Source organism: Pongo pygmaeus, chromosome 21 (genome assembly GCF_028885625.2).
Source record: "Pongo pygmaeus isolate AG05252 chromosome 21, NHGRI_mPonPyg2-v2.0_pri, whole genome shotgun sequence".
NCBI classification, from domain to species: domain Eukaryota; kingdom Metazoa; phylum Chordata; class Mammalia; order Primates; family Hominidae; genus Pongo; species Pongo pygmaeus.
The window spans coordinates 32063363-32207541 of NC_072394.2; the positions used below are offsets into that span (position 1 = coordinate 32063363).

General features: G+C 42.1%; 2 protein-coding genes and 2 pseudogenes across 12 annotated transcripts; all 4 read left to right on the forward strand.

Annotated features, from left to right (window-relative positions):
* Positions 1-1726: 1726 nt before the first annotated feature.
* On the forward strand, positions 1727-48201 carry LOC129022062 (signal-regulatory protein beta-1-like). Of its 5 annotated transcripts, none has more exons than XM_054468186.2 (6): positions 29164-29375; positions 37375-37728; positions 40478-40795; positions 41397-41729; positions 46604-46718; positions 47258-48201. In XM_054468186.2, exons 1-5 carry the CDS (start codon positions 29300-29302, stop codon positions 46714-46716), a joined length of 1194 nt encoding a protein of 397 aa, XP_054324161.1. In that variant the 5' UTR covers positions 29164-29299; the 3' UTR covers positions 46717-46718; positions 47258-48201. The 5 variants fall into 5 exon arrangements, with proteins under 5 accessions (XP_063515582.1, XP_054324161.1, XP_054324163.1 ...); XM_054468188.2 differs by having other exon boundaries at positions 29188-29375; positions 48108-48201; XM_054468187.2 differs by having other exon boundaries at positions 29237-29375; positions 47357-48201.
* A 6347-nt stretch (positions 48202-54548) lies between these two features.
* Positions 54549-82914, forward strand: LOC129021772 (signal-regulatory protein beta-1-like; annotated as a pseudogene).
* Positions 82915-86716: 3802 nt separating this feature from the next.
* Positions 86717-114726, forward strand: LOC129021974 (signal-regulatory protein delta). 7 transcript variants are annotated; one of them, XM_063659510.1, is made up of 7 exons: positions 86717-87404; positions 87782-87945; positions 88027-88155; positions 91251-91598; positions 93507-93854; positions 105945-106259; positions 106492-106922. In XM_063659510.1, exons 2-7 carry the CDS (start codon positions 87873-87875, stop codon positions 106809-106811), a joined length of 1533 nt encoding a protein of 510 aa, XP_063515580.1. In that variant the 5' UTR covers positions 86717-87404; positions 87782-87872; the 3' UTR covers positions 106812-106922. The 7 variants fall into 7 exon arrangements, with proteins under 7 accessions (XP_063515580.1, XP_054324040.1, XP_054324044.1 ...); XM_054468065.1 differs by lacking the exon at positions 88027-88155 and having other exon boundaries at positions 86757-87404; XM_054468069.1 differs by lacking the exons at positions 86717-87404; positions 88027-88155; positions 105945-106259; positions 106492-106922 and adding an exon at positions 95688-95796 and having other exon boundaries at positions 87803-87945.
* A 5103-nt stretch (positions 114727-119829) lies between these two features.
* LOC129022157 (U6 spliceosomal RNA) lies at positions 119830-119929 on the forward strand (annotated as a pseudogene).
* The last annotated feature ends 24250 nt before the right edge of the window (positions 119930-144179 follow it).

The window sequence follows — 144179 nt, forward strand, 5'->3', positions numbered from 1 at the left end:
ATAAAATGCTTGGCACAGTATCTGGAGCACAGGACATATGCAATAAACACAGCAGCTACTACCCTTTATGTCATATAGAGACTAGTTTCTTGTTTTAAAGTGTAATTTGGCATCAATTAACATGATTTTATCATTTTTATTTTCATTTCTGTGAGTGTGGAGCAGGAGGTGATGATTTCACCCTCTGTGCATCTGCCACGTTGAAAAAGAAATTTGGATGGAAATGTGATGACTTTTACAATTTCATTTGACAATTACTCATGATAGGTGAAGGACTGCAAACCCAGCATGGGAAGGAGAGGTTTCCAGACAGGTCTTTCTTAGTCATAGATGATGAAGGAGAAACCACTTCTCCTACCAAGGAAATTTTTCTAAAGCACAGGTATATCAGGGAAGCAGTGAACTCTTCCTGTATAGAAATGTAATTACAGCCACAATTTTTTGGTTATAAGTAAATATGAATCAAGCCTTCTGAATGGTTTATATTAATCTTACCATATCACTATAAGGTGCAGGTTACAACTTCCATTTACATGTAATTAAGTTAAGGCTTAGAGAAGTCAAGTGTCTTGTTGAAAGTCACACAGTTGGAGATTGTAAGAAAAGGAATTCATCTACAGATTGACAAAAACCAGAGTGAAGAGGATCCAGAGGGAGCAATTGATCTCAGAGTGTCAGAGGTAGACCAAGTACATGATATAAGCTGGGTCCCAGAAGTCCTGGGAGGATGGGAGAAGGCCACTGGTGGGAAACTAGGAATGCAGTAGGAATGCATTTCAAAGCAATATTTGAGTTCCCTCTCTTCACCTGGCACCATGAGTATCAATAATAACCTACTGAATCTCACGGATGTATAGTCGTTATCTCTTTTGATGTTCACTAAAACATGGCAGTGAGACTTATTATCCCAAGGTTAGAAGGCAAAACTGAACCTAGGCAGGACCAGTAACTTCCCCAACTCCTTAGCACATGTTCTTAGTCGGGTATTTATTCTCCCTCCCTCCTCAGTTCCCATCTGAATACAGTGATGAATGGAATAGGTGTTCTGTGTGCAGAGCAAAGAGTATTGAAATTGATGTGACTGCTGTAGGAATCTGCGCTCCATATTCTCCCCCATCATAATCGTATCCCCTTTCCATAACCCATAATCCCCACCTCACCCCACAAAACAGAACCCTATTATCCTAAGCCCACTTACTCTCCTGGAAGAAGTCAGGATATAATTCCTTCTGCTGGGTGCAGGCACACGAAAGTGCTAAGGGCCACATGAGACTGAATTTGGGCTAAGTTTTGCCAGTTATATTTATGAAAGTTTGGAATAGGGAACCATTTCAGGAGCAGACCTGGTTCCTCTCCAACATTGAGCAGGTCCTGTGATCCCTCCTCCTGCCCCCAACTGAGTAGCACTTGGTTGAGGCTGGTGCAGAATGAGACCACAAGCCAGCCACATCCTAAGAGCTTGAGATGGAGAGTTTAGAAACATTTCATAACCACAGGTCCTTCTTGGCTTAAGAGCACCAAATGGCAAATCACCAAGAAGACATAAAGATGGGGTTAGGAGCCACGGAAGGAATACAGACCCCAGGTGGGAAGGAAGCATTATTTCTGCTAAGCCTGTCTGACTCTCCTGAAATGGAGCATGCGTAACTGCTTGCACTGTAGCTGGTTGCTGTGCCTGATTTGTATTTCACAATCCAGAAGCAGGTTTCTGCCTGACTCCATCACAGCCACTTCCTCTTGAACTGGGGGAGGCAGGGCTTGTCTTCTCTCCTCAGAGCAGACTCTGCCATCTTCTCAGCACAGATGTTTGGAGAGAGCAGGCTCCTAAGTTCTCCAGAATGCCCATCCCAGCCTCCTGGACCCACCTTCCTTGTCCTTTCCTGCTGATGACACTACTGCTGGGGGGACTCACAGGTGAGCATAGCCTTCGGTTAAAATCTTTTTCCCTGCCCACTGAGGCATGGCCTGTCCCTGGACTTTCAGGGATTCCAGACAATGACAAGTGCTGCCAAGAAAGGCCAAGGATTAGGACTTGACTGAGAGCAGAAAATCAGGGAGCTGAGTGCTTTCTCTGTGGATCTGCAGCTGGCTACCAGAGGCATTGAACCACAGGATGATTCAACCACCACTACCACAATTACTTACATTTTGATAATATTTTAATTGACAGAGAAGAATCATTATTTAAATCCTCACCAGTCCTGAGGCCCTGGGGCCAAGCGACATGCCCAAGTCCACAGAGTAAGCTCAGAGACACCCTAACAGGGTTATGTGGCTCTAGGCCGAGCCCTCTCTCTTCACCAAACTGAGGATATGAAGTCTGTAATAGTGCTCACTTGAGTAGGGCAGTGGTGTAGTGTATCCTGGGAGTGTTCAGCCATCATCCTCCCTAAGGGTGCTCCTCACTTTGTCCTCTGTTCCCCCATGCTCCTCCCTCCCCTGTGACATGATTCTTACCACTCATTTCTCTGTGGCCTCTTCCTCTTTAAGAAGTTCCACATTTTCTGCTTACTGGGTCCTATATTCCTTTCCTAGGCCTTCCATAACAAAGAACTGCAGGCTGGGCAGCTGAAACTACAGACATTTACTTCCTTGCAGTTATGGAGGCTGAAGTCCAAGATCAAGGTGTCAGCAGGGTTAGTTTCTATTGAAGTCTCTCTCCTTGGCTTATACAGGGCCATTTTCTCTCTGTGTCTTAAACACATGATCTTCCTCTATGTGTGTCTGTGTCCTCATCTCCTCTTCTTATAAGAATATCAGTCATGTTGGATTAAGGCCCACCCCAATGACCTCATTTAACTAAATTACTTCTTAAAGACCCTGTCTCCCAAACTGTAACATTCAGAGGTGCTGGGGATTAGAGCTTCAACACATGCATTTTGTGGGACACATTCAGCCCATAACAGGTACTACAACCTCCTTTGGTTCTCTTAAATTTCCCATGGATAATTTCTTTCCCCTTCCCCGGGACAGGCAGGATTGGAGGGCCTTTCCTGGTGCAGCCTGAGAGAGCCCTGCTCACAGCTCCCAGGCAAGTTACCTGTCCTGATCCCTTCTCAGGCCATGGAGCTGACCCCAGAACCACAGGGTTGGGCACAGCAGCCTCTCAGTTCCCCACTGGGCCCTGCTGTGATGTCACCTCACAGGCCCTAGAGGGCAGGGGTCTCACTTTTCAAATTATTTTTCTCACACATACACTGTACCCAAATGATAGCAGTAAGAGTTTAACCATTGAGCTCTTCCTACCATGTAGACACAGTTATTAGCATTTTGCCTGTTTTAGCTCCACTAATCCTCACAACATCCCTGTGTGAAAGCTGCAACTATTATCCCCTATTTCCAAACAAAGAGTCAGGCAGAGGGAAGAACTTGTCCACTCATTGTCCCCTACCTCAGTCAGTGGAGCAGCTGGGATTCAAGTCCAGGTCGACCAGCTCCAAAGTTCATTCTTTTAGTCGTGTTATGCTACTAGCAGAAATATTAGAAAATGCAGAGAAGTGAACATAGAATTGATTATTGCCTACAACACTTGTTAGCAACAACCAGAGTTACAACTGTGATGTATGTACTTCTAAATTTGTTATTAATGTGTTGGATGCTTTCTATGGGCCAAATATTTTACTTTCTATGGGCCAGATATTTTAATTAGATTTTAACATGTGTTGTAATTTTATTTAACACACAAAACAAACTTATATACTATCACAATAGGTCACACTTTGATATATATTTGTGAATGTATATATGTGTGTGTATATATATATACATATATATGTATGTGTGTGTATATATACATATATATGTATGTGTGTATATATATTTGCAGATGTGTGTATACATATGTGTGTGTATACATATGTATATGCATGTATGCATATAAGTAAGTGTACATGCACACACAGGAGATTTCATTTTTTATCATTATTTCTCCAAGTTTCTAATTTCAATGAAACTTTTAACAAAATATTTTATTTTTATTTGACAGAACTATATATACTTATCATGTATACCATATTAATGAAATATGTGTACATTGCAGAATGCCTAGTTTGAGCTAATTAACATATGACCTACCTTGTATATGTATCATTTCTGTGGTGAGATCTCTCAAAATCTGCTCTCAACAATTTTTGAGGTTACAAATTGTGTTATGAACTCTAGACCCCTTATTGTAAAATAGATTTGTGGAACTAATTTCTCCTAACTAAACTGAAATTTTGTATCCTTTGACCAATATCTCTCCAAATGCACCCCCTGCCTAGTGCCTGGTAACCAATATTCTACTATCTACTTCTATGAGTTCAACTTTTTAAAATTCCACATATGAGGGACATTATGCAGTATTGTCTTTCTGTGCCTGGCTTATTTTACTTAGCATATCTTCCAGGATCATTTATATTGTTGGAAACGACAGAATTTCCTTCTTGGGTCAGGCTGATTAGAATTCCATTGTGTATATACCACATTTCCTTTCTCCATTTATCCACTGATGGACACCTAGGTTGATTTAATATCCTGGCTATTGTGAATAATGCTGCAATGGACATGGGAGCACAGATATCTCTATGACATGCTGATGTCATTTCCTTTGGATGTACGCCCAATAGTGAGATTGACAGATCATATGATAGTTCTATTTTTAATTTTTTGAGGAGCCTCCATACTGTTTTTGCTAATGGCTCTACTAATTTACATTCCCACTATTTGCAAGATTTCCCTTTTCTCCACATCCTCTCCAAAACTAGTTATCATCTTTTTTATAATAGCCATTCTAACAAGTGTGAGATGATAGCTCACTGTGGTTTTAATTTGCATTTACCAGATGAATAGTAAAGCTGAGTATTTTTATAGGTCTGCTGGCCATTTTAATGTATTCTTTTGAGAAATGGCTTTTAAGATCTTTGGCCCATATTTTAGTTGGGTTGTTTTCTTAATATTGAGTTGTTTCACTTCCTTATATATTTTGTATATTGACTTTTCATCAGACATATGGCTAGCAAATATCTTCTTCCATTCTGCTGGTTGTCTTTTCACTATGTTGATTGTTTCCTTGGCTGTGTAAAAGCTTTTTAGTTTGTTGTAATGCCGTTTGTCTATTTCTCTTTTGTTGCCTGTGCTTTGGGACTCACATCTGAAAATTCATTGCCCACACCAATGTCATGGCACTTTTCTTCCAGTACTTTTACACTTTTAGATCCTACATTTAAGTCTTTAATACATTTTGAATTGATTTTTGTATGTCATGTGAGAGGAAGGTCTAATTTCATTCCTCTACAGATGGATATCCAGGTTTCCCAACGCCACTTTTTGAAGAGACTGACCTTTCCCAATTGTGTCTGCTTGACATTTTTGTCAAAGGTCAATTGAGTGTAAATGTGTGAGTTTATATCTGGGCTCTCTGGTCTGATCCATTGGTCTATGTGTCTATTTTTATGCCAGTGCCATGCTGTTTTGATTACTATGGCATGGTAGTCAAGTTTGAAATCAGGCAATGTGATGCCTCCAGTCTTTTTGCTCAAGATTGCCTTTTCTACTCACAATTTTCTATGACTAATGTGAACTTGAGGATTGTTTTGTCCATTTCTGAGGAAAATGTCATTGAAATATTACTAATAATGAATTGAATCTGTAAATCTCTTTGGGTAGTATGTATATTTTTAACAAAAGTAATTATCTAATCCACAAGCATGGATATCTTTCCATTATTTTTATTCTATTTTTCATCAGGGTGTTATAGTTTTTTGTGGAGGTCTTTCATGTCCTTGAGTAAATCTGTTTCTAGCTATTTTAACTTTTTTGGTAGTAATTGTAAATGCGATTATCTTACTGATTTCTTTTTTCAATAAAGTCATAATAATGACAGTAATCAATATACATGATAAATAGGTAAATAAAATATAAATTAGCCACTGATAAGGGAAAATAAAATAAGGTATGTGTATATAACTTTCATCTTATATAAATTTTCATATATTCCTATTATTGATGGTTTTTATCACAAAAAGATGTCCACATTTGTCAAATGTTATTTTGCATCAAATGAGATAATCATGTGTTTCTTCTCTTTCTTCTATAAATATGGTGTATTACATTGTTTGTCATTTGAATATCAAAACATTCTTGTATTCCAGGAATAAATACCACTTGCTCATTGTGTATATTCCTTCTAATATGTTGCTGAACTCAGCTAGTGTTTGGTTGAGGATTATTGCATCAACAAACCCAGTAATAACAATGCCAACTGTTAACAGAAAGGTGTGCAGCTCTACCTGGCAACAATCTTAGTTTTGTATTTTCATGGAAGTTTAGATTCCAATGGGCTCCATTTCAGATAAGCAGAGTCTGGCTTTGGGACAATGTATGGTTAATGAGTACAACAGTAAAGTATGCTCCCCAGATCTGGACTCTAAGCCAGGAGAGCCCAATAGATAACCAGAAATTTCTTGTTGTAATGGAGTATAGCAAAGGCTGAGAGGGGCATTATATTTGCATCAAAGGCCCTGGAGAAAATGTATGGCCATCATGAGTAGTTTAGAGACTTTAAGAGGCATGAAAGACACAGCCAAAATCTCTACAGAGAAGAGATATTTTTATTTGTTAATTCATTTAAAGACACTAACAGGAGGGCCTGTTGATTTTAATTTGTCAGTAAAATTTGTAAATGAAGAATATGTTGCCACGAGCACCCCAGAAAAAACTTAGAGATGCTGGATTATGTGACGTTAATATGCATATCACATGAATCTTCTTTGAAGAGGTGTTACCAATGTTATATCATCTTTTGCTCTTGAAGAAAGGTGGATGTCATTATTGATACCGGAACAGGATCCTCGCTTCAGGATGGAGAGCCATGGCAGCACTCCAAAAGGCAACACAAAGCTGTACATAGCAGAGCACAAGAAAGCCATCAGGGTGAAAGCCTTCTCAAATTGTGGAGCCAATCAGAGTAGCAAATCAGTAAGTCATGAGTCAAAGGCATTCCCTAGGAACTTTCCACCCGAGTTTAGAATGATCCCATCCTCATTGCCATTACTATTGAAAATGTTAGAGTGATTCCTGCTGGTTGAATCTTAAAGGATCACTCTAACATGGCCATGAAAAGTTCATATGAAGAGGCATACTCACAGTTCCTAGGGAAGGAAGTAGGGCAGGCCATGCAGGAAGCCATGTGGGAGGAGCTCCCAAGGGGCAGGCTCAATCAAGCAGATGGGTAGGCAAGAGAGATGGGATCCCTGGGCAAGTGCCTTTACTGGGAGTCAAGGTGGAGGACAAAAGCAAAAACCATGATGGGTTTTACTAGGGTGTTTCAATATCACTAGGTCACAGTAGAGGAGGACAAGAAGAGGAATTGTGGCAGGGACCAGCTTTAAAATACTGGTTGCCTGGTCACCTGGGCGGGGTGCTCACAGCTTGTTTGTGGGATATTGAATAATAATTTTTTAAAAATGTACACATAACTGGACATCTTTATTTCTTCACACAACTTTGAGTTGCCATGTAGCATCCTTTCATTTCCACCTGAAGCACTCCCTTTAGCATTTCTTGTAGGCAAGGTTTAATGGTCATGAACTCTGTTAGCTTTTGTTTATCTGAGAATATCGTCATTTCTCCCTTGTATTTGAAGGACAGTTTGCCAGGTATAGAATTCACAATTGACATATTTTTCCTCTGTCAACATTTTGAACTTACCATCCCTCTATCTTCTGGCCTTCAGTGGTTTGTGTAAGAGCTTAGCCGAAAATCTTATTGAGGGTCTCTTGTATGTAAGGAATCGCTTCTGTCTTGCTGCTTTAAGGATTCTCTCTTTGACTTTAGTTTTCAACAGTTGGGTTATAATGTGTCTTAGTGTGGGTCTCTGAGTTTATTTTTGAGTTCAACTTGCATTTCTTCTGTGTCTTAATATGTAGATTCTTGTATTTTATCTAGTTTGTGAAGGTTTTTGTCCACTATGTCTTCAAATAATCTTCTATTCCTTTTTCTCTTTCTCTTTTTTCCCCCTGGAACTCCAGTAAGGTGTATGTTGATACATTTGATAATGTCTCACAATTCCCTTAGATTCTGTGCTCTATATTCTATTTTCCACCCACACCTCAGTCTCAATAATTTCAATTATTCTGTCTTCCAGTTTTCTGATTATTCTTCCACCTGCTTATACCCACTGGGGGACCCCTCTAGTGAACTTTTAGTTATTATACTTTCAACTCCTAAGTTTCTGTTTGATTTCTTCCTATAATTTCTCTTTCTTTAAGTTCTCCTTTTGTTAAGACATTTATATTCCTTTAGCTCTTGGTCCATTGTTTCCTTTGCCTCTCAGCATTTTTAAGACAGTGATTTTAATATCTGAGTCTAGTATCAGGGTGGAGCTAATACATCACAAGGGTGCTTATAAGAAGGAGGAAGGAGATTAATTCTTGGAGAAGGACATTGAAACATCCTTGTATTCCAGGATGTTTGCATGTGAAGATGCAAGAGGTTAGAGTGGTGGGAAGATGTAACTGTGAGAAAGGAATATGAGAAAACTCTAGAATTTGGAAAGGCAAAAAACCTTTTTTTTTTTTTTGCCTCCAGAAGACACATAGCTCTGCTGAAAGTGCCTTAAAAAATGTAGACATGGAAGGTGTAAAACACGGTGCTTTCATATATGTATACATATACATATACGTAGTGAAATGATTATTAAAGTTAAGCAAATGGACACATCAATCATCTCCCATAGTTATGCTGCATGTGTTGTATGTCAACAGCACCTAAAATGTGGTTTTTAAGCAAAAATACTGAATTCAATACAATATTATTAACTAAAATCCTTAGATTGCACATTCATTCTCTGGACTTCTTCCTCAGACTTATTGCAATTTTGTATCTTTTGACCTCCCCATCAACTCCCCCAAGTTCACCCCTAGTTACCACTGTTTTATTCTCTATCTTTGTGTATTTGACTTTCATCATTTCTTCTTGATTGTACCCCAATAACACTATTTTGGACTTCTAACCTCCAGAACTATAAAATGTTACATTTCTTTTAAGACACTAAGTTTTGGTAATTTGTCACATCAGCATTAGGAAACTTAGGTAATGTGATTATGCTATGAGTGAAAAATTACCAGAGGCTTAAAACAATGTTGTATTTCTACTGGAAGCTACATATTCGGTGTGGAATGGCAGTTCTGCATGCAACGGTCATTCACGCATCCAGGCAATGGAGCAGGCCCCATTAGAGCCTTGTGGGTCTCTGGAAGGGAGAAATTGATCCACAGAGGCTCTTGCAGTTAAATGCACAGCCCACAAATTATACCCATCACTTCTGCTCATAACTCAAGGGTCTAAAAAAGTCACAGGGCCCCACCCAATCCATTGATGCAAAAAGTGCAACACTCCATGTAGCCACAGAGTGGAGGCACATATTTGGCAAACCATGGCACTTCCAAGGAGGGCTCAAGAGTTCTACTCAGGTCCTCAACCCAGAGCTCTATATTGAAATTGAACCTCTTGGCCAGGCGCGGTGGCTCACATCTGTAATCCCAGCAGTTTGAAAGGCCAAGGCAGATGGATTGCTTGAGCCCAAGAGTTAGAGACCAGTCTGGGCAACATGGTAAAACAGTGTCTCTAGAAAAAGTACAAAAATTGGCCAGGTATGGTGGAACGCACCTGTGGTCCGAGCTACTTGGGAGGCCAAGGAAAAAGGATCACTTGAGCCTGGGAGGTTGAGGCTAGAGTGAGCTGTGATTGCACCACTGCACTCCAGCCTGGGCAACAGACAGAGCAAGACCCTGTCTAAAAAAAAAAAAAAAAAAAAAAAAAAGAGGGAGAGGAGCCAAGATGGCCGAATAGGAACAGCTCTGGTCTACAGCTCCCAGCGCGAGCAACGCAGAAGACAGGTGATTTCTGCATTTCCATCTGAGGTACCGTGTTCATCTCACTAGGGAGTGCCAGACAGTGGGCGCAGATCAGTGGGTGAGTGCACCGTGCACCAGCCGAAGCAGGGGTGAGGCATTGCCTCACTCGGGAAGTGCAAGGGGTCAGGGAGTTCCCTTTCCAGGGGTGACAGACAGCACCTGGAAAATCGGGCCACTCCCACCCGAATACTGTGCTTTTCCGACGGGCTTAGGAAACGGTGCCCCAGGAGAGTATAGCCCGCACCTGGCTCAGAGGGTCCTACGCCCACGGAGTCTCGCTGATTGCTAGCACAGCAGTCTGAGATCAAACAGCAAGTCGGCAGCGAGGCTGGGGGAGGGGCGCCCTCCATTGCCCAGGCTCGTTTAGGTAAACAAAGCAGCCTGGAAGCTTGAACTGGGTGGAGGCCACCACAGCTCAAGGAGGCCTGCCTGCCTCTGTAGGCTCCACCTCTGGGGGCAGGGCACAGACAAACAAAAAGACAGCAGTAACCTCTGCAGACTTAAATGTCCCTGTCTGACAGCTTTGAGGAGAGCAGTGGTTCTCCCAGCACGCAGCTGGAGATCTGAGAACGGGCTGACTGCCTCCTCAAGTGGGTCCCAGACCCCTGACCCCCGAGCAGCCTAACTGGGAGGCACCCCCCAGCAGGGGCAGACTAACACCTCACATGGCCGGCCAGGTACTCCAACAGACCTGCAGCTGAGGGTCCTCTCTGTTAGAAGGAAAACTAACAGAAAGGACATCCACACCAAAAACCCATCTGTACATCACCATCATCAAAGACCAAAAGTAGATAAAACCACAACATGGGGAAAAAACAAAGCAGAAAAACTGGAAACTCTAAAAAGCAGAGTACCTCTCCTCCTCCAAAGGAACGCAGTTCCTCACCAGCAACGGAACAAAGCTGGACGGAGAATGACTTTGACGAGCTGAGAGAAGAAGGCTTCAGACGATCAAATTACTCCGAGCTACGGGAGGATATTCAAACCAAAGGCAAAGAAGTTGAAAACTTTGAAAAAATTTAGAAGAATGTATAACTAGAATAACCAATACAGAGAAGTGCTTAAAGGAGCTGATGGAGCTGAAAACCAAGGCTCGAGAACTACGTGAAGAATGCAGAAGCCTCAGGAGCCGATGCGATTAAATGGAAGAAAGGGTATCAGCCCTGGAAGATGAAATGAATGAAATGAAGCGAGAAGGGAAGTTTAGAGAAAAAAGAATAAAAAGAAACGAGCAAAGCCTCCAAGAAATGTGGGACTATGTGAAAAGACCAAATCTACGTCTGATTGGTGTACCTGAAAGTGACGGGGAGATTGGAACTAAGTTGGAAAACACTCTGCAGCATATTATCCAGGAGAACGTCCCCAATCTAGCAAGGCAGGCCAACATTCAGATTCAGGAAATACAGAGAGCGCCACAAAGATACACCTCGAGAAGAGCAACTCCAAGACACATAATTGTCAGATTCACCAAAGTTGAAATGAAGGAAAAAATGTTAAGGGCAGCCAGAGAGAAAGGTCGGGTTACCATCAAAGGGAAGCCCATCAGACTAACAGCGGATCTCTCGGCAGAAATCCTACAAGCCAGAAGAGAGTGGGGGCCAATATTCAACATTCTTAAAGAAAAGAATTTTCAACCCAGAATTTCATATCCTGCCAAACTAAGCTTCATAAGTGAAGGAGAAATAAAATACTTCACAGACAAGCAAATGCTGAGAGATTTTGTCACCACCAGGCCTGCCCTAAAAGAGCTCCTGAAGGAAGCGCTAAACATGGAAAGGCACAACCGGTACCAGCCACTGCAAAATCATACCAAAATGTAAAGACCATCGAGACTAGGAAGAGACTGCATCAACTAACGAGCAAAATAACCAGCTAACATCATAATGACAGGATCAAATTCACACATAACAATATTAACTTTAAATGTAAATGGACTAAATGCTCCAATTAAAAGACACAGACTGGCAAATTGGATAAAGACTCAAGACCCATCAGTGTGCTGTATTCAGGAAACCCATCTCACGTGCAGAGACACACATAGGCTCAGAATAAAAGGATGGAGGAAGATCTACCAAGCAAATGGAAAGCAAAAAAAGGCAGGGGTTGCAATTCTAGTCTCTGATAAAACAGACTTTAAACCAACAAAGATCAAAAGAGACAAAGAAAGCCATTACATAACGGTAAAGGGATTAATTCAACAAGAAGAGCTAACTATCCTAAATATATATGCATCCAATACAGGAGCACCCAGATTCATAAAGCAAGTTCTGAGTGACCTACAAAGAGACTTAGACTCCCACACGTTAATAATGGGAGACTTTAACACCCCACTGTCAACATTAGACAGATCAATGAGACAGAAAGTCAACAAGGATACCCAGGAATTGAACTCAGCTCTGCACCAAGCGGACCTAATAGACATCTACAGAACTCTCCACCCCAAATCAACAGAATATACATTTTTTTCAGCACCACACCACACCTATTCCAAAATTGACCATATACTTGGAAGTAAAGCTCTCCTCAATAAATGTAAAAGAACAGAAATTATAACAAACTATCTCTCAGATCACAATGCAATCAAGCTAGAACTCAGGATTAAGAATCTCACTCAAAACCACTCAACTACATGGAAACTGAACAACCTGCTCCTGAATGACTACTGGGTACATAACGAAATGAAGGCAGAAATAAAGATGTTCTTTGAAACCAACGAGAACCAAGACACAACATACCAGAATCTCTGGGATGCATTCAAAGCAGTGTGTAGAGGGAAATTGATAGCACTAAATGCCCACAAGAGAAAGCAGGAAAGATCCAAAATTGACACCCTAACATCACAATTAAAAGAACTAGAAAAGCAAGAGCAAACACATTCAAAAGCTAGCAGAAGGCAAGAAATAACTAAAATCAGAGCAGAACTGAAGGAAATAGAGACACAAAAAACCCTTCAAAAAATCAATGAATCCAGGAGCTGGTTTTTTGAAAGGATCAACAAAATTGATAGACTGCTAGCAAGATTAATAAAGAAAAAAAGAGAGAAGAATCAAATAGATGCAATAAAAAATGATAAAGGGGATATCACCACCGATCCCACAGAAATACAAACTACCATCAGAGAATATTACAAACACCTCTACGCAAATGAACTAGAAAATCTAGAAGAAATGGATAAATTCCTCAACACATACACCCTCCCAAGACTAAACCAGGAAGAAGTTGAATCTCTGAATAGACCAATAACAGGAGCTGAAATTGTGGCAACAATCAATAGCTTACCAACCAAAAAAAGTCTAGGACCAGATGGGTTCACAGCCGAATTCTACCAGAGGTACAAGGAGGAGCTGGTACCATTGATTCTGAAATTATTCCAATCAATAGAAAAAGAAGGAATCCTCCCTAACTCATTTTATGAGGCCAGCATCATCCTGATACCAAAGCCGGGCAGAGACACAACAAAAAAAGAGAATTTTAGACCAATATCCTTGATGAACATTGATGCAAAAATCCTCAATAAAATACTGGCAAACCGAATCCAGCAGCACATCAAAAAGCTTATCCACCATGATCAAGTGGGCTTCATCCCTGGGATGCAAGGCTGGTTCAATATACGCAAATCAATAAATGTAATCCAGCATATAAACAGAACCAAAGACAAAAACCACATGATTATCTCAATAGATGCAGAAAAGGCCTTTGACAAAATTCAACAACCCTTCATGCTAAAAACTCTCAATAAATTAGGTATTGATGGGTCGCATCTCAAAATAATAAGAGCTATTTATGACAAACCCACAGCCAATATCATACTGAATGGGCAAAAACTGGAAGCATTCCCTTTGAAAACTGGCACAAGACAGGGATGCCCTCTCTCACCACTTCTATTCAACATAGTGTTGGAAGTTCTGGCCAGGGCAATTAGGCAAGAGAAGGAAATCAAGGGTATTCAATTAGGAAAAGAGGAAGTCAAATTGTCCCTGTTTGCAGATGACATGATTGTATATCTAGAAAACCCCATTGTCTCAGCCCAAAATCTCCTTAAGCTGATAAGCAACTTCAGCAAAGTCTCAGGATACAAAATCAATGTACAAAAATCACAAGCATTCTTATACATCAATAGCAGACAAACAGAGAGCCAAATCATGAGTGAACTCCCATTCACAATTGCTTCAAAGAGAATAAAATACCTAGGAATCCAACTTACAAGGGACGTGAAGGACCTCTTCAAGGAGAACTACAAACCACTGCTCAAGGAAATAAAAGAGGATACAAACAAATGGAAGAACATTCCATGCTCATGGGTAGGAAGAATCAATATCATGAAAATGGCCATCCTTCCCAAGGTAATTTACAGATTCAATGCCATCCCCATCAAGTTACCAATGACTTTCTTCACAGAATTGGAAAAAACTACTTTAAAGTTCATATGGAACCAAAAAAGAGCCCGCATCACCAAGTCAATCCTAAGCCAAAAGAACAAAGCTGGAAGCATCACACTACCTGACTTCAAACTATACTACAAGGCTACAGTAACCAAAACAGCATGGTACTGGTACCAAAACAGAGATATAGATCAATGGAACAGAACAGAGCCCTCAGGAATAATGCCACATATCTACAACTATCTGATCTTTGACAAACCTGAGAAAAACAAGAAATGGGGAAAGGATTCCCTATTTAATAAATGGTGCTGGGAAAACTGGCTAGCCATATGAAGAAAGCTGAAACTGGATTCCTTCCTTACACCTTATACAAAAATCAATTCAAGATGGATTAAAGACTTAAATGTTAGACCTAAAACCATAAAAACCCTAGAAGAAAACCTAGGCATTACCATTCAGGACATAGGCATGGACAAGGACTTCATGTCTAAAACACCAAAAGCAATGGCAACAAAAGCCAAAATTGACAAATGGGATCTAATTAAACTAAAGAGCTTCTGCACAGCAAAGGAAACTACCATCAGAGTGAACAGGCAACCTACAAAATGGGAGAAAATTTTCGCAACCTACTCATCTGACAAAGGGCTAATATCCAGAATCTACAATGAACTCCAACAAATTTACAAGAAAAAAACAAACAACCCCATCAAAAAGTGGGTGAAGGACATGAACAGACACTTCTCAAAAGAAGACATTTATGCAGCCAAAAAACACATGAAAAAATGCTCACCATCACTGGCTATCAGAGAAATGCAAATCAAAACCACAATGAGATAGCATCTCACACCAGTTAGAATGGCAATCATTAAAAAGTCAGGAAACAACAGGTGCTGGAGAGGATGTGGAGAAATAGGAACACTTTTACACTGTTGGTGGGACTGTAAACTAGTTCAACCCTTGTGGAAGTCAGTGTGGCGATTCCTCAGGGATCTAGAACTAGAAATTCCATTTGACCCAGCCATCCCATTACTGGGTATATACCCAAGGGACTATAAATCATGCTGCTATAAAGACACATGCACACGTATGTTTATTGCAGCATTGTTCACAATAGCAAAGACTTGGAACCAACCCAAATGTCCAACAATGATAGACTGGATTAAGAAAATGTGGCACATATACACCATGGAATACTATGCAGCCATAAAAAATGATGAGTTCATGTCCTTTGTAGGGACATGGATGAAATTGGAAATCATCATTCTCAGTAAACTATCGCAAGAACAAAAAACCAAACACTGCATATTCTCACTCATAGGTGGGAATTGAACAATGAGAACACATGGACACAGGAAGGGGAACATCACACTTCGGGGACTGTTGTGGGGTGGGGGGAGGGGGGAGGGATAGCATTGGGAGATATACCTAATGCTAGATGACGAGTTGGTGGGTGCAGCGCACCAGCATTGCACATGTATACATATGTAACTTACCTGCACGTTGCGCACATGTACCATAGAGCCTAAAGTATAATAATAATAATAATAATAATAAAAAGAAAAAAAAAGAAAAGAAAAGAAAGCAAACAGAAAGAACAAAAGAAAGTAAAGACAAGGAAATTGAACCTCTCTGTGCCGCAGTGTCCTCGCTTGTATTACAGTCTTATGTCACAGGCCAGTTGTGAGGGTTAAATGAGATAATACATGTAGTGTGCTGAGCTCAAGGCCTATTCCTGGTGTGCACCCAGTCAATGAAAGCCCTTGATAAACACTTGAGGAAACACAGAGGATCACGTAAGGGTGAAAAAATGACTGCTTTGTGCTCCTTTCCAGGGGTGGCTGGTGAGGAAGAGCTGCAAATGATTCAGCCTGACAAGTCCATATCAGTTGCAGCTGGAGAGTCGGCCACTCTGCACTGCACTGTGACCTCCCTGAACCCTGTGGGGCCCATCCAGTGGTTCAGAGGAGCTGGACCAGGCCAGGAATTAATCTACCATCAAAAAGAAGGCCACTTCCCACGGGTAATAACAGTTTCAGAAATCACAAAGAGAAACAATATGGACTTTTCCATCCGCATCAGTAATATTACCCCAGAAGATGCCGGCACTTACTACTGTGTGAAATTCCGGAAAGGGAGCCCTGACAACGTGGAGTTGAAGTCTGGAGCAGGCACTGAGCTGTCTGTGCATGGTGAGTACAGCGTGGGTCTCCTTCGTCCCCAGGTGTGTGACAATAACTCAATAATTATATTATTCATTCTTAGAGCAACAATCAGGTGTGGTGGTGGCTGCTCGTTTTCATGATCTGATGTCACCTCTTCTCCAGATCACATGAGTTGAGGCTTGGAGATGTCATGGTAGTTGCTCGAGGCTCCATGGCTTGTAAATGATGGGAAAGACAGCATCCCCAGTCTGCGGCTCTACAGCTCTTGTCTTTCCAAAGCTGACCCAGGCTTTTGGTTTCACAGATGAGTGAACTGACAGATTGAGTGACTTGTCCAGGCACAGGGCTGGACCTTGCCTTCTGCCTCCAGCGAACGCTTCCCCCTCAGGGTGGCCAAGACTCTTCTTTATGCAGCAGGCACTCACTGAAACCCCACTGTGCACCAGGCTCTGCCCTGGATGCTGTGCAAACAGCAGTGAATGAAACAGCCCAAAGCTCTTCCCCACCAAGCTTACATTCTCTTCCCTTCTAATGAGGAGAAATCCATCCAGGGCATGGAGAGGGTAAATTGTGTTTTTCTTTATTTAATCTTCAGAAACATCACACGGGGAAGATTCCTGGGAGGCACAGATTCACTGTTGAATCTGATGGCCTTGTGGAAGGAGATGCCAATAAGTTTGGCATTTGCTGTGGGTCCATTTGGGAAACCCTTGTGTGATTCACGGACTGAGTCACACAGTTATCAGGGGCTCCGAGCAGAGCTGTGTCATCTCAGAATGTCCCTCACCTCAGGAAAGAGGTCCCACATGTGGGTGACTTAGGGGTTTCCCATATAAGGCAACAACAATGCTTATTTGGGGTTTCCTACCAGAGGCCCAAGGGCTTCATCCTAACTCCTGAATTCTGGAATGTCAGCACAGGAAGGACCTTCAGACCATCCAGCCCAAACCCCTTTACAGATGGGAGACTCAAGCCAAGACATGACAGGGGCCTTGTCCATGGTCACAGGGCCAGATAATGACAGAATTGGAGCTAGAGTCCATATGAGAATTGAGACAGTCTCCTTCCTTCCCCAGTGTTAGACACTGTCTCCATAGAAGAGCCTGGTGCATCATAGGTGCTAAATAAAAGCTCCTCAAACAGAACCACATGTCAGGAAGCCAGCATTTCTCTTTTCATCAGTTTCCCAAAGGTTGAGAATGCACTTCACATTCAGACGCTAAAGCTCGTTAGTGATTGAAAAACTTCTCCCAAACGTAAGCCCTGTCATTCCATATCAAGATTCCAAGTCAGGACATAGCTGCTCCAGTGTGTTTGCAGCTGAAAAATACTCCAGTCTATGGAAATATCAAAATTTATTTCACAGTCTTCTGTTGATGGATATGTAAGTTATTCCCAACCTTAGCTACTAAAGCAATCATGCAATGGATGACTTTGTACATGTGTCACCCTACTCAGGCAGGAGACACCCACTGGAAGTGGCGTTCCTAGGTCAGAGGATAGTGTGTTTTCATATTTGAGAATATTGCCTGATTTCCCTCCTAGATGATGTAGCAACCAGAGATTACAGGCATAGGCCACCATGCCTGGCTAATTTTGTATTTTGTAGAGACAGGGTTTCTCCTTGTTGTTCAGGCTGGTCTCAAACTCCCAACCTCAGGTGATCCACCCGCTTTGGCCTCCCAAAGTGCTGGGATTACAGGCATGAGCCACCGTGCCCGGCCCCACTTCAAACATTTTTAACAAAAACAAAAACCCTGCAGGGGTAGGAGGGGCTGTCTTTACACTCCCATCAGAAAGGTCCTGCACGTGTCTCATGATATGCCAAGCCAGTTCCTAAAGGACAGGTCTAAGCACACATGAAGCATTTAGGACTCTTTCCTGTGTTGTGTTGTTTCTCCTTCACTCAACAGCATCCACTGAGCAGAGTCCAGCCTCAGGCAGCCCAGCAGAGCACGTATTTGCCTGCTCATGGTGCTGAGGACTAAGGATGAGGAGATGAGGCATTTCCTAGAGAGTGTTTGGGGCCCATGTGAGCAAGAGTTGAGATTCTCCCCTCCGGCTGTCAGGAGCCCTCTGTCTTTTGCTTATGGCTGCAGGGTAACCAAGCCTGGGCACCCAGGAGGGAGGCTTCTCCCTAACATTGCATGAAGTCTAAAATCTCAAAGGGACAATTGAGGTGGCAGTCAGTGTTGGAGCTCAAGAAGTTAAAACTCTTGCACTGTTAATGGACATAAGTGCTTGGTGGGACACAGGAAATGCCAACTGGGACACATGGAGAATTAGGAGACAGTGCCTTCATTTTGTTCAGCTACAGCATCTTCATCTGTAGAATAGAGACAATCATGGACTCCTTTAGGAAAGTGGTAAGGTTAAGGTTCTCTCTGTAAATCACCTAGCACACTGTAGGCACCCCCAAAGTGAGGTGTTATTTCAAGATCGTGTGATCTTGGACCAGTCTTGCCTTCGAGTCCTTGGTTTCCCCATCGGTGAGTTGCTGATTATCATGGCCCATTTTGGGTTCTGTGAGGATTGGAGAGGATGTGCACAGAGCCCCTGATGGTGGTGGTGTTCAGGTTATTACTGAGCTTCTGCAGAACTGTCGTTAGGAGAACACAGGCAGTATCCCAGCTGCCTGGGCCTCTTCCCGGCTCTGCCACCTCCTGGCTCTGTGACCTGGGACAAGGCACTTTGCCACCATAGGCCTCGATGTCCTCACCCTTTGATGGTAACACTGACCTCACAGACTGGGCAGAGTCTGAAGGAGTGAAATTGTATAAAATGCTTAGGGTCTTCAACAAACACACAGTAAATGCTCAATAAATGTGAGCTGTGTTAGGGTGAAGCTGTGTGACCTCAGACAGGTCAGGGCATCTCTAGGCCCCAAGTATAAATGGGGTTTGGGTTGGGGTCCAGTGGCTTTCAACCTTGGCTGCTCATTACAATCACTGGGGAAAACTATTAACAAAAAAGTTTACAAAGCTGGGCCCAGGAACCCCCCTAAAAATGCCAATTTAATTGGTCTAACATGGGCCTGGGCATCTAAAGTTCTTAATGGCCCCAGAAGATTCTCATACACAGCCCCCTAGCAAAAGTGGTGCCCCAGGTTTTGGGACTTTGAGAACACCTTTTTGGGTCATGGGTGCTTCAAAACAGGCATTCTGGAAACATTCTGGGAGGCCCCAGAAGCCTGAACAGGACCCCTCCCATGCTACTGGCCTCAGGGCCCAAGATAGGAGACTGGGACAAAGCCTGGCTCGGATGCAGCCTCAGGGCTGGGGAACCTTCTGTCTTGAAAACGTTTGTATCTAAACATGTGCTGAAGTCCCAGCAAATCCTCACTCCTCAGCCCCAGAAGCCTCCCTCCCTCAGCACTCCCAGATGTCACTGAGGTACCTTTTCCCTCCTTCTTCCAAAATGCTTCCGGCTTCCCCTGTGATCTTATTTGAAAGCCAGTTCGCCAAACATGGTGGTTGCTGCTCCTTTTATCATTTGGGTTTTTTCTGGCAGCTGCGGTGAGTAGGGTTTGAGCCTTTCCTTGGTGTTTCTGCTCCTCTTTGTTCTGTTGCCTAAAGAATAGCTATGCAGCTCCAGAAGCAGTAATGACCAAACCTCATGATTACAGTCACAGGGGTTATTTATTAAGCACCTACTACATGCCAGGCTATGCCCTTGCATTTACCCTCACTCATCTTCCCAGGGTGGGATTTCTATCTACTTTTGGGCCTTGGCCAGCAAGGATCCTCTCAGAGTCTCACCCTACACAAGGGCTCACATGAGAACACCCTCTAAGACATAGAAGGAGGATTGAAGTGCTGAGAGGTACAGAGACAGCAGCCAGCATCAGGCTGCCAAGAAGCCCTCAATAAATCAGAACTGAAGACAGCCTCCAGCCCTCTAGGGACACCCATGCTGCTGGTGTCTCAAAGACTTGACATATTCAAGTGACACCCTCCTTACTGTACTCTCACAATATTTCATGCATATTAGGGAGCAAGTTAAAATTGGCAAAAGCAAACATGTATAATATGTGCTTTCTAAGAGGACGGCAGAAGGTTCAATGTAACAGTTAGAAATTTGCAGACACCCTTTAAACTCATCTACAAGGAGAAACTGCACTCGTTGTTCTGATTCTCCAATGTGTTTGCTTTCAGGGCCCAGAATAGGTTTCTGCCTGGTGGTGTGGCCTGGGTCTTTGTCTCCCGTAATTAATTAATGATGAAAAAATTAACCACCTTTGGCTTTCTTAGTTCTCAGTGATCCTTGTTTTTGACCCAAACCTGACCTAACTGAAAATCCAGATTCCAAAAACAAATTTCATATTTTCAAATTTAGGACTTGCAGCCAGTTAGACCAACTAATAACAACAACAACAACAACAAAATGATTGTTAGGAAGGCCAAAGGAAATAGCATTTATTTGAAAAATAAAGAGGTGCAATTTGGGTACACTGGGTCAGCGAAACCCTGAATAGTGTCCTATATGGAAATGCAGGAAAGGTTTTTTATAGGGGACTTTCACAAAAGTCTGATTTTGGAAACAGTTCATTAGCTGGTTGAAAATCCTCAACTGCAAACCTGTTCTCATTGGCTATTTAATTAAAGTATTCGATGTGAGAGAGATCAAATCCCACAAACCCTGGCTTCGATTGTTATCCAGGTCTATCTACGGCAACATACTATGGCTTGATCTTTAGCAGGTGTGATTCCAATGCTCTTACAAACTCTTGGCTCTACGTTAAAGCTTTATCCTTAATTAATGCCTTTTATTTGACAGAATGAAATATTTGTGAAAAGAATAAAAATAGGAATGCAATTCTCCCCAGTAACTCCAAAGTCAACTGAGAATCTTTGAGTGGTTTGACCCAAATGTCTCCTCCCACATTTCAGGGTCCCACAACTTCCCCATCAGGGCCCTATCCCAGCATAGCAGCCATTGAAACTGAGATTCATCCTCCTCGGTGATTCCGCTACTCTTCTGTGATGCCCAGGACCCAATCCTCTATTCCTGCTGCCCTGTGGCTCCAAGAAATAAGAATCTGCAGTGCTGCCAAGAAGTCCTCTGGCTTCCACACTGAACCTTAACTTATGATGAATCACTCTTATCTTCTCGTTGTCTTTCTCACAAGGGTTGATGCCCAGCAGCAGCTAACACCTTAGTTCTTATAAATACCATTTCCCAATCTGTTTTCAAAAGTCTGATGGCAAGGAATTTCCTTCCTGTGGTAACACTATCCCAGTTTACTGCCAGTGAAAATCTTATTAACTGCAACACAACGGCAAGTCAGGGCTTGTCCAGCTCCACTCACCACCAGCCCTGGGGTCCTCATTGCCAGCTGATGAGTAATCAGCACACTTATATTTTAGAGTCTGCTTTCCAAACCACTACCCAAGGTCAGTTTCTCTGGGAGGCCAACTGGGGATGGATAAAGGAATGCAGGAAGCGTCCTAAAGTGCTGTCAGGGTCAACATGCCTCAGGAATGAGGAGGCAGGAGTGTAGGAGGAGGGAGGTGCTGAGCCACAGTGCAGGCAGGACAAAGATGCAGCTGCTCCTGCAGAGAGGCCAAGGGCCTGAGGGTCCTGTACAGTTGTCTCAAATTGAGGGGAGGGGCTAGTCCTTCATATTCCCAGTGCAGTCTCTCTCTCCTGTGGGCTGTCCCCTAGAAGGAGTAAACTGGGGCAGTGCAACTCTCCTCAAGGGAGAGAAAGCCCCAGAGAGCCACCCAGCTGAGAACTGCTGGCCTGCAACACCCCAGGAGCCACAGATGCTGAGGTCACCATTCCTTCCTTAAGGACCCACCAGCACCATTTTATTTAAAAAAAAATTAATACCTTTATTTGTTACTTTTAACATCCAAAACCCCTTATGTAAAAAATGCAAACAGTCCAAACATGTGCTTCTGTAGATCTGACTCTCTGTGTCCAACAGAAAGATTTCAGATGACATCTGCACTGGGGTTGAGGTAGGAGAGATGATGTCTGAGGCCCTTCCAAGCATGAGGCCCATTCCCTGACTCACCAGGGAATTTTCCAGCCAGCAAGTTTCACTGGGTCTTGTCCCTGGAGGGCTCCCTGAGATCATGAGAATATGGGGTCCTCTCCCTGCCCCTGGGGCTAAGAAGGGCAGCACGCAACTCTCTCACTCTGAATCCATCCTCACACCACCTTCCCACACTTTCCTAATCATTCTTATGACCCTGGGGTGTTGGACTTGTCTTGGACTCACGAGTCATCCTTGGCGACATAATGATGGGCTTCCCTACGTTTGGATCCCACTAATCTCCTGACACTCCCTAAACTCTCTGGCCTCAGTTTCCCCATCAGAATGGAATAATAATCCCTGCCCCACGGGCTTGTGAGGATCAAGTGAGGAACACAGTTGCCACATATATGAATACCTGAGCACACACTCTCTCTACCTTTTCCCTCCAGGAGGATAAGCTGACAGCCTGGGACAGGGTGAGTGAGAATGAGGAGCCACTTTCCCTGGCCTTTGCTTTCGGCTGGAGTCAGGGAAGCCAGAGCAGGATGCAAGTTCAAAAACTTCAGGTGATTGATGGGCCCAGGTAGCCTCAGATGGGGTAAATGGAGGCCCCTGAGATGAGCTCCCAGGTGGCCCCTCTCATGGCTCCTCCTCTTCCCTGATTTCCAGGCCTAGCACTGCCTCCTACTGCTCCACTCCTCATAGCTCTCCTCCTGGGCTCCAAGCTGCTACTGGTGGTTGGTGTCTCTGCCGTTTACATCTACTGGAAACAGAAAGCCTGAATGTAAGTGTGGGAGAGGGAGGACTGACCAAGGGCTCCCCCAGAAGGGCAAGGCCAGCAGGAGGGCCCAGCTCGCATGCCATGCAGCTTCAGGTCCAGCGGAGTTTACAGAAGGTGACAGGGCTCCCTCAGGATACTCAGGAGTCTCAGGGAACCATGTAAGAGGCTCCCAACCCCCATGAGGTGTGCAAGAGGTGAGATGCCTCAAGGGTGCTACAGGATGTGGGATGCTTCAAGGGGGTTCAAAGGTGTCCCCAGTGGCCTAGGAGTCCCATGGAAAAGGTGGACAGAGGGCTCTAAGTGAGGGCCAACTGAGTGGGTGGTCCCTTCCAGGCCACTGCTGGGACTCCATGGAGCTAAAGGAATCCCCGCTGTAGAGTAACGTTGAGAAACCCCAGATGGGTTGCTCTGAGGACTGCTCTTGCTCTGACTCTCTGTGTGCGTGAGTGGAAGGGAGGGAGGAGGGAGCATCAGGACTTGGGAGGAGGGCTGAGCTGGCAGAGTCCTATCTCAGGCCTGCCTGTCCGCCCACAACAGGCATCCCAAGAGGAGACCAGCACCAGGGACATATCAGGCTCTCAGGAAACATTTCTTGAAAGATGAGCAAAAGAATAAATGTGGATATGTTTTCCCACAGCTCCTTCCTTCCTCCCCTGCCATGTGGGACCCTGAGTTTCTGCTGCCTTTTTCCTTTCTTGAGAGGCTTAGCGTGACAGAAGGAGCTGGCAAGAACCTTCTCAAGACTGAGCTCCTAACGCTTCCAATCCCAGGACGTCTGCCTGCCCACACGCTCCTGTTCCTCCTTCACAAGACCATGATGCCCCAGAGCAGGGTCTCCACTGATTGTCCTGAGCAGGGGCCATGGGACTGGGCCCTGGGCACTGACTCACGGCACCTCCCTAAAATGTGAGAAGCACACCAAATCTAAACACACCAGGACTCCTCCCATCCATCACCTTCAGACTGGCCATAAATCACAGACTCTCTCCAGGCTCTCAAGAGTTATCCCATCTTCTGGATTCCTGCCTACCCCAAATCCCCAGCCTTGTGGAGGTTCTCTATTGCATCCTGCATACACATGAATCCCTATACTATTTTTAAGAAAAAAAAATGATTCTCCTTCCTCTTTGCCCAAGCGTCCTACACCTCACACCCAAAGAGAAAGAAGCTCTCCCTTCTCTCTCTGTGATGGGGACAGTATTTCTTCTGGCATCCTGCAGGCTTCCCATCCCTGCTGTTCATGGTAGAAATGCTGCCACAGTCCAACATCTAGGAGTTCTCCTTGACTTCCCTTTACACCTCGTATTCAGCTCTGCCTCCAAAATACTTATTTCCATTTATGTGAGATGGTAAATGTTTAACAATGGACTTTCTGACAGGGAAAAAACAAAAACTGTTCTGTAGTGCTTGCCAATTTCTGTAGTGCAATAACTCCCAACATGACCAGTTTCAAGCTACCAACAGTTAAACAACCAGATTGCAAAATTCCTGAAATTTAACAATTGCTTTTTAGCTCCAGTCCAAGCATGCTGCTGGACACCTCTGAGTTACATTCCTAATTTGCACACTTCTCACCTCCACCACCAGTCCCTGTGCCAGCCAGCATCATCTCTTTGGGGACCACTCCTCTGGCTTTCATTTTTCAACCACAGTGATTCTTTGGAAAAGTCAAATCATATCACTTCTCTGCTTCTTCCCCAACACAGCTGCATGGCTCCTGCTCTCCCTCCTTCAAGTCTCTGCTCAATGTCACTTTATTAAAGGCACCTCGTGTAAACTACCCTGTAGAAAATATTATTTCTTTTCTCTATCCTGGCATTCCAATTTCTCTAATCCTAATTAATTTTTTTAGCCCTTATTTCCATAAGTATTATGGTGAATACTGGCAGCCCTCGCTTTTCATGGCAGTGCAGGATTGCAAAAATTACTGTGCAACCTGAAACCCAGGAAAGTAGTCTCCATATCCAATCAGAAAAACAATGATCATTCTGTGACCTTTATCATTTTTTGTCAAAATGTTAGAAACTCTCACACTCTCAGTTACAAATGTGAAGGACAATGAAAATATAATGCAATAAATATTTATTTGTGCACTACAATTCAAAGCATTAGAAACATTGAGAGTTCAAGTGTTGTTTCTTTGTAAAAATGTATCAAGAGTTGTTGGAAGAGTGCTTGCCCTTTTCTTGTATATTTCTGATATGGAGTGATATGATTTGTATCTGTGTCCCCACCCAAATCTCATCTGGAATTATAATCTGTGTGTGCTGTGGGAGGAGCCTGGTAGGAGGTAATTGAATCATGGGGTCAGACGTCCCCCTTGCTGTTCTTGTGATAGTGAGTTCTCAGAAGATCTGGTTTTTTGAAGTGTGTGGCATTTTCCCCTTCACTGTCTCTCTGTCTCTCTCCTGCCACCATATGAAGAAACTCCCTGCTTCCTTTTCTCCTTCCTCCATGATTGTAAGTTTCCTGAGGCCTCCCAGTCATGCTTCCTGTTAACCATGTGGAACTGTGGGGTGAGTGCATGAAACATTGAAGTTCAAAGTGACAATTTAGAGTATCTGCTGGAAGAAATTTCTAAGCAGCAAAGCATTCCAGAAGTGAGTTGGCTGTTTCTAACAGCCTAATTCATATATGTAAGCACAGAAATGACTTGAAACTCAAACTTATATTTAAAAGGGAAGCAAAGCATAAAAGCTCGGAAAATTTGCAGCCTGGCCATGTGGTAGAAAAGAAAAGCCCATTTTCAGGAGAGGAATTCAAGCAGGCTGTGAAATTAGCATAAGTAAAAAGAAGCCAAATGCTAATATCCAAAACAATGGGAAAAGGCTTCAAAGGCATTTCAGAGGCCCTCTCATTACAGGCCCAGAGGCCTAGAAAGGAAGAATGGTTTTGAGGGCCAGGCCCAGGGCCCACTGCCCTGTGCAGCCTTGGGACGTGGCTCACTGCATCCTATTCACTCCAGCTCCAGCCTTAGCTCAAAGGGGCTCCATTATATCTTGGGCTGTGGCTTCAGGGTGCCCACCATGAGCCCTGGTGGCTACATGTGATGTTAAGCCTGCAGGTATGCAGAGTACTAGAGTTGAGGCTTGGGAACCTCTGCCTAGATGTCAGAGGATATATGGAAAAGCTTAGATATCCAGGCAAAAGCCTGTTGCAGGAATGATTGTATTTTGCAATGTGATAAGGACGTGATATTTGAAAGCGGGCAGGAGAAAATGTTGGAGGTAGCACCTGGTGGGAGGTGACTGGGCCTTTGGGTCAGATTTCCCTCTTGGTGTTGTTCTCATGATACTGAGTGAGTTCTCATGATATCTGTTTGTTTAAAAGTGTGTGGCACCTCCCCACTCTCTCTTTCCCTCCTGCTCTGGCCATATATGATATGCCCACTTCCCCTTCACCCTCTGCCATTTTTGTAAGTTTCCTGAGACCTCCAAGAAGCTGATACCAGCATTATGCTTCCTGTAAAGCTTCTAGAACCATGAGACAACTAAACCTCTATTCTTTACCAATTATCCAGTCTCAGGTATTTCATTATAACAATTATAGCAAGAACAGATTAATACATCAACCTATTTATTTTTTAAACAATTTAGCACTAATTATGTTTCTTCAAAATTATCTGTTTTATTACTTTTCTCAGATACCTGTTGTTACTGCATGTCTGCCTATTCTTGTTTCATACATGACTGATGTTGTTTTATGGATTTACCTTCCTTTTGTTAGCTCTATAAGGTTTCTAAATATGCTGTTAAAAACTTCTTCACATTTTATACTTTTATTTTCTGAGATATTTTCTGAGATGTTATATTCATTTCTGTTTTTGTTTTTGAGTTATTGTTCTTGAATATATTATTTATCTTTCATGATGCCACTCTTCCACACAAGTTTAGTGATTACTCCTTTCATTGTCGTCTTTCCAGGAATAATGCCCTGAGTGATCATGGGTTGTCAGCACTTTGTGGAACATGGCACCTATCCCAACCTTGCTATGGGGGCTGCTCCTAACTGAGGTTATAGCTTCTTCTCTGCTTCCTTACTGAGAGATGTCTCTCCCTTCTTATGAGAGGTGTCATAGTACAACTATTAATAGTGAAGGCCATGGAGTGTGACAACCTGTGTTCTAGTTCTAAAAGCTGGGTGATGTTGAGCAAATTTATCATTGCCTGTGTGCTTCAAGTTTCCTCACCTATAAAAGAAAGTTAATGGTAGTGCTAATCTCATGGGACCAGAGTGAGGAATTAATGAGGTAACTGACATGAAATGCTTATTACAGTATCTGGAGCACAGGACATCTGCAATAAACAACAGCTGCTATTACACTTCATGTCATATATAGAGACTAGTTTCTTGTTTTAAAGTGTAATTTGACGTCGATTAACATGATTTTATCATTTTTATATTCACCTCTGTAGGTGTGGAACAGGAGGTGATGATTTCACCCTTTACACATCTGCCACATTGAAAAAGAAATTTGGATGGAAAAGTGATGACTTTTACAATTTCATTTGACAATTACTCATGATAGGTGAAGGGCTGTAAACCCAGCCTGGGAAAGAGAGATTTCCAGACAGGTCTTTCTTAGTCATAGATGATGGAGGAGAAACCATTTCTCCTAACAAGGTAATTTTTCTAAAGCACAAGTATATCAGTGAAGCAGTGAACTCATCCTCTACACAAATGTAATTAGAGCCATAATTTTTGGTTATAATTAAATATGAGTCAAGCCTTCTTTATGGTTCATATTACTCTTACCATATCACTACAAGGTGCATGTTATAACTTCCATTTACATATAATTAAATTAAGGCTTAGAGAAGTCAAGTGTCTTGTTGAAAGCCACACAGCTGGAGATTGTAAGAAAAGGAATTCATCTACAGATTGACAAGAAGCAGGTGCAGAGGATCCAGAGGGAGCAACTGATCTGATTGGCAGGGGTAGTCCAAGTACACCATATAAGCTGGGTCCCAGAAGTCGTGGGAAGCTGGGAGAAGGCCACTGGTGGGAAACTTGGCATGCAGTAGGAATCCGTTTAAAAGCAATATTTTGAGTTCCTCTCTTCACCTGGCACCATGAATATCAATAATGACCTACTGAGTTTCAGTCATGTATAGTCATGATCTCCTTTGATGTCCACTAAAACATGGCAGTGAGACTTATTATCCCAAGTTTAGAAGGCAAAACTGAACCTAGGCAAGCCCAGTAACTTCCCCAACTCCTTAGCAGACCCTCTTGGTCGGGGTATTTATTCTCCATCCCTCCTTAGTTCCCATCTTAACACAGTGGTGAATGAAATAGGTGTTCTGTGTGCAGAGCAAAGAGTATGGAAATTGATGTGACTGCTGTAGGAATCTGCCCTCCATATTCTCCCCCATCATAATCGTATCCCCTTTCCATAACCCATAATCCCCACCTCATCCCACAAAACAGATCTTTATTACCCTAAGCTTGTTTCCTCTCCTGGAAGAAGTCAGGAAATAATTCCTTCTCCTGGGTGCAGGACATGAAAGTGCTAAGGGCCACATGAGACTGAATTTGGGCTAAGTTTTGCCAGTTGTATTGATAAAAGTTTGGAACAGGGAAACATTTCAAGAGCAGGCCTGGTTCCTCTCCAACATTGAGCAGGTCCTGTGATCCCTCCTCCTGTCCCCAAATGAGTAGTACTTGGTTGTGGCTGGTGCAGAATGAGACCACAAGCCAGCTACATCCTAAGAGCTTGAGATGGAGAGTTTAGAAACATTTCATAACCACAGGTCCTTCTTGGCTTAAGAGCACCAAATGGCAAATCACCAAGAAGACATAAAGATGGGGTTAGGAGTCACGGAAGGAATACAGACCTCAGGTGGGAAGGAAGCATTATTTCTGCTAAGCCTGTCTGACTCTCCTGAAATGGAGCATGCGTAACTGCTTGCATTGTAGCTGCTTGTTGTGCCTTTTTTCTATTTCATAACCCAGAAGCAGGTTACTGCCTCACTCCATCACAGCCACTTCCTCTTGAACCGAGGGAGGCAGGGCTTGTCTTCTCTCCTCAGAGCAGACTCTGCGATTTTCCCAGCACAGACATTTGGAGAGAGCAGGCTCCTAAGGTCTCCAGAATGCCCATCCCAGCCTCCTGGACCCACCTTCCTTGTCCTTTCCTGTTGATGAATCTACTGCTGGGGGGACTCACAGGTGAGCATAGCCTTCGGTTAAAATCCTTTTTCCCTGCCTATTGAACCATGGCCTGCCCCTGGACTTCCAGGGATTCCAGATAATGACAAGTGATGCCAAGAAAGGCCAAGGATTAGGCCTTGACTGAGAGCAGAAAATCAGGGAGCTGAGTGCTTTCTCTGTGGATCTGCAGCTGGCTACCAGAGGCATTGAACCACAGGATGATTCAACCACCACTACCACAGTTACTTACATTTTGATAATATTTCAATTGACAAAGCAGAGAAGAATCATTATTTAAATCCTTACCAGTTCTGAAGCCCTAGGGCCAAGCGAAATGCGCAAGGCCACAGAGTGAGCTCAGAGACACCCCAACAGGATTATGTGGCTCTAGGCCCAGCCCTCTCTCTTCACCACTCTGAGGAGGTGAAGTCTGTAATGGTGCTCACTTGAGATGGCCCATGGTGCAGTGTGTCCTGGGAATGTTCAGCCACCGTCCTACCTAAGGGTGCTCCTCACTTTGTCCTCTGTTCCCCCATGCTCCTCCCTCCCCTGTGACATGATTCTTACCACCCATTTCTCTGTGGCCTCTTCCTCTTTAAGAAGTTCCACATTTTCTGCTTACTGGGTCCTATATTCCTTTCCTAGGGCTTCCATAACAAAGAACTGCAGGCTGGGCAGCTGAAACTACAGACATTTACTTCCTTGCAGTTATGGAGGCTGAAGTCCAAGATCAAGGTGTCAGCAGGGTTAGTTTCTACTGTGGTCTCTCTACTTGGCTTATACAGGGCCATTTTCTCTCTGTGTCTTAAACACATGATCTTCCTCTGTGTGTGTCTGTGTCCTCACCTCCTCCTTTTATGAGAATATCAGTCATGTTGGATTAAGGCCCACCCCAATGACCTCATTTAACTAAATTGCTTCTTAAAGACCCTGTCTCCCAAACTGTAACATTCAGAGGTGCTGGGGATTAGAGCTTCAACACATGCATTTTGGGGGACACATTCAGCCCATAACAGATACTACAACCTCCCTTGGTTCTCTTAACTTTCCTATGGATAATTTCTCTCCCCTTACCCAAGACAGGCGGGAGAGTAGGGCCTTTCCTGGCACAGCTGGGAGAGTCCTGCTGACCCCAGAACCACAGGGCTGGGCACAGCAGCCTCTCAGTTCCCCACCAGGCCCTGCTGTGATGTCACCTCACAGGCCCTAGAGGGCAGGGGTCTCACTTTTCAAATTATTTTTCTTACACATACACTGTATCCAAATGACAGCAGTAAGAGTTTAACCATTGAGCTCTTCCTACCATGTAGACACAGTTATTAGCATTTTGCCTGTTTTATCACCACTAATCCTCACAACGTCCCTGTGTGTAAGCTACAACTATTATCCCCTCTTTCCAAACAAAGAACCAGGCAGAGGGAGTCACTTGTCCGTTCATTGTTGTCTACCTCAGTAAGTGGAGCAGCTGGGATTCAAGTCCAGGTCGACTGGCTCCAGAGTTCATTCTTTTAGTCATGTTATACTACTAGCAGAAATATTAGAAAATGCAGGGAAGTAAACATAGTATTAATTATTACCTACCACACTGGTTAGTGATAACCAGAGTTACAACTGTGATGTATGTACTTCTAAATTTCTAAACAACGAGTTGGATGCTTTCTATGTGCCAAATATTTTACTGAGATTTTAATGTGTGTTGTAATCTTATTTAACACACAAAACAAACTTATATACTATCACAATAGGTCACACTTTGAGATATATTTGTGAACGTGTGTATCTACATGTGTGTGTACATATACGTATATATGTGTGTATATGTATTTGCAAATGTGTGTATACATATGTGTGTGTGCATATAAGTAAGTGTACATGCACACACAGGAGATTTCATTTTTTATCATTGTTTCTCCAAGTTTCTAATGTCAATGAAATTTTTAACACAATATTTTATTTTTAGTTGACAAAACTATATATACTTATCCTGTATAGCATATTAATGAAATATGTGTACATTTCAGAATGACTAATTTGAACTAATTAACATATGCACTACCTTCTATATTTATCATTTTTGTGGTGAGACCTCTTAAAATCTGCTTTCAACAATTTTTGAGAATACAAATCGTGTTATGAACTATAGACTCCATATTATACAATAGATTTGTGAAACTAATTTCTCCTAACTAAACTGAAATTTTGTATCCTTTGACCAATATCTCCCCAGATGCGCCCCTTGCCTAGTGCCTGGCAACCACTATTCTACTATCTACTTCTATGGGTTCAACTTTTAAAATTCCACATATGAGGGACATTATGCAGTATTTGTCTCTCTGTGCCTGGCTTTTTTTACTTAGCATAATATCTTCCAGGATCATTTATGTTGTTGGAAATGACAGGATTTCCTTCTTTGGTCAGGCTGATTAGAATTCCATTGTGTATATGCCACACTTTCTTTCTCCATTTATCTACTGATGGACACCTTGGTTGATTCAATATCCTGGCTATTGTAAACAATGCTGCAATGAACATGGGAATGCAGATATCTCTGTGACATGCTAATGTCATTTCCTTTGGATATATGCGCAGTGGTGAGATTGTCAGATCATATGATAGCTCTATTTTTAATTATTTGAGAAGTCTCCATCCTGTTTTCGCTAATGGCTCTACTAAATTACATTCCCACTAACTATGTGCAAGAATGCCCTTTTCTCCACATCCTCTCCAAAACTAGTTATCATCTTTTTTGTAATAGCCATTCTAACAAGTGTGAGATGACAGCTCACCATGGTTTTAATTTGCATTTATCAGATGAATATTAGGTGAGTATTTTTTTAGGCCTGCTGGCCATTTTAATGTATTCTTTTGAGAAATGGCTTTTAAGATCTTTGGCCCATGTTTTAGTTGGATCATTTTCTTATTATTGAGTTGTTTCACTTCCTTACGTATTTTGTATATTGACTTTTCATCAAATGTATGGCTAGCAAATATCTTCTTCCATTCTGCTGGTTGTCTTTTCACTCTGTTGATTGCTTCCTTGGCTGTGTAGAAGCTTTTTAGTTTGTTGTAATTTGTCTATTTGTAATTTGCCATTTGTCTATTTTTCTTTTGTTGCCTGTGCTTTGGAACTCATATCTGAAAATTCATTGCCCACACCAATGTCATGGCACTTTTCTTCTAGTACTTTAACAGTTTCAGTTTTACATTTAAGATTTTAATACATTTTGAGTTGATTTTTGTATGTCATGTGAGATAAAGGTCTAATTCATTCCTCTAAACATGGATATCCAGGTTTCCCAGCGCCACTTTTTGAAGAGATTGACCTTCCCCATTGTGTCTTCGTGACATTTTCATCAAAAGTCAATTGAGTGTAGATGTGTGAGTTTATTTTTGGGCACTCTGGTCTGATCCATTGGTCTATGTGTCTATTTTTATGCCAGTGCCATGCTGTTTTGATTACTATGGCACTGTAGTCAATTTTGAAATCAGGCAGTGTGATGCCTCCAGTCTTTTTCCTCAAGATTGCCTTTTCTATTCACAATTTTCTATGACTAATGTGAACTCGAGGATTGTTTTGTCCATTTCTGAGGAAAATGTCATTAAAATTTTACTAATAATGAATTGAATCTTTAGATCTCTCTGGTTAGTACGTACACTTTTAACAAAAGTAATTATCTAATCCACAAGCATGAATATCTTTCCATTATTTGTCTTCTATTTTTTTTTCATCAGGGCTTTACAGTTTTTTGTGTGGAGTTCTTTCATGTCATTCATTAAATTTGTTTCTCGCTATTTTAGCTTTTTGGATAGTAATCGTACATGAGATTGTCTTACTGATTTCTTTTTCCAGTAATGTCATAATAATGACAGTAATCAATATTCATGATAAATAGGTAAATTGAATAGTAAATTAGTCAGTCATAAGTGAAAATAAAATAAGGTATGTGTATATAACTTTTATAATCTTATAGAAGTTTTCATATATTCCTATTAGTGATGTATTTTCTCACAAAAACATGTCCACATTTCTCAAATGCTGTTTTGCATCAAATGAGATAATCGTGTGTTTCTTCTCTTTCTTCTATAAATATGGTGTATTACATTGTTTGTCATTTGTATATCAAAACATTCTTGTATTCCAGAAATAAATACCACTTGCTCATTGTGTATATTCCTTCTAATATGCTGCTGAACTCAGCTAGTATTTGGTTGAGGATTATTGCATCAACAACCCAGTAATAATAATGCCAACTGTTAACAGAAAGGTGTGCAGCTCTACCTGGCAGTGATCTTAGTTTTGTGTTTTCATGGAAGTTTAGATTCCAGTGGGCTCCATTTCAGATAAGCAGAGCCTGGCTTTGGGACAATTTATGGTTAATGATTACAACAGGAGAGTATGCTCCCCAGATCTGGAAGCTGGGAGGGCCCAACAGATAACCAGAAATTCGTTGTTGTAATGGAGTATAGCAAAGGCTGAGAGGGGCATTATATTTGCATCAAAGGCCCTGGGGAAAATGTATGGCCATCGTGAGTGGTTTAGAGAGTTCAAAAGGCATGAAAGACATTGCCAAATCTCTGCTTTTAGCTTGCTCATTTGAAGACACAAAACAGGAGTGCTTGTTGATTTTAATTTATAAGTAAAATTTGTAAATGAAGAACATGTTGCCACTGGCACCCCAAAACAACCTAGAGATGCTGGATTATTTGTCATTAATATGTGTATCACTTGAATCTCCTTTGAAAAAGTTGTTATCAGTGTTATGTCATCCTGTGCCCTTGAAGAAAGGTGGATATCATTATTGATATTGGAAAAGGATCTACACTTTAGGATAGAGAGTCTTGGCAGCACTCCAAAAGGCAACACAAAGCTGTACATAGCACAGCACAAGAAAGCCAACAGGGTAAAACGCCTTCTCAAATTAAAGTAGCCAATCAAAGTAGCAAATCAGTAAGGCAAGAACAGTCAAAGAGTGTCTCCCAGGAACTTTCCACCCCAGTTTAGAATGATTCTATGCTCATTGCCATTAGTGTTGAAAATAGTATAGTAAGTCCTGCTGGTTGAGTCTTAAAGGATCACTCTAACATGGCCATGAAAAGTTCATGTAGAGAGGCATATGCAATGGAATGAATTATTCTATTCACAGGTCCAAGAGAGGTGGTAGGGCATGCCACACAGGAGGAGCGCCAGGGAGTAGGCTCAACCAAGCAGATGGGAAAGTGAGAGAAATGGGAAGCAATTGCCTTTACCGGGAGTCATGGTGGAGGACACAAAGAAAAAGCATGATGCGTTTTACTAGAGTGTTTCAGTTTCACTAGGCCACAGTAGAGAAGAACAAGAAGAGGAATTGTGGCAGGGACCAGCATTGTCCCACTGGTTACCTCATCATGTATTTAGGGTGCTCACAGCTTGTTTGTGGGATGTTGAGGCATCAGGAAAATGTGAATTTTTAAAAATGTACATATAACTGGACATCTTTATTTCTTCATACAACTTTTAGTTGCCATGTAGCATCCTTTCATTTCCACCTGAAGCACTCTCTTTAGCATTTTTTATACTTAAGGTTTAGTGGTAATGGACTCTCTTTGCTTTTGTTTATCTGAGAATATCTGAATTTCTCCCTCATGTTTGAAGAACACTTGTCTTCCCAGGTATAGAATTCATGGTTGACAGGTTTTTTCCCCTTTCAGCATTTTAAACATATCATCCCGCTGTCTTCTGGCCTCCAATGCTTCTGAAAAGAACTCAGTTGATAAATCTTATTGAGGGTCCCTTGTATATAAGAAATCACTTATCTCTTGCTGCTTTCAGAATTCTCTCTTTGGCTTTGGTTTTTCAAGAGTTGGATTGTGATATGTATTATTGTGGATCTCTGAGCTTATCCTTGAGTTAAATTTGCATTTCCTCAGCATCTTAAATTTCTAGATTTATGTATTTTATCAAGTTTGCAAACATTTTGGCCATTATGTCTTCAAATAATCTTCTGCTCCTTTCTTCCCCGTTTATTCCCCCGGGACTCTAATAATGTTATTTTGATCCATTTGATAATGTCCCACAATTCCCTTAGATTCTATTCTCTTTATTTCTTTTTTCATCCATACCTCAGTCTTATAATTTCAATTATCCCATCTTCCAGTTTGCTGATGTTTTTCTACCAGCTCACACGTGTTGGGGAATCCCCCTACTGAACTCTATTTATTGTACTTTCAACTCCTACGTTTCCATTTGATTTCTTTTCATAATTTTAATTTCTTGATATTCTCATTTTGTTAATGCATGTATAATCCTGTGGTTTTAGTTTTTTGTCTATTGTTTCCTTTATCACTTCAAACTTTTTTTTTCTTTGTTTGTTTGTTTGTTTGAGATGGCATTTTGTTCTTTTTGCCCATGCTGGAGTGCAACGGTGTGATCTCAGCTCACCACAACCTCCGCCTCCCGGGTTCAAGCAATTTTCCAGCTTCAGCCTCCCAAGTAGCTGGGATTACAGGCATGCATCACCATGCCTGACTAATTTTGTATTTCATAGAAATGAGGGTTTCTCCATGTTGGACAGGCTGGTCTTGAACTCCCAACCTCAGGTGATCCACCCGCCTCAGCCTCCCAAAGTGCTGGGATTAAAGGCATGAGCCACCGTGCCCAGCCCCACTTCAAACATTTTTAAGACAGTGGTTTTAACATCTGGGTCTAGCATCAGGGTGGACACAATATATAAGAAAGGTCCTTACAAGAAGGAGGAAGGAGATTAATTCCTAGAGAAGGACATGTGAAGATGCAAGCAAGAGGTTAGAGTGATGGGAAGATGTAACTGTAAGAAAGTAATGTGGGCAGCCTCCAGAATTTGGAAAGGCAAAAAATAGAGCCTCCAGAAGACACATAGCTTTACTGACAGCTTTTTAAAAAATGTATACATGTAAAGCTTAAAACATGATGCTTTCATGTACATGTATTTAGTGAAGTAATTGGACACACCCAGCATCTCCCATTGTTACCCTGCACATATGTGTATGTCAAGAGCACATAAAATATGCTTTTAACAAAAATACTGAATTCAACACAACATTTTTAATTGGAGGCCTCATATTGCACCTTCATTCTCTGGACTTCTTTATCAACCATCTGCAATTTGTATTTTTTGACTTACATCTCCCCATCATCTCCCCCAGTTTCACCCCTGGTCACCACTGTTTTATTCTCTACCATTGTGTATTTTTCTTTTGTCATTACTTCTTGGTTGTATCCCAGTAGCATTATTTTGGACTCCTGACCTCTGCCACTATAGTATGATAAATTTCTTTTGTTTCATGACACTATATTTTGGTAATTTGTCACATCAGCATTAGGAAATTAATGTAATCTGATTAAGCTATGGGTGAGCAATCACCAGGGGCTTAAAACAATGTATTTATATTTTAAGCTGAATGTTCAGTGTGGGTCAGGATTCTGAATGCAATGGTCATTCATGCATTCAGGCTGATGGAGCAAACACCGTCAGAGTCTTGTGGGTCTCTGGAAAAGACAGCTTAATCCATAGATGCTTTCGCAGTTGAATATACAGCCCACAAATTATACCCATCACTTCTGCTCACAACTCAATGGTCTAAAGAAGTCATATGGCCTTGCATGATCAATGCAATGGTCCAGAAAGTGCAACACTCCATGTGGCCAGAGAGCGGAGGATCATATGTTTGCCAAATCATGACACTTCCAAGGAGGGCTCAGGAGCTCCACTCAAATCCTCAATCCAAAGTGCTACCTTGAAATTGAACCTCTGTGCTTCCATGTCTTTCCATGTAATACAGTCATATGTTACAGGCTTGTTTTGAGGGTTAAATGAGGCTTGTTTTGAGGGTTAACCCTCAAAACCCTTGTTTGAGGGTTAAACAGAGCTCAACACACTGTGCTGAGCTCAAGGCCTGCTCTTGGTGTGTACCCAGTCAATGAAAGTCATTGATAAACACTTGAGGAAACACAGAGGATCAGGTAAGGATGAAAAAATGATTGCTTTGTGCTCCTTTCCAGGAGTGTTGGGTGAGGAGGAGCTGCAGGTGATTCAGCCTGAGAAGTCCGTGTCGGTCGCAGCTGGAGAGTCGGCCACTCTGCACTGCACTATGACCTCCCTGAACCCTGTGGGGCCCACCCAGTGGTTCAGAGGAGCTGGACCAGGTCGGGAATTAATCTACCATCAGAAAGAAGGCCACTTCCCCCGGGTAACAACTATTTCAGACCTCACAAAGCGAAACAACATGGACTTTTCCATCCGCATCAGTAATATCACCCCAGAAGATGCCGGCACCTACTACTGTGTGAAGTTCCGGAAAGGGAGCCCTGACATGGAGTTTAAGTCTGGAGCAGGCACTGACCTGTCTGTGCGTGGTGAGTACAGCATGGGTCTCCTTCATCCCCTGATGTGTGACAATAAGTCAATAATTACATTATCCATTCTTAGAGCAACAATCAGGTGTGGTGGTAGCTGCTCATTTTCATGAACTGATGTCACCCCTTCTCCAGATCACATGAGTTGAAGTTTGGAAATGTCATGGCAGTCGCTCGAGGCTCCACAGCTTGTAAATGATGGGAAAGATGGCATCGCCAGCCTGTGGCTCTACAGCTCTTGTCTTTCCAAAGCTGACCCAGCCCTTTGGTTTCACAGATGAGGGAACTGACAGATTGAGTGACTTGTCCAGGCACAGGGCTGGACCTTGCCTTCTGCCTCCAGAGAAGACTTCCCCTCAGGGTGGCCAAATCTTTTCTTTATGCAGCAGGCACTCACTGAAACCCCACTGTGCACCAGGCTCTGCCCTGGATGCTGTGCAAACAGCAGTGAATGAAACAACCCAAAGCTCTTCCCCACCAAGCTTACATTCTCTTCCCTTCTAATGAGGAGAAATCCATCCAGGGCATGGAGAGGGTAAATTGTGTTTTTCTTTATTTAATCTTCAGAAACATCACATGGGGAAGATTCTTGGGAGGCACAGATTCACTGTTGAATCTGATGGCCTTGTGGAAGGAGATGCCAATAAGTTTGGCATTTGCTGTGGGTCCATTTGGGAAACGCTTGTGTGATTCAGGGACTGAGTCACACACCATGGGCTCCGAGCAGAGCTGCATCATCTCAGAATGTCCCTCACCTCAGGAAAGAGGTCTCACATGTGGGTGACTTAGGGGTTTCCCATATAAGGCAGCAACAATGCTTATCTGGGCTTCCTACCAGAGGCCTAAGAGCTTCGTCCTAACTCCTGAATTCTGGAATGTCAGCACAGGAAGGACCTTCAGACCATCCAGCCCAACCCCCTTTACAGATGGGAGACTGAAGCCAAGACATGACAGGGGCCTTGTCCATGGTCACAGGGCCAGTTAGTGACAGAATTGGACCCAGAGTCCATATCTGGATCGAGACAGTCTCCTTCCTTCCCCAGTATTAGACGCTGTCTCCATAGGAGAGCTGGGTGCATCATAGGTGCTCAGTAAAAGCTCCTCAAACAGAACCACATGTCAGGTAGCCAGCATTTCTCTTTTCATCAGTTTCCCAAAGGTTCAAAATGCACCTCACATTCAGACACTAAAGTCCGTTGCTGATTGGAAAACTTCTCCCAAATGTACACCCTATCGTTCCATATGGAGATTCCATATCAGCACATAAAGGCTTGCTCCATTGTTTAAAGCTGCAGAATACTCCAATTAATGGAAATATCAAATTTTATTTTACAGTCTTCTGTCAATGGACATGTAATTTATTCCCAACTTTGAGCTACTAGAGCAATCCTTCAGTGGATGACCTTGTACATGTGTCACCCTCTTCAGATGGGAAATTCCAACTGGAAGTGACTTTCCTAGGTCAGAAGATATGTGTGTTTTCATATTTGAGAAAATTGCCTAATTTCCCTCCTAGATGATGTAGCAATCAGGGCTCCCCACAACCCTTGAACATAGGTGGGGAAGGTAGCTTTATCCTGATTGTGCAGGTATCACACTCAAAGACACAGAAGTTTCCAGGTGGTGCCTCCCCAGCCCAGGCAATCACAGTCAGTAAGTGGCTCACATGTGACTCAGATTGGCTAAGTCATAGTAGGGTGCTCACCCCTCTTAGCCATGCTGTCAGCCTAAATGATTCTCTTGATGAGACAGGAGGGAGGCAGGGAGGAGGCCAGAGACCAGCAGTTGTTCCAGAGTCTCCTTAAAACCAGTGCTATGAGGGAGGAGCCGTTTGTTGCCTCCTTTAAAGATGAGGACACTGAGGCTCAGAGAGGAGACCTGAGTGGTGAGCAGGTTGGGGAGCCAAGGTTTCATCCCCACCAGGCAGAGTTACAACCCCTGTCCCTGCAGCACTCGCTCAGCTTTACTTTTTAAAGTGTAGAGTAATGCTCCAACCTTCTCTTTCCAAATACTTGCATTATTCAGTTATACAGCAAAAAGTATCAAAAACAAAACAGACTGAAATATTTGTGAAAATAATAAAAATATGGGATAATTCATAAATACCTAAAGAGAGACCTCTGTGTATCTGTAAAGTCTGGGTTAAAGATAGACCTGTGTTTATTTTTGGGAAGCATCTTCTGTGTTTGATCCAGAGCAAAACTGCTTCCATTGCCCCATTTAATCCTGGCGACATCCCAGGAAGTAGAAATGCCATCCTCCTATTTTGCAGATGAGGAGCTGGGTGTGTCAGCCCACCCTGGTCCTGGGCTGAGCAGCCTGGTTGCAGCTCTCACGGTGGTGCCATTTTGCCATTGATCCCTGTATTGGCTTCTATACACAGCCTCTCAGAGGTTAGTGAGCTCTCCGGGAGAAGCCAGCTAGGACCAGTTAATAACATGGAGGGAGACCAATCAGTAATTTTGTTCCTATGCCCAGGTTGGTGGAAGTCACCCTGTGTGGAGAGGACTTTGAACTCAGGCCTGGACTTCCCTCTGGGCCCTGCCCCTACTCACTGTCTGACTATGAGCTGGTTCTCACCTCTCAGAGCTGTTGTGGCCTGATCTGTAAAATGAGAATAAGGACACTGCCTTCACAACATTAGAAATATTAAAAATAATGTCCATGAAGGTTCTTAACGTGTTACACGCTTATCATTAGTGATGGTCATCTCAGTCATGTCTCCTGATTATCGATGCTCCTTTTGTAGCCAAACCCTCTGCCCCCGTGGTATCGGGCCCTGCGGCAAGGGCCACACCTGAGCACACAGTGAGCTTCACCTGTGAGTCCCGCGGCTTCTCACCCAGAGACATCACCCTGAAATGGTTCAAAAATGGGAATCAGCTCTCAGACTTCCAGACCAACGTGGACCCCATAGGAGAGAGCGTGTCCTACAGCATCCACAGCACGGCCAAGGTGGTGCTGACCCGCGAGGATGTTCACTCTCAAGTCATCTGCGAGGTGGCCCACATCACCTTGCAGGGGGACCCTCTTCGTGGGACTGCCAACTTGTCTGAGACCATCCGAGGTAGAAGACCCTCACCCAGCCCAAGTCCACACCTGGTCACCAAGCCCAGCCCCCACCACCCTCCACTCATCCAGCTCTACTCTTGCTCCAGGACTTGAAATGCCTGGAACCTAAATTCCTAACTGCCCACCTCCCATGCCCCTAGATGTGCCAGCCACTTACTAACATTTTAATGGCAGTGGCTAGGTGACCACACCACCTACCAGATGCCAAGGACTGTGCTAGCCGTTTCTTTTATTTCACTGATAGCAAACACAATTAATGAGTACCTACTATGAGCTAAGCCTCTATGTGCTTGGTGATTTTCTTTATTTTGCTACAGTTACAACATTCCAACTGCATGCCAGGGGTGGTGCTTATAGATTTCCCTCATTCTTAGTCTAGTAGGAGCTACCAGTCCTTGAGCACCTACTGTGTGGTGGGCGTTGTGCTTAGTAATTTCATTCATATGCAAAGAGCACCCTCAATGTCTGAGCACCTGATGCCTGCCTAGCACTGTCCTGGTGATGCCCTCACCGTGGTGGTGGGAGCTACGTTATGGAGCCCTCCCTGTGATCTGTCTGTGCCACAAGGTCAGAGCTTCTGCCCTGTGCTGTTTCAGTTCCACCCACCTTGGAGGTTACTCAACAGCCCATGAGGGCAGAGAACCAGGTGAATGTCACCTGCCAGGTGAGGAAGTTCTACCCTCAGAGACTACAGCTGACCTGGTTGGAGAACGGAAACGTGTGCCAGACAGAAACGGCCTCAACCCTTACAGAGAACAAGGATGGCACCTACAACTGGATGAGCTGGCTCCTGGTGAATGTATCTGCCCACAGGGATGATGTGAAGCTCACCTGCCAGGTGGAGCATGACGGGCAGCCAGCGGTCAGCAAAAACTATGACCTGAAGATCTCAGCCCACCTGAAGGAGCAGGGCTCAAATACTGCTCTTGGTAAGATTACTTCAAATTTTTAAATTTTATCTTTTTCTTTCATGTTAAAATTAATATTTGTGTTTGTCATAAAATAAGCTAGAAGTCTATAAATATAAAGTAGAATTTTAAAGTCAGCATCATTCTCCCAAATCTCACCCTCCAAGAGTCATCACTATTAAGAGTTCGAGGTACAACCTGACAGATTTTTTGACATAAATGTGTACTGAATGAGGAAGAAAGGAGGCAAGGGGATCATGTGTTTGTCACGTTCTGCATCTTGCTTTTTATCCCTGACAGTTGTTACATTCCCGTTTCTCGTCAGCCACCCTGTCTCCTTCCTACTCCTTCTGACCTCTGCCTTGTCTGTTCCTTCCTAAACTTTTCCATTCGTATCTGTGACCTGCCCCCAGCAGACTCCGGCATCTGCTGTATGAATTTCAGAAAGACATGTGGAGTTTAAGCCTGGACCAGGCCCCCAGGTGACCATGAGTGGTCAAAGCAAGGGCCTTCTTTGGGTCCTGATGGTGATATTTGACCAATAACAATCACAACGGATCTCTGCAGATTTATTATGTGCAAATTTCTGTTCATCTATGATCTCCTTTCCTGCTTCAACCATCCAGTGAGTCTGGAGTTTTACAGAAGGGGAAACCAGGACTTGGGAAGCAATGGGGGATATTGTTGAAGACAATTAGATCAAGGCATTAGACCAGATGACTGGTCCAAACTAATTAAGGTAAGTCTGAGGTCCTGAGGACAGGGTCACTACCAGCCTGTAATGCAAATTTATGCTAACTTGAGAAACGTCTCTTTCTGCTGGGCATCGTCCCAAGGATGTGAATTTGGCCAGTGTTCCCCCGTCTATGACCAAAATATATCTTATTTCTCTCTCATATAATACCAGGAGGGGTGTCTATTCCAGAAGACGTTTAGAAGGCCCAGCGCCACATACTCTATGGCATTGGCTTTATCTACTGGGTCAATGCTGGGTCGCTGATTTGTCTGCTGGAAGAGTGAAGACAGGAAGTGGAGGACAACAATGTCCCCTATAATCAGAGATGTACGGAAAGTGCATAGTCACGTCCACTGCTCACCCAGTTATGCGTGCCCACGCAGTTGCAAGAGGAGTCCACAATTGGGTGATCTGATAATTGAGGACATTTTTTACAAAAACAATATCATTATAAACTTCATAAAATTTAAAATTTTACACCATTAAATTTCATAAAATTGTTAAAATAATTATCTCACATCACCTAAAATGGAAAATACGTTCAAATTTCCTCAAATTTCTTTTGTAACCATTTTTCTGTGCATCAGATTTGGTATTAATTTATCTGTAAATGTTTGGTAATATTTTTCTATGAAATATCTGTACCTCAAGAATATTTTGGGGTACTTTAAAATTATGAATTCACTTTCCTCAATAGTTTAGGGCTATTCGCATTATTCATTTCATATTGGGTGAGATCTGGCAACTTGTGCTTTTCAAAGAGTTTTTGGTCCATTTTATTTATGTCATCATATTTCTGTGTGTAGAGTTGTTCATAATATCCCTTATGATCCTTTTGATGTCTGCAGGGTCTGTAGTGATAACCCTCGCTTCATCCTGATATTTAAAATGTGCCATTTCTTTTTTCTTCATCATCAGCCTTGCTATAACTTTTTCCCATTTTATTGATCCTTTCAAAGGATCACCTGCTTCAGTTGGTTTTTGTATTGCTTTTATATTTTAATTTCATTAATTTTCTGCTCTCTTCTCTTTTTTATTAATTCCTATCTCTGGCTTGTTTCAGGTTTATTTTGCTCTACTTGTAGTTTCTTGAAGTAGGGATTTATATTATTGAGTAGAGACTTTTTTCTTTTCTGTGTCATTTTTTTTGTCATGTTCTATGGCTGGGAGCTCATACTGTGGGGGTGGTTCCCAGGTGCCTGGCCTCACGGCTGTTCCTCAGTCCTCAGATCCCTAGCCAGTCTGCCTTCCTTTTTCACCTTGGAAGTTCTCCTATGCCTGCTCCTCATATTTCCAGAGTTCTTAGTCGTACTTCTCAAGGAGGAGCCGGAAGAGATGAATCTACACCATCTATCTGAAGCTAAATTTGCTTTTTAGACTTCCATCCACTCACTAGAGCTCTGACCAGGGCTGCCATTTTTGGGTGCTTTCAGTGTGCTGGATGTAGCATCCTTGCTCATGTGCTATGGTGGGAAATGCATTTTAGGTTGTCTAGGCTGGTACACAACATGCAAGATGCTTTATGTGACATACTGCACCAGCAGCGTGGCAGCCTAGTGAGATTGTGCACTAGGGTGTGGTGAAGGTTCTCTTTTGACCCACAGTCATTTTGAAGCTTGGCATTTTTTGTTCAAGTAATACTCAGAGTCAGGTTTGTGCAAAATTTACTTTTCCTTTTTTGTTTTTTCTTTTGGTTTGGGGAGGTTAGTTATAGAGATAATTAGTTATGCTGCTGCAACTGTCCCCAGAAACTCAGAAGACGGCTGATGATCTGTAAGTTCTTTGACCCAAACATTCCCTCCCACATCTCAGGGTCCCACAACTTCCCCATCAGGGCCCTAGCCCAGCATAGCAGCCCATTGAAGCTGAGATTCATCCACCTCCGTGGTTCTGCTACTCTTATAATGATCTGGAATCCAATCTTCTATTCTTTCTGCCCTCTGGCTCCAGGAGATAACAATCTATACTGCTGCCAAGAAGTCCTCTGGTTTTCACACTGAGCCTTAATTCATGATAAGTTACTCTTAGCTTCTCATTGTCTTTCCCCAAAGAATTGATGCCCAGCAACAGCCATCAAACACCTTAGTCCTCATAACTACCACTTCCCAATCAGGTTTCAAATGCCTGATGCCAAGGAATTTCCTTCCCACTTCACTGCCAGTGAAAGTTATATTAATTGCACCATAGCTGCAAGCCAGGGCCTGCCCAGCTCCACTCACTACCAGCCCTGGGGTCCTCATTGCCAGCTGATCTTGATGAGTGGTCCGTTTCTAAACTTGCATTTTAGAGTCTGCTTTTCAGACCATTTCCACTGTCAATTTTGCTAGGAGGCCAACTGGAGGTGGATACAGGATTTCAGGAAGCATGCTAGAGTGCTGTCAGGGTCAATATGCCTGAGGGAGTGAGGCAGAAGTGTAAGAGAGGGATGTGCTGAGCCACAGTGCAGGCAGGACAAAGACCCAGCTGATTCTGCAGAGAAGCCAAGGGCTGAGAGTCCCTTAGAGTTTTGTTAATTGAGTAGAGAGGCGTGGCCTTCCTATTTGCAATTCAACCAATCTTTCTGTGGGCTGCTCCCTAGAAGGAGGAGTGAACTTGGAGAGTGCAGCTCTCCTCAGGGGAGACATAGTCCCAGAGAGCCACCCAGCTGAGAACTGCCGGCCTCCAACATTCCAGCCACATATGCTGAGATCTCCATTCCTTCCTTAAGGACCCATCAGCACCATTTTATTTCCCAGAAAATGTATGTGAAAACAGAAGTAAACATATCTTCATTTGTTTGCTTTTAACAGCAAAAAATGCTCATTGTAAAAATGCAAAGAATCCAAATGTGTGCTTCCCCAGATCTGACTGTCTGTCCAACAGAGAGATTTCAGATGGCACCTGCTCTGGGGTTGAGGTGAACTTGATGTCTGAGTCCCTCCCAAGCATGAGAGTCATGCCAGGGTGTTTTCTATCCAGCACAGTACATTAGGCCCAGACCCTCAAGGGCCTCCCCAGCTCTCGAGAACATGGGGTCAACCCTCACCGCTGGGGCTAAACAGGGCAGCCTGCAACTCTCTCACTGTGAAGCCATCGTCATATAACCAAAAAGCATGTTAGTTGCTTGCTGCATGTAGAATCCAATCAAGGAGCGTGAGGTCTGATACAAAAAAAAGTGAATTTATTCCAAAGCTAGGTTGGGGAAGGGACACAATGTGTCCTGCTTTCAAATGTGCCGCTTCCCCTTTGGAGAAGAAAGCAGACACTTTTATAAGGTAATGGGGATGGGAACAAGGGCAGAGGTCCCTCTACTAGCCTGGTGACTTAGCTACCCTACAGTTGAGTTGGCGCCATCCTGAACAGAAGTAAGTTGTAAACGTGGCCAAGGGGGCATGCTTTCCATATGCCCTCCTGGTGGATGAAAGTCTGGAGGCTACCCCTGGAGGTGACGTTTCCGTGGTGGGTATGCTTTGGTGTGCCAGCTCTCCAGGAGAGCTCTGTCTTGGAGCATACAGAAGAACTTGCCCTGCAGGGAATGTCTGGTGAGGGGGAGGTGAAAGGTTATATTTGCATTTCTGAAGGGCTAAGTAGGAAACTGGGAGCAGGGGGAAAGGGGAAAGAAAACAAAGAAAATAAACTATCTTTTAGTAAACTGGGGGTACTCAGTTATACCCATGACACCTACTTTCCCTTTCATAATTCTTCCTATGACCCTGGGAAATTGGACTTGTCTTGTTCAAAAGGACACAGTCTCAGGAATCATCCTAAGGGACATAATGATGGGCTTCCCTAAGTTTGGATGCGAGTAACCTTGTGACCCTCCCTAAATTCTCTGAGCCTCAATTTCCCCATCAGAATGGAATAATAATCCCTGCCCTACAGGCTTGTGAGGATCAAGTGAGGGACTCAGGTGCCACACATATGAATGCATGAGTACACATTCTCTCCACTTCGTCCCTCCGGGAGGACAGCCTGGCAGCCTGGGACAGGGTAAGGGAATGAGGAACCTCTTTCCCTGGCTTCTGCCTTGGGTTGGAGCTAGGGTAGCTAGGGTAAGATGCAGTTTCAAAAGCTTTGGAGCATTGATGGTCCTAGGTAGCCTCAGATGGGGTAAGTGGGGGCCTCTGGGATGGCCTCCTGGGTAGCCCCTTCCTAACTTCTCCTGTCTCCTGATTTCCAGGCCCAGCACTGGCTCCTACTGCTCCACTTCTCGTAGCTTTCCTCCTGGGCCCCAAGGTGCTGCTGGTGGTTGGTGTCTCTGTTATCTATGTCTACTGGAAGCAGAAGGCCTGACTGTAAGTGTGGGGGATGGAAGCCTGACCAAGGGCTGCCCCAAAAGGCCAGGGCCAGGAGGAGGGCCCAGCCCACATATCATGCAGCATCAGGGTCAGTGGAGTTTAGAGAAGGTGACAGTGCTCCCTCAGCATCCTCAGGACTCTCAGGGTCTCTAAGAGTCAGGACTCTAAGAGTCTCCCAACCCCAGGAAGTGTGTGAGTGCTTGAGGAGGTGAGCTATAGCCAGGGTGTTTAAAGGTTTTTACAGCACCCGAGGGGTCGCATGAGGAGATGAGAAGAGGAGCATGAATCAGGGGCTACTGAGTGGGTGGTCCCTTGCAGGCCATCTCTATATTATTTGATGCTGAACTCCATGGGCCCAAAAGAATCCTCACTGTCAAGTCATGTTGAGAAACCGCAGATGGGCAGCTCTTAGGGCTGTACCCATTCTGATTCTCTGTGTGCCTGAGTGGAAGCAATGAGGGGAGAGGCATCAAGACTCAGGAGGAGGGCTGAGCCAGCAGAGTCCTATCTCAGGGCTGCCTCTCCACTTGCAACAGGCATCCCAGAAGAAGACCAGCACCAGGAATATAACAGCCTCCCAGAAAATGTTTCTTAAATGATGAGCAGATGATTAAATATGGACATGTTACCCACAGCTCCTTCCCTCCTCCCCTGCCACATGGGACCCCTAGTCTCTGCTGCCTACTTCCTTCCTTGAATGGCTCTGACTAAGAGAAGGGGCTGGTGAGAAGCTTCCCCAGACTGAGCTCCAAACGCCTCCCCTCCCAGGACATCTTCCTGCCCGCAGGCTCCTGTTGCTCCTTTGCAGAGTCCTTGATTCTCCAGAGCAGTCTTCATTCATGGTCCTGAGCAGAGGCCATGGGATGGGGCTCTGGGGAGTGACTCATGACACCTCCCTAGAATGTGGGAAACACGCCAAATCTAAACACATCAGGACACCTCTCCTCCATTGTCTCGGACTCTCTGTAAGCCACAAACTGCAGTACAGATTCTCAAGAGTTATTCTGCCTTCTGGATTCCTGCCTACCCAATTACCCAGGCTTGTTGAGATTCTGTATTGCCTCCTGAATACAAATTAACACTCATCCTGGTTTTAAGGAGAAAAAATGATTCTCCTTCCTCTTTGTTTAAACATATGATATAGTTTGGATATTTTTCCCCTACAAATCTCAATGTGAAATTTCATCCCCTATGTTGGAGGTGGGGTCAGGTGGCAGGTGTTTGGGTCATGGGGATGGATTCATCATGAATGACTTGATGTTATCTTGGTCTATTAGTACTCACAAGATCTGATTGTTTAAAAGTGCCTAGCAGCTCCCTCTTCTCTCTTTCTCTTCCTCTCTCCCCGTGTTATGCCAACTCCACTTCACTGTCCACTGTGAGCAGAAGCACTCTGAGGCCCTCAGCAGCAGATGCAAGTACCGTGCTTCCTGTACAGTCTGCAGAACCAAAAGCCAAATAAACCTCTCTTTATAAATTACCCAGCCTCATGTATTCTTTTATAGCAACACGCATGGACTATGACAGTGTCCTACTCCTCACACCTAGAAAGAAACCATCTCTCCCTCCTCTCTCTGTGATGGAAACACTAGTTTTTCTATCGTCCTGCAACCTTCCCAACTCTGTTGCTCATGGTAAAAATACTGTGACAGCCCTAAAGCTGTGAAGTCCTTCTTGATTTCTTCTTTGTTTATATCTCATATTCAGTTCTGCTTCAAAATGCTTATGTCCCCTGGTAAGATGGTAAATGTTCAAAAGAAAAAACAAGGCTGAATTTTAGTGTTTGCCAATTTCTGTGGGGTGAATATCCCCAACATGGCCCATTTCAAGCTTCTAACACTTTAACAGCTAGAATACACAATTCCTGAAAATTTAACAGTTGGCTCTCCTGAGCCAGTCCAAGCCTGCTCCGGCACACAAAGGAGTTGTACTCATAGCCTGCACACCTCTCACCTCCACCACTCATCCATGGTCCCAGCCAGCATCATCTCCTCCTGGACCGCTTATAGAGCCTCTGATGGATTGCATTTTTACAGCCTCGGTTATTTTTTGGAAAAGTCAAATCCTGTCATTCCTTGGCTTCTTCCCCGCAACAGGTGCGTGGCTCACTCTTCTGTCCTTCAGTTTATTAAAGGCAACTTCTGTAAACCTCCGTATGTAAAATATCCATTTTCCTCTCCACCCTAGCATTCCAATGTCTCTTAACTTGATTAGCTTTTCTCCTTAGCACTGTATTATATTACTACATATATTAGACTAAATACAGGGCAGTCCTCACTTTGCATGGCAGTGCAAGATTACAAAAACGACTGTGAAAACACTGAAACCCTGGAAAGCAACTCTACATCCAAAGGGGAATATAATGACTACTCTGTGATCCTCATAATTTTTGTCAAAATATTAGAAAATATAACACTGTCAGTTGCAAATGTGGACAGAAGGGAAAAATATTTACTTTATGGTAATTCAAAGGATTAGAAACATTGAGAATTAAATTATTATTTCTTTGTAAAACATAGCAAGGATAGTTGGAACAGTGCTTGTCTTCTTGTATATTTCTGATATGGAACAAGCATAAGATGATGAAAACACTCTGGTATAATTTGAAATGGTCCCCTTTCCCCTTCCTCTTCAGGAAGCACTACTGAATATTTCTCTCATACCCACTATGAGGACCAATCAAGCTGCTGCAGGTAAGATTCACAAAAGTGTGGGAGCTCCCATGACTGGGTCCTCCTGAGTTTTTAGCTCAGACTGGCCCTCACTGAACTTACAGCAATTCACCATTCATGGTGCTGGTTTTCTGACCCCAGCACTCTTTCCCATGGAGGTTTCTAATTCAAGAAGTTGTAATTCTCCATATCACCCTGCTGTCTCTCTAATTTTGCCCTGTGACCTCATTTCTCCGACAGATCTAAGAGCAGTTGTTGTTTTTTGATTTGCTCAGCTTGTTACTTGGTGTTGGTTTGAGAGACTTTTTGTAGGGGTCACCCAGGAGATTTGGTTCCATCCCCAAAGGCTTCTGTAGCCACAAGCCCTCAAATGTGCCACACCTGGAATTACGGTCTCTGAAGCTGCAAGCTCAATCCTTGGCTACAGAACCCTATAGGTCTGAACTCTCAAATTAGGAAGGGTCATGGGACCCCTGGCATGAGGTAAGAGTCTCTGGGACATAGAGCAGGCTCTATGTCAGTCAACTTCTCTCCAGTACTGTCCAAGGCTCCCAGGTCTGGGAACCCCAAGCACAGACGTCAGCAACTTCCCAGCAGTGGCAACTGTGTCCACTTCCTCTTTCACAATGGAAGATGGCCCCAGTCTCATGGCCCCTTCCTCCCACAGCAACTTCCCTCCTGGGACATCATGGCAAGGTGGAGCTTCTCCTCCCCTGCAGAGCATAGAGTCTGAGGTCTCTTCATGAGAGTCATTCAGACAGATATCCCCAGCCCTGTGTCCCAGCTTAGCTGGACAGGCCCTGCCACCTCCTCTGCTCGTAGGACTCACAGTTGTGTGCAGCCTGCTCTATACAGGTGTATTTCTATGTGATGTCTCCTCTCCCTCTCAGTCCATCTCTCCTGTTCCTCTAGATTTCCACTTGAGAGCATTTTCTTGTCTCCTATCCCAGCACGAGGCAAGATTTGGAGCACTTTTTCTATGAGCATCTGTGTAGACCCTAATTAGGATGCACCTTGCCCTAGTCATAGTGATTCTCCCCAGAGGCCATGGCTGCACCATGACCTTGGTGCTGAGCACATGATCTCAGCACCCATGATTTAGGGCTAAGCACATGACCTCAGCTCATCACCATGGTACCTCCACCTCCCCCAGACATTGGCCGAGGTTGTCACATAACATCATAAATCCTTGAGGGCAGAGGATCTGTTTTTTAAAATTGTTGCTATTACTAAAATTCTACCTAACAACAATAATGTTTAGCTAATATGTATAATAATAATAGTAAAACTGAATATCTAGGTTTGAGGATACAGTCAGATATTATTGGGCACTTTGCATGTATTAGTTCATTTAATTCCCATAACAATCTTATGAGGTTGGTGTGATTATTATGTCCATTTTACAGTTGAGGAAACTGAAGAAACAGAGAGGTTAATAGTGTCCTCAGGGTCACACACTTGGGAGCTGGTAGAGCTTGATTTCAGACTAGGAAGTTTTAATTCCTAAGCCCACAGGCCTAATCTTTAGTCTTCTGGAGAGGCATCCATGGGCTCCCACTTCCTCATGTGTCCCAAAGTCTTCCCTAGTCACCTGCATCTAATGTCGTGAGTGGGGGTGAAATATGGTAGATGAAGGGGGAATTTTACCTCATGGACTTCCAGGCTCCCCTTTCTTTCAAATATTCAAATTTTATCCATGCTGCACCAAGTCAACCTAAAGTTGAAAATGAATTCTGCACGTGATTTCTACAAAAATTTTTTACTTGAATAAGCGTCTATGTATCTAGCATATCTTCATTGAAGGATTGGAGTTCCTTGAGAACTCCTTGACAGTTCCTTCCTTGGGAAGGCAACTTGCTGATCCAAGCACGGATCCTGCCATCTTCCTGACACTACTGCATCAATTAAAATAATTTTTTGTTTGTTTGTTTTTTTTTTTGAGACGGAGTTTCGCTCTTGTTGCCCAGGCTGGAGTGCAATGGGCAATCTCAGCTCACTGCAACCTCCGCCTCCCGGGTTCAAGTGATTCTCCTGCCTCAGCCCCCAAGTAGCTGGGATTACAGGCACTCGCCACCACACCTGGCTAATTTTGTATTTTTAGTAGAGCCACGGCTTCTCCATGTTGGTCAGGCTGATCTTGAACTCCTGACCTCAGGTGATCCACCCACCTCGGCCTCCCAAAGTGCTGGGGTTACAGGTGTGAGCCACCGCACCTGACCTATTGCATCAATTTTGGAGTCCTGTATTCCAAACTATGATTTTTGGAGGCATGAAAATGTCTCACACCTTCCAAGCCAATTGCTATTTTCATGGAAGGAAATATTCCTCTTTCAACCACTGGTATGTTTTACCTTAAATTATAAATCTTTGGATATTAATATTTCTGGGCTTTTTTTTCTTTTTTGCTTTATAGACAGTAGACTTTTATACAAATATAAAGTTTTGTACCTTCAAAGTTATCACTCCAATAAAGACACCTATTAAAATCAGCAAAACATCTTGAAATATATTTTAATAATGTACAAATGTATTCACAACATAATCTCCTGATTAAGAGACTCCACTAAGTTTATACTAACTACAACACAATTTAAGGATACCTACAATAGTTTCTAGGTTGGTTTAGTTTATAATTAAATCGACTGTTTTAAGAAATGCCATTAATACAAATGCATAATCTATAACATTCTCATTATAGTAAGAAAAAATATAGATTCATAAAACAAAATGTCTTTACCCATTATGTGAAGTATGTAAATGATTATTCTCATTAAAACATAAGAATAATGCATTTTTAGTAATAAAAGATTTCATTAGGTCAAAGAGCACTGAAGAGCCCCAGGAGGTTCCAAAGTAAAATCTGGCTACCCTCTTATAAAATAAATAGAACAGCACAATTTCTGGGTATTCTTTAAACATAAACTATGATCATTTCATTTATATTAATTGGACCTTAAGTAAATGACTACTTACAAATGAAAATAAACAAAACTTTAGAAACTAATACCAATTCTCTAAATTTGGTTTTTACTCATTTGTGTATGTCTAGGAAATTTTACCATGAAGTACATATTAAAAATTAACAATTATTTCTAACTTACACATAACAAATGTGCTCACTCATACCATGGAAACAAAATTTGCTTCTGAAAATAAATCTACAGAAATAATATGTAAACACATAGAGCTTTGAGATAAACTAAGAACATCCTATGTACTATGGATCAAATAGCAAAGGCCTTCATTACGTATATCAATAAACACACTTTGGTTAATTTGGGATATATTGATATTACACGACCTTGTGCATACTTCTGTATACCATTAAATAAATTTGGATGTTTGTAGTGACAACACACTTTCTAACCCCAAGTGCTGGAGAGAAAATAAAAACTTAATATGAAAACTACTGTTGTTTGTTTTAAATAAAGTTATTAAGTGGGGGAAAAAAGCCAACACTTTTTGTTGCAACATAAACTGAGATCTAAAAGGTTCAGAGTCAAGAATGTCTTAGGTTGTCCATCAACATAGTAAAACACATAAACTTTCTCCCTCTATTTGAGAAGTCTGATCATGTCTAGTGTTCAACCACTTTACTCTGAAGGAGAAGAGGGCACTGTATTAGTCCATCTATAGTAGTAGATTCTCATACTACTATAAAGAACTACCTGAGGCTGGGCGCAGTGGCTCATGCTTGTAATTCCAGAACTTTGAGAGGCTGAGGCGGGCGGATCACCTGAGGTCAGGAGTTCGAGACCAGCCTAGCCAACATGGTGAAACCCCGTCTCTACTAAAGTACAAAAATTAGCTGGACATGATGGTGGGAGCCTGTAATCCCAGCTACTCAGGAGGCTAAGGTGGGAGAATCGCTTGAACCCAGGAGGCGGAGGTTGCAGTGAGCCAAGATCATGCCATTGCACTCCAGCCTGGGTGACAGAGTGAGACTCCGTCTCAAAAACAAACAAACAAAACTGCCTGAGACTGGGTAATTTATAAATAAAAGAGGTGTAATTGACTCACAGTTCTGCATGGCTGGGGAGGCCTGAGGAAACTTACAATCATGGCAGAAGGTGAAGGGGAAACAAGGAATGTCTTACCTGGCAGCAGGAGAGAGAAAGAGCAAGGCAGGAACTGCCAAACCCTTTTAAACCATCAGATCTTGATAACTCACTCACTATCATGAGAACAGCATGCAGGAACCACCCACATGATCCAATCACCTCCCACCAGGTCACTCCCTTGACACATGGGGACTGTAATTTGAGATGAGATTTGGGTGGGGACACAGAGCCAAATCAAATCAGGCACCAAAAGCAAATATCACTCACAGCACTGGACAGGCTATTAGTCCCAACCAGAAGATTCTTGCTTCAGCCTCTAAGACAGTTTTACTCTCTTAAGAGGATGCCTCCCAGGACCAAATGCCCAATGGCCCTTTCCGTTGTCATCAATGTGATTCCACCAACATAGTCCAATCATTACTCTACCGGTGACATTCTTCACTGCCCAAAAGCCACCTGACAAGGAGATCATTATCACCACACAGGCAAGAAAGCTACTGCTGGGCAGTTCACAGAGAAAATAGATGGTGATTGCACTGACTCGAAATAATTAAAGGAAAAGTGATGCCACTGGATCTCTGAGTTTAAATTTCTTTGGTCTATTAGTTGTCTGCCCTCCCTTCTAAATCAAACAGTGAAATATCTTCAGTATCATCATCATTGTGCCTTCAGAGCCAGCCCTGGGCACCGCCACCCTCTCTGCAAGCGCTCAGCTCCTCAGCTGTTTCTGGGAATTTTTTGACATGTTTTGTGAGATATCTTTTGTTATTCCTATATTTACACCTATTTACATTACTCTGTTTAGGTGTGTCTCTGTGCTGAATCCTAAGGGATTGCCCCACATGATCCCCCAACCCAATAACTTACTACTTATGTATATATAGTCCCCTAGTCAACCTATTACATTTTTTAAAACTCTCCTCAGTAATTATGTTTTCATTTCCAGTCTCTTTTTTTGGTTATTTTTCCAAGATACCTGTTACTTCATGCCTGACTATTCCTGTTTCATACATGCCTGATGTTATTTTATGGATTCACTTCCCTTTTGCTATCTTTATAAGGTTACTATGTATGCTAATTTTAAAGACCTTTTTATATTTTATTTTTTCATATGTTCTCAGCTGTGAAGTTCTCTTGATTGCTGTTCTTGTTTTTGAGTTATTGTTGTTCTTGAATTGGTTAGCTATCTCTCATAGTGCTGCTGTTCCCCAAATCTTCAGTGATTCCTTCCCGCACTGCCATCTTTCCAGAAATAAAGCCCCACCCCACATGATGGAGTTATCAGGGCCTCCTGGAGCATGGCACCTGCCACAGCCTCACTGTGGGGGCTGTTCCTAACTGAGGCTATGGCTTCTTCTCTGCTTCTTCCTGAGGGCTGTCTCTCCTTTCCAATGACAGATGTCATAGTGCAAACATTAAAAGTGAAGTCTGTGGTGTGTGGCAACCTATGCTGTAGTTCTAAAAGTTGAGTGATCTTGAGCAAATCCATTACTCTCTGTGTGCCTCAGATTTCCTCACCTGTAAAAGGAGGTAGGTTAATAGCAGTGCTTACCTGATAGAGTCAGAGTGATGAATTAATGAGGTAACTGACATAAAATGCTTGACACCATATCTGGGGCACAGGACATCTGCAATAAATGATAACTGCTGCTATTCCTTCACGTCACATAAAGACTATTGTCTTGTTTTTAAGTGTAATTTGACATGGATTAATATAATTTTATTCTTTTTCATTTTCATTTTTGTTGGTGTGGAGTAGGAGGGGAAGATTTCACCCTGTGCACATTTACCACATTGAACAGAACTTTGAATGAGAATATCATAACCTTTACAATTTCATTTGACAATAACAAACAAAGGACCTAAAACCTAGCATGTGACAGGGAGGCTTCCAGACAGGCCTTTCTAAGTCATAGATGATACAACCATTTCTCCTAACAAGGTGGTTTTTCTAAAGCACAACTGTGGCAGGAAAGCAGTGAGCCCTTCTCATAAAAAAAAATTATAGCCACATTTTTTGGTTAAAATTAATTATGAGTCAAGCATTCATTATGGTTCATATTATTCCTACCCCATCTCTACAAGGTGCATGTTGGTGCATGTTATAACTTCCATTTACATACCATCAAAATAAGCCTCAGAGAAGTCAAGTGTCTTCTTGAAAGTCACACGGCTGGAAATTTTGAGAGAACAAATTAATTTGTGGATTAAAAGGAGCAGGATGCAGAGAATCCAAGAGAAAGCAGTTGATCTCAGAGTGGCAGGGGTAGTCCGAATACATCATATAACCTGGGTCTCAGGAGGCCTGGGTTGCTGGGAGAAAGCCACTGGTGGGCAATTCGCCATGCAGTAGGGATTCATTCAAAAGCACCATTCGAGTTCCCACTCTACACCTGGTGTCATTAGCATCAGTAATAACCTACTGGGTTTCAGGCATGGTACAGTCATTATCTCCTTTAATCTCCACTAAAACACTGCAATGAAATACTTATAACCCCCAGTTTAGAGAACAAAACTGAGAGTAAGTGGGTGCAATGATTTCCCCAACTCCTTAGCACACACTCTTGTTCAGGGCATTTATACTTCCTCTCTCCTCATTTCCGTTGAACACAGTGGTGAATGAAGTAGGTCCTCTGTGCAGAACAAAGGATATTAAAGTTGATGTGATGACCTCAGGAACCTGTCCACCATATTCTCCCCGAATCATAACCCTATCCCTTTTCCATAACCCACGATCCTCACTTCACCCCACAAAACAGATCCTTACTAAACTAAAACTACTCCCTCTCCTGGAAGAAGTTGGGAAATGATTTCTTCTGCTGGATTCAGGCCCATGAAAAGTACCAAAGTCCAGATCAGACTGAATTTGGGCTACGTTTCACCAGTTATATCAGCAAAAGGTTTGAATAAGGAATCATTTCAAGAGCATACCTGTTTCCTCTCCAACATCAAGAGGCTCCTGTGATCCCTCCTGTTGCCCCCTGCTAAGTAGCACTTGGTTGAGGCTGGTGCAGAACGAAGCAACAAGCCAACCACATCCTAGGGTCCTGAGATGAAGAGTTTAGGACACAACTCACCACCACAGATCTTCTTGGCCCAAGACCCTTAACTGGCAAATCATCAAGAAGACCTGAAGATGGGGAAGGGGGCCATGTGGAGATAACACAGACCTCAGTTGAGGCGGAAGCATTATTTTTGCTCAGCCTGTCTGATTCTCCTGAAAATGGAGTATGAGTAACTCTGTGCTTTGTAGCTGCCTGCTGTGCCTGATTTCTATGCTACAATCTAGAAGCAAGTTGCTGTCGCAATCCATCATAGCCACTTCCTCTTGAATTGAGGGAGGCAGGGCTTGTCTTCTGTCCTCAGAGCAGAGGCTGACATCTCCCCACCACAGACGTTTGAACAGAGCAGGCTCCTGAGGTCTCCAGGATGCCTGTCCCAGCCTCCTGGCCCCACCCTCCTTGTCCTTTCCTGCTGCTGACTCTACTGCTGGGACTCACGGGTAAGCATCGCCTTGAGCTAGAACCCTTTCTCTCCACTGGCAGGGCTATGTCCTGTCCCTGGACCTTTGGGGATTCCAGACAACCACAAGTGCTGCCAAGGAAGGCCAGAGATGGGGCCTAAGAGCAGAACATCATGGAGCTGAGCACTTTCTCTGTGGATCAGTAGCTGGCTACCAGAGGCATCAAGTCACAGGATGAGTGACTCACCACCACAATTACTTACATTTTGATCTATTTCATTTGACTAACACAGAACAATCACTGTTTAAATCCTTACCAGTCTTGAGACTCTGGGGCCAAACAACCTACCCAAGGACAGAGTGAGCTCAGAGACAGCCTGAGAGGGCTATGTGGCTCCAGGCCCAGCCTTCTGTATTCAATACCCAGAGGAAGTGAAGTCTGAAATGGTGCCTGCTTGAGTTGGACAGGGGTGCAGTGTTTCCCAGGGATGTTCAGCCACCGTCCTCCCTAAGGGTGCTCCTTACATTGTCCTTTGTTCCCCCATGATCCTCCCTCCCCTGTGACTTGAGTCTTAACACCCATTTTTTGGTCACTTCTTCCTCTTTAACAAGTTCTGCATTTGCTGCTTATTGGGGCCTATATTCCTTTCCTAGGGCTTCCATAGTAAAGAACCACAGACTGGGTGGCTGAAACTAGACATTTACTTCCTTGCAGTTATGGAAGCCGAAGTCCAAGATCAAAGTGTCAGCAGGGTTAGTTTCTACTGAGGTCTTTATCCTTGGCTTCTAGAAGACAATCTCCTCCCTGTGTCTCAACCCATGGTCTTCCCTCTGTGTGTGTGTCTGTGTCCTCATCTCCTCTTCTTATGAGACCATCAATTGTATTGGATTAAGGCCCACCCCAATGACCTCATTTAACTGAATTGCTTCTTAAAAACTCTGTCTCCAAATACAGTCACATTCTGAGTTGCTAGGGTTGGAGCTTCAACACATGCATTTTAGGGGACACATTCAGCCCATAACAGGTACCATAATCTCCCTTGATTCTCTTGACTTTCCCATGGAGAATTGATTTTCCCTTCCTCAGGAGGGGCAGGATTGGGAAGTCTTTCCTGGTGCAGCCTGAGAGAGCCCTGCTCCCAGCTCCCAAATAGGCTTCCTGTCCTCACTCCTTACTCAGGCCATGGAGCTGACACCAGGGTCACAGCGCTGGGCACAGCAGCCTCTCGGCTCCCCACTGGGCCCTGCTTTGATGCCACCTCACAAGTCCTAGAGGGAAGAAGTTTCACTTTCCAAATTATTTTTCTTACCATACACTATATTCAAATGACAGCAGTAACAGTTCAGCAATTGAGATCTTCCTGTAACGCAGAAACTGTTCTTAGCATTTTGTGTGTTTTAACTGCACTAATCCTCACAACATCTCTGTGTGAAAGCTACAACTCATATTCCCTATTTGCAAATGGGGAGGCAGGCTGAGAGAGGAACTTGTCTATTGTTCCCTACCTCAATCAGTGGAGCAGATGGGATTCAAGTACAGCTCGACCAGCTTCAGAGTTCCTACCTTTAGCCTTCTTATGCTACCTGCAGAAATATTAGAAAATGCAGGAAAGCAAACACAGGATTAATCATCACCCATTACACCAGTCAGCAGCAGAGTTAAAACCCTGGTATATGTTTGTATTCCGAAAGTTTTGTTAATCTGTTGGATGATTTCTATGTGACAAATATTATAGATCACAGTTTTATATATACTTGTGAATGTGTACACACACACACACGCACGTGTGCAGTGGTCCCCAATCTTTTTGGCACCTGGGACTGGTTTCACGGAAGATAATTTTTCCAAGGACCAAGAGTGGGTGGGTAGGGAGGTTGGTTTCAGGATGAAATTGTTCCACCTCAGATCATTAGGCATTAGTTAGATTCTCATAAGGAGCACACAACCTAGATCCCTCGCATGCACAGTTCACAATAGGGTTGGTGCTCCTGTGAGAATCTAATGCTGCTGCTGATCTGACAGGAGGCAGAACTCAGGCGATGATGCTCACTCACTGGCTGCTCACCTCCGGCTGTGCAGCCCAGTTCATAACAGGCCACTGACCTGTACCCAACCACAACCTGGGGATTAGAGATCCCTGCATGTGTGCATATAAGTGAGTGTAAGTGTGTACATGCACACACATGAGATTTCATTTTTTATCAGTTTCTCCCACTTTAATTTCAATTAAAGCTTAAGAAAATATTTTTAATTTTGAGAACAGTATACTTCTCATATACAACATATTATGACATATGTGTACATTTCTGAATGACTAACTTCAGCTAATTAACATATGCATAATCTTACATATTGACAATTTTGTATGGTGAGAACTCCTAAAACCTATGCACTTCGCAATTCTGAAGGATATAAATCATCTTATTAACTATAGAGTCCATATTGTACAATAGATATCTGGAGCTAATTTCTCCCATCTAAACAAAAATTTTGTGTCCTTTGACTAATACTTACCCAACTGCACCTCCTGTCTAGCCCTGGTAACCACCATTCTACTCTAGTTCTTTGAGTTCAACTTTTTTAGATTCCACATATGAGAGAGATCATGCGGTGTTTGTCTTTCTGTGCCTGGCTTGTTTCACTTAGCATAATACCATCCCGGTTAATTCATATTGTTGCAAATGACAGGATTTCCTCCTTTTGTACAACTGATTAGAATTCCATTGTCTATGTATACACCACATTTTCTTTATCCATTTATCTGTTGATACACACCTAGGTTGATTCCATATCTTGCCTATTGTAAATAATGCTGCAATGGACATGGGGGTGCAGATATCTCTGTGACATGCTGATGTCATTTCCTTTGGATATACGCTCAGTAGTGAGATTGCTGGATGATATGATAATTGTATTTTTAAATTTTGAAGACACTCCATACTGTTTTCACTAATGGATCGCCTAATTTACATTCCCACCAACTGTGTGCAAGGGTTTCCTGTTCTCCACATACTCTCCAACATCTTTTTGATAATAGTCATTATCATCTTTTTGATAATAGTCATTCTAACAAGTGTGAGATGATAGCTCACTGCGGTTTTAATGTGCATTTATCTTAAGAATGGTGAGGTTGGATATTATTTATATGTTGACTGGCCATTTTAATGTCTTCTTTTGAGAAATGGCTATTTGGCTCATATTTTACTTGGGTTGTTTTCTTATGATTGAGTTGTTTGACTTCCTTATATATTTTGTATATTAACTCTTCATCAGATGTATGGTTTGAAAATATCTTCTCCCATTTTGTAGGTTGTCTCTTCACTCTGTTGATTGTTTCCTTGGCTGTGTAGAAACTTTTTAGTTTGTTGTAGTGCCATTTATTTATTTCTGCTTTTGTTGCCTGTGCTTTGGGGCTCATATCCAAAAATTCATTGCCCAGACCAATGTCATGGAACTTTTCTTCTAGTACTTTTACAGTTTCAGATCTTACATTTAAGTATTTAATACATTTGGAGTTGATTTTTATATGTGGTATGAGACGGAGGTCTAATTTCATTTCTCTACACATGGATATTCAGTTTTCCCAACACCGCTTTTTCAAGAGACTGACATTTCCCCATTGTGTCTTCTTGACCCTTTTGTCAAAGGTCAATTGAATATAAATGTGTGAGTTTATTGCTGGGCTCTCTGGTCAGATCCATTGGTCTATATGTCTCTTTTTATGCCAGTGCCATGCTGTTTTGATTACTATGGCACTGTAGAAGATTTTTAAATCAAGCAGTGTGGTGCCTCCAGCTTTGTTCTTTTTGCTAAAGCTTGCCTTAGCTATTCATGGTTTTCTATGGCTAATATGAACTTAAGGATTGTTTTGTCCATTTCTGTGGAATTTCATTGAAATTTTACTGATATTGAACTGAATCTGTAGATCTCTTTGGATAGTATGTATATTTCACAATAGTAATTCTCCAATCCACAAACATGGGTATCTTTCTGTTATTTGTTTTCTATTTTTTTCATCCAAGTTTTATAGTTTTCAGTGTGTAGGTATTTCAGCTCCTTGATTAAGTTTATTCCTAGCTGTTTTACCCTTTTTGGTAGCAATTGTAAATAAATTTGTTTTACTGATTTCTTTTCCCAATAATTTTCTATAAGTGTATGAAACTACTGATTTTTACCAAGTGATTTTGTGTCTTATATCTGTGGCCTATTTGTTTGTTGATTCTAAAAGTTTTTAGAGATTTTTAAGATTTTCTCTATATAAGAGAGTGTCATATGCAAACAGGGAAAATTTATCTTCTTCCTTTGTGATTTGAATGTCTTTTATTTACTTTTGTGCAATTATTCTGGATAGAACTTCTGATACTATATGTTGAATAGAAATCTTGAGAGTGGGCATCTTTGACTTGTTCCTGATCTTAGAGTAAAAGGTGACAACTTTTCACCATTGGGTATGATGTTAGCTATGGATATGTCCTGTATGGCCCTGATTGTGTTGAGGAACATTTATTTGGTATCTAATTTCTTGAGAGCTTTTATCATTAAAAAATGTTAAATATTGTCAAAGGCTTTCTTTGCCTGTGTTGTAAGGTCATATGGTTTTTGTCCCTCATTCTGTTGAAATACTGTACCACATTTAGAGATTTATGAATGTTGTACCATCCTTGACTTCCTGGGATAAATCTCACTTGACCATGTGGAAACACACAGCAGTAGTAGTAGTAGTAGTAGTAGTAGTAGTAAGACTTCCCTTACTACAGTCTTCAACTCATTTTTTAGTCTACAGGAAAAACACATTAAAGAGATGTTTGATTTTCTCTGTTGCCCAGTTATTCTCCCTCCTTTCTACCTCAATCATCTTACCCCTGAAAATCCCCCAATCTGTTAAGCTAAGCAACAGTTAAGCAGACTTCTTAGTAAAACGCACTTTTCCTCAAAACAGAACTTTTGCGCATTCCTCTCTTGGAGTTCTCTCTTCCGTTAATGGTAGGGGTGAGGAAGAAAGAAGGAGATAAAAGTAATAGAAAACCCTGCCTATATTATGTATATCTGTAGTTATATTCATATCCATATCCATATCCATATCATCATCTAATGTCCATTGAAGCCTCCAATCCTCAGGAAATCTGCCAAGTAATAACTTTACAATTTTTGAATACCCACCATGTGCCAGATACTGTGGGAAATCACTTACATTTCTGACATCAGGTAACCATTATATCCAAGTTCACCCTCCCTCACAAATAAGGAAACAGAAGCACAAAGTGCTCCTAGGTTACTCATTGGTAACTGGTAGAGCTACGATTTGAACTCAGGCACTTTGACTCTAGAGATCACAGGTTTCACCATTACTCTTCTCAAACACTTTTGGCCTTGATCTTATTCCATGAAATTTCCGCAGGTGCTGCTCATGAGGGCAGGGAGGTGACGTGGTGGGGAGAAGAGGATTTGTGGTTTTCTTCTCCTTGACTCTTCTGATTTCTGCATGTATACAACTCGACTTTTTTTCACCAATTCACATGGGAAACACGTTTTCTGGCAAATTTCATGAAAGCAATTCACTTAAAATACAATATTTAGTCTCCTGAGAAAGTGTTCCAATGAGCAATTCACACATTATACACATATTTAATGAACACCTGCTATGTGCCAGGACCTAACAAAAGAACATTGTTGAGTAAAAGACAAAAAGTAGTTGCCCTTTTGTTGCTTATCTCCACTGGGGAGAATGACTGTAATCAATACACATGATAAATAGGCAAATAAAATAGTATGTCAGACAGTGATAAGTGAAAATAAAGTGTGTGTTTATGACTTTTATTATTTTATAGAAGTTTTCATATATTCCTTTTATTGATGATTTTTGTCATAAAAAGATCTCCAAATCTGTCAAATCGTCTTCTGTATCAAATGAGTTAATCATGTGTTTCTTCTCTTTCTTCTATAAATATGATATATTACATTGCTTGTCATTTGTGCATGGAAACATCCTTGTATTCCAGAAATAAATATCACTTGCTAGTGTTGTATAAGTCTTCTAATATGCTGTTCAATTCAGTTTGCTAGTATTTGGTTGAGGATTGTTGCATCAACAAACCAAGTAGTAATAATGCCAACTGTCAACAGAAAGGTGTGCAGCTGTACCTGGCAGCAATTTTAATTTTGTGTTGCAGTGGAAGTTTAAATTCCAATGGGTGTCATTTCAGATGAGCAGAGCCTGGCCTGTGGGGCAATTTATGGTTAACGATTGAAACAGGAGAGTATTATCTTCAAATCTGGACTCCAAATCAGGAGATTCTAGTGGGTAACCAGTCAGTTGTTTTAATGGAGTATAGCATAGGGCACAAAGAGCATTATTTTTGCATCAAGGCCCTGAGGAAATATATAGCCATCATGAGTGGTCTGGAGACTCCAAGAGGCATGAAAGACACTGCCAAAGTCTTTACAGAGAAGAGATATTTTTGTTTAATTCATTTAATGACACTAACAGGAGTGTCTGTTGATTTTAATTTGTAAGTAAAATTTGTAAATGAAGTATATGTTGCCACAGGCATCCCAAAAAAAACTTACAGATGCTGGATTATGTGACATGAATATGCATATCACATGAATCTTCTTTGAAGAGGTGTTACCAATGTTATATCATCTTGTGCTTTTGAAGAAAGGTGGGTGTCATTATTGATATTGGAACAGGATCCTTGCTTCAGGATGGAGAGCCATGGCAGCACTCCAAAAGGCAACACAAAGCTGTACATAGCATAGCACAAGAAAGCCATCAGGGTGAAAAGCCTTCTCAAATTGTGGAGCCAATCAGAGTAGCAAATCAGTAAGTCATGAGTCAAAGACATTCCCTGGGAACTTTCCACCCGAGTTTAGAATGATCCCATCCTCATTGCCATTACTATTGAAAATGTTAGAGTGACTCCTGCTGGTTGAATCTTAGAGGCTCACTCTAACATGGCCATGAAAAGTTCGTATGAAGAGGCATACTCACAGTTCCTAGAGATGGAAGTAGGGCAGGCCATGCAGGAAGCCATGTGGGAGGAACTCCCAAGGAGCAGGCTCAATCAAGCAGATGGGTAGGCAAGAGAGATGGGATCCCTGGGCAAGTGCCTTTACTGGGAGTCAAGGTGGAGGACACAAGCAAAAACACTTTTACTAGAGTGTTTCAATGTCACAAGGTCACAGTAGGGGAGGACAAGAAGAAGAATTGTGGCAGGGACCAGCTTTAAAATACTGGTTACCTGGTCACCTGGGCGGGGTGCTCACAGCTTGTTTGTGGGATATTGAAGCATAATTTTTAAAAAATGTACACATAACTGGACATCTTTATTTCTTCATACAACTTTGAGTTGCCATGTAGCATCCCTTCATTCCACCTGAAGCACTCCCTTTAGCATATCTTGTAGGCAAGGTTTAATGGTCATGAACTCTGTTAGCTTTTGTTTATCTGAGAATATCGTCATTTCTCCCTTGTATTTGAAGGACACTTTGCCAGGTATAGAATTCATGATTGACGTATTTTTCCTCTTTCAACATTTTGAACTTACCATCCCCCTGTCTTCTGGCCTTCAGTGCTTTGTATAAGAGCTCAGCTAAAAATCTTATTGAGGGTCTCTTTTATGGAAGGAATCACTTCTGTCTTACTGCTTTAAGGAGTCTCTCCTGGACTTTAGTTTTCAACATTTGGATTATAATGTTCCTTAGTGTGGGTCTCTGAGTTTATTTTTGAGTTCAACTTGCATTTCTTCTGTGTCTCAAATTTGTAGATTCCTGTATTTTATCAAGTTTGTGAAGATTTTTGTCCACCATGTTTTCAAATAATCTTCTATTCCTTTCTCTCTTTCTCTTTTTTCCCCCTGGAACTCCAGTAAGGTGTATGTTGATACATTTGATAATGTTTCACAATTCCCTTAGATTCTGTGCTCTATACTTTATTCTATTTTCCACCCATACTTCAGTCTCAATAATTTCAATTATTCCGTCTTCCAGTTTTCTGATTATTCTTCCACCTGCTTATACCCATTGAGGGACCCCTCTAGTGAACGTTTAGTTATTGTACTTTCGATTCCTAAGTTTCTATTTGATTTCTTCCTATAATTTCTCTTTCTTTACGTTCTCCTTTTGTTAAGACATTTATATTCCTTTAGCTCTTGGTCCATTGTTTCCTTTACCTCTCAGCATTTTTAAGACAGTGATTTTAATATCTGGCTCTAGCATCAGGGTGGAGCTAATACATCACAAGAGTGCTTATAAGAAGGAGGAAGATTAATTCTTGCAGAAGGACATTGAAACATCCTTGTATTCCAGGATGTTTGCATGTGAAGATGCAAGAGGTTAGAGTGGTGGGAAGATGTAACTGTGAGAAAGGAATAGGAGAAAACTCTAGAATTTGGAAAGGCAAAAAACCTTTTTTTTTTGGCCTCCAGAAGACACATAGCTCTGCTGAAAGTGCCTTAAAAAATGTAGACATGGAAGGTGTAAAACATGGTGCTTTCATATATGTATACATATATATATATATATGTAGTGAAATGATTATTAAAGTTAAGCAAATGGACACATCTATCATCTCCCATAGTTATGCTGCATGTGTTATATGTCAACAGCACCCAAAATGTGCTTTTTAAGCAAAAATACTGAATTCAATACAACATTCTTAACTAAAATCCTTAGATTGCACATTCATTCTCTGGACTTCTTCCTCAGACTTATCGCAATTTTGTATCTTTTGACCTCCCCATCAACTCCCCCAAGTTCACCCCTAGTCACCACTGTTTCATTCTCTATCTTTGTGTATTTGACTTTCATCATTTCTTCTTGATTGTACCCCAGTAACACTATTTTGGACTTCTAACCTCCAGAACTATAAAATGTTACATTTCTTTTAAGACACTAAGTTTTGGTAATTTGTCACATCAGCATTAGGAAACTTAGGTAATGTGATTATGCTATGAGTGAAAAATTACCAGAGGCTTAAAACAATGTTGTATTTCTACTGGAAGCTACATATTCGGTGTGGACTGGCAGTTCTGCATGCAATGGTCATTCATGCATCCAGGCGATGGAGCAGGCCCTATCAGAGCCTCGTGGGTCTCTGGAAGGGAGTAATGTATTCACAGAGGCTCTTGCAGTTAAATGCACAGCCCACAAATTATACCCATCACTTCTGCTCATAACTCAAGGATCTAAAGAATTCACAGGGCCCCACCCAATCCAGTGATACAAAAAGTGCCACACTCCATGTACTACAGAGTGGAGGCCATATTTGGCAAACCATGGCACTTCCAAGGAGGGCTCAATAGTTCTACTCAGGTCCTCAACCCAAAGCTCTACATTGAAATTGAACCTCTTGGCCAGGCGCGGTGGCTCACACCTATAATCCCAGCAGTTTGAAAGGCCAAGGCAGATGGATTGCTTGAGCCCAAGAGTTAGAGACCAGTCTGGGCAACATGGTGAAACTGTGTGTCTACAAAAAATACAAAAATTGGCCAGGTATGGTGGAACGCACCTGTGGTCCCAGCTACTTGGGAGGCCAAGGAGAAAGGATCTCTTGAGCCTGGAAGGTTGAGGCTACAGTGAGCTGTGATTGCACCACTGCACTCCAGCCTGGGCAGCAGACAGAGCAAGACCCCATCTCAAAAAAGAAAAGAAAAGAAAGCAAACAGGAAGAACAAAAGAAAGTAAGGAAAAGGAAATTGAACCTCTCTGTGCCTCAGTGTCCTCGCTTGTATTACAGTCTTATGTCACAGGCCAGTTGTGAGGGTTAAATGAGATAATACATGTAGTGGGCTGAGCTCAAGGCCTGCTCCTGATATGCACCCAGTCAATGAAAGTCTTTGATAAACACTTGAGGAAACACAGAGGATCAGGTAACGATGAAAAAATGACTGCTTTGTGCTCCTTTCCAGGAGTGGCAGGTGAGGAGGAGCTGCAGGTGATTCAGCCTGAAAAGTCCGTGTTGGTTGCAGCTGGAGAGTCAGCCACTCTGCACTGTGCTATGACATCCCTGATGCCTGTGGGACCCATCATGTGGTTTAGAGGAGCTGGACCAGGCCGGGAATTAATCTACAATCAAGTGGAAGAAGGCCACTTCTCCCGGGTAACAACTGTTTCAGACCTCACAAAGAGAAACAACATGGACTTTTCCATCCGCATCAGTAACATCACCCCAGCAGATGCCGGCACCTACTACTGTGTGAAGTTCCGGAAAGGGAGCCCCGAGGACGTGGAGTTTAAGTCTGGAGCAGGAACTGAGCTGTCTGTGCATGGTGAGTACAGCGTGGGCCTCCTTCATCCCCTAGTGTGTGACAATAAGTCAATAATTATCCATTCTTAGAGCAACAATCAGGTGTGATGGTGTGATGGTGGCTGCTAGTTTTCATGATCTGATGTCACCCCTTCTCCAGACCACATGAGTTGAGGCTTGGAGATGTCATGGTAGTTGCTCGAGGCTCCATGGCTTGTAAATGATGGAAAAGACGGCATCTCCAGTCTGTGGCTCTACAGCTCTTGTCTTTCCAAATCTGACCCAGCCTTTTGGTTTCACAGATGAGGGAACTGACAATTGGAGGGACTTGTCCAGGCACAGGGCTGGACCTTGCCTTCTGCCTCCAGAGAACGCTTCCCCCTCAGGGTGGCCAAGTCTCTTCTTTATGCAACAGGCACTCACTGAGACTCCACTGTGTGCCAGGCTCTGCCCTGGATGCTGCGCAAACAGCAGTGAATGAAACAGCCTAAAGCTCTTCCCCACCAAGCTTACATTCTCTTCCCTTCTAATGAGGAGAAATCCATCCAGGACATGGAGAGGGTAAATTGTGGATTTTTTTAAATTTAATCTTCAGAAACACCCCACAGGGAAGATTTCTGGGAGGCACATTCACTGTTGAATCTGATGGCCTGGTGGGAGGAGATGCCAATATGTTTGGCATTTGCTGTGGGTCTATTTGGGAAACCCTTCTGTGATTTGGGGACTGAGTCACACAGTTACCATGGGCTCTGAGCAGAGCTGCATCATCTCAGAACGTCCCTCACCTCAGGAAAGACGTCCTACATGTGGGTGACTTAGGGGTTCCCCATATAAGGCAGCAACAATGCTTACTTGGGGTTTCCTGCCAGAGCCCCAAGAGCCTCGTCTTAACTGCTGAATTCTTGTATGTCAGCACAGGAAGGACCTTGGGACCATCCAGTCCAACCCCCTTTACAGATGGGAGACTGAAGCCAAGACATGACAGGGGCCTTGTCCATGGTCACAGGGCCAGTTAGTGACAGAATTGGAGCCAGAGTCCATATCTGAATCAAGGCAGTCTCCTTCCTTCCCCAGTGTTAGACGCTGTCTCCATAGAAGAGCCCGGTGCATCATAGGTGCTAAATAAAAGCTCCTCAAACAGAACCATGTGTCAGAGAGCCAGCATTTCTCTTTTCATCAGTTTCCCAAATGTTCAGAATGCACCTCACATTCAGACACTAAAGCTCACTGATGATTGGAAAACTTCTCCCAAACGTAAGCGCTGTCATTTCATATCGAGATTCCACATCAGGACATAGAGAACTGCTCCAGTTTTTTTACAGCTGAAAAATACTCCAATTTATGGAAATACCAAAATTTATTTTACAGTCTTTTGTTGATGGATATGGTTATTCCCAACGTTGAACTACTACAACAATCATGCAGTGGATGACCTTGTACATGTGTCACCCTACTCAGGTGGGAGATTCCCACTGGAAGTGACGTTTCTAGGTCAGAAGATAGTGTGTTTTCATATTTGAGAATATTGCCTAATTTCCCTTCTAGATGATGTAGCAATCAGAGATTACAGACTTCAGCTACCATGCCTGGCTAATTTTGTATTTTGTAGAGACAGGGTTTCTCCATGTTGTTCAGGCTGGTCTCGAACTCCCAAACTCAGGTGATCCACCTGCCTCAGCCTCCCAAAGTGCTAGGATTACAGGCGTGAGCCACCATGCCTGGCCCCACTTCAAACATTTTTAAGACAGTGGTTTTAACATCTGGCTCTAGCATCAGGGAGGACACAATATATAAGAAAGGTCCTTACAAGACAGAGGAAGGAGATTAATTCTTAGAGAAGGACTTGTGAGGATACAAGCAAGAGGTTAGAGTGATGGGAAGATGTAACTGTGAGAAGGAATGCGGGCAGCCTCTGGAATTTGGAAAGGCAAAAAAACAGAACCTCCAGAAGACACATAGCTTTACTAACAGCTTTTTAAAAAAATGTGTATATGTAAAGCGTAAAACATGATGCTTTCATACATGTACATGAAAATGTACATTGCCCAGTAATGACTGAAATCAGCTCCCCACAACCATTGAACTTAGACAAAGAAGGTGGCTTTATCCCGATTGTGCAGATAATATTGGCAAAGACACTGAAGTTTCCAGGTGGTGCCTCCCTAGCCCAGGCAGTCACAGCCAGTGGTGGCTCAGGTGTGACTCAGATCTGTTAACTCCTAGTAAACTGCCCACTCTTGTTTGCCATGCTCTCAGCCTAAATGATGAGCTAGATGAGAAAGGAGGGAGGTGGGGAAGGGGGCCAGAGAGCAGCGGCTGTGCCAGAGTCTCCTTATAACCAGTGCTATGAGGGAGGAGCCATTTGCTACCTCCTTTAAAGATGAGGACACTGAGGCTCAGAGAGGAGACCTGACTTGGGAGCAGGTCAGGGAGCCAAGGCTCAAACCCCCTAGCCTGACTCATAGCCCTTGTCTTTGTGACACTAAGCTGTGGTTTTTCAAGAGTGGAGAAATGCTCCAACCTTCTCTTTCTAAACTCTTGCATTGTTCAGTTCTACAGCAAAAAGCATTAAAAACAAAAAACCCTGTAGAGGTAGGAGGGGCTATCTTTACACTCCCATCAGAAAGGTCCTGCACGTGTCTCATGATATGTCAAGCCGGTTCCTAAAGGACAGGTCTAAGCACACATGAAGCATTTAGGACTCTTCCCTGTGTTGTGTTGTTTCTCCTTCGCTCAGCAGCATCCACTGAGCAGAGTCCAGCCTCCTGCAGCCCAGCAGAGCACGCATCTGCCTGCTCATGGTGCTGAGGACTAAGGATGAGGAGATGAGGCATTTCCTAGAGAGTGTTTGGGGCCCATGTGAGCAAGAGTTGAGATTCTCCCCTCCGGCTGTCAGGAGCCCTCTGTCTTTTGCTTATGGCTGCAGGGTAACCAGGCCTGGGCACCCAGGAGGGAGGCTTCTCCCTAACATTGCATGAAGTCTGGAATCTCAGAGGGACAATTGAGGTGGCGGTCAGTGTTGGGGCTCAAGAAGTTAAAACACTTGCTCTGTTAATGGACATAAGTGCTTGGTGGGACACAGGAAATGCCCACTGGGACACATAGAGGATGAGAAGACAGTGCCTTCATTTTGCTCAGCCTCAGTTTCCTCATCTGTAGAATGGAGACAATCACGGACTCCTTTAGGAAAGCGGTAAGGTTAAGGTTCTCTCTGTAAATCACCTAGCACAATGCAGGCACCCCCAATGTCAGGTGTTATCTCAAGATTGTGTGATCTTGGGCCAGTCTGCCTTCCTTTGAGTCCTCGGTTTCCCCATCGGTGAGTTGCTGATTATCATGGCCCATTTTGGGTTCTGTGAGGATTGGAGAGGATGTGCACAGAGCCCCTGATGGTGGTGGTGTTCAGGTTATTACTGAGCTTCTGCAGAACTGTGGTTAGGAGAACACAGGCAGTATCCCAGCTGCCTGGGCCTCTTCCTGGCTCTGTTACCTGGGACAAGGCACTTTGCCACTATAGGCCTCGATGTCCTCACCTTTTGATGGTAACACTGACCTCACAGACTGGGCAGAGTCTGAAGGAGTGAAATTGTGTAAAATGTTTAGGGCATCAACAAACACACACTAAATGCTCAATAAATGTGAGCTGTGTTAGGGTGAAGCTGTGTGACCTCAGGCAGGTCAGGGCATCTCTAGGCCCCAAGTATAAATGGGGTTTGGGTTGGGGTCCAGTGGCTTTCAACCTTGGCTGCTCATTAGAATCATTGGGAAAACTATCAAAAAAAAAAGTTTGCAAAGCTGGACCCAGGAACCCCCCTAAAAATGCCAATTTAATTGCATCTAACTTGGGCCTGGGCTTCTAAAGTTCTGAATGGCTCCAGAAGATTCTCACACACAGCCCCCTAGCAAAAGTGGTGCCCCAGGTTTTGGGGCTTTGAGAACAGCTTTTTGGGTCATGGGTGCTTCAAAACAGACATGCTGGGAACATTCTGGGAGGCCCCAGAAGCCTGAAGAGGACCCCTCCCATGCTACTGGCCTCAGGACCCAACACAGGAGACTGGGACAAAGCTTCGCTCAGTTCCAGCCTCAGGGCTGGGGAACCTTCTGTCTTGAAAACACTTGTATCTAAACATGTGCTGGAGTCCCAGCAAATCCTCACTCCTCAGCCCCAGAAGCCTCCCTCCCTCAGCATTCCCAGATGTCACCAAGGTAGCTTTTCCCTCCTTCCAAAATGCTTCCAGCTTCCCCTGTGATCTTACTTGAAAGCCAGTTCACCAAATATCGTGGTTGCTGTTCCTTTTATCATTTGGGTTTTTTCTGGCAGCTGCAGTGAGTAGGGTTTGAGCCTTTCCTTGGTGTTTCTGCTCCTCTTTGTTCTGTTGCCTAAAGAATAGCTATGCAGCTCCAGAAGCAGTAATGACCAAACCTCATGATTACAGCCACAGGGGTTATTTATTAAGCACCTACTACATGCCAGGCTATGCCCTTGCATTTACCCTCACTCATCTTCCCAGGGTGGGGTTTCTATCTACTTTTGGGCCTTGGCCAGCAAGGATCCTCTCAGAGTCTCGCCCTACATAAGGGCTCACTTGAGGACCCCCTCTAAGACATAGAAGGAGGATTGAAGTGCTGAGAGGTACAGAGACAGCAGCCAGCATCAGGCTGCCAAGAAGCCCTCAATAAATCAGAACTGAAGACAGCCTCTCAGCCCTCTTAGGGACACCCATGCTGCTGGTGTCCCAAAGACTTGACATCTTCAAGTGACACCCTCCTTACTGTGCTCTCACAATATTTCACGCATATTAGGGAGCAAGTTAATATTGGCAAAAGCAAACATGTATAATATGTGCTTTCTAAGAGGATGGCAGAAGGTTCAAGGTAACAGAAATTTGCAGACACTCTTTAAACTCATCTACAAGGAGAAACTGCACCCGTTGTTCTGATTCTCCAATGTGTTTGCTTTCAGGGCCCAGAATAGGTTTGTGTCTGTTGGTGTGGCCTGGGTCTTTGTCTCTTGTAATTAATTAATGATGAAAAAGCTAACCACCTTTGGCTTTCTGAGTACACAGTGATCCTTGTTTTTGACCCAAACCTGACCTAACTGAAGATCCAGATTCCAAAAACAAATTTCCTATTTTCAAATTTAGGACTTGCAGCTGGTCAGACCAACTAACAACAACAACAACAACAACAACAAAATGATTGTTAGGAAGGCCAAAGGAAATAGCATTTATTTGAAAAATAAAGAGGTGCAATTTGGGTACACTGAGTCAGCAAAATCCTGAATAGTGTCCCATATGGCAATACAGGACAGGTTTTTTATAGGGGATTTTCACAAAAGGTTGTTTTTGGAAACAGTTCATTAGCTGGTTGAAAATCCTCAATTGCAAACCCGTTCTCATTGGCTATTTAATTAAAGTACTCCAGGTGAAAGAGATCAAAATCCTATGGACCCTGGCTTCAGTTGTTATCCAGGTCTATCTACTGCAACATCCTGTGGCTTGACCTTTAGCAGGTGTGATTCCAATGCTCTTACAAACTCTTGGCTCTACATTAAAGCATTATCCTTAATTAATGCCTTTTATTTGATAGAATGAAATATCTGTGAAAATAAAAATACGGAACGTTTCATATTTTTATAATACCTTAAGAGAGACTTCTGTGTATCTGTAAAGTCCGGGTCAAAGATAGGTATGTGTTTAATTTTGAGAAGCATCTTCTGTGTTTGATCCAGAGCAAAACTGCTTCCATTGCCCCATTTAACCCTGGAGACATCCCAAGAAGTAGAAATGTCGTCCTCCTATTTTGCAGATGAGGAGCTGGGTGTGTCAGCCCACCCCTGTCCTGGGCTGAGCAGCCTGGTTGCAGCTCTCACGGTGGTGACACTTTGCCATTGATCCCTGTATTGGCTTCTATACACGTCCTCTCAGAGGTGAGCGAGCCTTCCGGAGGAGGCCAGCTAGGACCAGTTAATAACATGGAGGGAGACCAATCAGTAATTTTGTTCCTATGCCCAGACTGGTGGAAGTCACCCTGTGTGGAGAGGACTTTGAACTCAGGCCTGGACTTCCCTCTGGGCCCTGCCCCTACTCACTGTCTGACCATAGGCTGGCTCTCACCTCTAAGAGCTTTTGTGTCCTGATCTGTAAAATGAGAATAAGGACACTGCTTTCGCGACATTATTAGAAAGACTAAAAACTAACATCTCAGAAGGTTCTTAACATGTCACACGCTTATCATTAGTGATGGTCATCTCAGTCATGTCTCCAGATTACTGATGCTCCTTTTGTAGCCAAACCCTCTGCCCCCATGGTATTGGGCCCTGCAGCGAGGGCCACACCTGAGCACACAGTGAGCTTCACCTGAAAGTCCCATGGCTTCTCTCCCAAAGACATCACCCTGAAATCGTTCAAAAATGGGAACGAGATCTCAGACTTCCAGACCAACATGGACCCCGCAGGAGAGAGTGTATCCTACAGCATCGACAGCACAGCCAGGGTGGTGATGACCTGTGGGGACGTTCACTCTCAAGTCATCTGAGAGGTGGCCCACGTCACCTTGCAGGGGGGCCCTCTTTGTGGGACTGCCAACTTGTCTGAGGCCATCCGAGGTAGAGGACCCTCACCCAGCCCAAGCCCACTCCCCTCTCCCCAGGCTATTGCTCCAGAGCTTGAATGGCCTGGAATCTAATCCCTGATTATACTGTCCACCCGCCATGCACCTAGGTGAGCCGGTCACTTACTATCATTTTAATGGCAGCTGTCAGGGGACCAGCAACCATGTGCCAAGCTCTGTGCTAGAGAGTTTCATTTATTTCACCAAGAGCAACTACAATTAGTGAGCACCTACTAGGAGCCAAATACCTATGTGCTTGGCGATTTCACTGATTTTGCTACAGTTCTTACATTCCAACTGCATGCCAGGGGTTGTGCTTGTAGATATCACTCATTCTTAGCCTAGTAGGAGCTAACAGTTCTTGGGCACCTACTGTGCATCAGGCACTGTGCTTAGTCATTTCACTCATATGTAACTAGTGCCCTCAATGTCTGAGCACCTGCTGCCTGCCTAGCACTGTCCTGGTGATGCCTTCACTGTGTTGGTGGGAGCTACATTATTTAGCCCTCCCTGTGATCTGTCTGTGCCACAAGATCAGAGCTTCTGCCCTGTGCTGTTTCAGTTCCACCCACCTTGGAGGTTACTCAACAGCCCATGAGGGCAGAGAACCAGGCAAACATCACCTGCCAGGTGAGCAATTTCTACCCCCAGAGCATACAGCTGGCCTGGTTGGAGAATGGAAACGTGTCCCGGACAGAAACAGCTGCGACCCTTACAGAGAACAAGGATGGCACAACTGGATGAGCTGGCTCCTGGTGAACCCCTGTGCCCACAGGGACCACGTGGTGCTCACCTGTCAGGTGGAGCATGATGGCCAGCAAGCGGTCAGCAAAAGCTATGCCCTGGAGATCTCAGTGCACCAGAAGAAGTAGGGCTCAGATATCACCCATGGTGTGGTTACTTCCCATTTTTAAATTTTGTCTTTTTCTTTAATGTTAAAAGCAATATTCATGCTTGTCATAAAATAAGCTAGAAGCCTATAAATATAAAGTAGAATTTTTTAATGTCTACATTAAAATCCTACACTCCATGGGTCACCACTACTTAGAAGGTTCAAGGTAACAATTGGCAATTTGCAGACACCCTTAAGCCCCATCTACCAGGAGAAACTGTGCGTCAAGACTTTGATGCACAACTTGATAGATATTTTGACATAAATATACATTAAAGGAAAAAAGAGAGAGGGAGGCGATCCATTTGTTTATGAAGTCCTGTGTCTCGCCTTCTTCTGCATTTCTCACCAGCACACCGCCTTGCCTTTTACACTTTCTAACCTCTACCTTGTCCCTATTCTATCCTAAACTTTTCCATCCACATCTGTGACCTCAGCCACCAGTCTCCAGCATCTGCTCTATAAATTTCAGAAAGACAAGTGAAGTTTAAGCCTGGACAGACCCCCAGGTGACCTGGTCACAGCACAGGCTTCTTTTGTGTTCCGATGGTGATATTTGACCAACAATAATCACAACCACTCTGCACATTTACTATGTGCAAATTTCTGTTCATCTCTGATCTTGTTTCCTGCTTCAAACACCCAGTGAGCTTGGAGTTTTAGCAAAGGGGAAACCAGGACATAGGAAGTAATGAGGGATGTTGTTGAAGACTTCTTGTCATTAGACCAGATTATTGCTCCAAAGTAATGAAGGTAAATCTAGTCCCTGAGGACAGGCTCACTACCAGGCTATAATGGGAATTTGTGCTAATTAGAGAAACTTTCCCCTTCTGCTGGGCTTTGTCCCAAGGACCCAAATTTGGCCAGTGTTCTCCCTCTCTATAATCAAAATATGTCTTATTTCCCTCTCTTATAATACCAGGAGGGGTCCCTCTACTCCAGTCGAAAGACAATCTTTGAGTGTTTTGACCCAAATACATCCTCCCACATCTCAGGGTCCCACAACTTCCCCACCAGGGCCCAACCCCAGCATAGAAGCCATTAAAGCTGACATTCATCCTCCTTTGTGATTCTGCTACTCTTCTAATGATGGCCAGGGCCCAATCTTCTATTCTTTCTGCCCTGAGGCTCCAGGAAATAAGAATAAGGACTCAGGTTCCTTCCAAAACACCCTATGATGTTTGCGTCATCTCCTGGGTCAGTGCTGAGTCACGGATTTGTTCATGTCCCTGCCTGCTAGAAGAGGAAAGACACGACATAGAGGACAAACAATGCCCCCAATCATCAGAGATGTGTGGAAGGTGCATGGTCACGTCCACTGAAAACTTGCTCACGCATGCACCTGCAGTTGCACATTGAGGGATCATGTGATCAAGGACATTTTTCACAAAACCAGCGTCATTGTCCACTTAAATTTTAAGTGTTCAAATCACTAAATTTCATAAAGTTATTAAAATAATTTCCTCATATCATCTAAAATGGAGCATACATTCATATTTTACCAAATTTTTTAGAACCGTTTTCCTGTGTGTCAAATTTGGTTTTAATTTATCTTTAAATGCTTGTGTTTTCCTTTGAAAGATCTGGGCCTCAGGGATATTTTTGGATATTTTATAATCATAGATTCAATGTCGTTAATAGTTTAGGGTTATTTACATTTTTTGTTTCCTATTGAGTGAGTCCTAGTAAGTTGTGTTTTGCATAACTTTTGGTCCATTTCATCTAAGTTGTCATATTTATGTGTGTAGAGTTGTTCATAATATCCTCTCATAACCCTTTTGGTGTCTGCAGGGTCTGCAATGGTATCCCACGTTTCATCCTGACACTAAAAATGTGTCATTTCTCTTTTCTTTTTCATCAGTCATGCTAGAGTTTTTTCCCATTTTATTGGTGTTTTCAAAAGATCGACTCTGTTTCAGTGGATTTTTGTGTTGTTTCTGTGTTTTCAGTTACATTAATTATCTGCTCTCTTCTCTCTCTTTTTTTAAATTAATTCCTATCTCCTACTTTCTTTGGGTTTACTTTGCCCTACTTTTTGTAGTTTCTTAAAGTGCAGGATTTATATTTATTGACTTGAGACCTCCTCTTTTCTATGTCCTCCCTTCATCACTTTCTGTGGCTGGGGGCTGGTATTTGGGCGTAGAGTCCCTGGTGTTTGGCTGCTGGGCTGTTCCTCAGTCCTCAGGTTCTTACCTTGCTCTTCCACCTTGGAAGTTCTCCTATGCCTGCTCCTCATGACAGTTCTTGGGTTCATAGTTGTACTTCTTAAGGAGGCACAGGATGAGATGAGTCTGTACCATCTGGACAAGGTTGAGTCTTTTCTTAGACTTCCAACCACCCACTGGGGCTCAGACCAGGGCTTCCATTGTTGGGTGTGTCTGACATGGCATCCTGGCTCATATGCTAAGTTTGGAAATGCATTGTAAGTTTTCTAGGCTGGCAGGCAAACTGCAGGATGCCTTCTGTGACATGCTGCATCGGTGGCATGGGAGCCTAATGAGAGACTGTGCACTAGGGTTAGGTGAGTGTTCCCTTTTGGCTCAGTCATTTTGCAGTTTGGCATTCTCTCTTCAAGCAATATTTAGGGCCTGGATTATGTAGAATTTACTTTTCCTTTTTTGTTTCTTCTTTTGGCTTGGGGAGGATATTTATAGCAACAAGTAGCTATACCACTGCAATTGTCCCCAGTAACTCTGAAGTCAACTGACAATCTTTGAGTGGTTTGACCCAAATGTCTCCTCCCACATTTCAGGGTCCCACAACTTCCCCATCAGGGCCCTATCCCAGCATAGCAGCCATTGAAACTGAGATTCATCCTCCACTGTGATTCTGCTACTCTTCTATGATGCCCAGGACCCAATTCTCTATTCCTTCTGCCCTGTGGCTCCAAGAAATAAGAATCTACGGTGCTGCCAAGAAGTCCTCTGGCTTCCACACTGAACCTTAACTCATGATCAGTCACTCTTAGTTTCTCATTGCCTTTCTCCCAAGAGTTCATGCCCAGCAACAGCTAGCACCTTAGTTCTTACAACTACCATTTCCCAATCTGTTTTCAAAAGGCTGATGGCAAGGAATTTCCTTCCTGTGGTAACACTATCCCAGTTTACTGCCAGTGAAAGTGTTATCAATTGCAACACAACAGCAAGTCATGGCTTCTCCAGTCCCACTCACCACCAGCCCTAGGGTCCTCGTTGCCAGCTGATGAGTAATCTGATTCCAAACTTATATTTTAGAGCCTTCTTTCCGACCACTTCCCAAGGACAGTTTCTCTGGGATGCCAACTGGGGATGGATAAAGGAATGCAGGAAGCATCCTACAGTGCTGTCAGGGTCAACCTGCCTCAGGGAATGAGGAGGCAGGAGTGTAGGAGGAGGGACGTGGTGAGCCACAGTGCAGGCAGCACAAAGAGGCAGCTGCTCCTGCAGAGAGGCCAAAGGCCTAAGGGTCCTGTAAAGTTGTTTTAAATTGAGGGGAGGGGCTGGCCCTTCATACTCCCAATGCAGTCTATCTCTCATGTGGGCTGTCCCCTAGAAAGAGTAAACTTGGGCAGTGCAGCTCTCCTCAAGGGAGAGAAAGCCCCAGAGAGCCACCCCTGAGAACTGCCGGCCTGCAACACCCCAGCAGCCACAGATGCTGAGGTCTCCATTCCTTCCTTAAGGACCCACCAGCACCGTTTTATTTATTTAAAAAATTAATACCTTTATTTGTTACTTTTAACATCCAAAACCCCTTATGTAAAAAATGCAAATAGTCCAAACATGTGCTTCCATAGATCTGACTCTCTCTGTCCAACAGAAAGATTTCAGATGACATCTGCACTGGGGTTGAGGTGGGAGAGATGATGTCTGAGGCTCTTCCAAGCATGAGGTCCATTCTCTGACTCACCAGGAAATTTTCCAGCCAGCAGATTTCATTAGTTCTTGTTCCTGGAGGGCTCCCTGAGATCATGAGACCATGGGGTCATCTCACTGGATGACCTGGGGCTAAGAAGGGCAGCATGCAACTCTCTCACTGTGAATCCATCCTCACACCACCTGCCCACACTTTCCCAATCATTCTTATGACCCTGGGGTGTTGGACTTGTCTTGGACTCAGGAGTCACCCTTGGGGACATAATGATGGGCTTCCCTAGGTTTGGATCCCACTAATCTCCTGACACTCCCTAAACTCTCTGACCTCAGTTTCCCCATCAGAATGGAATAATAATCTCTGCCCCACAGGCTTGTGAGGATCAAATGAAGAACCCAGTTGCCACATATATGAATACCTGAGCACACACTCTTTCTACCTTTTCCCTCCAGGAGGATAAGCTGACAGCCTGGGACAGGGTGAGTGAGAATGAGGAGCCACTTTCCCTGGCCTTTGCTTTTGGCTGGAGTCAGGGAAGCCAGAGCAGGATGCAAGTTCAAAAGCTTCAGAGCATTGATGGGCCCAGGTAGCCTCAGATGGGATAAGTGGAGGCCCCTGAGATGAGCTCCCAGGTGGCCCCTCTCATGGCTCCTCCTCTTCCCTGATTTCCAGGCCTAGCACTGCCTCCTACTGCTCCACTCCTCATAGCTCTCCTCCTGGGCCTCAAGGTACTACTGGTGGTTGGTGTCTCTGCCGTCTACATCTGCTGGAAACAGAAGTCCTGACTGTAAGTGTGGGAGAGGGAGGACTGACCAAGGGCTGCCCCAGAAGTGCAAGGCCAGCAGGAGGGCCCAGCTCACATGCCATGCAGCTTCAGGGTCAGTGGAGTTTACAGAAGGTGACAGGGCTCCCTCAGGATACTCAGGAGTCTCAGGGAACCCTGTAAGAGGCTGCCAACCCCCAGGAGGTGTGCAGGAGTTGGGATGCTCAAGGGTGTTACAGGAGGTGGGATGCTTCAAGGGGGTTCAAAGGTGTCCCCAGTGGCCTAGGAGTCCCATGGAAAAGGTGGACAGAGGGGTCTAAGTGAGGGCCAACTGAGTGGGTGGTCCCTTCCAGGCCACTGCTGGGACTCCATGGAGTCAAAGGAATCCCCACTGTAATGTTGAGAATCCCCAGATGGGCTGCTCTGAGGGCTGTTTCTGCTCTGACCTTCTGTGTTCTTGAGTGGAAAGTGGGGAGGAGGGAGCATCAGGACTTGGAAGAAGTGCTGAGCTGGCAGAGTCCTATCTCAGGCCTGTTTGTCCACCCATAACAGGCATCCCAAGGGGAGACCAGCACTAGGGACATATCAGGCTCTCAGGAAACATTCCTTGAATGATGAGCAGATGAATAAATGTGAATGCGTTTTCCCACAGCTCCTTCCTTCCTCCCCTGCCATGTAGGACCCTCAGTCTCTGCTGCCTCCTCCTTTCTTGAGAAGCTCAGCCTGAGAGAAGGAACTGGCGAGGACCTTCCCCACACTCAGCTCCAAACGCCTCCTCTCCCAGGTCATCTGCCTGCCCACAGGCTCCTGTTCCTCCTTCACAAGACCATGATGCCCCAAAGCAGTGTCTCCATTCATGGTCCTAAGCAGGGACCACGGGATTGGCCTCTGGGCACTGACTCACGGCACCTCCCTAGAAGGTGAGAAACACTCCAAATCTAAACACACCAGGACTCCTCCCATCTGTCGCCTTGGGACTGGCCATAAACCACAGACTCTCTCCAGGCTCTCAAGAGTTATCCCGTCTTCTGGATTCCTGCCTACACCAACTCCCCCAGCCTTGTTGAGGTTCTCTATTGCCTCCTGAATACACATGAACCCCTATACCAATTTTAAGAAAAATATGATTCTCTTTCCTCTTTGTCCAAGCATCCTATCCCTCAAACCCAAAAAGAAAGAAGCTCTCCCTTCTCTCTCTGTGATGGGGACGGTATTTCTTCTAGTATCCTGCAGCCTTCCCAGTCCTGCTGCTTGTGGTAGAAATGCTGCCACAGCCCAACATCGAGGAGTCCTCGATGACTGCCCTTTACACCTCATATTCAATTCTGCCTCCAAAATGCCTATGTCCACTTATGTGAGATGGTAAATGTTTAACAATGGACTTTCTGAAAGGGAAAAACCAAAAGCTGTTTTGCAGTGCTTGCCGATTTCTCTAGTGTAATAACCCCCAACATGACCAATTTCACACTGCCAACAGTTAAACAACCAGATTGCAAGATTCCTGAAATTTAACAATTGGTTTTCAGGGCCCAGTCCAAGCCTACTGCTGGAAACCTCAGAGTTAAATCCCTATTCTCCACACTTCTCACCTCCACCACCCTTCCCTGTCCCAGCCAGCATCATCTCTTTGGGAACCACTCCTCTGGCTTTCATTTTTCAGCCACAGCGATTCTTTGGAAAAGTCAAATCATATCACTTCTCTGCTTCTTCCCCAACACAGCTGCATGGCTCCCGCTCTCCCTCCTTCAAGTCTCTGCTCAATGTCACTTTATTAAAGGCACCTTCTATAAACTACCTTGTATAAAATACTATTTATTTTCTCTATCCCGGCATTCTAATTTCTCTTATCCTAATTAATTTTTTAGCCCTTATTTCCATAGGTATTATGCTGAATACAGGCAGCCCTCACTTTTCATGGCAGTGCAGGATTGCAAAAATGACTATGCAACCTGAAACCCAGGAAAGCAGTCTCCATATCCAATCAGAAAAACAGTGATCATTCTGTGACCTTTACCAATTTTTGTCAAAATATTAGAAACTCTCACACTCTCAGTTACAAATGTAGAGGACTATGAAAATATAATGAAATAAATATTTATTTGTGCGCTACAATTCAAAGCATTAGAAACACTGGAGTTCAAGCGCTGTTTCCTTGTAAAAATGTATCAAGAGTAGTTGGAAGAGTGCTTGCCTTTTTCTTATATATTTCTAATATGGAGTGATATGGTTTGGCTCTGTGTCTCCATCCAAATCTCATCTCAAATTGTAATCTGCATATGTTGTGGGATGGGCCTGGTAGGAGGTGACTGAATCATGAGGGCGGACTTCCCCCTTGCTGTTCTTGTGATAGTGAGTTCTCATAAGATCTCAGTGAGTTCTCACGAGATCTGGTTTTTTGAAAGTGTGTGGCAAGTCCCCCTTTGCTCTCTCTCTCTCTCCCCTGCCACCATATGAAGAAGGTGCCTGCTTCCTTTTCTCCTTCCACCATGATTGTAAGTTTCCTGAGGCCTCCCAGTCGTGCTTCCTGTTAAGCCTGTGGAACTGTGCGTCAATTAAACCTCTTTTCTTCATAAATTATCCAGTCTCCAGTAGTTCTTTATAGCAGTGTGAGAATGGGCTAATACATGGAGCAAGCATTGTTTCTTTATTTGTTTATTTTATTTTATTTTTTTTTTGAGATGGAGTTTCACTCTTATTGCCCAGGCTGGAGTGCAATGTCACGATCTTGGCTCACTGCAACCCCCGCCTCCAGGGTTCAAGTGGTTCTCCTGCCTCAGCCTCCTGAGTAGCTGGGATTACAGGCATGCACCACCATACCCGGCTAATTTTGTATTTTTGGTAGAGATGGGGTTTCTCCATGTTGATCAGACTAGTCTCAAACTCCCGACCTCAGGGGATCCACCTGCCTTGGCCTCCCAAAGTGCTGGGATTACAGGCATGAGCCACCGTGCCCAGCCAGCAAGCATCATTTCTATTATACCTTGGTGTTTTGCCATCTTTCTAAGTTTGGACTAGCTTCCAACATCTTATCCCTTGAATTTTCAATATTGTGAAATCACTCCAGAAGATCCTCTCATGTGAAGTTTTTTGCTGGCATTTCAACCTTTGGGACATCTTCAGCCCTTTTATTACCATTTGTGGCAGTTTGCCTTTACTACCTCCCTCTAGCTGCCTATCTGAAGTTCCTCTCCCATTTGTGGCAGTTTGCCTTTACTACCTCCCTCTAGCTGCCTATCTGAAGTTCCTGCATCAGGGTCTACGTTGCCATAGTCAACTATTTGTACTTCTAGATTTCCACTCACATTCAATTTGAACCTCACTTGCAGCATTTTCACTTCTCGTTTCTTCACTGCACTTTCATCTTGGTTGCAAAATTCCTCTTTCAATTATTCATTTCTGTAAAATGTCATATGGGCTTATCACTGGGAGACAAGGAGGCAACCCAACTATAGGCTTTGCTGTTTGAGTAGGAGATCCATAGGGACAAATCACCAACAGACTTTGAAAGACGCAACATGACTGGTTACTGATCATGACGAGCTTTTGTTATTTCCATGGTGATTTGTGGACTGAAGAGCTAGCCCAGAAGTTTGTACTCTATGCAAATTACATTAAATTTACTATGGCACCTAAATTTTGAGACTTGTGTTGTGGGACTGATGTTACTTAACTAAACTATGGTAAGTGAAATGCATGCATGTCATCACCAAAGTGAGAACTGCCTGTATTTATCTATCTTACGCAAATAGAATGTCAGTTCTATCGTGGCGGGTTGGGGGTGGGAGAGGATTATCTGTATCCTCAGTTGCCAGAACTGTGTCTGCCATATAATAGGCTGTCAATTTTTTTAAATGAGTGAATACATCATTGAGGTCATTGGTTTCTAGTAGGTGTTGGATTTCAAAAGAAAACTTCTCTTCATTTGATCACTTGGCTTGTGTGCTGTACTCTCAAGCTCTTTCTTTAAAGACTACTCTCTCTTCTTTCTGTTTAAAACATTCCATCAAAAATTCAACATCCTCTAGAAAGTAAGAAAGTGCTAAAAAGAAAAAAAAGTCAACCCCAAAACCAAAACCCACAGTGACTGGAGTACATCAAAGAGGCGCAGGAATCAACTGAAAGAGCTCCCAAAAGCCAAAGCTGGAACACTTTCAGCAAAAAAAATAAGTAAAGTAGTAATGAGTTACAGCCCAAAGTATAAAATAAATATCTGAGTCTATACTGATATAAATAAATGATTGAATAAATTAATAGGAAAGAAGAGAAGAATCTCCAGTGCAGAAGAGTTCCAGATAATTTATTTATACACTCCACCCTAAAGGAGGTGGAACATAACTTCCACTCCTGAAGCGTGGGCTGTGCATTGTGACTTCTTTGCAAAGAGTACAGCATGGAAAAAAGGAGAAAAAATAACTTTACAGTGGAAAAATCTGACAAATACAGCTTCAGCCAGGTGATCAAGAGTTCATCAACAGTTATAAATCAACATCAAGAATCATAAATCATGTCACTAATATGTACCTTTAATATGATGTGATGAAGATGACACTTTTCCTCTATTACCTTCCCCCCAAAACTCACAACCCCAATCTAATCATGAGGGAAACATCAGACAAATTTCAATAAGGAGGCATCCTGCAATATCGGGCCCAGAACTCCTCAAAACTGTCAAGGTCATCAAAATCAAGGAAAGTCTAAAAAACTGTCATAGCCAAGAGAAGCTTGAGGAGATATGACAAGTAAATGTAACAGGTATCCTGGATGGGATGCTGGAAGAGAAAAAGGACATTAGGTAAAAAGAAAAGATCTAAATAAACTATGAACTTTGATTAATCATAATGTATCAATATTGGTTCATTGATTATAATAATGTATCATACTAATGTAAGATGCTAATGATAGGGCTCAATTTTTCTGTAAATCTAAAACTGTCCTTAAAAAATTAAGTCTATTAAAAAAAATTAACGTCTTGTCCTCAGCTAGGTTTTATTTGCCTCTTGCACCCCGTGGAGAACAATGCAAGGAAATGTGTGGTAGGGAGACTTTGTTAATATTCCAAAGTTTTATCTCACTTCAAAAGCCTGAGGTTTCCTTTCCTCTCATCCTTCCTCTGTCCCCTACCAGAGCTCACTCCAGACCTAGGCACTCAGATCCCAGAGGAAGTGGCTTCTCAATCCCCCGTGATGCTCACCTTAAACTTTTCCCATTAGTAAAACCCAGGTCAGACCAAGTGGGATCAGAAAACTTTGGGTTATGTGGGTGAGCTGGGATAGCTTTGAGGACCTGACTATGAGTGAGTGAATAATGTTCTGAGCCCAAGTCTTCACAGGAACAAGTTCTTCCCAAGAGTTGTGTAATGGATGCTGAGAGGCACCTGGCTGTGGAGATGGTCTTCAGCATCAGCCCTATTTAAGATGGTCTCAGCTGAAGGGAGTGCCCTTGCTTAGGTCATATCTGGGAACAGACCACATCTCATTGGACTCATCAACCTAGTTGTATAAAGGCCTAGCTCTCTTATCCTAACTCAGAGCAACTCTGGAGGAACATCCTAGTACCAGGCTCCATGCAAGGTCAGCTGAGGTCTTCATTGGGACTTCATTGCAGCCCAGCTTCTTCTTCTACCCAATCCTGCTTCCCTCTTCTCCCGTCCACAAGTGTTGATCCTAAAAGTACTCCCTGAAAAATAACCTGCTTGTTCATCTTCACCCCAGAGTCTGTCTCCCAGGGAACCCAACCTGGGACAGTGAAGCTATGCTACATATCAGAAAAGTGGGGATCCCTTCATCTCTAAGGGAGCAAGTCAGTCACAGAAGAAGGCCTTGTTTATAGTACCTCCAGATTAATGAGAATCCACAAAAATGTTTATTCGAGAGAGGGACATAATTAAATCTATGTTGTAAAAAGACCAGTCTGGCTGAAGAAGGAGAAGGAGATTATAGGGGGCAAATAAAAATGGGGGTACCCTAGGGAGAAGGCAATTGTTTTTATTCAGGCAAGAGATGATGATAGAGATGGAGAAAGAGATTAATTCAGAAGGGATTTAGGAGGTAAATCCAATAGGGCCTGGTAGGGGCAAGATAGGAGAGTGAAACTATGCCCCCAAGGAGTTAAAGAAACCAGTTACTAACAGAAATTCTTGAGTTTACAGGATAGCAGATAAGAAAAAAAAAAAACAACAACAACAACAACAAAAAAAAAAAACTTGCTAAACTGCTGAAACTTCCTCCACTTGTAAGATAACAAAACTGACTAAAATCTGTTGGAACCAATACGGCCAACTGGAGTTTGCTCAGAATGAGCTTGCTGATGTCACAGCCTGAGTTTCTACCACGTATTTCATAATAACGCCCCAGGGTTTTGCACAGGGGTCCCATGAAGTGGCATGGAGAGACAACCATACATGCCCACGGACTTTCCAGACCTCCCCTTTCCTTTCACAAATCACATACTAATCCCAGAATCCACCCCCTAAACTTTTTCTAATAAAACTACTGCCTTGAAGCCAGCACATGGAACTAGATTTGAGCTAGATTTCTGTCTTCCTGTTAGTCAACTTGCAATAAAAAGCTTTTCTTTTCTCAAAAGCCTGGTGTCACAGTATTGGCTTCTAGCACATCAGACAGTGACCCCCTTTTACTTGGTAACAAGTGGATAAGTGAGGGTATAGAACATGAGTCCCCTCCTGGTTTGACAAACTGCTTAGATGATGGTACCAAATACCAAACAGGCATGGTGTGGGAGAAGATAAGGTTTGTGAGTGCAGATCTGAAACTCAAACTTGAATATTTAAGGTATGCAAAGAGGCCAGGCGCAGTGGCTCACACCTGAAATCCCAGCACTTTGGGAGGCCGAGGCAGGTGGATCACCTGAGGTCAGGAGTTCGAGACCAGCCTAACCAATATGGTGAAACCCTGTCTCTACTAAAAATACAAAAATTAGCCAGGCGTGGTGGTGGGTGCCTGTAGTCTCAGCTACTCAGGAGGCTGAAGCAGGAGAATCACTTGAACTCAGGAGGCAGAGCTTGCAGTGAGCCGAGGTCATACGATTGCACTCCAGCCAGGGCAACAAGAGTGAAACTCCACCTCAAAAAAATACAAATATATATATACACAAAGGAAGATGTCAAGATGGTTGCAGGATATACATGTCTGCATCATGGGCCCAAGATTACTCAGCTCCTAGAAGGTGGATTCAGGATTTTAACCTAGATTATATCTGATTCCAAAGCTGGCACTCTTGGATACTGACCCATGAGTACTGACTCTCCAAGGAACTTAGAGTCTAATGAAAGGTGAGAAGATTCCTCAGAGTAAGGGAAGGGGAGGATGATGGAGGCTGGAGGAATGTTCCTGTCTAGTTCCAAGCAGGGGCCATGGATTGGAATTCCTTTGTGGAATTCATCATTTCAGAACAACGGGATAGGATGATGATATCACAAGGGGATGGGGACTCTTGTCATGTCAGAGAGAACGTGCCAGCCTGGCTCTGCTTTCTTTTCCTAGAGGGTCTAACACCTCTCCCGGCCCTGACATCTAGCTGGTCCCTGAGGAGGAGGCAGAAGTCATGAGGAGGCAATGGGGAAACAGCCATGGCAGCCAGTGCCTGCCTATGGTTGCTTGGACATTAAAGGGTCACCAGCTGAGTGTGGGCTGAGTGTCCCCGAACACAACCTTTGTGCTTAGGAAGAACCCATTCTAGAGCTGAGAGAGAAGGATGCCAACATGCTGCTTCCTCCCTCTTTCTGGGAGCATTTCTTCTGCCCCTCCAATCCCATCCCTGAGAGCTGGTCCCAGGTCCAGCCCAAGCAGGAGAGGCAGCCCTCACCTTCCCAGGTGTTTGTAGGCATGTTACTCTCCCTCCTAGGGAGTGTTCCCCACAGCTCCACCTTCCCTGCAGGCCTCCTCCATCCTCTAAAGCACAAATCATCACCACCTCCACAACTCGAATGTCTTTCTCAGCCATGCCTGATTCGTCTGCAGGAAGGAAAAAGGAAGCAGTTCCTGGTAGCGTATGGAGGGACCCACAGAAAAACCAAGAGCCCACAGCAGATATTGCTTGTTTTTTACCTCTAACTACTCTGGAGTGGAAGAAAGGGCATCCATTGTAAAGTCCAACTCTTATCAAGTGGGTGAGGCTATAGACATCTTGTCTCTTTCTTCAGCTGTGCAGCTCAGAGAGGCCCAGATGTTGAGCTCATGCAGCAGCTAGGCCCATACCTGCCCATCATGTGGTTGCGGCCTTGGTCTAGCCTATGTGTCTGAGGCTCCTAGATAGGCAAAGGCCATGAAGTTGGGGAGAACCTGTGAGATGGGATGAAACTCAGGAAGGAGTATAAGGCTATGGGTGTCAAGCCTCCCAGCCCCAGCAAAGCTAAATATTTCCAGCAGCAACTTCTTAGCTTGAAGCAACCTTGTCTGTTCAATTTCATAATCATGAAGGAAAAAGTGTCCCAGTCCCCTGGCCTTTCCTCTCGTCACAATCCCCTTCCTCTGACATCACAGAGGCAAGAACTGTCTTCTCTGCTCAGAGCACTGAGTCGAGGGCATCTCCAGGACAGACATTCAGGCAGAGCAAGCTCCAGGTTTCACCACAATGCTCATCCCTGCCTCCCCACTCCACCCACCTCTGCCTTCCTTACTGCTGTATCTGCTGCTTGAACTGGCAGGTGAGTGGGGCCTCAGTGTATGTGTGTGCTGGGTTCTCCCCTCTGCCTGTTTAGTGAACTCTCCCTCACCTGTTCCCATAGAATTTCTTTTGGGAGAGTTTTCTCCATCTTATCCCAGAAGAGGCAGAACTCAGAAGACTACACTGGGATGGCCCCCAATTCTGACAAAATCTCCCAGTGGCCATGTCTGTTGCAAATCTCTTTGTTCAGGTAAAGGACTCACACCTATGGTCACAGGGCTGGGCACAGCACCCATCACAGCTCTCACCCTCCAGCCTCTGGAATCAAAGGATGTGTAATTTATTTTATTTTATTTTTATTTTTACTTATTTTTTTGAGACAGGGTCTCACTCTGTCACCTAGGCTGGAGTGCAGTGGTGCTATCCTGGCTCACTACAACCTCCACCTCCTGGGCTCAAGTGATTCTCGTGCCTCCACCTCCCAAGTAGCTGGGACTACAGGCACGTGCCACCATGCCCAGCTAATTTTTGTCTTTTTTGTAGAGATGGGGTTTCACTGTGTTGCCCAGGCTGGTCTCAAATTTATGCGTTCAAGAGTTCCACCTGCCTTGGCCTCCCAAAGTGCTGGCATTATAGGCGTGAGCCACCACACCTGGCCCCTGGCTTGTTTTATACTTCTTTCTGTGAAATTCAGTTTTTTATTTCTCTGTTGCCACTGTATTTGGCTACTCTTAAAAAGTACTGCAAACTGGGTGGTTTAAATTACAGAAATTAATTTTCTCACAGGTCTGGAGACTAGACATTCAAAATCGAAGTGTGGGCAGGTTTGGTTCTTTCTGAGGACTGGAGGTTGAGTCTGTTCCATGTCTGTCTCTGAGCTTCTGGCAGTGGTAGCCTCAAACATTTGTTGGATGGCAGGTGGCACCACCCTCCCTGTATCCTCACATCATCTTACTCCCGTGTATGTCTGTCTCTGTGTCCAAATTTCCACTTCCTATAAAAACAACCACCATATTGGATTAGCACCCACCTCAATGACCTCATTTTAACTTGATTTTCTCTGTAACTCTATTTCCAAGTAAGGTCACATTCTGAGCTACTTGTGGTTAAGACTTCAACATATATTTTGGAGGCATATAATTCAACTCATAATAGCCTCAACATGAAATTTTAATAACTTAGATATATTCTTTGTTGGTTTATGTGCTGCATTTATATCTGTCTGTGCTTTATACATAGGAAGGGTAAGTATAAAGCTTCCTCTTTTTATTCAATGCAGAGTTAAGGATGACTAAAAATATTTAGGTAAAAGCTAACTTAAGACACTTAAAGCTAGTAAAACTCACTTGAATTTTTAACTGTACTTATTGGGTGAGGTACACAGACTGTAAGGTGACTCCCAACTATCCCACCCTTATGTAATCTCAGTTGTGTGTGACATGCTTCTATATGATAGAGTATGGCCAAAGTGATGCACTGTCTCCCCCTTGAGTATGTTAGGTTGTATAAGATCTATCACACTAGAGTTTTTCTTGCAACTTCTGGCCTTAAAGAAGCAAGGAGCCATGTTGCAAACTGCCTGTGAGAAGGCCCACATGGCAAGGAACTGAGGGAAGCCCCTAGAAGTTGAGGGCCTCAGTCCTGCAACCACGAAGACCTGAATTCTGCCAACAACCTGAGTGAACTTAGAATGAACACTTCCCCAGTCAAACCCCCAGATAAGAACACAGCCCAGCTGGCACTTTGAGTGGAGCTTGGTGAGACCTTGAAGCAGAGAACCCAGCTAAGCTATATCTGAATTACAAGTGGACAGAAACTGTGAAATAATTAATATGTGTTGTATTCAGCCACTAAGTTTGTGGTAATTTGTTATTCAGCGATAGAAAAGGAATATACCGAGTAAGATTGCAAAACCATTCAAAATAAAGTCCTCCATTGTTTTGTAGAACTTATTTGTTTTTAAAGGTGTACAACTTGATGGTTTTTTAAATTTTATTTTGGTTTTAATTGACAAATAATAATTGTATATATTTATGTGGTATAATGTGATGTTCTTATACATGTCTATACAGGGAAATGATCAAATTAGGCTAATTAACATATCCATCACCTCACATACTTATCACTTCTTTGTGGTAAGAACATTTAAAATCTACTCTTTTAGCTATTTTGAAGTATGCATTAACTATAGTCACCATGCTGTGCAATAGATCACCAGAACCTATTCCTTGTGTCTAATTACAACTTTATAGGCTTTGACCAGCATCTCCCATTTCCTTGTCCAACTCCCCACCACCCCAGACCCTGGTAACCACATTCTATTCTTTACTTCTTTGAGTTTGACTTTTTTGGATTCCACATATAAGCGAGATTCCACATATAAGCAAGATCATGCAGTATTTGTCTTTCTGTGCCTGGCTTATTTCACACCATAATATCCATGGTGTCATAAGTGACAGAATTTTCTGATTTTTAAAAGCTGAATAGTATTCCACTACATGTTTGTGTGTGTGTATGTGTGTGTATAATCACATTTTTATTCCTTTATACATTGATGGGCACTTCAGTTGTTTCTATATTTTGGCTATCGTGAATAACTGCAATTTTGTAGAACTTATCTTGTAGACATTTTGTGTATCTGCCATGAAGTCAATGTCAGTGTGGCTTTTATGCTACCCAAGAATATGCAAGAGCAATTAAGTACTAAGGAATAAGATTTTGTTTGGTAGAATTGATCACTGACAAACCAACCATTGTAATATCTAAGATATTCCTACACTCCAAAAACCAATTGTGACCTTTTATGGAAAATAGCAACTTCATTGAGAATGTATGCCTCAGTGTTTACTCTGGGAGAGGTGAATGAGTGGTCTTTCACACCATAGAAGACCCGGTATGGGAGGGAGCTGCCTCCATATGCAGGTCACTCCATATGCACTCCATATGCAGTATGTTGGTTATCAACGTACCGTCCTTAGCTTGGGGCGGTATCCCTGATTCTGAGGCAATTAGAAAAATCTGACGCAAATTCTATTTTGCATTTTCTCATTTAATAAAAACATACTCATATATTTATTTAAAATATGTTTATTTAGTGCCTAATATATTGCAGGCCATCCTCATATCCTGATGCAGAAGGAAAGTGCCATTCTCCTATTTGTACACTGGTACCTCCCCTTCACCTCACATGGCACCCAGCATTGTAATTTTTATGTGACTGGTGCCATCACATGATGCTGAAATAAAGCTATCACATTGAGATCCCACCTTGACCTATAACCAGACCCTCAGAGCATCTTGAGCCAAGACAGAGAACATAAGAGATGATTCCATGTTTCTTTCCAGGAACTTCAGATGAAGAGTTCCAGGTGAACCAGCCTCAGAGTTTAGTGTCAGTCAATGCTGGAGATGTCCTAACCCTGGCCTGCAATATGTCTGCTCTGTCCCCAGAAGGGCCTGTCTTGTGGTTCAAGAGTACTGGGCCAGGACAACAATTAATCTATAGTTTCAATGGAAGCCACTTCCCCAGAGTAACTCCAGTGGAAAACACAATGGTTGATCAAACTGACTATTCCATTCGCATCACTGACATGTTGCCAGAGGATGCTGGCATCTACTACTGTGTGAAGTTAAGGGTAGGACACCCTGACATGGAGTTTTTCTCTGGTCCAGGAACCACCGTGTATGTGAATGGTGAGCACAGCCTGATGCACTTTATTCCCTGGGTTTATGAAGATGAATCTTTAAAACCCTTCACCATGTACCAAATCATCACTACATACTGAACACTGTGCTCCTTTATCCACAAACTAACCTGTAGACTAGGTTTCCACCAATGGCCTTTCTAGTAAGCCATTCTGGACAACCTGTGCCAAATACTGAATCAGGCTATGTTGACAAGCCACATCCTTCTCTGACGCCAACCCCACCAGAACCCAATGACATAGGAGACATTTACAAATAAAAAGATACTGGATGTGCAAGGTGCAACTACATGTGTGCACTGCATGGCCTAAATGGTAAGAAAACTGGGCCCTAGAAGGCTGACTGACTTCTAAGGTTTTAGGAAGAAACCTGGGCCCAGGTATACGCATTATGTATATTATTACTTATTTCATGACCCTAAACTTCCAGTCACAGATGCTAACAGCCACAGCTTAGCTTCTGATGGAATCTCAACATAGGTGAAGTTTTCCCCAAAATGCCCAGTATCTCCTGGGCCAAAACAAAGGGCTCTTCAGGCAGGTAGAATCTCTACATGCCTCCATGATCCCACTCACCTTCCCATTACCAACTGGAATGTGATTGGGACCTGATAGCAAGTACCTGAGTGATCACCACAGTCCAGTCTGAGATCACACTCCCATTCCCCATACAAGTCAATGAGTGGATGTGATCTCCTACCATGGCCTGGCACTGTTGTTGGGGAATTCTTAGACCATAGTGAGGGGTCTTGTGTATCAATCTCTCCAAAGTCTTTTTTGCAAAAAGCCTTCCCATAGGGGTTGAGTCATTCCCTGACACTTGAACTTTCCCAGGTCTGTCCTGAGACTTCCACGCCCAGCCCCACTGTTCTTTAATTCCCACTATTTTTATTCCCAGGATAACCAGTATTTCCTTCTCCTCACCACCCTCTGAATTAACATCACGAAATACAGTGGTATTAGGTGTCCCTCTGTTCTTCCAGGAGAAATGACCTTCCCAGTAATGTTTCCCTTGAATCCAGACACATTCCATAATGCCGAAATGGCAATGGAAAATCCACAGGTTTCCCTTAAGTTACATAATGTCAATGCAGGCTGCTTTCCTACCATCACCTCCTGGCCCTGCCAGCCAGGAGTTCCCTTTCTCTCTAACCTGCTCCTTAGGCAGTCTGTGGTTTTGACAACCAAGCTTAATAGGAGAGATTATTACCAGGACCTGACACGTTGTAGGGTAGTGATGATGACTGTGTAGGAGGGTAAAGGGTGGCTGGTGAGAACCTCCAAAATTGTAGAGGGCCCTTGAGGTTCTAATCTCTTTTTGTTGAGGAGAGGAAACCCTCTCCCTTCTCTCTCTTGAAGAGATAAGTAGTGGAATCATATGCTGTTGCCATGACCACCTCATTCTTTAATTGTTTTAACTTCTTCTCCACATCTCTCAGCATGAATTTCTCTACAAATTCAGAGGCTAATCACCCTTCAGAGGAGAGAGGAAGGCCAATCCCAAACTCAGTGGAGATGTAGGGTTGAGGGACAGGACTTGAACCCAGTTCCAAATGTACCAAGTGACTCTAGGCAATTAGATGGATAGGGGAACTAGTCTTTCTCCATGAACATTACCCATTGATAATTCCCCCTTCTCCCTCCCTGTCCTCCTCTTACCATGGTTGAGGGCTGAGGAATGGAACAGAGGAGGAATACATCTGGTCTTCTGGACTAACTCCCCTCCTTCAGCACTCTAGGGAGAAGCTGCCTCCATGTGCAAAGGCCTCTCTTTACTCAGTGCATGGGCATTTGTGCATGTCATTAAAAGAATTAATGAATGAGGCCCAACCATGACCTGTACCCATGCTTAAGCCAGAACAGGAGAAATGAGAAATGATTTTCAGTTTTTTTCCAGGAGCCACACATGTGTTCCATGTGCAACAAACAGAGATGTCACAGACTGTATCAACTGGGGAGTCAATCATCTTGAGTTGCAGCGTACCAGATACCTTACCAAATGGACCTGTCTTGTGGTTCAAGGGAACAGGGCCAAACCGGAAATTAATCTACAATTTCAAACAAGGTCACTTTCCCAGAGTAAAAGAGATTGGAGACACCACCAAGCCTGGCAACACAGACTTTTCCATCCGTATCCATGAAATCTCTCTTGCTGATGCTGGCACCTATTATTGTGTGAAGTTCATAAAAGGGAGAGCTATCAAGGAGTACCAATCAGGTCAGGGCACTCAGGTGTTTGTTATTGGTGAGTATGTCTCCTATACCCCATACCCCCTGGCTTATAATATCATCTCAGCAGTTATGTCTTCTATTCATTCAATAATTGCTAAGTGCCAAATATTATTGAAGGTACAACATACATTTGATCTTTTTAATTCTCTCAGCAAGCCGTGAGTTAGGTATTTTACAGGAAGAAAAAAAGACTCGAAAAGGTTGAGTGATGAGTGATGAGAGCTATTTTGGTTGATTTCTCAATATTTAATCCACCCCCCATGACTAGCCTAAGCCAACTAGGATAATTCCATGTTCCCTGCTAGAGGTTTACTCAAATATGGGGTGAACTTGGTCAGTTTGGGTCTATCAGAGAAAAAGACAGGCTTGCAGAGAAATCTGGTAATCTAAAGTAATTCTTCCCTTTGTTGGCTGGAAACAAGCAATTGTGTTGCTCCAGGTGCTTTAAGCAGGCATCTTACGACCGTGAGGGGAATAAGGTTGAGAAAAAGTCTAGATGAATGCAGATATGTAACCAGTGTAGATTGACAATATACACAACCATACTGCTCCTTGTTCCAATCTCACCTCTGGACTTCTAATAATGTGAAAGAAAACATCTCCTTGCTAAGCCAATTTGCTTAAATCAACAATGTCCTAAGGGCTACAAGAATGATAAAGGTCGCACATCCCACAGTGTGTTGTAGTGTGTTGAACTGCAAGTACAAATCTATGTTTTCTGCATCCAAAGCCTTTTTCTTAGGGTTTTGCTACTTGTGGTGCCCTGTGAACTTTGGGCAATATCCCTCCTGAGAAATTATTAAATTGGTAATACAATAATGCTAACATTTATTGGGCATCTACTATATTGCAAATATTTCATCTATATTATCTATACAGCAACATTTGAATTGCTGGATGCTTGTACTCACTGTACAGATGAGGAACCTAACTCAGGGAGATTTCAGAAGTGTACATAGTAGGGAATAAAGAGGTGGGGTTGGTCTGGGCCCAGTCCAGTATGCTCTATATTAGTGAAGAACATTTACTTACAAGAAAGAAGATCAAATGCATTAATTTCAACCAAAAATATGAGTTGATTGATTCTGTACCTGCAGAGGATTCTGGGTTCCTCACAGTATTCAAGGCAGAACTTTTGGAACCAGGGACTAAAGGATCGGATTTAGGGCTTAGTGTTACCAAGACTGTGGCTCTCTGAAATTCTCTCATCTCTTCATGGCTTTGTTCTTTCCTGCTGCATATAAACCTTCAGTATATGATAGCGAAAATAAATGCAGAAAGTGTTGATATTCATTCCCCCATCTTACAACAAAGGTGGAAAGACAGCTTCTTCCTACCAACCTTCACAAATGAGTTCTAGAAAACTATCCACATTAGCCTTTTGTATGCCATGTTGTCAACATTTTATTCATTGTTGCTAGGGAGAGGAGGTGCCATGGGAGACGACCAATCAACCCAATGGAACAAATGCTAAGCAGGTTGAAAACAAAATATGTTCATCCACCACATGGTCCACACCCTACCTTGTCAGATGAGGAAGTTGAGCCTCTGAAAGGTTAATGGGCTTGTCTTCCAGGTTATGGGTACTGGAACCCAGGTAGACTCTTCTCAGAACCCTTTGGGTTTATGGCTTTGCCTCCTTCTTAGTAAGAAGTCTCTAGTTAGAGTGGAGGTGTAGGAGTGCATGACAGCTGTTTAGAGGGAGAATACTGTGAATGAGTTCAATATCCTTATTAACATTCAAATGTTCTGAGTCAGAAATGTACCAAATTTATGCCATTTCTTAATAAATAAAAATGTATACATATATTTTTAAAATACTTAGCTATGCATTCGTTTCTTGTAGTTGGTGTAACTAATGGATACAAATTTGACGGCTTAAAACAACAGAAATAGACCATTATGGGTGGCATAACAGCACAAGGAGTTCCAAGGGCCCACTCCATGGAAACTGGTGAAAATAATTTTTTAAAAATATTTAGAGTCTCTGGAAATAGTATTAAGGGCATACCATAAATGAAGAAATAATTTTTAAACTACTAAAACTGGGGAAGAAAAGTAAAAGTCTGATATTTGAACCAAAACCCCCCTTTTCCCTGTCAAAGGCTATACCCCATGGCAAAGAAGAGGAATCAACTGCACCAAAATAATCCATTCAGACACTCAACAACTGTACAAGCAGATGACAGTAACAAGCCTTGGTGGTTGTGAGGAAGACCAATACCCAGAGTTTCTATAATATATTATCTAAAATGTTCAGTTTCAAAAAAAGTGAGACATGCAATAGAACAGAAAAGTATGACATGTACCCCAAAAACAAACCAAAAAAAAAAGGTATCAGAAACTGCTTGTTATGACCACCAGATGTCAAACGTAACAGGCAAAGCCTTTGATGTAACCATTACAAATATGTTCAAAGAAACATGATTAAACAAACCATGATTAAATAAGTACAGGAAAGTAAGATGATAATGTTGCATCAAATAGAAGATATCAATAAAGAGATAGAAATTATTTTTAAAAAATGGAAATTTTATTATTCAAAAGTATAACAATTGAAAGAAAAATTACCCTAGAGGGAATTAACAGTAGATTTGAAGAAGCAGATTTAGCAAATTTGAAAATAGATTAATATAAATTATGGAATCTGAAGAACAGAGAAAAATTAAATGAAAATAACATTTAAAAAATGAACAGAGCCTCAGAGAAATGTAGGCCGTCATTAAGCACACCACATACATGTAATAGGGATAGCAGAAGGAGAGGAGAAAGAGAAAACAGCAGAAAAAAATATTCAAAGAAACAATAGCTGAAAACTTCTCAAGTTTATTTAGTTAGCTGGACTGAAGATTGAAAAAGGAAACTCAAATTACTAGAATCAGAAATGAAGGAAGGAACATTACTAGTAACCTTATAGAAATAAAAAGGAATATTAAAGAATACTATGAAAAAATGTGTGCCTATAAACTAGGTTTATATGATGAAAAAGACAAACTCCTAGAAGACATAAAAATTACCAAAACTGGCCCAAAAATAATAGAGCATTTCAAAATACCTATAACAACTAAATAGATTAAATTAGTAATAAAAAATTACCCTGATATCGACACCAGACAAAGACATCACAAGAAAAAAACACAGACCAAATATATCTTATGTATATGGACACAAAAATCCCTTAAGAAAATACTAGCAAACTGAAACCAGCAACGTATAAAAAGCATTATTCATGTTGACCAAGTGGGATTTATCCCATGAATACAAGGTTGGTTTAACATCTGAATGTCAATTAATTTAATACAACACAATATCAAGAAAATAAAAAAGAAAACCACATAATCCTCTCAAGATGACAAAGAAAAGGAATTTGGTAAAATCTAAAATTCTTTTATTTAAAAAGGTACTCAAAAAACTAGGAATAGTAGGGAACTTTATCAACCTGATAAAGGGCATGGATGCAAAACCCACAGCTAACATCATATTTAGCAAAACCCACAGCCACAGCCAATGTCATAATTAATGAGGATGGTTAGATGCTGTCCCCATTAGATCAAGAATAAGGCAAGGATGTCTCCTATCACCATTTCTACTCAATGTTGTACTAAAATTTTTAGTCAGGACAATTAAGTAATAACAACAATCCAAATTGGAAAGGATGAAGTAAAACTATCTCTATTGACAAATGGCATGTTCTTGTGTATAGAAAATCCTAAGGAACCCACTAAAAAACTATTCAAACTACTGAGCAAGTTCAGCAAGCTTGAGAATACCATTCAATATACAAAAATCTATTACATTTCCACACACTTGGAATGAACACTAAAAGTAAAAATAAATTTAACAAAAGAAGTGCAATTTTATATTCTGAAAACTACAAAAAAATGTTAAATGAAAGAAGATCTAAACAAATTGAAAATTTTCCCATTTTCATGGAATGGAAGATTTAATATTGTTAAGATGGCACTATTCCCCCAAACTGGTCTACAGCTCCAACACAATCCTTATCAGAATCCCAACCTACTTTTTTGTAGAAATTGACAAGCTGATCTTAACATTCATGTGGAAATATGAAGGATCCAAAATAGCCAAAACAATCCTGAAAAATAAAGTAGGATAACACACGTTTTTCTTTCAAAACTTACTACAGGCTGGGCACAATGGCTCACGCCTGTAATCCCAGCACTTTGGGAGGCTGAGATGGGAGGATCGCTTGAGGACAGGAGTTTGAGGCCAGCCTGGTGAACATAGTGAAATCGCATCTCTAAAAATAAATAAATAAAATAAAAATAAAAGTTTACTACAAATCCACAGCAATCAAGATAATGTGGTACTGGAACAGGATAGACCTATAGACCAATGGAAAAGAGAGAGTCCAGAAACAAGCCCATGTTTCTGTGATCAACTGATTTTCAACAAGTGTGATAATGAGGAAAGAAGCATCTTTTCAACAAATAATGCTGAAACAATTAGACAGCCACACACAGAAAACAATGAAGTTGAACCTCTACTTCACACCATATACAAAAATTAACTCAAAATGGTTTGAAAGCCTAAAAATACCTATAAACTCTTATAATAAAACATAGGGATAAATCTTAATGACATCAGATTTTGCATTGGCTTCTTAAGCATAATATCAAAAGCATGAGAAACAAAAGAAAAAATAGATATATTGGACTTCATAAAAATTAAAACCTTTTATGCTTCAAAGGATACTATCAAGAAAGTAAAAAGATAACCCACAGAATGGGAAAAATATTTGCAAATTACATATCTGATAAGGGCCTTGAGTTTAGAATATATAAAGAATTTCTCCAAAGCAGATATTCAAATTGCCAATAAGCACATCAAAAGAAGCTCAGCATAATTAGTCCTCAAGGAAATGCAAATCAAAACTATAATGAAATACAACTTTGCACTCATAAGGATAGCTAAGATCAAAAATCAGATAACAAATGTTTATGAGAATGTAGAGGAATTGTAAACCTCATACACCGCAGGTGGGAATGCAAAATGGTGAAGCCACTTTGGAAAATAGATAGGCAGTTCCTCAAACAGTCAAACGTAAGTTACTATATGACCCAGCTATTCCACTCCTAGGTATTTACTCAAGAGAAATGAAAACATATGTTCACACAAAAATTTGTGCACAAATGTTTATAACAGCATTCACACTATCTGAAAGGCGGAAACAATCCAAACATCTATCAACTGATGAATGGAAAAGCAAAGTATGATCTATACATACAGTGGAATATTATTAGGCTATGAAGAGGAATGACATACTAATACAAGCAACAACATGGATAAACCTTGAAAGCATATGCTAAGTTAAAGAATAAAATCACAAAAGATCACTTATTCTCTCTAGATTCTTCCTCTCTATGCAGGACATCTCTGAAAGAAAGACAGCAGCCCCAGTCAGGGGCTTATAGATAAAACTCCCATCTCTCTGGGACAGAGCACCTGGGGGAAGGGGCAGCTGTGGGCACAGCTTCAGCAGACTTAAACATTCCTGCCTGCCTGCTCTGAAGAGAGCAGTGGATCTCCCAGCACAGTGCTTGAGCTCTGCTAAGGGACAGACTGCCTCCTCAAGTGGGTCACTGACCCCCGTGCCTCCTGATGGGGAGACACCTCCCAGCAGGGGTCGACAGACACCTCATACAGGAGAGCTCTGGCTGGCATCTGGCAGGTGCCCCTCTGGGATGAAGCTTCCAGAGGAAGGAGCAGGCAGCAGTCTTTGCTATTCTGCAGCCTCCACTGGTGATACCCAGGAAAACAGGATCTGGAGTGGACCTCCAGCAAACTCCAGCAGACCTGCAGAAGAGCAGCCTGACTGTCAAAAGGAAAACTAACAAACAGAAAGCAATAGCATCAACATCAACAAAAAGAATGAGCATGCAAAAATCCCATCAGAAGGTCACCAACATCAAAGATCAAGGTAGATAAATCCACGAAAATGAGGAAAAACCAGCACAAAAAAGCTGAAAACTCCAAAAACCAGAATGTCTCTTCTCCTCCAAAGAATGACATCTCCTCGCCAGCAAGGCAACAAAACTGGATGGAGAATGAGTTTGACGAATTGACAGAAGTAGGCTTCAGATGGTGGGTAGTAACAAACTCCTCTAAGCTAAAGGAGCATGTTCTAACCCAATGCAAGAAAGCTAAGAAACTTGATAAAAGGTTGCAGGAACTGCTAACTAGAATAACCAGTTTAGAGAAGAACATAAATGACCTGATGGAGCTGAAAAACACAACATGAGAACTTCATGAAGCATACAGAAGTATCAAGAGCCGAATCGATCAACCAGAAGAAAGGATATCAGAGATTGAAGATCAACTTAATGAAATAAATTATGAAGACAAGATTCGAGAAAAAAGAGTGAAAAGGAATGAACAAAGCCTCCAAGAAATATGGGACTATGTGGAAAAGACCAAACCTACGTTTGATTGGTGTACCTAAAGTGATGGGGAGAATGGAACCAAGTTGGAAAACACACTTCTGGATATTATCCAGGAGAACTTCCCCAACCTAGCAAGACAGGCCAACATTCAAATTCAGGAAATACAGAGAACACCACAAAGATATTCCTCAAGAGGAGCAACCCCAAGACACATAATCGTCAGATTCACCAAGGTTGAAATGAAGGAAAAAATGTTAAGGCAGCCAGAGAGAAAGATTGGGTTACCCACAAAGAGAAGCCCATCAGACTAACAGCAGATCTCTCTTCAGAAACCCTACAAGCCAGAAGAGAGTGAGGACCAACATTCAACATTCTTAAAGAAGAGAATTTTCAACCCAGAATTTCATATCCAGCCAAAAAAAAGCTTCATAAATGAAGATAAATAAAGTCCTTTACAGACAAGCAAATGCGGACGGATTTTGTCACCACCAGGCCTGACTTACAAGAGCTCCTGAAGGAAGCACTAAATATGGAAAGGAAAAACTGGTACCAGACACAGCAAAAACACACCAAAATGTAAAAACTATTGACACTATGAAGAAACTGCATCAACTAATGGGCAACATAACCAGCTAGCATCATAATGACAGGATCAAATTCACACATAACAATATTAACCTTAAATGTAAATGGGCTAAATGCCCCAATTAAAAGACACAGACTGGCAAATTGGATAAAGAGTCAAGACCCATCGGTGTGTTGTATTCAGGAGACCCATCTCACATGCAAAGACACACATAGGCTCAAAATAAAGGGATGGAGGAAGATCTACCAAGCAAATGGAAAGAGAAAAAAAAAAAAGCAGTTGTTGCAATCCTAGTCTCCGATAAAACGACTTTAAACCAACAAAGATCAAAAAAGACAAAGAAGGGCATTGCATAATGGTAAAGGCATCAATGCGACAAAAAGAGCTAACTATCCTAAATACATATGCCCTCAATACAAGAGCACCCAGATTCATAAAGCAAGTTCTTAGAGACCTACAAAGACATTTAGACACCCACACAATAATAGTGGGAGACTTTAATATTCCACCGTCAATATTTGATAGATCAATGAGACAGAAAATTAACAAGGATATTCAGGACTTGAACTCAGCTCTGGACCAAGCAGACCTAATAGACATCTACAGAACTCTCCACCCCAAATCAACAGAATACACATTCTTCTCAGCACCATATCTCACTTATTCTAAAATTGACCACGTAATTGGAAGTAAAACACTTCTCAGCAAATGCAAAAGAATGGAAATCATAACAGTCTCTCAGACCACAGTGCAATCAAATTAGAACTCAGGATTAAGAAACTCACTCAAAACTGCACAACTACATGGAAACTGAACAACCTGCTCCTGGATGACTACTGGGTAAATAATGAAATTAAGGCAGAAATAAATAAGTTTTTGAAACCAATGAGAACAAAGACACAATTTACCAGAATCTCTGGGACACATTTAAAGCAGTGTTTAGAAGGAAATTTATAGCACTAATGCCCACAGGACACAGTAGGAAAGATCTAAAAGCGACACCCTAAAATCACAAAAGAACTAGAGAAGCAAGAGCAAACAAATTCAAAAGATAGCAGAAGACAAGAAATAACTAAGATCAGAGCAGAACTGAAAGAAATAGAGACACAAAACACCCTTCAAAAAATCAATGAATCAAGGAGCTGGTTTTTTTAAAACATTAACAAAACAGATAGAGTAGATTAATAAAGAAGAAAAGAGAGAAGAATCAAATAGACACAATAAAAAATGAAGAAAGGAATATCACCCTGATCCCACAGAAATACAAACTACCATCACAGAATACTATAAACACCTCCATGCAAATAAACTAGAAAATCTAGAAGAAATGAATAAATTCCTGGACATATACACCCTCCCAAGGCTAATCCAGGAAGAAGTTGAATCCCTGAATAGACCAATAGCAAGTTCTGAAATTGAGGCAGTAATTAATAGCCTACCAACCCAAAAAAGCCAAAAAGACACATGCACACGTATGTTTATTGCGGCATTATTTACAATAGCAAAGACTTGGAACCAACCCAAATGTCCAACAGTGATAGACTGGATTAAGAAAATGTGGCACATATACACCATGGAATACTACGCAGCCATAAAAAATGATGAGTTCATGTCCTTTGTAGGGACATGGATGAAATTGGAAATCATCATTCTCAATAAACTATCACAAGAATGAAAAACCAAACACCGCATATTCTCACTCATAGGTGGGAATTGAACAATGAGAACACATGGACGCAGGAAGGGGAACATCACACTCTGGGGACTGTTGTGGGGTGGGGGGAGGGGGGAGGGATAGCACTGGGAGATATACCTAATGCTAGATGACGAGTTAGTGGGTGCAGTGCACCAGCATTGCACATGTATACATGTGTAACTAACCTGCACATTGCGCACATGTACCCTAAAACCTAAAGTATAATAATAATAAATAAATAAATAAATAAATAAGAAATCTTTCCTTAACCCTTTAAATCCTGAAGATATACTCTTACATAACTTCCTATAGTTAAGCTTTATAGTTTTGCCTTTCACATTTAGTCTGAATCCCCATATTTGTGATATGAGATTTTATTTTTCCCTACATGAATATCTAATTGTTCCAACTTCATTTATTCAAAAAATTTCCCTTTTCTTCACTGCTCTGCAGTGCAAACTTGTCAAAAATTAAGCATCCATATGATGGATCTGAATTGGGGCTCTCTAATTTTTTCTGTATTTTCTTTGTTCGTTCTTTCAAACACCACTATCTTGATAACTACAGCACTGTAATAAGTTTTTGTACTTGGTAGAACAAGTCATCCCACCTTATTCTTTTTGGTTATGCTTGGCCGTTTTCATTTCCATGAAAAGTTTAGAATATCTTTGTCAAGTTCAGCACACACTCACATATACACACACACATAATTTATGGGATTTTAATTGTGATTACACTGACTCCTTATCAATTGGGAATAATTCAAATATTTTTATCTTCATATATGCCTAGGCATACATTTCTTTATCTTTACAATATTATTTTCTATCAATGAACATGGTATGTCTTTTCATTCATTTAGATCCTTTATAATGTCATTCAATAAAGTTTCATAATTTTTACTATAGACACGGTACACCTCTTGTTAGATCGATTCCTCCACACTTTATATTTTTATTATTATTATAAATGATATCATTTAAAAATGTTTTTAATTTTCTAATGTTTGTTATAATTGAATTTACATTTATTTTGTACCTAGCAAACTTGTTAAATTCTCATATTATTTCAAAAAATTTGTCTATAGATTCTTTTGGCCTTTCTTAAGGCACAATGGTATCATATAGTAATAATAACATAATAACTGTTTAATGTATTTCATCCTAATCTTTATACCTTTTATATTCCCTTTATGACTTCATAAGCAAACTAGAATCTCTGATGAGAGATTGGATTTAATTTCTGGTGGCAAGCAAGATTATATTGACTTGATTTCAAAGTTTTCAATGTTTTACCTTTGATTATAATGTTTGTTGTATTTTTAAAATTAGGATGAACCATATGATATTGCCTATATTCTATCATTTTTCATATAATAAAAATAGCAATTGCATGTGGTTCAATCTAATGGATTGTCTCTATCAGATTAATTCACTTCTATTCTTAGTTTACAAATAATTTCTAAACATAAATATTAATATTTAATGTTTTTCCTGCATCTATTGAAATGGTCATATGGTTCTACTGTCTTTCAATTTGGAAATGTGATGTATAACATTATTTGATATTCTTTTTTATTTTTATTTATTTATTTTTTTTTTTTTTGAGACAGTGTCTTGCTTTTTCACCCAGGCTGGAGTGCAGCGGTGCAATCTCAGCTCACTGCAGCCTTGACCTCCTGAGCTCAGGTGGTCCTCCCACATCAGCCTCCTCAGCAGCTGGAACTACAGGCCCATGCCACCACACCTGGCTAATTTTTTTATTTTTTGTAGAGACGTGGTTTTGCCATGTTGCCCAGGCTGATTTTCTAATATTAATTCAACTTTTTATTCCTGAAATAAAACCATTCTGGTGATAGTGTGTTATTCAGTTTGCTAAAGTTTGCCTGGGATTTTTGAACGTGTATTCAGAAGTAAGATAATAATCTATGTTTTTTCTTTATAGTATCCTTGTTGGAATTTTGTTATTGAAGTTATACTAGCTTCAAAAAATTAGCTGGGAAGTCTATCCGTTTTTTCTATGTATTAGAAAAGATTACATAAGATAAAATTTATGTATTACATAAATGTGTGGCAGATCTTTCCAGTGAAGTCATCTAGATCTAGAATTTTCATTATAGGAAAATTTTTTTAATTTCTGATTCAGTTTCTTTAATAATTTTGATACTGCCCAGGTTTCTCATTTCTTCGTATTCACTTTTGATAAGCTACATTTTTCCAGAAAGTTTTTCACTTTTTCTAAATTTTATATTTTATATTGGCAAAAGCTGTTCAAGATATCCAAATTTTATCATTTTAATGTCTGCAAGATTTATAGTAATGCCCCTATTGCACATCTGTGATTGTATCTCTCTCTCTCTCTCTTTCTCTCTCTTAATATTTTATTTCCTCTCTTTTCATTTTCACCAGAGAATTATATGTTTTCAAAGAAGCAACTTTTGGTTTTGTTGATCCTCTATATTTTATGGTTGCTTTTTGTTTCATTCACATTACCTTATATGTATTACTTTCTTTCCTCTCCTATTTACTGCTTGCTTTTAAGTTTTGTTTATGTTTCTCATCGTGTATAATTTGACCCTTATTATAGTTATCTTTATAAATCTTTAAAGTCAACTTTACAAACCTCAATGAGTTGTGTTTTTAGGATCTTGTCTTAAAGTTCTTTCCTACCTCAAAGACATATAAATATTTCCTTACTTTTTTCTTCTTATAGTTTTATTAAATTTTAGATTTAAGGATTTAATCTGTTTGGAATTTATTTCTGTGTTCAGTCAAATAGAATAATTTTAAAATTTTTATTCATTTGGTTTTCTAATCTATCAGTTTTTTAGTCAGCAGACAGATTCGCTTAAGTTTTTTGTGTCAGTTTACATTATATTTTTTCTTCTCAATTATTATTTATTCATGACTTTTTGTTTCATTGCTTAGGCCAGAGTCTCTAGTACATCACTGAATAGATACAATGAGAGTAGGTATCCTGTTGTTGCTGATTCTAAAGGACATTCTTGTAAAGTTGCACATTAAAGATATTTTGTTTTAGGATTTTTGGTAGATAGGAATAGGCTAAGAACATTTCCTTCTATTCCTTGTTGTCTAAACCTTATTAAACGAGAATGGGTAAGTAGGAATAATCAATACCAAGAGTGAGAAAGATATAGGAATATGACTCCTGAACAGAGAAACAGTGTCACCTGAGTCAAGATCACAGGCTGTGTGGTTAGAGAAACCTGTTTTCCAGTCCAGGCTTTGCAAGTTGCTAGTATTTTTTATTTTACCTCTACCAGCTTCAATTTCCTTATCTATAAAATGGACATTATCATATCTAATCACGGGGTTGTCAGAATTAAAATTATATAAGGCACAAAGAATACTATATAGCTTACCAACACTAATTGTTTATTCATCTTCCTTCTTGTAGCTCCACCCTCTCTCCCTGTGGTAATAGGCCCCTTGGAGAGGGCCTTGCTCGGGCAGACTGTGAATTTTAGCTGCATGTCCTACGGCTTCTATCCCAAAAACGTCACCCTGAAGTGGTTCAAAAATGGGAAGAAACTCTCATCCCTCCAGACCCATGTGGTTCAGTTAAAGAACAGCAATACCTACAAAATTGTCAGTACCACGGAGGTAGTCCCAGCTCTAGATGACCTAAACTCTCATATTACCTGCAGTGTGTACCATCGAAGCTTGCATTACCCTCTTCGTGGGAAGGCTGATTTGTCTGAGACCATAATAGGTAGGTAACACCACATGTGCCCGGCTTTCACATGTCTTTGGAGCATAGTTCTTCCCAAATTTGCTCCAGGGAATAGGCTTAAATAATAACAGGTCATTCCAGCTACTGAACATCTACTATGTGCTAGGCACAATGACATGCTAGGTAGGTGCTAAGTAAATGGCCACCAAGTAATAAGCAGATGGATCTGATTGTTTCATGACGTCTGAGCATGTGTTCTATGCTATTTCAGTTCCACCCAAGGTGTCCATTCTTCAACACCCTGCCTCAAATAACAAGATGAATGTCACCTGCCAGGCAGAGAAGTTCTATCCCCAGGACATGCAACTGACCTGGCTGAAGGATGGAAGTGAACCCCAGAGAGATGAGACCCTGACCCCCACCAAGGGCAAAGATGGACTGTACAGCGTGCAGAGCTCCATCCTGGTGAAAAACAGTGACCACGAGGAGGACACTATGCTCACCTGCCAGGTGGAACAAGATGGATGGCAGAAGATCACTGTAAAAATGACATTTTGGACCTCTGCTCACCTGGATAGGTCTCAGTTGTAGCCAATAGCAAGGCCTCCATGACTTATTTAAGGAAGCTCCTTCATCTTTCCATAAGACGTTCTTTTTCAGATTTATAAAAGTTTAAATTATAAAAGCAAAGCCCGCTCTCTTTCTCATTCTCTTGCTGATTCACTCACTCTCACTCTCTCCTTCTCCCTCACATAAACAAGTGCATGCACACACACACACAATCCAAAATCATATAGGTATTTATCAAAAACTAAATATCTATTAGGAATCAAGTACACCCAATCCAACTCCCTAGAGAGATCTCTTATATATTATTTGCTGCCCTTTCTTTTAAAGTCTCATCTATCCACAAACAGGATTTCAGGTACTAGGATTTTAAGGTACAAGGTCATAAGAGGACTAGATAATGTCTGAAACTCCTGCCAAGACAGGGATCCTGTGTTTCCTTGAATGATCTTAATGGTTTCTTGCCAGGAGATTTTTTAGTGTTTTCATCATTTTCTGATTAAACCCATGTCCTTCCTGGTGCTGAGCAGAGCAGCCTGGAAATTCTCCCAATAGGAACACATCTACATTCCACTTACTGCCAATGTAGACACATCCTTCTGTGCCCTGATGTGGTGGTGTTCTCCTAGTCTCCAGGCTCTGGGTGTCCCGGGTGTCTGGATCTCCTGCCCTTTCTTGATTCAGAGGGGCAGCAAGGATGAGCATAGTGTTTGACAAACATAAGTTTGATTCTCACTACCTTGTGACCCTAGAAAGTTTCTAAAATCTCTGAGCCTTAATTTTCTCAGCAACATAAAAATAATAATACCCATCTCATAGGACTATGCTGAGAGCTAACAAGGTAATACAAGGTTAAATGGTTGGAGCTGTCTCCTTTTCCCTAGACAAGGCCCAGCCCAGCAGTGTGAAATGCATGTGTGCTCACCTGGGCTCCTGCCTCAGGTATTTGTGCTGGCAAGGCACAGTGCAATGGGAACCGTTGTCTAAGATGGGCCCTGGGAGCCTCAGATGGGAAAGTGAAAGCCCTGGAGGATGGACTCCCTTGTGCCCTCTGATGACACTTGTTGCCCACCCTTCCTTTTGTGACTCTCCTCCTAGGCCACAAGGTGCTGCTGGTGATGGAGTCTCCACCCTCCATTCTGCAGGAAGTAGACGGCCTAACTGTAAATTGAGGGGAGGTTCAGGGAGGCAGGACAAGGTGTGGTGGCCACAGCCTGGTCCGGGAGCAGGCTAAAGTTAGGGAAGAAGTCATTCCAAGAAGTGCCCACAAGGACACATGGTGCCCAGGTTCATCTGGAGGCAAGAGAGGGGCACATCACTCTTACTTCCCCAGGAATTTCCTGGAATACACTAAGAAGCTCTATCTCGGATGTGGTGATGGGGGAAGAGGGGCTTGATTAAGCATTTGTAAAAGATGTCTTCAGGAAAGGAGAGGGGATTAGGACCCAGGGAGGAGGCAATGTCTCATCTCACAATGCTGGATATCAACTCCTTGTCCTCCAGCAACATCCATCCAAGGGAGCATCCAAAATTAAGGGTAGAACCCAGTCCTGACCAAGTGGAGATCAAGGATGAGGTAGCTGTGAGGCCACTACTGTGGTTTAGTTAATCAGTGTCAGGCTCCCAGGGTTTCCAGGGATGGGGGAGCCCCAAAAAGGGGAAAAAAGAAAGAGAGAGCAACTGTGGGATCCCCGAACAGACAGGGATCCTGTGGCATTAACGCTTCTGGGGTGAGCTAGATCAGAGACCAAACACCTGGGGTCACTGTGAACACTTACTATGAACCCACTGGCCATTCCCTCCTGGGTGCAAAACACCTGTTGAGCATTCTCCATGGGAAAGAGAGCTGAGCCAACCTCTGTTCTCATTGAGGTGTGTGCTCTAGCAAGTAAGGAAGACTTCCAACGTAAACATCTGATTACAAATTCTTACAAGGTACTAAGGGCACTCTCAGTTTATCTACAATAAGGAGGAGAAGGGAGTGGTCATCTGATGTTCAGGGAAGAAAGAGCAGCATCTTGGGAGTGAAAGGGCCGGCAGCTGAGGATGGCAAAGCATTTGGAGCCAGATCAGTCACGAACAATAGAAAAATCTTTTATTTTCCCTAAGAACAGTGGGAAGCCACTATCAGAGAGAAGCATGGTCAGACTTCTCTAAATTTCTAAAAGTACCATTCTGGCTACAGTGTAAGGAAAAGACTGAAATAGAGAAAGAGTAAAGTAGGCAAATTGTAGGCTATCCAAGCCAGAGATGATAGTGGAGAGAGAGATGCAGGAGGATTTAAGATCGCTATGCACTGAAGGTTTTTGTCCCCTCCAAATTCATGTGTTAAATCTTTTTTTTGTTGTTGTTATTATTACACTTTAAGTTTTAGGGTACATGTGCACAACATGCAGCTTTGTTACATATGTATACATGTGCCATGTTGGTGTGCTGCACCCATCAACTGGTCATTTAGCATTAGGTATATCTCCCAATGCTATCCCTCCCCGCTCCCCCCACCCCATGTGTTAAATCTTAATGCCCAATATGATGGTGTTAGGAGGAAGGCTGTTGGGAGGTGATTCGGTCATCAGGGTAGAGTCATGAATGGGATTAGTGTTCTTATAAAAGAGGCCCCAGAGAGCTCTCTTGCCTCTTCCACCATGTGAGGACACAGTGAGAAGCTGTCTATGAATCAGGAAGTGGGCCCTCACCAAACACCAAATCTGCCAGCTTCTGAATCTTAGACTTGCCAGGCTTCAGACATGTGAGAAATAAATTTCTGTTGCTTATAAGCCACCCAGTCTATGGTATTCTGTTATAGCGGTCCGAACAGACTAAAGATGTATTTAGATTAAAGGATATGGGGGATGGGAGGAGTTATCAAAATCAAAAATGACACCAAGGTTTTCTGGCTTAACTAACTGGGTGGATGAGGATGTCATACACTGAGATGAGGACACAGAAAAAAGAGCTGATGGGAGGTGAGTGATGAGTATGCTGTGTAGATGCTTAGTAGACAGCAGGGCATAGGCATGCATCCGGACGGCTTGCCCACTGCCACGCAAATACCACCTAAGTCCAAGATTCTGACCCACTGTTCCTTCTGGCCCCAAAGCCTGCCTTTTAATCCCCGTATTCAGTGGTTCCTGCCAACAAGGAACAGCAAGTCCAGTGAAGGAGGCAGAATCTAATCAGTGGGGTGGGGAAGATGTTGCCAAGTGTGCTGTCTAGTTACTATTGCTGCATAGCAATACACCCCAAAACACAAGGTCAAAAAAACGACCATTTTATTATGATCAATGACACTGTGGGTAAGGAATTCAGACAGGGTACAAGAATGACTTATCTCTGCTATATGTTGCCTGGGGTCTCAGTTGGGAAACTCACCTGGGGATGACTCAACTGCTGGGTCATCTGGAAGCTTCTTCTTTTACTTGTCTGATGATTGATAATGGATATTGGCTGCATCTTAGCTGGGATGTCAGCTAGAACTCTTACATGTGTCCCTGCAATGTGATCTCTTCATGCGTGCTAGTTTGGGCTTCCCCATAGCATGGTGGCAAGGTTCCAAAAATGAGCATCCCAAGAAAGCCAGGTAGAAATGCAGGGAATTATTATGGTCTAGCCTCAGAAGTCACATCACATCGCTTCTGTTGCAGTCACAGACCTGCCCAAACTCAGGGGGAGGGAACATATGCCTACATCTCCATGGGAGGAGTGTCGAAGAGCATGAGGGAAGAGGGACCTTGTTGCAGTCAGCTCTAGAAAATAGAATCTGTCATCAATGAAGACAGGGATTAGAGTTAGAACAATGAGTGCTAAAGGGAACACTCTGGCCAGTTCCTTGTCAAGAAATCCCTCTCAGAAAAAATGTTTAACAAGCTAGAATAAGGTGTCGAGGGGAGAGGGACACTCATCATGCTACAGAGCAATCAAATCTCATCGCTGATTAGCCCCTTTCATTCCAGCCCTTCTCATCACCACCATCCAGTCAGCCACTGGTAAGGAGGCAGGGGTGGGGAGCAGTGGGGAAACTGAGTCACAGGAGGCAGTCCCTGGCACTGGGCCCGCAGGAGTGATGAGCTCATGGCTAGAGGCTCTGAATGTGATTTCATGTGCAGGTGGCTGCTGCTCAGAAGGAGGAGAGGAGATGAATTCTTGGTGTGAGCGTTTCTACAGCTCCTCCACTCCCTTCTCCCAAGAGGTGGCCCCAGACTAGGGACAGACAAAAGAGACACCCCTCCTCCTCCCAGCTGTGTTTCTGCATGTCACTGTTCCTGCAGTATGAGCACCCTAAGGCCCTGCACCCACCGCTTAACACACACAGGCTTCTTCCCCTTTCCTCTAAAACAGAAATTCTCCTCCTCCTCCCAAGATCTAACTCCTTGCTCACTCAAAGTCACTGCCCCTGTAAGCGTACTTTGAAGAGTCAAAGCCTCTCATCAGACATGGCTTCAGGCTCATTTTTACAACTGACACCTCTGGAGTGAAGAAAAACAGGGATCCACACCTGCGAAGCCCCATCCCCGGGAGCCCTCCTCCTGACTAGCTGCACAGCTCATCTGAGCCCAGGTCTTGGACTATCACAGGAGGCTGGACACACCGTTCTCTATGGCAGACCCTGTTCCTGGGCTCCTGGATGAGGAAGGGTCACCAGCACACCTGACACAAAGTGAGGGGCCCAAAGGGCAGAGCCTAGGCACTAAGGGTGTCTGTCAGGGCCCCTCCAAGCACTTTGGGACCCTTATATCAGTAACTTCTTAGCTTGTGTCTGATTCCTATTTCACAATCCAGAAACTGGAAAGGTCATAATCCTACAGCCCTTTCCTCCCATCATAGTAACTTCCTCTTATATCATGGAAGATATAGTTTTGCCTCTCTCAGCAGAGCAGAATCCAGGACCTCCCCAGAACAGACGTACAGGCAGAGCAGGCTCCAGGGCCCACTACGATGCCCGTCCCTGCCTCTCGGCCCTGCCTGAGAGAAACAACACAAACTATTTCATCCATCCTTGCTGCTGCCTCTGGCTGCTGGGACTCACAGGTGAGTGCCCCCACCCTCAGGTACCATGATGCAGAGGTGCTCTCCTGAGTTTGGCGGTGGTACCATTTCGCCACCTGCAGTGGGGCAGATGAATCTCTGTTGTTCTAGGGCCTCTTTCTTTGCCACCCCTTCCTCTTTAAGACACTTCCCTAAATAGTTTGTTTTATAACTAGTGTCTCCAAAACAAATCTCTCCAGAATTCTTATTGCTTGGAGGGGTTGCTTTCTCTCCCATCCAGGCGTTTCCCCATGACAGGGGTGCCCAGTCCCTCTCACTTCCCACACCCCTGATGTCTTGTGAAGGTTCCACGACCCCCTAGGCCTGACCTGCAGGACCTGATGCCACCCTGAGAGAAGAAGTAGAGGAGCAGCATTTGACCCCTCGGTCCCCAGGAGGGAGGCAGGGATGCTGTCATTAAGATGAGTACACATAGATGCATAGGTGACTAATAGATAGATTAGATAGATAGATAGATAGATAGATAGATAACAACAAGTACTACACATGCAATGTAGAACTATTAGAAAAAATTGCTACATGGTCCTTTTTAGACTAGTAAGTCTCCCAGAATCTCAGAAACCTAGGATTACATTCTTGATGCGGGTGTTTCTCCTGCCTGTCTACTCCCTTCTCTCCAAAGCTGATCTGCACAGTCAGGAGAGGCAAGCATCCTTCTCCCAGTGGTGTTAACATATCAATTTAGAGTCCAACTAATAAAGTTGTTAAAAGCACAGGCATTAAAAAAAAAACAAAACAACAGACCAGGGTTCAAATCCAAGTTTCATCATTTGTAGGCTCTTTGACTATGGATAAGTTACTCAACTTCTTTGTGCCTCTGTTTTCTTGTCTGTGAAATCGGGATAAATAATAATGCCTTTCCAATAAAGTTGTAGTGAGAATCAAACTAGTTAATTAATATAGTTAAGTGTTTGGAGTAATGTGTAGCACACAGAACCACCTATGTGAGCTCTGGCTGTTATAGCCTTTTAGGGCTTAACAAGTGCAAATATGAGCCCACGAAAATAGTCCTGCTGCATCCGGCCATTGTAACTCTCACTCTGTGTCTTTGGCAAGTCTATGTCTTCACTTAGAACTCACAGAAGTCATGGGAAATGAGAAAGGTCCATCAGGCTTGGTAGAAGAAGGAACTGAAAGCCAAGGAAGGGTGTGCGCTTCCTAGAATCACCAGGTTGTCAGGGCTGGAGCCTGGCCTACAGGACTTGCAGTTAAGAATGGAAAGCCCATTTCACAGAAGTCCTTCTATGAGCACAGTCCTGAGTGTTTCTCAAAGATTTTCAGGTTTCAGTATCACAACAAAATTGTAAGAGAAGTTTTACTTTCCACATTGTATACATTACATAAATAAGAAAACAGAGCCTCAGGGAGATTATTTTCGCAAGGTAAAACACCAATGTCAGTCCATTTTCTGTTGCTTAGAATAGAATACATGAAACTGGATTATTTATAAAGAAAAAGAACTTATTTCTTATAGTTATAAAGGCTGAGATGTTTAAGGTCAAGGGGCCACATTTGGTGAGAGCTTTCTTGCTGGCGGGGACTCTCTAAAGAGTCCTGAGGCAGCACAGGGTATCACATGGTGAGGGGACTGAGCATGCTAGCATACTATACTTGGGTCTCTCTCTCTCCTCTTATAAAACCAACAGTTCCCCTCCCATGATAACCCATTAATCCATTAATTTATTAAATAATGCAGAGTCCTTACGACCCAATCACCTCTTAAAGACCCTACCTCTCAATACTGCACATTGAGGATTGAATTTCAACATGAATTTTGGAGGGGACAAATATTTAAACTATAGCAATCAAGCAATAGAGGAGGCATTGAAACCTGGGTCAATGGGACTCCACTAACTCTTACTTTGACCTCTTCACTGTGCTGCTTCTATATACATCGAACTTTTAACAAAAATAAGATTACACAAAATATGGTGATTTATTAGTTCTTTTACTCAGTGATAAATTGGGGACCCTTTTCTATGTAAATATATATGTGTCTGCAACATCATCAATACATCAACAATATATACATCAACATTATCATTTCAATCGCTACATAGTTTTCCATTTTGTGGTTGTACCATCATTTATCTAACTCACTCCTATTCTTGGATATGGGCCTTACATCAAACTTTTCTATATTGTAAATACTATGATTGCCATTCCTTTACAAAGCATATTCACCCTTGTCTGATTGTTTCTTTTGAATAAGGCCATAGAAGAGGAATTACTAAATCAAAGAGTATGAGTTTTATTGGGAAATTGCATTTCAAAAGTGTTTTTTGGTTTCAAAAGCCATTTCCCAATAAAACGTGAGTGTCTCAATATCAGTAATACATTATCTCACCACACCCAGCGCAGAAGCAGCAGCAATGGACAGGGGGTATTTTGAACATTTGGGACCAAAATAGATTTGGTTAAAGTATCTCCACTTTACTTGTTTAAATATGGGTTTGTCACATGGACATAGATCATATGTCCTAGATCATGACTATAATGCTGTATTGCCATCTAGAGAGATTGTGTCCATTGTTATTCCCATCAGCAGTATGTGGGAGTGCCTGCCTCACCACACCCTTAGCAACACAGAAAATTGGCAATCTTTTTCATGTTTGCTAAGCTAATATTCTAAAAATTGTGTCTGCTCTTAGCTTACAGGAGGGAGAAATGTTTTATTTTATTTTATTTTTATTGTATTTCAGGCTTGCTGTCAAAATAATCCAAACAGGGAAGAAACGTACAAGTAAATAACAAAAGCCCCCATACTCATCTGGCTCCCTGGAGACAGCTACTTTTTAGGAGTTTCATTTGCCTTCTTCAAGAGAGCTTTCTTCCACTGACATAAAATGCCAGCTTGATCGTACAATAAATCTGTCTATTTACTTGGGTCCAATTCTAGGTTCTCTCTTCTGTTTCATCGACCTCTCTGCTTGCCTTGTTACCAACCTGCCTCTATTATTTATTGCAGCCTGAAAGTGTGCTCTAACTTCCATATGCTGAAATCTGTGTACACTTTTTTTAAAAACTTTTCCAGCTAGTCTGTCATGGACATTAGCAATTTGTGTGTGGTTTAACTTCACTGGATTACTGGGGTTGTTGAACATCTTTTCTAGAAGTATTTCTTCTCTTTTGACTTTCTGACTGCGTCCTTAGCAAGGGCTGTCTGTCTATCTTGTTTCTATGTCTCTCTTGATACCCAGTTAAGAAATATGCCCATCCTAAAAGCTAATACATGATATGGAAAGAAAGAATGAATGGGGCTTCAAATGCAATCTGAACCCAGGTACCTGGACAGCAGCCTCATCCCCAGCTGGAGCTTGGAGCTGACGTGTGTTCTTCCAGGAGTGGTGTGTGAAGAGAAGCTGCAGGTAATTCAGCCTGAGAAGTCCGTGTCGGTTGCAGCTGGAGAAATGGCCACTCTGCACTGCACTGTGACCTCCCTGATCCCCATAGGGCCCATCCAGTGGTTCAGAGGAGCTGGACCAGGCCAGGAATTAATCTACAGTCAGAAAGAAGGCGACTACCCCTGGATAAGAACTGTTTCAGACATCACAAAGAGAAACAGCACTAATTATTCCATCCGTATCAGTAGCATCACACCAGCAGAGCCGGCACCTACTACTGTGTGAAATTCCAGAAAGGAAGCCTAACATGGAGATTAAATCTGGATCAGGCGCCCAGATGTTTGTGCATGGTTGAGTACAGATCCCTAGAAATCCAGCGCATTGCTCTAAAACAAATTACAATCCCTGGGAGCCTAGCCTAAGGCTCCCCCTTTGTTACCCTTGTGCCAAGATTATGAATAGAAGATGGGGATAATGAGAGGTCACAGTGAAGGAGCAGGGTGAAATGTAACCCCAGTGCCATCTATCAGTAGACTCCTAACTCTTTAGAATCTTGCAGCTTCCAAAGGCCCACAAAGCACAGTGGGTAAAAGTAGACTACAGGGCCAGATGGCCTGGGATCAACTGCTTGCTCTGCCATTTACATGCTATGTGACATTAATTCTATTTTTTTTTTTACAAGGTCTCTCTGTGTTGCCCAGGCTGGAGTGCAGTGGCGTGATCCCAGCTCACTGCAACCTCTGCCTCCCAGGTTCACGTGATTATTGTGCCACAGCCTCTTGAATAGCTGGGATTATAGGCATGTGCCATCATGCCTGGCTAATTTTTTTGGATTTTTTTTTTAGTAGAGACAAGGTTCCGCCACGTTGGCCAGCCTGGTCTCGAACTCCAGACCTCAAGTGATCCTCCCACCTCGGCATCCCAAATTGCTGGGATTACAGGCATGAGCCACCATGCCCAGCCTACGTGACCTTAATTCTTAATTAAGATTCTTAATTCAAAATGTTAAATTCTCTGTGCCTCAATTCCCTTGTGTTTAAGGTAGGGATAACAATAGTATCCACTTCATAGATTTGTTATAAGAATTATAAATGTGAATGGGCTTATAAATGGAAAACACTTAGAAGAGTGTCTGCTGTATAATAATTATTATATTACTATATATCATTAGTACTCAGGATATTACAACCAATTAAACTTAAAAACATAATCTTAAAAGCATGGAACCATAGATTCCCATAAGATATGAATGATAAATTTATTGAGGCAGAAAGTTATAAGAATCACATGTAGATTATTGATATAGAATATGTAATTCCTACATTTCTTAAATTTTGTCCTTTATTTCTGTAAGTTCCGTGTATTCTTGAGTTTGGTCCTGGCTGATTCAATCATGGCTGAAGACAAACCCTGCAAGACTCTAAACAGCACCCATTAAAGGAAAGCCTGGGAAGCCCAACAGTTAGTTCAGATGTACTTGTATTGGTGAATTAATGATTATGATTCTTTAAAAAAAAAGATTGTGATAATTTACTGTAACAGAACCATAGAACCATAGAAACATACATCAAGATAATTTAGGGGACTTTCACATTTTAGCACCTTACAGCCATGGAGAAACAAGGAGAATGGTAGGTAGTCTTTGGGGACAAAGAGAATGTCATACAATTTTAAAGAATTGAAACTAAAAAGTTATGCACAAAGCACTGTGAGTGACACCAGCATGAGATGCCTAAGGACAATATTAGACCCTAGAATACAGGGAATAATGCCTTCACAATTCTTAGGGAAAATTATTTCCAAGCTAAAATCATTTACCCAGCCAATCTACGGAGTTTGCAAGATTATCAAGAATTGCTTTTTACATCCTCTTATGCTTTACTAAAATAGGAGTCAAACAAAAAAAAAGGTAAGAATGAGAACTATGAATAGGGGATTGGAAACCCTAAGATAACAGCTGTGCAGGAGGCATAGAAATGGCCACTGGGCCATTCCAGAACTGGAGGACTTGCGGCATTACTAGGGACATCTCCAAAAGACAGAATCAGTAGAATACTTAAGTAGTCTTCAAACTCATGCCCACCATTTCTAATAGTATTTAACATTACGTTGAAGTATTTGTCAATGCTTTTAGAAGGAGAGAGCAACAAAAAGCATATTAATTGCAAAGGAAGTGGGAAAACTATCTCTCTTTGTAGATGATATGGTATCTGGAAAACTTAATAAAATCAACATTAAACTGCTATAAAAAACAAGATAATTTAAGTAACATAGTAAGTTATAAAATCAACAAACAGAAATCAATAACCTTCACATATACAAAGAAAGACCAGTTAGAACATACAGTGAAAAAAGACAAACACATAGTACAATAGCAAAATAAAATTAAATTAAATAATTGGGGCAACTTCTACCAAAATAGTGACAGGGACTGGATTTACTCTCTTGCTAAAAATCTGGGCAAATTATTTAAAACATGGTAGACAAGACATTGGATACCAGGCAACAAAGGACAGTGATCCTTGTGAAATGGGACACAAATGAAGTGAGCCCTAAGGCTGCCCTAAGAGTATTCTCTGAGAAGGCTTTAAGACCACCATACAGAAAAAGATAACTCACGTGGAGCCCAAAGTTCTCCTTGAGTTGTTAAGAAGGACCTAGATGTCCACAGAGGCCAAGTGACTAGAGTTTTCAGGGTAGGGCACCAAAGAGCAGATTGTTTCACAGAAAGAGAACTCCAAATATCTGTAAAAGGTCCACATTGAATATTCAGTGAAGTATTGAAAAGTGTATTATGTACATGAGAAAAGTACATGAGGCCAGAGGAGAAAAATTTCTGGAGCTTACACAAGGCTAAGAATAGTGCCTGATCTTTACAACCTGAGTGAAAAAAAACTCATGATTCATGAGACATCTGGTAGAATACACAGAAGAGTTCTGCCTCAGTAAAGGAAAAAGAATTAGCCCTAGACCCAATGATTCTGGAGGCCTGCCTTGCAAAGCTTAAGTCCAAAACATGAAAAGTTCAAACCGCTTCCAGGTAATTTAACCATGTCCCAAAACAAGCTCAAGCGTATTTATAGAAAGGCAAAATACCCACTACCCAATGAAGTAAAAGTCACAATATCTGTTATCCAATAAAAAATTACTAGGCATGAAAATGGCAGGAAAATGTGATTCATAGTAGGAAAAATTAATCATTTGAAACTAACCAGGAAAGACAGATGATAGAATTAGTACACAAAGAAATTAAAGTTATTATAAGTATACTCTGTATGTTCAGGAAGCTAGAATAAAAACTGAATATGTGAAGTAGATGCATGGAAAATATTTAAAAGATCCATATTGAACTTTTAGAGATGAAAGCTGCAATATCTAAGATGAAAAATAGACTGAGTAGGATTAATAGCAGTTAAGACGTTGAAGAAAATAGATTAATGAACTTAAAGACACAACAACAGAAACTATTCAAAATGACACATAGAGAGATAAAAATGGAATACATAAAGCCACATCCAAATATAAGACCAAAAAAATTAAAAACTGTATAAAAGATAAACAGAGCGGCCAGGTGCGGTGGCTCACACCTGTAATCCCAGCACACTGGGAGGCCAAGGCGGGTGGATCACGAGGTCAGGAGATTGACACCATCCTGGCTAACACGGTGAAACCCCACCTCTACTAAAAAAATACAAAACATTAGCCGGGCGTGGTGGTGGGCACCTGTAGTCCCAGCTACTTGGGAGGCTGAGGCAAGAGAATGGGGTGAACCCAGGAGGTGGAGCTTGCAGTGAGCCGAGATGGCACCACTGCAATCCAGCCTGGGCAACAGAGTGAGACTCCATCTCAAAAAAAAAAAAAGATAAACAGAGCATCAGTCAGCAGCTATGGGGAAATTTCAAGTGGCCTAATAGATATGTATTGGAGACACCAGTGGAAGAGGGGACAGAAAGAATATTTGAAGAAATAATGGGCACATATATTCCAAATATGATGAAAACTGTACACCCACAGATCCAAAAACTCGATGAACCCCAAGCACAAACCAAGTTGCAAAAACCAATAAAGAAAATATCTCAAAAGCAGCCCCCCCAAAAAGAAATATTAAATACAAAAGAACAAAAAATAAATAAGACAGGAGATTTTTCATCAAAAATAATGCAAGCTTAAGACAGTGGGGATACATCTTTAAAGCTTTTTTTCTTTTTTTTGAGACAGTTTCACCCTCGTCACCCAGATTGGAGTGCAATGGCATGATCTCGACTCACTGCAACCTCCGCCTCCCAGATTCAAGTGATTCTCCTGCCTCACCCTCCAGAGTAGCTGGGATTACAGGCACCTGCCACCATGCCTGGCTAATTTTCGTATTTTTAGTAGAGACGAGGTTTCACCATGTTGGCCAAGCTGGTCTCGAACTCCTGACCTCAGGTGATCCACCCCCCTCAGCCTCCCAAAATGCTGGGATTACAGGCTTGCCCCACGATGCCTGGCTATTTAAGGCATTTTTAAAAAGAAAACGATAATTAAAAAGTCATTCTAGAATTTTTACCTAGCAAAAATATCTTTTAAAATAAATAAATAAAATTAAGCATTTAATTTATTTATCTATTTTTTGAGCCAGTCTTGCTCTGTCACCCAGGCTGGAGTTAAACTCACTTTGGCAGCACAGATACTAAGAGTGAAATGATACAGAGATTAGTATGGCCTGTGTACACGGATGGAATGCAAATTTGTGATGCATTCCATGTATTTTCTCAGTTTTGCTAGATGGAAAGCATTCTAGAGATGTATAGTGGTGATGGTTGCACAACAATGTGAATGTACTCAATGTCACTGAACTGTACAGTAAAAAATGGTTAAGATGGCAGATCTTATGTGTACTTTATCACAATTTTTGAAGTGAAGAATAAAGACTTTATCAGTCATACAAAAGCTGAAAGAATTCATCATCAGCAGATCTGCACTACAAGAAATGTTAAAAAGAAGTCCGTCCAACAGTAGTAAAATGATACCAGATGGAAACCTGGATATATACAAGGAAATTAAAAGCAAGAGAAATAGTAATAATGTGGAAAAATATTTTAAAAGTGTATTTAAATGTACTTAAAACATAGTCAACTGTTCAAAGCAAATACAATAATAATATATTTGACAGATTATAACATACATGGAAGTAAAATGTGTGAGAAAAATAGCACAAAGGCCAGGAAGAGAGACATAGAAATATATTACTGTAAGAATTTTATGCTATATGTGAAGTGATACCTTATCACTCATGGTAAATAATCATGAGTTAATAATGTATGCCAGAAATCCCAAAACAACCAGTAAAATAACACAACAAAGAGTAATAGCTAATAAACTGACAAAAGACATAAATCAGAATCACAAAAATCAATCCAAAAGAAGACAGAAAATGAGGTACACTGGAAAAGAGATGAGGCTAGTAAGTAGCAAGATCATAGATTTAGACCTAGTCATATAAATAATCATATTAAGTGTAAATGGTTTAAACACCCTAATTAAAATAAAGTGATTTTCACATTAGATTTTTTAAAGTAGGATCCACTATTTGCTGCCTGCAGAGAATCAATTCTCTTCAAAAATAAAGGCACAAATAGATTAAAAATAAAAGGATGGAAAAATATATGCAACATTAACAATTTTTTAAATATGGAATGCCCACATTAATATCAAAGTATATTTAGAACAAAGAAATTATGAGCACATAGAATATCATTTATAATAAACATCAATTAATCAATAAAATATACCAATTCTAAATGTTGATGTATATAATAATAGAGTTTCAAAATACATAAAACAAAACTCATAGAATTGCAAGAATATATAGAAAAATCTACAATTATAGTCAGATTTCAACACCTCTCTTTCAATAATTGGTAAAACAAGGAGGCAGAAAACCAGTAAAGATGTAGAAGACTTGAACAGCACTATAAGCCAACTTGAGCTAACTGATATTTATAGAATGCTCCATCCCAAAACAAGAGAATGCACATTCTTTTTAACTACAAAAGAAATATTTACCAACATAGATTGTATTCTCAGCCATAAATAAGTCTCAGTAAGTTTAAATAAATCAAGTCATGAGAAGTGTGTTTTCCGACCACAATGGAATTAAATGTATTTATTTATTTTTAATTTTTATTTAATTTAACCCTCAGTAGTCGTAGAAATTAAATTTAAAAAGCAAACATCTCTAGAAAATCTCCAAACATTTTAAAACTAAATATACTTCTGAATAATACATTACTGAAAAAGAAATCAGAAGAAAAATTAGAAAGTATTTTGTGTATGTATGTATGTATGTATGTATTTATTTATTTGAGACAGGGTCTCACTCTGTCCCACAGGCTGGAGTGCAGTAGCACAATCACGGCTCAATGTAGTCTCAACCTCCTGGGATCGGGTGATCCTCCCACCTAAGCCTCCTGAGTAGCTGGGACTACAGGTGCACTCTACCCTGTCCAGCTAATTTTTGTATTTTTTTGTAGAGACTGGGTTTTGCTGTGTTGCCCAGGTTGATCTCAAACTCCTGAGCTCAAGTGATCTGCCTGCTTCAGCCTCCCAAAATGCTGGGATTACAGGCATGAGCCACCACTCCTGGCCTAGAAAACATTTTTAACTGAATGAAAATGAAAGCATAGCATACAAAATTTGTGGCATGCAGCCAAAAGAGTACTTAGCAGGAAATTCATAGCACTAAATCCCTATATTAGGACAGAAGAAAGGTTTTTTTCAGAGACTTCAAAAAGTAGGAAAAAATGAAGAAAGGAAATAATAAGGAACACAGCAGAAATCAAAAATATAAAATGAAAAACTATAGAAAAAATCCATAAGAGCAAAAGCTGGTTCCTTGAGAAAATTCATAAAATTAATAAACCCATATCCACACAGTTAATCAGGAAAAAAGAAAGAAGATACAAATTACCAATATCAATAATGAGAGAGGTGACACTACTACAGACTCCACAGATATTAAAAAGATTACAATGGAACTTTATGAAAAACTTTATACCAATAAACTTAACAACTTAGATGAAATGGACAAATTCTTTGAAAGACAAAGACGGCTAAAGCTCACCCAAGAAGAAATAAATATCCTAATTATCTCTACATCTATTAAACAAATTAAATTTGTAGTTTAAAAAGCCTCTGGCAAAGAATAATTCAGACCCAGATGACTTCACTGAGGAATTCTATCAAACAATTGAGGAAGAACTACTAACAATTTTACTCAAATTATTTCAGAAAAGTAAAGAGGAAGTGAGGCTTCCCATTCTATGAGGCCAGCATTACAAATAAAGAATCATAGAAAAGCAAAACTATAGATCAATATCCCTCATGAACAGAAAATTATTATAGAGCTATAGTAATCATACAGTGTGGTATTGGCATGGACAAGTCGGGGGGAGGGATAGCATTAGGAGATATACCTAATGCTAAATGACGGGTTAATGGGTGCAGCACACCAACATGGCACATGTATACCTATATAACAAACCTGCACGTTGTGCACATGTACCCTAAAACTTAAAGTATAATTATAATAAAATTAAAAAAAGAAAAAAAAGACAAGTGGATCAATGGAACAGAATAGAGATTCTAGAAATAGACTGATACATATGGTAAAATTGATTGCTTAAAAAAAAAAGTATGAAGGCAAGTCAGCGGAAAAAGAAGAGACTTTTCAACTGTAGTGTTGGATCATTTGAAGAGTTAATAGACCAATGGAATAGCATAGAAAAATCCAGAAGTGTATCTATCTAGTTCCTCCCACCATACACCAAAATAAATTCCAAGTGGATCAGAGATTTAAATGTAAGAAACGAAACTATTTAAGTACCAGAAGAAAACATATATATATATATTCTTTTATAACCTAGAAATGGAGAAAACCTTCCCAACTGTAACTCAAAATGCAGAAAGATAAAAAAATTATAATTTTGATCGCATTGTACAAAAAGAAACTTGTGTATGGGTGTGTGTGTACTATTTTGCAATTTACATCATAGACAAAAAATAATCCCTAATATTGAGAAAGCTTCTAAAATTTTAGAAGACAGTCAACTTTTTAGAATTATGGGCAATAAATGGGAAAAGACAAGTTATAGAAAATGAAATACAAATGTTTCAAACATATAAAAATATGCTCAACCACCCTTGTATAGGAAGAAATGCAAATTAAAAACTACACTGAGACACGGCTTCTCACCTATCTGCTTGACCAAAAATCCAAAATTTCAACAGCGTGTTCTGTTGGGGAAGCTAAGGCAAAACAAGTACTCCATACTTTGCTGTTAGGAATGCAAAATCATATAACTCATAAAGAGGTGAACTTGGCAATATCTAGCAAAATTACCTTGTGACCCAACAATTCAACTTCCAGAAATGTATCCCAAAGATCTACTAACACAAGTGCAGGATGACTTATCCTTAGGCTCTTCATCACAACACTATTTGTAAGAGCAAAAGCTACGCTGCCTACTAAATTATGGTACAGCCGCACATTGGGTATTATGTGACTTTAAAAGGGCATAAGGAGGAACTCAGCACACCACTTCAGAGTGACCCACAGCATATCATTAAACAGGAAAATATATAGAAAAGTGTGTGGAGCACACTACCTTTTATGTTTACAAGAGTGAGAAATACAAGCATATGCATATTGTCTCTTGTGTTGTGTGTGTGTGTGTGTGTGTGTGTCTGTGTGTTTCTTTTTTTGAGACAGAGTCTTGCTCAGTCGCCCAGGCTGGAGTGCAGTGGCACGATTTCGGCTCACTGCTTCCCCTACCGGGTTCACACCACTCTCCTGCCTCAGCCTCCCAAGTAGCTGGGACTACAGGCGCCCTCCACCATGTCCGGCTAATTTTTTTTTGTATTTTCAGTAGAGACGGGGTTTCACCGTGTTAGCCAGGATGGTCTCCATCTCCTGACCTCGTGATCCACCCGCCTCGGTCTCCCAAAGTGCTGGGATTACAGGCTTGATCCACCGTGTCCGGCCTTGTCTCTTGTTTTTTTAGAAAAAGAGGAATAGACTAAAATCATAATTTAAAAATTTACATGTAAAGGAGAAAGGGAACAGAATGGAAGAGACAAGGGGAAAGCCAGACTTCTCTGAATGTGCTGTGACTTACGTTTTGACTTTGTAAGCACATGAATTTTTAAATAATTAATAAACAAATTACAAAATGAAAAAAATCCTAAAAATCTAAATTACTAAATCTAAAGTAAAACTAATTAATCTAACTATATATTGATGGCTTAACTAGACAAAGACTAATTATTTCAAGGAACTTTAAAACACAGAGATAGGTTCAGTGAGAAGCCAACTGTAAGACAAGGATTTGAGTGCAATTAACACCAGTAGGGAGTGGTGAAGCCAGTCAGTAAAGGGCGTGTTATCAAGCCCACTACCACTGCGAGCAACTGCAGCTGAATGCAGCTGGGAAACTGGGAAATAGTACAGGATGTGGGCAATTTATCAGTCAATGACCTGGCTTTTTCAGCAAATAAATGGCAAGAGAACAAAGAGGAAGTGGAACTCCTTTAGATTAACAGAGGTTTAAAAGGCATCAACAAAATGTAACATATGGCTTTAATTTGCATCCTCATTCAAACAAACCAACTGTAAAATTATATTTATGAGGCAAGCAGAAAAATTTGACTGTTGACAAGTGTTAGATGATATTAAGGAATTACTATTAAATTTTAAGTATAATAATGGCATTTTATTGTTTAAAAAAAGAATTCTTAACTCCTACATGCTGAAGTAGTTAAGAATGAAATAATATCATGTCTGGTATTTACCTTAAAACAATCCAGTGTCTAGCTTATTTAGCTTAGCATAATGCTCACTAGGTTCACCCATGTTGTCACAAATGGCAAGATCTCCTTATTTTTAAGGCTGAATAATATTCCATTGTATACATATGCCACAATTTCTTTCTTCATTCATACATTGACAAACATTTACATTGTTTCTATATCTTAGCTATTGTGAGTAATGCTGCAATAAACATGGGCGTGCAGATACATTTACAAGGTAGTGAATTCATTTTCTTTGGGTATATACCTGAAAAAAACCTTGCTGGGTTATATGGTAGTTTTATTTTTAATTTATCTCACTTATATGTAAAATATAAAAAACAAAACAACTCAAATATATAGAAACAGAGTAGAACAATGGTTACCAGGGATGGGAAGTTGAAAAAATGGGGAGATAGATGGAAGTCCACAAGTACAAAATTTGTTATGTAGGATGAATAAGCCGAGAGATCTAATGTACAGCGTGAGGACTATAGTTAATAGTATTGTACTGTATACTGGAAATTTGCTAAGAGGCGGGATTTTAGATACTTTTACAACACACATGAAAATGATAACTATGTGAGATACTGGATGTACTAATTTGCTTGACTGTAGTAATCATTTCACTAAGTATATGTATAGCTACACATCATGTCGTACACTTTAAATATATACAATAAAAAATACTAACCCAGCAGTTGATGGGAGAAGTGTAGATGAAACGGGATCAGCCATTTGTTGATAGCTGTTAAAATGCCATCATGAATACTTTCTCTCTGTTTTTATGTATGTTTACAAATTTATCATAATAAAAAGATTTTTTAATTCAAGCCTATACAATCCCCTGAAAAATCTTTGTGCACTCCTGAATATACATGTACCCTAAAGTGAAGTTCAGTGCAGTACTTACTAGTTTCAAAATGAAGGAAATCTGGCAGAAAGCTTGGGGATGAGTTTGTCATAAGTTCATAGAAAATGAAGCAAAAGAAAATAATGACACCATTAAAAGAACAGCATGATAACAGTCAATAATAATTTAATTGTACATTTTAAAATAGCTAAAAGAGTATAATTGGATTATTTGTAACACAAAGGATAAATGCTCGAGGGATTGGATACCCCATTTTCCTTGATGTGATTGTTACACATTGCATGCCTGTATCAAAACATCTCATGTACCCCGTAAATATATACACCTACTACATACCCACAAAAATTAAAAATTAAAAAATATATACTAAAAAACCTCCACGGAAAACAAAAAGCTGTACAAGACAGGAAATATAATTATGATATATTACATGGCCCAATTATGAACAATGCTCATTTGGTCATAATAATATAAATGCTGCTGAACACTGATAAAACAAAAAATTATGATGTGTCTTTAATAGGAGGATGTGTGGAGGAGAAATGTGGATGGCAGGTAGAAAGAGCTGTAAGAAAGCTAGAGCATCATCTTCCATAGCAGTAGGTAGATCCATAATATATAAAACTGAAAAAAATGAGAAAATTTGAAAATAACAGCATGTTAGTATCAACATAAAAACGCAGAGAGATATGCCCAAAGAATCCACTAAAGTAGTTAAAAGTTGTTGGTCCATAATATTTGCAAGAAGAGGAAACCAAGGATCTGCTGTTTTTCGGGATATACCTTATGTGACTTTTTAAACAATGTACTTTGGGAAGAAGATAGGGATAAGAGGGGACAGGAGGAAGGTGAACAAGGGAATAACATGGTCAGATCTCCATTTTAGCAAGATCACCATGGTCTGATTTCCAAGTGTAGGTTGGAAGATCTGAGAGGTAAAGTAAGTGAGGTCAGTTGATTGGCCGTTATAACAAGAAGAGTAATGATAAAGTTTATGAAGAGGAGAAAACTGGAGATGAGAGATTGGGGCAGGAAGTCAAACAGAGTGAACCATGAGGGTGAGTATTGTACCGGAGAGTAACTCTCCCTCTTCATTTTTCTGTCTTCTCTCTCCTTCTTCTCTTCACCCTTGCCCTGATCAAAGCTAAGCTCTCTCTTCCAAAGATTTCTGGCCCCTCCAACAGGGCTAGCCCAGGCCAACTAGTGAATTTCACCTGCACCTCAACTGGCTTCTTTGCCAAAAACATATATGTGAAATGGCTCAAAAATGGCATGGAGCTTCCAGCCTTTCAGACCCAGGTCTTCCCGCCTGCAGATGCTTCCCCCTACACCATCATCAGCACTGCTACAGTGACCCTTGGCTTCTCCTCACTCCACTCCCAGGTCACCTACCAAGTGGCTCACAGTGAATTGCAGAGTCCCCTCAGAGGGCATGTGAACATCTCCCAATTTCTCCAAGGTAAGCCCCTCACACAAACAGGGCCAACCTTTTGTGACCACTGTAGGCTCCCTGCTTGAAGCGTGTCACCTGAATCCTCCCATTCATTCCTCACAAAACCCTCAGTGAGGTGGGGATGAGGTTCCCTGTTTTATATGACCATCCTCCTTCTACATAATGCCATGATCGGGTTCTTCTCTTTCAGAGCTCCCTTCCCTCTAGTGTCTTTGGGAGGTGGAACTTCATTCACTCATTCGACAGGTTTTCATTGAGCATCTGCTATGTGGTGGCATTATTCTAGGTGCTGGGGATTCCATGGTAAACTGAGCAGACCTGGTTCTGCCTTGCTGAGTTTATAGTCATGTGAACCCGATCAACCAAGACACGAACAACTATATGGTTATGATTCTTCACATTTGCTATGAAGAGAAAGAACAGATTGCTGAAATATATGAAAAGGAGAGAAATCCAGTTTACTCAGGAAACGTCTTTTTGAAGAAGTGATGTTTGAGCCAAGGCATGAAGAATGAAAAGGAGTCAGCCAAGCAAAATGCAGAGTGTTCCAGGCACAGGAAACAGAGTGTGCAAAAGCCCTGTGATGCAGTGGGGAGCAAGACATGTCTGAGGAGCAGAGACGAAGCCAGTGTGGCTGAGGCTTAGTGAGAGGATGAGTGCATGGAAAAGGAAGAGGCTGGCAAGAGAGGGGCAGGAACCTGATCACCTAGGGCTTCACAGCAAAGAAGTTTCTCCCACTTGAACTCTCCATGGGAACTCCTAACACCATTGTTCAAACCACCATGCCACCACTGCTTTGCCACCAGTCACCACCTTTGAAACACGCTTCTTAAACTCACCCTGGCATCAGGAGAACCAGCAAGGCAGGCTACACACACATGCCCTTTCTGGTTCTTACTTCAAGTCCATCTGTCTTTGCCTTCATAGGGGATTTCCCCAGGGGCCTGTACTGCCCTTTGCCCCCAACCAACCTCAGTATAGTGTAGTCTCAATTACCTCCTGCAGATGGGTGAAGTTCCTTCCAGGGGTCCAGAACTCCCTCTTTCCTTCTCTCCAGCTCCAGCCAGAGAAAACCAAGGAGACCCATTAATAGCACCATAGTCTCCACAGCAACCCCATAAGGGAGATAATTTATGGTATCATTGTCAAGAATTTAGTTCCTCATTACTCAAATGCCTCCAGCCCAAAATAGAAGTCTGTCTTGCTTAACCAAAAGATACCACAACAGAGCTCCAGCCTGGAAAGTGAATTCTAGCCTCCACATCAATCATCTCAAAGAAACTAGAGGCAGCTTTGTGTCCTTGCTTCATTCAGATGAGGAAACTGAGGCCCAGAAAATTGAAGTGACTTGCCCAAGGTCACAGGGTTCTTCAGTAAGCATGCTGGAATTTGAATCCAGTGTTACACCTCTTCAGATAACTACCTCTGATCTGCCTCCTGTAAGAACCACCTATGCAGAGATACCAGAGAAAGGCAATACCCACCCCCACCTTCCCCAGGAGTGGTGGTTCAGTCATGGTCAGACCAGAGATGGGTGTTATGCTGCTCCCCCAACCCTTTCAGAACCTGCTGCTCCTTCTGTCCTACACATATAAGTGAAGACACTCCCCATCAACCAAGTCATCCAAGCCAGAAACCTCTTCTCACCCAACCCATCACCAAGTTCTTTCAGATTTCACTCCCAAATATTTCCTGAACTCATACATCCCTTTCCACTGCCACTACTTAAGTTCATACTTAAGCTCAAGCCAACATCCATCTCTTACCTGAGCAATTGCAAGAGCCTCCTAATTGATCGCTAATATCCACCATTGCCCTCTACAGTCCATCCCCAAAACTCCCAGCAGCCAAGGGGATTTTATAAAGGAAACCAGATCATGTCTCTCCTTTGCTTAAAATCATACAGTAGCTCATCACTTATCTTAGGAAAAAAAAAAGAAATTCATACTGGGATGTTCAACTGTGATATTCAAGCATTTTTGTGTATATTTCCCTAAAATAATTGTGAAGAACTATGTAGTCTATCACAAATTTTAAAGTTGACTCTAAAATTTTTCATTATAAGCTTAAATAGTTGCACAGAACATAACTCCTGGAGTATTACAAATGTTGCATCACTCCAAAACATATTCAGTGAAAAAAAAAATCATCATAATTTAATTTCCGCCATCATCCATTTAAACATACATAAAGAAGCTCTTCTTTAATAATCAGGCATCTTCTTTAATAATCAGGCATCTTTAATAATCAGACTTTAAATGACTTCTTAAAGTCGTATTTCCATTCTAACTCCCATGAAGAATTTTACCTTAATGTAACATATTTTACATTGGAAAATCTTTTATTCACTATAAAATCATACAGATAAATATCACAGAGAACTATGAGAACACAGAACTCAAGCAAAACTACATCTATAAATTGAAATTGAAAATAAAATTTTTATGACCATAAGGCTCTCAGTGTCAAAAAACATTCTTTTGGATTGAATTACACAATTGATCCAAACAATCTAAATATATAAAAATTTTTGATAAGTAATTATTAAAATAGCCATTAACATGGTATTGGAAATGCAGTTTGGCAAGGTAAATGGGGGAGTTGATGGTGCTTTGGTTAAAGCAGACTTCCTGGCCAATAGTCTTTGAAATGTCCTTTTATTTTGCATCCCAAAGTCTTTACCCCAAGAACAATGCCCCACTTCAGGAAGTGTGGGAGGAAGGCCTTTCTTTTGTGATATGGGAGAAGGAAAATTGAGAAACCGGAGGTAAGAAAAGAAAATGGCCCTGATGCTCATTCTCAGGCAGATCAGTCTTAGTAAACATTCTTATGAGTGTTCAGGATCTGGAAATTAATTGTATCAAAATAATGTTCGTATGCCTTAGAATGTCTTTAAGTGTCCCCAGGGCACCTATAAGTGTAGCCAGCCTCCAGATTGGCTATGAATTCAGCCTCACTCACCCATCCTCTCTCTCATTCACTTTGGTCTTCTTTCTAAAGTCCATGGAAACTCAGGGCCTCTGCCCAGGTCCATCCGTCTGCTGAGATGCCATTCCCACCCCCAACCTCTCACAGCACCCCTCTCTTCCTGCCCCACAAACTCTTTTGCCTAATGTTTCACAATTATTAGGGATATATAACAAATTATCCCCAAATTTATTCCAGTATTCCAAATTTACTCCATATTGCCTTAAATGACTATGCTGTTAGATGCTGTGGGTTAGGAATTCCAGCAGGGCTGGGCAAGGACAGCTTGCTGTGTTCTATGATGGTTGAGCCTCAGCTGGACAATTCAGAGGTTGGAATCACCTGAAGGCTCCTTCACTAACATGCCTGGCCATTGGTGCTGGCTGTTGGCTTGGGGCCTTTGTTCTTCTTGGCATGGGCTTTTCCTTATTATCTTTCTGTTGCCAGAAAAAGGGTCCTTATTCAGGCCCCAAGAGGGGGTTGTTGGATCTGACACAGGAAGAAGTTAAAGGCAAGTCACAGAGTACAGTGAGAAGAGATAGTTTATTGAAAGCTACTCACTTACAGGGTGGGGCGTCCTCAGAAAGCAAGCAGAGGAAAGCCTCTTCTTTAAGTTTTTCTTATAAAGGTGTCCTGTCCATGTAAAAGCTAAGCTAAGCTGTGTCTACGTGCATGTGAGCAGACAGCGTGACAAAATTTATTATTCTATTGATTTAAAGAAAGCTATCCTTGACATTCTAGAGTGTGAGTACATCAAAGAATAACTATAATGAGCTTGAAAACATATATTGTTATGGGTATTGGGACATCCTGACTTTCCACTGTTATAGAAATGTGTCTTTGTAGGAATCTTTAGGCTTTTTCTTCAGTTGTAAGTATCTTATAACCGTGGGTCGTGACCAGCAAGGAATGTGCCTTGTTAGTTCCGAGACGGAGTTGAACTTAAAGTAGCATTAGTCTGGCTCTCCTAGGCTCCTGCTTCCCCAGCATTTCCATATAGGCTAGTAATAGCTTGGTGGCTGTGTCCCAAGGGTGTATCCCAAGAAAGAGCTAGGTAGAAGCCATACCAACTTTTATGACCCAGCCACAGAAGTCACACAGTGTTGTCCCTGCTACATTCTATTCATCAAAGTAGTCACAAAGTCCAGGGGAGCAGAAATAGACTCCTCCTCTAATGCAGAGTAGCAAAGTTCTGGAAGAGCATGTGGCTGCCATAATTTTTGGAAAATGCAATCTGCCACATAGAGTTAACTCTTATTTGTCTTTCAATATTCCCACTCAAAGATTTCCACACAAAGGTTACTTCCTCTGGAGACCCTTTTCTAACCTGCCCTCCTGCAGACCAGGTCAATTGCCCCTATTGTAGGCTCTTGGAACTCCCGTAGGAGTCATGTGACTGCTTTGTTTCCTTCCTGTCCTCTTCACCAGAGCGGGAGCTCCATAAGGCAAGGAACATGCCTGTCTTGGTCAATGCTGTATTCCAAGAACCCTGCACACTGCCTAGGAAGATGTAGACACCCCTTGAGCATGCTTTGCATAAAGGAAGAAACTAATGAAGGCAGTGCTATTGTTTCGGTTGTGCCCACAATGAATATCTCAGCACACCATGTCCCAGGACTCCAGGCTGCCATTCTCACCTGCCATATGCAAAGGTTTCACCCCAAAGGCACACAAATCGCCTGGCTAAAGAGAAATGGATACTTCAAGACCTGTGAGGAGCTTGGCCCCACCAAGAACCCAGATGGCACATTCACCCAAGAGAGTCATAACCTGGTCAACACTTCAGAGTGGAAGGATAAAAAACAGTTCACCTGCCAAGTGTGGCAGAATAACTGGGCTCTGGTCCAGGCCAGCAGGCAGCTGAGCAGGCCCAAAGAAGAGCAAGTGAGTCTGGGAGAGTAGGACTGGAATAACCAAGCAGGTAAAGGCTCAGACCTAGAGACAGACAGGCCAGGTTCAGATGCAGGCTTTGCTGTTCTCACCATGTGTGACCTTGGAAAAGTCACTTCACCTCTTTCTGAATCATCTATAAAATGGGACAGCAATTATGGCAACCTCTTTAGAGCATTATGTCTCCAGTACCAAATTGCAGTAAGTGCTGCTTTCATCAGCTGAATACTGACCACACATTCATTTTACCAGATACTCCTTTGAATAACTAAGCTAATATGAAATATCTTTCCCCAGTTCCCACCCATCCTCCAAAAGCCATCCAGATTTAACAATTACTGAGCACCTATTAGGTATTTTGTTTGGGTACTCCCATTTGATACAAAAACATTCTGAAATGCGTGTTATAATCCCCACTTTACAGATGAAGGAAACTGAGGCTTATATAGGTGAGGTGACTCTCCCCAAGACCAGGGTATAGTCTTGGGACCTGAGTCAGGGGTAGGGCTGAGCCTGCTTGGGGGTCTAGCAGAAACAGGATCCAGCCTCGTCCTGACATTGTTCTGTCACCAGGTACCCCTGTGTGCAACTCCCTCCTGCTCCTTTGCTGGAACTTTCTGCCATCTGTGTCTTTAGGAAGAGCCTTTCTTCCAGGTAAGGGGGGACCCCAGATGGGATTAGGCTCCCAAGGGTGGGACTCCAGCTGACAGGGGCGCTGTGAGAAGAAGGCTGTGGGGCCCTCCAATTTCTCCTGTACCTTGAATGGTTGTTGATCCAGAAGGTCCCTGAGAATTGCACTGCTATCCCCTAGACCTTCCTGTGTCTCTCATTCAGCCTGAGGATGTACAAAGAGGCAGGTTCCCTGGTCAGGGCAGGAGAGGGAGCACTTAGAGACAGAACAGAGAGAGCTGATATGAAGACAACACCCTTGAGGTAGACTCTAAGGAGAAGTGTGAGAAAATCATGGGCTGTGCCTCAGCCCCTGCTTCCTCTACAGGTCACAGACCCCACAAAGGCAGTCCTCCACAGTGACATAGGACCCTCAGTCCCTCCTGTCTTATTCAGGAGGACTGGCCTCAGAGGAGTACCTGCCATGATGCCTGTAGCTGCTCCCCCATCTTCTCTTGCCTCATCAGCCTTCTGAGACCTGAACAGCACTGGCCATCCCTCCCTGTCTCCTGCAGCTGCTAGAGAAAGGGAGCACCTAAACTGGAAAGGTCAACAGTGAGGCAGATTCTCATGCCCTACCCAGGAATGAATTTTCTGTGGAAAGTCTGAACTCAGAGTCCATGACGCTGATCAGGAAACCCAGCAGAGACAGGATAGTCTCCAACCCTGAGAAAAATAGATACCTGCATTTCTGATGGCTCCTTCCTGGCTCATCAAGGAGAGCCCATTGCTCTGCCATGAAACCCAAGCTCTGCCATGAAACCTCTACAGCGGCATCATTAAAACTGAGTTAAATGAAACACTTGTGGCCAATAAACATATGAAGAAATGGCCAACCTCATTAGTAATCAGGAAAAGCCACGGCAAAACCACACTGAGATGTCATTTTGTCCCTGTTCAAATAGCAAAAGTAAAGAAGCCACTGGATCTTTTTTGCATTGCTAGTGGGCACATAAATGGACACAGCTGTTTTGGGAACCAGATTGGAAAATTTTGTTGTGTTAAACACTCACATACCCTATAACATAGCACTTCCACTCTCGGTTTACACCCAAAAGAAACTTGCACATGTGCAACAGGAGATATGTACAAATATGTACATGGAGACATTGTTTAAAATTAGCAAAACCTGAGAACAATCCAAATGCCCATCTAGAGTACGATGTGTGATAAACTTAGTACAGGCACAGAATGGGATATTCCATAGAAAGCAAAATTAATTAACTACAGCCGCACACAGTAACATGGATAAATTTTAGTAATACAATATTGATGGGGGTAAGTAAGTCCCAGAGATTTCATGAAAAATGATAGTCTTTTAATAAAGCTGAAAACAGCTAACATTAGTTTTTAGGAATACATAGAAATATATTGAAACCCATTTTTTTTAAAAGGAACAATGAACACAAGATTAAAAATAGCAGTGACCTTGGATGTAGGGGGACAGAAGGATGAGAATTTGGGGTACATAAAGGTAGGTGGAAATTATCGTGAAGGTTCTAGCTTTCATGATGGATGTTGGCTTCACAAGTGTTTATATTAAGATTTTTTAAAATGGACAGATTAACAATATAAAATTGATATAGGTATGCAGGTAAACAGATAGATGCATGGTTGATTGGAAGGGAGAGAGGGAGTGAGGGAGGATGGATGGATGGAGGGATGGATGGATGGATGAATGGGTGGGCAGGTGGATGGATGGATGGGTAGACAGATGGTGAACAAATGACCAAAGGGCAGCTATATAGATGAAGGGGTAGGTAAACAAATTAATAAAAAGGGTCATGCATGGTCAATAATGATAGTATCACGCAACATGAATTATGATAGGTACAATTCTGTGTACTTAAGATTCAAAGGAAAAAAATAAATGGAGGGGCATTATCTAGAGAACCCCAAGTTCCCTTCCTATTGTGACATTCTACAGTTCCATATAAGGAAGAAAAACAGTTACTGGGTGCCACCATGGACCTGGGACTTCATGTGCAGTTGTATCTCATTTCATCCTCATACCAGTCTTACAAGGTGGACGCCATGCTCCATTTTGCAGATGAGGGGACCTGCCCAATGTCACTTAGATAACAAGTGGTAGAACCAAGAAATCCAGATTCAAACCCAACTCTTGTCACTGCTTTCCAAAGAGCCACATTGCCCAGCATTCTAGACACAGATGGGTCATCTTCACCCATCCTCAATCTATTGCTTCCTGGCCTGTCAGTCCAACTGTTCTACAGTAAAGCCCACTTGATGCCTATGGGTGGTGAGGGGAAGGGAAGAACACATGTGTGCCCTTTCCCAGGTTTGAAATGTGGCCCTGGATAGATCGAGCGTTCATTATAAGCACCAAAATGGCCCTGTGAAAACTTGGGAAGATGGTGTAGTCCAGAAAAGCCTTTTACAGAAAAGGCTTTTTGTAAAAGGGTTAAGTATGCCCAGAGGAGATAAACATCCTGCTTTATTTTTATTGCCTAGTTTTATTGTGACTTTGAACCTTTGTAGTCACAGAAACAGAGATATTCCCCCTCAGACATGCATCTCCTTTTCAAAATTTTCTACTCACAATAGAGCTGCTTCCGCTTCAATATTCCCATTCCTGGGCTCCAATGTTGAGGACCTTGAGGATGTCTTGGCCTCCTTCAATGATGAGGGTATCATGAAACAAGAATTATAATTTACCTCCCCCTTGAAGCAGGGCCAGGACTAGGATGAGGCAAAGTTCCTAGGAAACAAAAAGTAAGACACTCATTCTGAGGCCTGAGCAAGGGCAGTGTCAGCATGTATAACATCTTGTGATATGGTTTGGCTGTATCCCCACCCAAATCTCATCTTGAATTGTAGTTGCCATAATCCCCATGTATCATGGGAGGGACCTGGTGGGAGGTGATTGAATTGAATCATGGCAGTAGTTACCTCCATGCTATTCTCATGATAGTGAGTGGGTTCTCACGAGATCTGATGGTTTTATAAGGGGTTTCCCCCACCTTCACTCTGTACTTCTCCTTGCTGCTGTCATGTGAAGAAGGACATGTTTGCTTTCTCTTCTGCCTTGACTGTAAGTTTCCTGAGGCCTTCCCAGCCATGCTGAACTGTAAGTCAATTAAACCTCTTTCCTTATAAATTACAGTCTCGGTTGTCTTTGTTAGCAGCATAAGAATGGACTAATACATCTTGCCTCTACATTTTGTGCCCTAGGTTCCCTAAGTTTTCAAGTCTTATTAATCCTCTCCCCTCCTGTTCATCTGCACAGTCACCCAGACCCTTGTCAATACTTACTTAGGTCACTCCAACAGCCTCCTTCCAGGTCTTGCTCTGGAGCCTCTTATCCATCCATTACATCAAAATGGCCTTTTAAAACATTTTCTTGGGGTTTCTTGACTCACACGTTACCCCAACACTTTGGGGGTCTAAGGTGGGAAGACCACTTGAGAACAAGAATTCAAGACTTGGGTGTATATTGCCTGGGCAATGTAGTGAGACTTGGTCTCTACAAAAAAAAAATTTTTTTTAATTAGCTGGGTGTGGTAACACACACCTGTTAAGTACCCAGGAGGCTGAAGTGTGAGAATCGCTTGAGCCCAAGAGGAAGAGTCTACAGTGAGCTGTGATGGCGCCATTGCACTCCAGCCTGGGGGACAGAGCAAGACCCTGTCTCAAAAATGTGTGTGTGTGTGTGTGTGTGTGTGTGTGTGTGTGTGTGTGTGTGTGTGATATATATATATAACATTTTCTCAAAAACTTTAGCTAGCTCCTCATTCCCCAAATCATACTTCAAAAAGGACATAGAGGATGTCCCCAAATCATACTTCAAGAAGGACATAGAGGATGTCCCAGGTGTTGCATACCTTGAAGCCAGAGGAAAAATGAAGCTGCCAGAAAAGTCACAGCTTGAACATGAAGATTGCCTATCCTTTTAAGGAAACCACCCATATCCTAAGCAAGCCCAGCCCAGAGTTTCCAGATGAATATTTGTTCATTGCAAAGAAGGCTATGTCTTTGTTTATTCCACACATATTCCTGAGCGCACACTATATTTCAAGCACTGTGTGGACACTGAGCAAACATTAGTAAGCATCGGTAAAAGTGGTCCTCACCCTTGTGGTGAGGGTACAGTCTGATGAGGACAGATAGAAAGGAAAGAAAGATGGGAGTGATACAGCGGAGGGAGGGAGGGAGGGAGGAAGAAATGTGATGAGTGTTCTGAAGAAAATAAAAGAGTGCAAAAATAATGGGGATTGCTATGATAGAGATCTTCACAGAGTTAATAATTAAGTGCTGCTAGCTAGACAGAATGGTAAGCTAGTAGCCTTTCTGAAGCGGGAACATTTGAGCTGATATCTGGAAGTTTCAAAGAGCCTGGGAAATACCTTCTTGTTGGAGGGAACCTATTATGCCAAACTTTAAGGTATGAAGGAGCATGGAAGGTTCAGGAAATAGTAGGGAACCAATGGGGCTGCAGAGTGTGAGCAATGGGACATGGGACAATGCTGGAGGTATGGGCAGGAAACAGATTACACAGGGATACTGGTCACAGTGGAGACTTTGGGATTTTATTTAAACAATGGGATGACATTGCAGAAGTAGAGACTCTCAGATGTCTCACTGCCCAGATTGCAAATTACACCAAGCGAAGTACAAGATTTACATTTTAAGAAATCACCATGACTTCTGTGGAGCAAGTAGACAAGGGGAAAGCAAATAATCAGAAAATTCAGATGTGAGGTTATTGCAGTAAATCCAGAGTCAATGGGGTAATCTGAGCTAGGTGGTGCCAGCAGAGATGGAGAGAAATTGACTAACGGGAGGTGAGCCTAAAATTGAAAGTGACAGGACTTGCTTGGGGACTGAATGTGAAAGGCAATGGAGAGGGAGGATTGGAGATGACTTCATGACAAGGTTGAGCAATGGATGAGATGAGGAAGACAGGTGGAGGGATGGGTTTCGTGGTGGAATGGAACTGAATTAACAGTTCCATTTTAAACATGTTAAATATAATGTTAGTTCGTCATCAAAGTGGAGCTGTTAAGTAGGCACACGGACAGATGCATCTGAAGTTCAGGAGAGGGGTCAGAGCTGGAGAGTTATTTTTGGAGTCATTTGGTCTGTTGCCAGGGCAGCCAATCAGCAGAGCTAAAATATCCAGATTTTCCTTTTCCATCCTTCTGGTCTCCCAAAAGCCCTTTGATACAATGCAGTCTCCATGCTCTGGTGCAAAACAGGTATTAATACTTATGAAGGCATGGACCAGAAGAGAAAGCAGAAAGACAGAATGCTTTCATTTGTCAAGATGACATGATTATAGATATATTTTTCCTTTCTATTTTCATATCTACTGAGAGTTGTTGGCATATTTCTTCAACAAATCACTGTAAAAATAATAAAATATGGTCTGAACTAGTGGTAAAAAGAATCTGATATCTGCAGGGGCTGGAAATGCCCCCTTGTTCCATGTCACCCTGGTCTGTCTTGGCGATCTTCAGTAGCCTCAATGGAAACTGGGAGAAGGTCCTGCAAAGAGAGTAACAGAGACAGAAAGCATTCAAGGTGAGCAATGAGACATCTAAGAGCCACTGCACCTTTAGCATCATAGTCAATCTGAGCTAGTAAAGCTTTTGGCACCACTTTGTACAATCTCTTCTCCCCAGTCCTGGTTCACAAATGTGGAAGTTGTGTCCTAAAGGTGTTAGGTGATATGATCAAAATAAAACAACACAACTCTCAAGCCACAATTCCAGGTGTGCAAAAGTATTACTTTTTAAAACTTCTCCATAATCTTTTTCTTAATTTTATTATTATTATACTTTAAGTTTTAGGGTACATGTGCACAACGTGCAGGTTTGTTACATAATTTATATTTTAAACTCCCTACCCATGAGCTTAATCGTGGTCAATTTAGGATCTCCTCCATCAAAACGGGGTCCCCCAGCCTCCACATCCCCAGCGGTGTCTAAGGTGCCTTGGTGACATCAGTCCATGCAGGTATCTGCTAAGATGTCTGCCCCCTGTGAAGCTGTTGGCAGTAGATCCACACAGGGGCTTCTAGCAATAACTTCTTTCTGATCCCAGAGCTTCTCCACACCATTGGATTTCAGCTCCACCCATACTCTTCTTAAGCACACTGGAAAATGTGACTACTCTGGCACCCCCAGATGATTCTGCAAGATGGTCTCAGGTCCTCTCCCCCTAAGTTGAGCATAGATCCCGTTCTGCTCTTCTGCTGCCAGGCCAGGCTGGGAGCTGGAACTCCAGGAACCATGTCACCAGGAAGGAAGACACAAGTCCTTCTAACTCCCCAGTTCCTCCAAATTTGACCTGGGGTTTGCGGGAGCAGGTTGTAGGACTCTTGTCAGGGGCCCACCAGTGTTGGTTCTCTCAAGCACTCCTCCCCTCTCCCACAAACTGGGCAATGCCCCCTCAGGTAATCAAGATGGAGGTTGGGTCAGGGGTAAGTGGTAAGGAAGGGGCTGGCTCTGCAGAGCCCATATTTTTCCAAACGTTTGCATCTTCCATCTGGATCTCAGCTTTTGAAACTTAAAGGTGCATTTGCTCTCTGTTTCTGCGGTGACAGCCTCCCATGAGGCAGATGCATCACATTTTTCTGCTGCCTAATTTGGCCACTGCCAAACATACAATACTGAAGGAAAGCCATTGGTGAAAACTGCACTGCCAGCGCTCTGCAGTGACACCAGCAGGCATGTTTTATAACAATGCGTCAGAATCCTCTACACGCTAAAGTCAAGTGAACCTCAACCCTGTGAATATATTCGAATCTTCAAACTATACATTTTGTATGCGTGAGTTATACCTCAGCAAAGCTAGAAAAGAAAAAAAAAAGATGTTTGCCTTAACCACGCAAAACACACCAATTCCCTGTGTGCCTTATCCCTATAAATTTCTAATACTCTTCCATTAGTAAAATGTGGGAAGAGAGAAAAGAATGAGTTTCATGAAAACCATTCAGAACCCTCATTTTTTTCCCAGAGTCCCTGATGGAAGTGATCTCAGGCTTGGTAAGAAAAAGCAAAAAAGTCAGATAGAAGGAAAGTTCAGACTTATTTATTATTTATTTACCTGGTTCTCAGAACCTAAAGCTCAAAATCCCCAACCTGTAGTTTTTGTGATGCTTTAATAAAGGTGATATTGGACTCATCCATATACAAGGGTTTTTTGTTTGTTTATTTGTGTGTTTGTCTGTTTTACCATATTAATTCTCTGTGCACAGAGACAGTGAGCTACTCGAATTTTTTCCCCAGAAGCCTCCAGACAACTCCCCTTCACATCTCAACATGTGTCCCAGCCTCAGGGGACTGACTGCCATAACTGGCTTGGACCATTGATGATTCATCTCCTGGGGCTGGGGAAGGGCCTAGGTTTCCCTGAAACCATTGCTGGGTGGAATGGCTATTCTGTTAGCAAGGCAGGAGGGACATTTGGCTGTGCAGAGGCCCAAACAAGGGTATCTTCCACAATGGATGGTGAATTCAGTGAGCTATGGAAAACTGCACCCTCGTAGGATGCAAAGCCCTAGACATTTCCAGGCCTGTGAGGTGTTGAATTCATGCCAGAGAATATTTTGGCTTCAAGAACCAGAGCTTTGGGAGCTTCATCAAATATCCCCAAGGAAGAGCTTGTCATAGAGAGACTGCAGCAGGTAGTAGAACCGGCCAACTTCAAATGGGACTTTCTCCAGTTAGGCCTGGACAAAGAGCAATGGCCATAGTGACCCATAAAGACTGAGAACCAGAATTCATACCCTTTGTCTTGGAAGGCAACAGCCTCGGTGCCCTGATCCAATCCAAGAGTGGAGTGGGGAGCTACGGAAAATAGCTGCTATTCACTTTCTCTCCAACCATGGTAGGGGCACATGCTCAAACTGGATTTCATAGGATTAAGAAAAAAATCTTAACATTACATGCTTATTACAAAGGAAAAAAGAATACAGTGGAAATGCCTGGAAGACATCACAAGTAATCAAAGTGAACATGACTAGTAATGGGACCGATTGTGTGCCTTCTGATTGGAAGCAATGAGAACACAGCATCACTTCCAGATATTCCTGCCAAAGGTGCCAAAACCTGACTCTCATCATAAGGAAGTGTTAGAAAAATACAAAATGAGGGGCATTCTACAGAATAACTGGCCTATACTTTTAAAAAGTGTCAGAGTCATAAAGTAAAGGAAAAGAGTTTTTTTCTATATTAAGGAAAACTACAGAGATATGGCAACTAAATGTAACTGGATCCTTTCTCTATAAAAACATGTTATTGAGACAATTGGCAAAACTTGTAGGGAATCTACAGATAAGATGGTAATAATGTGCCTATGTTAATTTCCTGATTTTGATGGTCTGGTGGCCATGCAGGAAAATGTTCTTATTTGTAGGAAATATGCACTGAGATATTCAGGGGTGTCTTAGTCCGTTTGGGCTGCTATAACAAAATGCCATTAGCTGGGTAATTTATAAACAACAAAAGCTCATTTCTCACATTTCTGGAGGATAAGAAGTCCAAGATCAAGGCACCAGCAGGTTCACCGTCTGGTGAGGGTTTGCCCTCTCTTCCAAGATGCCACCTTGCTCCCTGTCCTCACATGGCAGAGGGGATAAACACTGTGTCCTCACATGACAAAAGATGGCTGAGGAGCTCTCTTGAGCCTCTTTTCTAAGGGTACTAAGTCCATTCATGAGGGTGGAGTCCTCATGACTTAATCACTTCCCAAAGGCCCTACCTTTTACTACCATGACATTGGATATTAGGTGCTAACATATGGATTTGGGGAGGTACCAACATCCAAGCCATAACCAGGGACGATAAGGCAATATGCCAGCAATTTATTCACAGATGTTTCTGAAAAGAAGCTCTTTATCTCACACTTGTAACTTTTCTATCAGATGGAGATTGTTTCAAAAAAAATTGTAATTAATATTCAGGTATCATGGAGCAATTCATATCTGTTGCAAAACAGACAGCTAACATACACTGAAAGCTTGCTGTGTGCCAGACTGTTCTGAGTACTTTCCATGTTATAAACTGCTTTACTCTCATAACAACCAGATGAGGTATAACCTATACTTACCTTAATTTTGCAAATGAGAAAAAATGAGACGCAGAATTTTATTGACTTGTCTAAGGTTGCACAGCTCCTAAGTGCCTGGCTGGGGTTTGAACCCAGTCAGTCTGGTTCAAACTCCCTTGTTCCTAACTACCACATACTCTCTTCTGATACTTTTGTCCAGTCCAATGGCCTTATATATCATTGAAATATAGCTCAAGGACTCAAATTTATTTCTCCAGCTGGGACTTCCCCCATGAATTTCATGTCCATCTGTCTACTCAACAGCTCCATTTGTCTGCCCAATAATATCTCAAAGCTTACATCCCAAAATCTGGCCTTCTGCTTATCCCCCAAAACTCTGCTCCACCCACAGACTCCCCCATTTCGGCTGATAAGAACTCCATCTCTCCAGCTGATGAGCCAAAAACCTAGGAGGTGTGCTTGATTCCTCTCCTCTCTTATCCTGCACCCTTTATCTCAGGAAATTACATTAGCTTTAAAATATATTCAGAATCTGACTATTTCTCACTGTCCCCATTGCCAGATTTCACCCTTCATCCTCTTGTTCCTGGATTGCTGCCATTAGCCCCTCACTGGTCTCCCTACAGTCAGCAAAGGAATCCTTTCAAACAAAGGCCAGATCATGTCCCATCTCTTCTCAAAATCTTGCTACAGCTGCTCATCTCACTGCAAGTAAAAGCCAAAGTTCTTACGTTGGCCCTCACAGCCCCTCACCACCTGCTTACCCCAACCCCCTTTCCCTGCTCTATATTTCTTTCCATAGGCCTTATCACTTTCTAAAATACTATATCATTTACTTATTTACTTTATTTATTATTGTGTGTTGCCTGCCTCCCCAATTGGGATGTGTACTTCAGTTAATAAAGACAGTGAGTTTTGTCTCTCTTATTCACTCATGTATCCTAAGCACCAAGAATAGTTCTGGTACATACTGCATGCTCAATATTTGTTGAATGAATGAAGGACTACACCCTACAATCTTTCATATTGGGGTGAGAGAAGAAATGAAGAGAAGGATGAATAGAGAGCAGGAGACAGAGGGGGAGAAAGAAGAGAGAGCCCCTAGGTCTAGGGCTGCAGAGAACATTCCTTAGTCCTGCCAGCTCTAATAGCTGGTCCTATGATCTGTGGCTAGAAGTTATCACAATATTTATGAAAATCATTCTTTGGGAAGGTAGCAATGAACACTGGGTAGTAAGAAGGAGTTTGTGTGCTTGTTCTGGCCTCAAACCCAGGGCTGATCAATGTCTACCATTTCCCTGGCTCCTGAAAGATGCATTCTCTGATGTGGATCGTCACGTATCATTACCAGGTTCCAGGGAGGGAAGGTGAAGAAAGAACTGCCCTTTGCTTCACCTCTTCTGAGTAACAGGGTTGAAATTCTCTACCCTCTCTCTGGCTCCAAGCACTCTCCTGCCCTGCCCCTCCCTTCTTAGGATAAATCCAGTTATCAGAGCCTGAGGCCCCAGGCACCATGACTGGCCACATCCAGTCCACCCACATCACTGGCCCCTGGCCACCTTTACTGCCGACCCTACTTGTGGGACCCTCCTGTGTATAGGATAAAGCACACAGAACAAGGTGCTTGGAGGCTGAACCCAAAGGCTACTAACATGGCAGACCAAGACAAGAGGGAGAAAGGAAAAGCCTATACAAAATAACAACAACCTTCCCCAATTTCTATCCAAGTCAAGTTTACCCAACCCTGTTGAACAGTCTCCCTTTGTGTTCCTGTCCCTGTAGCCAGTTTATTGAACATGCTGGACTCAGTAGGGTTCAAGCAGAAAGCTGCTTCATTCTTCTTCACCACTGCCCTTTCAAATCTGCCAAATTATTCCTCCTAAGAGGCAGTAATGGTACCTATTACTCAGGTAATAAAAATTGCAATCTCTCATTCAATATGAGTGATAGTGGGCTTCTTGGCCATTTTCCACCTTGCTCTTCCATTCTTCTTTTCTCTCACTGACACCTCTGGAGCAGAGGAAAGGGGAAACTAAGGACTAAGGCTGGGGTGATTTATGACTTGCCCACATTCTTGCCACCTCATTAGGCCAAGGGCAGAATTTAAACCCAGATCCCCCTGACCAGAAGCAGAGGTCTTTCTGCTCCACTACAGCTATAACACATTTATCTCTTTCCCTCTCTATAACACACACTTGCCATAACACACTTATCTCTCTCCCTGTCTCTCTCTCTCTCTCTCACACACACACACACACACACACACACACGTGTGGGGAAGGCATTTA

Excerpts from the sequence above, each read along its gene's own strand:
- LOC129022062 (XM_054468186.2), top strand. The coding sequence starts at position 29,300 with ATGCCCATCCCAGCCTCCTGGACCCACCTTCCTTGTCCTTTCCTGTTG. Across the intron at positions 29,376-37,374 it reads ACTGCTGGGGGGACTCACAG|GAGTGTTGGGTGAGGAGGAG; the intron begins GTGAGCATAGCC and ends GCTCCTTTCCAG. Across the intron at positions 40,796-41,396 it reads CTTGTCTGAGACCATCCGAG|TTCCACCCACCTTGGAGGTT; the intron begins GTAGAAGACCCT and ends GTGCTGTTTCAG.
- LOC129021974 (XM_063659510.1), top strand. The coding sequence starts at position 87,873 with ATGCTCATCCCTGCCTCCCCACTCCACCCACCTCTGCCTTCCTTACTG. Across the intron at positions 88,156-91,250 it reads TTGCAAATCTCTTTGTTCAG|GAACTTCAGATGAAGAGTTC; the intron begins GTAAAGGACTCA and ends GTTTCTTTCCAG. Across the intron at positions 106,260-106,491 it reads TTTGTCTGAGACCATAATAG|TTCCACCCAAGGTGTCCATT; the intron begins GTAGGTAACACC and ends ATGCTATTTCAG.